This window comes from Apodemus sylvaticus, chromosome 3 (genome assembly GCF_947179515.1).
Source record: "Apodemus sylvaticus chromosome 3, mApoSyl1.1, whole genome shotgun sequence".
In the NCBI taxonomy this organism is placed as follows: Eukaryota; Metazoa; Chordata; class Mammalia; order Rodentia; family Muridae; genus Apodemus; species Apodemus sylvaticus.
Window position 1 is genome coordinate 84,322,645 of NC_067474.1, and position 144,179 is coordinate 84,466,823.

The 144,179-nt window shown below is 40.8% G+C and overlaps 1 protein-coding gene and 1 pseudogene across 11 annotated transcripts; one reads left to right on the forward strand and one right to left on the reverse strand.

The window, feature by feature from the left end:
• Window positions 1-29,840: 29,840 nt before the first annotated feature.
• Window positions 29,841-116,098, reverse strand: Tle1 (TLE family member 1, transcriptional corepressor). Of its 11 annotated transcripts, none has more exons than XM_052176656.1 (21): window positions 116,010-116,098; window positions 115,302-115,402; window positions 113,896-113,959; window positions 113,750-113,794; window positions 86,681-86,743; window positions 85,189-85,263; window positions 70,508-70,709; window positions 69,767-69,783; window positions 57,916-58,026; window positions 54,677-54,730; window positions 54,012-54,164; window positions 52,515-52,659; window positions 51,852-51,953; window positions 51,383-51,579; window positions 50,062-50,138; window positions 38,261-38,510; window positions 36,802-37,049; window positions 34,266-34,413; window positions 32,181-32,331; window positions 30,529-30,605; window positions 29,841-30,428 (listed from the first exon to the last, which is right to left on the reverse strand). In XM_052176656.1, the coding sequence occupies exons 1-21, from the start codon at window positions 116,031-116,033 to the stop codon at window positions 30,321-30,323; spliced, it is 2,412 nt and encodes an 803-aa protein (XP_052032616.1). In that variant the 5' UTR covers window positions 116,034-116,098; the 3' UTR covers window positions 29,841-30,320. The 11 variants fall into 11 exon arrangements, with proteins under 11 accessions (XP_052032616.1, XP_052032615.1, XP_052032614.1 ...); XM_052176655.1 differs by having other exon boundaries at window positions 70,508-70,712; XM_052176654.1 differs by having other exon boundaries at window positions 70,508-70,712; window positions 85,159-85,263.
• On the forward strand, window positions 88,261-88,616 carry LOC127680883 (NADH dehydrogenase [ubiquinone] iron-sulfur protein 6, mitochondrial-like; annotated as a pseudogene).
• Window positions 116,099-144,179: the final 28,081 nt, after the last annotated feature.

Consider the following 144,179-nt stretch of genomic DNA (forward strand, 5'->3'; position numbering starts at 1 on the left):
TTTCTTTCTCAGCCTGCTTGTCATTTGTATATAGGAGGCCTAGTCATTTTCTTTTACTTATATATCCATCCATACTGCTGGAAGTGTTTATCAGCTGTAAAAGTTCCCTGGCATAATTTTTTAGGTCACTTATGTATCATATTATCTGCTAATAGCAATACATTAAATTCTTCCTTTCTAATTTGTATCCCCTTGATTTTCTTTAGTTCTTAGCTTTAATTGCCCTAGCTCTACTATGTTGAACAGATATGGAGAGGACATCCTTATCTTGTTTCTGATTTTAGTGAAATTGCTCTGAGTTTCTCTCCATTTAATTTGATGTTGGCTATAGGCATGCTTTAAGTTATCTTTATTTAGGAATATCCTTTGTATCCCTGATCTCTCTAAGACTTTTATCATGGTGTGGTGTTGGATTTGTGAAAAGAGTTTTCGCCATCTAATGATATGATCATACAGTTGTTTTCTCTCAATTTGTTTATATGGTAGAATATCTTGACAGATTTGTCAATGTTAAACCATCCCTGCATCTCTGGGATGAAGTCTACTTGAATATGGTAGATGATGTTTATGGTTTGTTCTTGGATTTGGTTTGTGAATGTTTTATTATTTTTGCATTAATGTTCATTAGTGAAATGGGTCTGTATTTCTCTTTGTTGACCCTTGTGTAGTTTGTAGGTCAGAGTTACTGTGGCCTCATAAAATGAATAATGTTTCTATTTTATGCAATAATTTGAGGAGCTTTGGAATTATCTCTTCTTTGAAAGACTGGTAGAATTCTATACTAAAATCATCTTGTCCTTGGCTTCTTTTGGTTGGGAAAGTTTCAATGACTGTTTCTACTTCCTTCTGGGATATAGTTATGTTTAAATTGTTTGTCCATTCTTGATTTAACTTTGGTAAGTAATATAGATCAAGAAAATGTCTACTTCTTGTAGATTTTCCAATTTTGTCTAGTACTGGTTTTGAAGTATGATCTAATGGTACTTTAGATTTCCTTGGTATCTGTTGGTATGTTTCAGATTTTGTTAATTCTGAAATTCTTTAAGTTAGTTTGGATAAGGGTTTGTGTATCTTGTTCATTTTCGAATGACCAACTTTGTATTTCACTGATTCTTTGTTCTTTTCTATTTTTTATTGCAGTCCTCATTTTGATTTTTTTTCTGCCATCTACTCCTTTCAGATGTATTTGCTTCTTTTTGTTCTAGAGTTTTCATGTGTGATATTAAGTAACTAGTAAGAGATCCCTCTAATTTCATTATGAGGGCACTAAGTGCTATGAACATTTCTCTTAGCACAGCTTCCATTGTGTCCCATAAGTTTGGGTGTGTTGTGCCTTAATTTTCATTGATTCCCAAGAAGTTTTTAACTTATTTATTTTTGCCTTGATGAAGTTGTCATTAAGTAGAGAGCTGTTCAGTTTCCATGTATTTGTAGGCTTTTTGTTGTTCCTGTTGTTGAATTCCAGTTTTAATTCATGGTGGTCTCATAGGATACAAGGGGTTATTTTGAATTTATTGTATCTGTTCACACTTGATTTATGACCAAGTATGTGGTCATTTTGGGAGATTGTTCCATGACTTGCTGAGAATAAGGTTTACTTTTTTGTGTTTGGGTAAACCATTCTCTATATAACTATTTTATTGATAATGCCTGTTAGCTCCATTATGTCTCTTTTTACTTTTTGTCTGCCCATTTGTTAGTGGTGTATTAAAGTCTCCCACTATTAATGTGAGAGGTTCAATGTTTGATTTAAGATTTAGTAATGTCTTTTACAAATGTGGGTGCCCTTGTGTTTGGGGCAAAATGTTAAGAATTGAAATATCATCTTGGTAGATTTTTACTTTCATGATAATGAGATAACCTTCTCCATCGCTTTTGATTAATTTTTGTTTGAAGACTATTTTCTTATATATTAGATTAGCTACACTAGCTTTCTTCTCTGGTTCATTTGCTTAAAATATCTTTTTCAACATTTTATTCTGAAGTAATGTTTATTTTTGATTACATGTTTCTTTCATGCAGTAGGAGGATGGATCCTGTTTTCCCATTCATTCTGTTAGTCTGAGTCTTTTTTATTGGAAAATTGAGTACATTGATATTGAGAGATATTAGGCACAAGATTATTAATTTTGTATTTGTTGGTAGTGTGTGTGTATGTGTGTGTGTTTACATTCTTTGGGATTTGCTGTCATGTAATTACTTAGTGCCTATATTTTCATGGATGTATTTAACCTCTGTGGTTTGGAGTTTTCCTTCTAGTACCTTCTGTAGGGCTATGTTTATGGATAGAAATGGTTTAAGTTGGACTTTGTCCTGAAATGTCTTGTTTTCTCTATTTATGCTTGTTGAGAATTTTGCTGGGTATAGTAGTCTGTCTGGGTTGGCATCTGCAGTCTCTTAGAATCTACAAAACATCTATCTAGACCCTCTGGCTTTTGGAGACTCCATTTAGAAGTAGGGTGTTAACTCTAAAGTTTATATATATATATATATATATATATATATATATATATATATATATATATATATATATATATATATATATATATCTTAGCCTTTTCCCCTTGCAGATTTTTTTTTGTTTTTTTGTTTTTGTTTTTGTTTGTTTGTTTGTTTGGAGACAGGGTTTCTCTGTATAGCCCTGGCTGTCCTGGAACTGACCCTGTAGACCAGGCTGGCCTTGAACTCAGAATCTGCCTGCCTCTGCCTCCCAAGTGCTGGGATTAAAGGCGTTTAACACCACTTCCCGGCACCTCGCAGATTTTAATGTTATTTTTCTTTTCTGTTTAGTGCTTTATTTCTTATGTGGCACAGTCCACATAATAATTTCCCAGAATTCCCTCAGTTTGTGTTCCCCACCCCCATCTATTCCATTTATTCCCATCTATTTCCATTTTCAGGTCTTAAATGGTTTGCTTCACCTGGTTAACTCCTGCTGCCCCTTGGCTTTCTTACTATTCTCAAGAGATTTATTGATTTCCTCCAAGTTTTTGTTTGTCCTGTCCTCAATTTCTTTAAGAGATCCCTCCCCCCTTTTTACAGACCGGTATCATTTTTGTTAAGTTGATTTGAAAGTCATGTTCTTGTGATTCAGCTGTATTGGAATAGTCAGGTCTTGTTGTGGTAGGATAGCTGTGCTCCAGTGCTACAATATCACCCTGGCTGTTGTTGTGTTCCTACACTGGCACTTAGGCATCTGGGTTTGGGATTATCATAGTCTGGATACTGATTTCTGAGTTTGTCTTTGTCAGGTTTTGTTCCCTAGTTTTTTGTTTGTTTGTTTTCCCCCCTCTTTGGTCTTCTCTTCTATATAGCCTGGATTTCTGGCAGCAAGCATGACTTCTGATCCAGTAGAGTATCTCTGTTGAAATTGAGGGCTAGTTTTCTGGCAGTTATCTTGGTCTTTGGGCATGGAGTCATGGACCACCTGTGTTTCTGAAGGCCCATGTGGTCTCTGCTCCAGCAGGTAGTCTATGCCAGAGTTCACCTGTCTGTTTTTCTGGCTTGCTTGGTCTGGACCTGTTCTTTAAGTTGTTGTGGCCTCTACCAGGAAAGCTGTTCTACTGACTAGTCTGGCCTGTATTTGGGTAACAGGTGTCAGCTGAAGTTAGGGGTAAGAGCATGGTAGTGGGAAGAAGGGGGGCACTGGAATAGGTCTTTGGGAATGGAGTTTTAGATCTAGGAAGAGGGGGAGTTTGCAGGCAGATGGTCACTCACCTCTTCTTCTGACTGATGTGGCATGCACCTGATTGTGATGGGCTGTCCTTAATGTACTGAACCACTCTATGGTTCCAGATTTGTGCAAGCAATATCACATTGCCAGGTTTTGTACAGAGCCATATTGGGGCAGTCTTGCACTTGGTCAGAGTTTGACTTTGGTCAAGGTTAACTTCTCCCAGTTAGCCAGGATCCTGCTCCACCTAGGGTGGAGCGCTCGAAGTAAAGGTTAAGTTCATTGTTCCTCCAGGTATAAGAATCCCTGAATTAAACAGGTGACCCACCCAGCTGCCGGAGCAGTCAAGACGAAGACCTCCAAGAGAAGCTAGACAACTTCCACCGGAACTCAGCCTAGAGTCTGGGGGGAAGGGTTTGCCCAAACTGTTAAAAGTTCCGGCGCCATTAAAGTTTACGGCTTTGATCAGTGAACATTGACTTGGCCGCGCTTTCTTTTCGCCCCTCTTCCCTATAACCCCAAGATTCTCTCAACAGGTAACCCGATTTACATGTGGCTGCGGGCAGCTACAAGGTTTCCCTTGCACTTCTGACTTCCAACATAACCTTTCTTACCACCATTATGGGAAAGCAATCCAATTTCTCCTTGGTAATCTAGATCAATCACTTCCAACACTGTCATTCCTTTATCTATTGGCTTAATGGCCTCAGAAGCCCAAAGTGGACAGGGCAAGTGTGAGCTTTGATTTCAATGGAATGCTTGTTGTGGCTCCAGGTACAAGTACTCCCAGCAATGGAACCAAAACTTCTAGGACAACAAAATGTAAGGTTTTGGAACAGGGAACCAAATTTTTCCTGGAGGATGACTAGGAAAAACAGTAAACTATTTGCTTTTCAGACCCTTGATTTTTGGACTCATGGAATCTGGCTATAGGGAAAACTGTACCAAATAACAGAAACTGATTCAATCTAGCCCCAGCCCTACAAATTGCTTCCAGTTATTTAGCACTGTAACTGTATATTTGAAAGGACATTCTGTCTACTAGGCCAGATGTTTCAGCATGATGGGGAACATGGTAAGAACAGTGAATTCCGTGATCATGGGCCCATTGTTGCACATCTTTGACTGTGATGTGAGTTTCTAGGTCAGAAGTAGTACTGTGTGGAGGTATACTATGACAGTAATTACGATTTTAGATAAGTCTACTGATGGTAGTTTTGGCAGAAACATTATATACAGGAAAGGTACATATATACCAGAATAAGCATCTACTCCAGCAAAGACAAAGTGTTAACCTTTTCATGAAGGAAATGGTCCAATGTAGTCAACCTACAACCAGGTCACTGGCTGGTTACCTGGGTATTGGTGCCATATCTGGGACTGGGTGTTGATTTCTGCTGTTGGCAGATCTGGCACTCAGCAGCAACTACTGCCAGGTTAGCCTTGGTATTTAGTAGAATATATTGTTGATCCAACGAGTTACCCCATCTGCCACCTTGCCACTTTGTTCATGGAATCATTGGGCAAAGATAGGGATGACTAGGAAAAGAGGCTATCCACAGAATGGGTTTTCTTCTTTCTTTCTTTCTTTCTTTCTTTCTTTCTTTCTTTCTTTCTTTCTTTCTTTCTTTCTTTCTTTCTTTCTTTCTTTCTTTCTTTATCTTACATATGTGAGTACACTGTAGCTGTCTTCAGACACACCAGAAGAGGGCCCCAGATCACATTACAGATGGTTGTGAGCCATCATGTGGTTACTGGGAATTGAACTCAGGACCTCTGGAAGAGCAGTCAGTGCTCTTAACCGCTGAGCCATCTCTCTAGCCCGAATGGGTCTTCTTATGAACTTGTTTCCTGAACTCTTCCTCAGCTGAAGTCACCTTTTGATGAGCATTTACATGGGACACAGGAATCTTAACATGGTTCACCTATCTAAAAAGATCTAGCCACCCACCACTTCTTTCTCAGATGTCTTTCTCACCATTTATACAATCATGCTCTTTCCAAGTCCCCAGCCATCCAGCCAAGTCATTGGCTACAGCTATGAATCAATCAACAATCCAACATCTGGCCTTTTCTCCTTCCAAACAAAATGGCCATCATGCGTACTCCCTGAAGTTCTGACCAGTGTGAAAACTTCCTTTTGCAAGTGTCTTTCAGGGTTGTCCCAGAAAGGGTAATTCTTCAGCTGTCCATTTCTGGGTGGCACCTCTGCATAAAGAACGATAAGTAAACTAGGCCTAGTCTTCCCTTCCTCTGTCAAATAATCATAGGACACACACCATGAAGCTATAGGTGCATGCATGGCAGCAGATGGCATTGTAATGGTAGTAGAAACCATAGGCATTTGGGTAACTGCATGTAACTTGATTGTGCCTTCATAATCATTTCAGGTCCAATCATATATATACCACTTCCATGGATAATGGGATTGCTTTTGTACACATGCTTTGTGACTTGGTGAGTCACATAACATCTAGCTTCTGATAGGATGATCAGGTTGCATGGTAACTTTATGGTCAATTGTCAAATGTTCAGTTTTGACTAAGCCCAATAATAGGCCAAGAGCTTTAACTCAAAAGGAGTACAGTTATCTGCAGATGATGACAGTGCCTTGCTTGAAAATCCCAAAGGTCTCTTCTGTGATTCACCTATAGGGTCCTGCCAAAGGCTCCAAACAACATCCATCTCTGCCACTGCCACTCCAAGTTCCATTGGTCTGCTGGGTCATATGGTTCAAATGGTAGAGTAGCATGTACAATAGCTTGGGCTTGCTGAAGCGCCTTCTCCTCTCCAAGACCCACTCAAAGCTAGGAGTTTAACGAATAAATTGATATATGGGCTGCAGAAACACATCCAGATAAGGAATCTTGCTATCTTTTGAATCTAAATAGACTCACTAAATAAATGTTTCTTTCTTGGTAGCGGGAGGGGTCAATTTTAGTAACTTGTTCTTTACCTTAGAAGGGATTTCTCTTCATGCACATTACTGCACTCCTAAGAATTTCATTTTGATGGCCCTTGAATTTCGGTTGAATTTATTTCTGATCTTCTGATTCAAATGTGTTATTACCAAGTTGGTGTTATTACCTCCTGCTGATTTGATTAATTCAGCATAACGAAATCAATACAGTGAAGCAATGTGGTATACAGTGGAAGAGATCCCTTTAAACTAAGTTATGACATCACGCTGAAGAGTTAATATATCCTTGAGGCAAAACTTTTGGCATACTGCTATCCTTGCTTGCTTATAAACAGGTAACAAGAAACTGGAATTTGCTAGATCAAAAGCTGCATGCTCTGTTTCAGATGTTAATTTGCCGAAATAAGGACACCATATCTGGTACAGCAGTTGTAATTTGTCACTTTCATTCTCCACATTCAGTCTTCTGCACTGGCCAGATAGGAAAATTAAAAGGAGATGTGGGAACCACCTCTCTTGCATCTTCCAAGTCCTTAATGGTGGCAATAATTACCTTAGAGGTATGATACTGGTTTTGAGTCACCATTTTCCTGGCAGAGGCAGCTCTAAAGGCTTCCATTCAGCCTTTCCAACTATAACAACCCTCATTCTACAGATCACAGAACCATTGTGAAAATTCTGGGACTGGGAAAATAACTACTGGATGAGTTTAGAGACCCGGAGGACCTTGTTTGAGTTGGACTTTGGACAAAACTCCATGAATCTTCTGCCTTTTATAGGCCCCTACTTTAACTGGAAGGCCACAGTGTTTCTTGGGGTCTCGTGGAATTAGCACAATTCAAAACCAGTATCTAATAGTTCCTGGAACGTTTGATTATTTTCTTTCTTAGTGTAGTTACCTTTGTAATAGGCCATAGGTGCCACTGGGGAAGGCCTGAGGAAAGATTACATCCTCCAGACAGGAACTGAAAAAATGGCAGGAATGTAGAGGCAGGAGCTGACAAGGGCAATATCTTGTGGGGGGGGATCTGGGGGGAGGAGTGCTGCCCCCATATCAATCTGTAGTTAAGAGAAAACTCTTCATGTTTGCTTATAGCCCAATCTTAGGGAGTCATTTTCTCTACTGGAGTTCCCTCCTCTCAGATGACTAACATTAGTCATCTTGACATAAAATCAGCCAGCACAGGGTGCATATACATACCTCAAAGATCCTGATTAGAAGTTGATCTTCCTAGCCTGGTATGGTGGCACAAACATTTAATCCTGGCACTCAGAAGGCAGAGGAAGGTGAATATCTGAGCCAAAGTTCAGCATGGCATATAGAATGAGTTTCAGAGAGATCCAGGATTACAAACATAAACGCTGTCTTGAAAGCAAAAAATAACCACCAGCATACCACCTCCCCCCAAAAAAGAAGTAGGCACTCCCGCTTTAATTGATTTAAATAGGTGGAGAGAAGAAGGTTTATGGGACATATGGGGAGGGGGGATCTGGGAAAGGGGAAATCATTTGGAATGCAAACAAAGAATATAGAAAATAAAAATATTAAAAGAAAGAAAGAAAGAAAGAAAGAAAGAAAGAAAGAAAGAAAGAAAGAAAGAAAGAAAGAAAGAAAAAGACTCTCACATGTGTAGCCAGCGTGGCTTTCAGTTAATTCCAGATGTAGTCAAGGTGACACTAAAGAATAGGCACCTCAGAAAGTTAAACACACACACACACACACACACACACACACACACACACACACACAAAGTTTCCTTTATTCAAGCTAAATATCTAACTAGATAGTAAGGCCTGACAGAGACCTTAGAAACTGTGACCTGGTGACGACGGTCTCATCTCTCATGCTCAGGACACACAGCTATCTCACAATGGTACTAACCAACCTGCTCACACACTCTTTTTCTTCTTTTTAAATTCTTCATGTCCACTTTTCTTATATGGAAAAAAAAGAGGGAAACTGCAAAAAAGTCTCACTAGGTCACATTCTCCCATGAGTCAGTGTGTCTTCACTCTGACAGCCTTGTTTCTCAAACAACTAGAGTTGTTTTTAAAAAGGTGTTCATTGCCACATTACATTCAACAGAGAATACAGTGGCACGAAAATGGCTGTCTCATATATGTGAGGAGAGGGAGCTGCTTCAAGCAAAACTATTAAGAATGGTCTCACTTCCCACTCCAGAAGTGGGGTTATGTGTCAAGGCTTTCACTACTGCAGAACACTGCACTTGGAACCAGTAGAACAGTTGAAGAGCAAGCTCTGAAAACCACAAAAGGAATCTGCTCCCATGTGGGAAAACTCTGGGCAGTTAGCCACTTACCCACTCACCCAAAGAATAAGAGCTTTGTCTTTCTCATTAATGGTCTTTTACACAGAGTAGCACATGGATCATTTCACATACTCACCCCCTCCCTCAAAAAACCTTAGAGTATACAGGCTCTGTCATTGTCCTTGCTCAAAGTGCTTACAGTTCATATTATAGAAAAAGATGAATTGTTCTTTCCTCCAATTCATCCATATAAAAGATTCTTTGTGAAAGGTGTTACTCTTAAAGTGCTTGGTAAAAGTAAAACCTAATTGGGATTCTCGTTTCGGTCAGAGGCAGCTGATTTCACCTATATGCTTCACTGAAAGAAAGTCAGTCATCAAAACCAAATGTGGCTGCATGGAGACGTGGTGAGTTGCTTATGTAATCCTAGCAATCAGAAACCTGGTGCAGGAGGACTGTTGTGTTCAAAGTCAGCCTGGCTCAGAAATGAAAAGCGAAAAGTATGGAGACACAATGTGGGGTGAGGAGGGAGAGGTAAAAACACTTAGAATATGTTTACGCTCTATGATTGACTATTCCAAGTCTTGAGATCACTCCAAGGAAACAGCTCAAAGGAGGAGGAGGAAGAAGAAAGAAGGAATGAGGAGGAGGAGGAAAAGGAGGAGGAAAGAAGGAAGGAAAGAAAGAGGTTCTTCATGAAGATGTCTGGTACAGCATTATTATTGACTGTAAAAAGCATATCACTTTAGTAATTTAGCAAAGCAGATGGTCTTTCATCTGCTTGAGTCAAGAATCAGTATGTCAGCTATGAAGACACAGAAAGCATAAGAACTTGCAATCACCAATGAGCAGAATATAGAATGCTTACATACATATGTACACAAAGACAAACTCAAGGGAAACAGAACAACAACAACAACAAAAAACAAATATTAGGACGACAATGTTTGGTTCCTACTTAATGCTTGTAGTCAGCCTCTTCCTTTAGTGACATTACAAAGACTCTGGTTTGTGCACAGGCTGCCAAATACCTTGTACCTGGCTTTGGATGTTGTATTCACCTAACCTAATCACATTAGTTTCATAGCATACAGTAAAGCTGAATCATTTTGCTGGACAAACTTTTAACTAGACATAGAACAAGGGAAAGAGAAGATAGCATGCCCTACTCACAGCATGAGATGTGATCATTTACAGCAAAAGTGACTATACTTCAAGTAATAAATCCGTATTACTCAGGGTTCTCTAGAGGAACAAAACTTACACAATGCGTATCTGTTTATACACACACATACAACCACATGCACATACGCACACGCACGGGACTTATTAGAATTGCTTACACTCTTGTAGTCTAGGTAATTCAACAAAAACTGCCTATGAATGGAAGGTCCAAGAATCTAGTAGCTGATCAGTCCAAAAGGCTGGATGTGTCAGCTGGTCTTCAGTATATGCTGGAATCCTGAAGAAGCAGGTTTTAATGCCAGTAAAGGAATAGACTTACTAGCAACATTGACAGCAAGCAGGCAAATAGAAAGAACTTCCTTCTTCCAAGTAGAAACTGTGGTCCAGACTTCAGGTGGATCTTTAGATCTTAAAAGATCTGGAATAAAGGTTTATTTTCCCACCTCAAAGATCCAGTGGAAAAATTGGTTTTCCCACTTCAAATGATTCAATTATGAAGAACAAAAATCCCTCATAGGTATGTACAGCCATTTGGATCTTAGTTAATTCCAGAAGTTGTCAAGTTGACAACCAAGAATAGTCATCACATTATTTAAGGGAAATGGAGTCACAAGTGTAGTGGTTACATGGCATGAAAGCTTCTGTTACTCTTTACCCTGACTCTCTAAGTCAACTATAGATTACTACCATTTGGTTTGGTTCCATAGTTGAACTGGACCCAATTAGAAACGTCTTAAGAAATACAAATTTATTTCTACAAAGATTCTAACTTCTTAAATCCTGCCAATAACCCTATAAGGGTACCTCAGTTTTTCAGTTAAAGAACATCACCTGAGAAGAGTTAAGAGGGTCGCCAGGCTACAGATCAGTGATGAATGTACACTTAGGCAGGACTTCATTCATTCCAATGCATTCTTCCAATACATGGTGCCCACTGGGCTTCTCCTTGATGACATTCTCATTACAACTGCAGTGTTACTTAAACACAGAGCTGTTCAGGGCAGGCTACAGATCTCTGCTCTTAAGATGGGTTATTTACTATTTAAAGTTTCTGTAGATAACTTGGATATGCAATATCTCATAAGAGGTCCCATGTTAAAGGCTTTGTCCCCAGATAAGAGTTTTGTAAAAGTAGTTGAGGCTGTGTCCTTGAAGGTGATAGTGAGCCTGTGGTGGCTTGAATGAAGATGGCCCCACAGACTCATAGAGAGTGGCACTATTAGGGGTGACCTTGTTGGAGGAAGTGTATCACTGGGTGAGCTTTGAGGTTTCAGAAGCTCAAACCAGGCCCACTGTCATTCTCTTCATGCTGCCTGAGAATCCAGATGTATAACTCTAAGCTATTTCTCCAGCACTATGTCTGCCTTTGTATAACCATGTTTTCTATATTGATGAAAATGCACCCCTGATTAAATGATTTCTTTTATAAGTGTTGCCATGGTCATGGCATTTTTCACAGCAACAAAAACCCTAAGAGAGACTGAGTGGCTATTCAAACTTTTACTTTTTAAATTGAGTCTATCAGGTATTTTGTTAAAGTAATGAAAAGGACATTCATACATTCAATTACTCCACTGAGGTAATCAAAGGATCATTAACACACCTAATTTTAACAAATTACTGATTCTTAATAATACTTAGAATACAAGTCTATATAAAATAAATAAGAGATGGTCCTCTGTGCACCTATCCTGCCAGGGGAGTATTGCTCTGCAGGGAATTGACTCCTGGCTTTGGAGGTCAGGTTGCCACCATCTTCTCTCCAGTGGTCAAGTAGGCAGATACAGTCAGGATGCAGTGACCAAGAACAGCAAAACAGCTGGGTCCATCCAGGTTCCACCTGCATCCAAGGGCTGGGTGGCTCCACGGTCCTCTGTGCACTGATCCAGCCAGGGGAGAACTGCTCTGCAGGGAGTGATGACTTCAGATTTTGGAGGTCAGGCCTCAGCCATTTTCTGACTACTGAATGGGCAGGTTCAGCCAGAAGCTCAAAGAACACAGAAGTGGCAGAGCAGCTGGGACAGAGTCAGTCTGGGCTCCACCTACACCCAGGAGCTGGGCAGCACCACAGCACTCTGTGCCAGGGGAGAGCCAGTCACCCAGGGGTGCTGAGACAGGCTTTCAGGCCCACAGGAGGGAAAACCACCCGCCAGAGACAGCGGACCAATTAACATCAGAGATAACCAGATGGCAAAAGGCAAACATAGGAACATTACCAACAGAAATCAAGGCAACATGCCACCATCTGAACCAGAACAGCAAGTCCTAGATACCCCAACACACTGGAAAAGCAAGATTTGGGTTTAAAATCACAGCTCCTGATGCTGATAGAGGGATTCAAGAAGGACATAAATAACTCCCTTAAAGAAATACAGGAGAATACAAGTAAACAAGGAGAAGCCCTTGAAGAACTACAGGAAAGCACAACAAAGCAGATGAAGGAATTGAAGAAAACCATCTGGGATCTAAAAATGGAGGTAGAAGCAATAAAGCAATTACAAAGGGAAACAACTCTGGACATAGAAAACCTAGGAAAGAAGTCAGGAGTCATGGATTCAAGCATTAACAACAGAATACAAGAGATAGAAGAGAAAATCTCAGGTGCAGAAGATACCATAGAAAGCATTGACACAACAGTCAAAGAAAATGAAGAATGCAAAAAGCACCTAACCCAGAACATCTAGGAAATCCAGGACAAACTGAGAAGAACAAACCTAAGGATTATAGGTATAGAAGAGAGTGAAGATTTCCAACTTAAAGGACCAATTAATGTCTCCAACAAAATTATGGGAGAAAACTTCCCTAACCTAAAGAAAGAGATGCCCATGAACATACAAGAAGCCTATAGGACTCCAAATAGTTTGGACCAGAAAAGAAATTCCTCCCGGCACATAATACTTAAAACACTGAATGTACTAAACAAGGAATGAATATTAAAAGAATTAGGGGGGAAATGTCAAGCAACATATAAAGGCAGACTTATCAGAATTACACCAGACTTCTCACCAGAGACTATGAAAGCCAGAAGATCATGGGCAGATTTCGTACAGACTTTAAGGGAACACAAATGCCAACCCAAGCTACTATACCCAGCAAAGCTCTCAATTACCATAGATGGAGAAACCAAGATATTACACACACACACACAAATTACACACTATCTTTCCACAAATCCAGCCCTCCAAAGGACTATCTTTCCACAAATCCAGCCCTCCAAAGGACAATGAATGGAAAACACCAACAAAAGGAGGGAAACTACACACTAGAAAAGGCAAGAAATTGTCTTTTAACAAAACAAAAAGAAGAGAGACACACAAACTCCACCTCTAATAACAAAAGTAACAGGAAGCAACAATCACTTCTCCTTAATATCTCTTAATATCAATGGACTCAATTCTCTAATCAAAAGACATAGACAAAAACAGACTAGATACATAAGCAAGACTCATTTTGCTGCATACAGGAAACACATCTCAGTGTCAAAGACAAACACTACCTCAGAGTAAAAGGCTGGTAAACAATTTTCCAAGGAAATGGTCCTAAGAAACAAGCTGATACAGCCATTCTAATATCATATAAAAATTGACTTTCAACCTAAAGTAATCAAAAAAGATAAGGAAGGATACTCAACTCATCAAAGGAAAAGTCTACTAAGATGAACTATCAATTCTGAACATCTATGCTCCAAATACAAGGACACCTACATTCATAAAAGAAACTTTACTAAAGCTCAAAGCAAAAATTGCACCCCACACAATAATAGTGGGAGACATCAACATCCCACTCTCATCAATGGACAGAACAGGGAAACACAAACTAAACAGAGACACAATGAAACTAACAGAACTTATGAACCAAATGGATTTGACATATATCTATAGAACATTTTATCCTAAAACAAAAGAAATTACCTTCTTCTCAGCAGTTCACAGTATCTTCTTCAAAATTGGCCATATATTTGGTCACAAAACAGACCTCAGCAGATACAAGAAGACTGAAAAAATTCCATGCACCCTATGGGATCACCATAGACTAAGGCATAACAAAACAAAAAAAAAAAAAAAAAACCAACACAAAGCCCACATACACATAGAAACTAAATAACCTTCTACTTAATGATAACTTGTTCAAGGAAGAAAGAAAGAAAGAAATTAAAGACTTTTTAGAATTTATGAAAACGAGGGGAAAACAATAACCAAACTTATGGGATACAATGAAAGCACTGCTGAGAGGAAAACTCATAGCTCTGAGTGCCTCCCAAAAGAAACTGGAAAGAGCACACACTAACAGCTTAACAGCAAAGCTGAAGGTTCTAGAACAAAAAGAAGCAAATATACCCAAGAGGAGTAGATGGCAGGGAATAATCAAACTCAGGGCTGAAATCAAACAAGAAGAAACAAAAAGAACTATATAAAGAATCAACCAAACTAGAAGCTGGTTCTTTAAAAAAAATAACAAGATAGATAAACTCTTAGCCAAACTAACCAGAGGGCAGAGAGATAGTACCCAAACCAGCAAAATCAGAAATGAAAAGGGAGGCATAACAACAGATAATGAGGAAATCCAAAAAATCATGAGATCCTACTACAAAAGCCTATAGTCAACAAAAGTGGAAAATCTAGATGAAATGGAAAATTTTTTAGACAGATACCAGGTACCAAAGTTAAATCAGGATCAGATAAATGATCTAATCAATCTCATAACACCTAAAAAAATAGAAGCAGTCATTAATAATCTCCCAATCAAAAAAAGCCCAGGACCAGATGGGTTCAATGCAGAGTTCTATCAGATCTTCAAAGAAGACCTAATACCAATACTCTTCAAACTATTCCACAAAATTGAAACAGAAGGGACACTACCAAATTCATTCTATAAAACCACAACTATGCTGATACCAAAATCACAAAAAGACCCAACAAAGAAAGAGAACATTAGACCAATTTCCCTTATGAATATTGATGCAAAAATATTCAATAAAATTCTTGCCAATGGAATCTAAGAGCAAAGCAAAATGATCACCATGATCAAGTAGGTTTCTTCCCGGGGATGCTGGGATGGTTCAATATATAGAAATCCATCAATGTAATCCACTATATAAACAAACTAAAAGAAAACCACATGATCATTTCATTAGATGCTGAGAAAGCATTTGACACAATTCAACATCTCTTTATAATGAAAGATTTTGAAAGATCAGGAATTCAAGGCCCATACCTAAACATAGTAAAAGCAATATACAGCAAACCAGTAGCCAATATCAAACTAAATGGAGAGAAACTTGAAGCAATCCCACTGAAATCAGGGACTAGACAAGGTTGTCCACTCTCTCCCTACTTGTTCAATATAGTAATTGAAGTCCTAGTCAGAGCAATTAGACAACAAAAGGAGGTCAAAGGGATTCAACCTGAAAGGAAGAAGTCAAAGCATCTCTATTTGCAGATGATATGATAGTACACTTAAGTGATCCCCAAAATTCCACTAGAGAATTTCTAAATCTGATAAACAACTTCAGCAAAGTGGCTGGATATAAAATTAAACAAAGCCTTCCTATACTCAAAGGATAAAGAGCCTGAGAAAGAAATTAGGGAAATGACAATAGCCTTCACAATAGCTACAAATAATATAAAATACTTTGGTGTGACTCTAACCAAGCATGTGAAAGTTCTGTATGACAAGAACTTCAAGTCTCTGAAGAAAGAAATTGAAGAACTCAGAAGATGGAAAGATCTCCCATGTTCAAGGATTGCCAGGGCTAATATAGTAAAATGGCCATCTTGCCTAAAGTAATCTACAGATTCAATGCAATCCATATCAAAATTCCAACTCAATTCTTCATAGAGTTAGAGCAATTCCAAATGTATCTATAATAACAAAAACTCCAGGATAGCGAAAACTATTCTCAATAATAAAAGAACTTCTGGGAGAATCACCATATCTGACCTCAAGCTCTACTACAGAGCAATAGTGATAAAGACTGCATGGTATTGGTACAGGGATAGGCAGGTATATCAACAGAATTGAATTGAAGACCCAGAAATAAACCTTCACACCTATGGTCACTTGATCTTTGACAAAGGAGCTAAAACCATCCAGTGGAAAAAAGATGACATTTTCCACAAATGGTGCTGGGTCAACTGGCAGTTAACATGTAGAAGGATGTGAATTGATCCATTCTTATCTCCCTGTACAAAGCTCATGTTCAAGTAGATAAAGGACCTCCAGATAAAACCAAGCAGACTGAGTCAAATAGAATAGAAAGTAGAGAAAAGCTTCAAACACATGGGCACAGGGGAAAAGTTCCTGAACAGAACACCAATGGCTTATGCTTAAAGTCAAGAAATGACAAATGGTACCTCAAAATTGCAAAGCTTCTGTAAGGCAAAGACACTGTCAATATGACAAAATGGCAACCAGCAAATTGGGAGAAGATCTTTACCAATCCTACATCTGAAAGAGGGCTAATATCCAATATATATAAAGAACTCAAGAAGTTAGACTCCAGAGAACCAAATAACCCTGTTAAAAAAAATGGGGTAGAACTAAACAAAAAATTTTCAACTGAGGAATAAAGGATGGTTGAGAAACACTCTTTTAAAGAATCTTTAACATACTTAATCATCAGAAAATGCAAATCAAAACAACCCTGAGATTCCATGTAACACCAGTCAGAATGGCCAAGATCAATAACTCAGGGGACAGCAAATTCTGAAGAGGATGTAGAGAAAGAGGAACACTTCTCCATTGCTGGTGGGATTGCAAGCTGGTAAAAGTACTCTGGAAAGCAGTTTGGTGGCTCCTCAGAAAACTGGACTTAGCACTACCTGAGGACCCAGATATAACACTCCTGGGCATATACCCAGAAGATGCTCCAACATGTAATAAGGACACATGTTACACTATGTTCATAGCAGCCTTATTTATAATAGCTAGAAGCTGGGAAAAACCCAGATGTCCCTCAACAGAGGAATGGATACAGAAAGTGTGGTACATTTACACAATGGAGTAGTACTCAGCCATTAAAAACAATGAATTCATGAAATTCTTAGGCAAATGGATGGAGCTAGAAACTACCATCTTGAGTGAGGTAACCCAATCACAAAAGAACACACAGGGTATACAATCACTGGTAAGTGGATATTAGCCCAGAAGCTCTAAATACCCAAGATAAAACTCACACATCACATGAAGCTCAAGATGAAGGAAGACCAAAGTGTGAATATTTTGATCCTTATTGAAAAGTGGATCAAAACACCTATGGCTCACAGTCAACCAATAGAACGAGAATAGTGTCCCCAGTGGAGCACCTAGAGAGAGGACCCGAGGACCTGAACAGGTTTGCAGCTCTGCAGGAGGAACAATAATATGTACCAACCAGTACCCCCAGAGCTCCCAGGGATTAAACCACCAACCAAAGAGTATGCCTGGAGGGTCCCACAGCTCCCGCTACATATGTACCAAGCAGAAGATGACCATTTCAGACATCAATGAGAGGAGAGGCTATTGGTCTTGTGAAGGTTTGATTTGCAGAATAGTGGAATGCAAGTCAGGAAATTTGGGGGGGGGGGGCGGGGAGAGGGAGGATGGGATAGGGGGTTTTTGGTGGGGTAACATGGAAAGGGGTTAACATTTGAAATGTAAATAAAGCAAATATATAATAAAAAATGAAGAAGAAAAAAGAAATAAAAAGAGAGGGTGGGTGGGAGAGAAAGATAGGGACAGAGACATTGTGTCAGACGGACTGATTATAGAAGTAGCTCTGTAGGAACTAAGCCAAACAATGAGTTGATTTCTTAAGAGTTCTTTGAAAGGCACAGGGTCCTGGCAGGCCCTGTGCCTGCTACCACTGACCATCACTGGCCAGCCGGGCTGCAAGCAGCAGAGTTACAGCTCTTTTCACCACACTGTAGCCACATCAGAACTCTGCCTCCTGCCAGTCAGTTACGACAGGTGCTCTACCATCTTGGCTTTCGGATGCCAAAGAGAACTGACAGCCCGAGGTATGCAGATTTAGCCTGAGGCCAACATCGTGGGGGTCTAAGTTCGACAGGCATTGGCCTGCACCCAGGCCCTGGGCTGTTTGGGGGAACACTGGTGTGCCAACCGAGCCAGGAGGTTGTTTGCACAGCAGTCTGTCCCGGCACTTAGAGGAAGCATGTGCCGCCATTTTGGCTATGGGACACCATAGAGTTCTAGCAGGCAAAGCCAGCTAACAGTCATAGCCCAAGGCCAACGTCGTGGGGGGTCTAAGCCCAACAGGCGTCCGTACTGCACCCAGGCCCTGGGCTGTCTGGTGGGCCATTTGTGTGCCAACCTGGCCAGGAGGTTGTCAGCCCGGCAGACTGTCCCGGGACTTGTAGGGGGCATGGGCAGCGCCATCTTGGCTACCTGACAGAACCAGTTAGCAGTCATAGCCCGAGGCGAACATTGCTCGGGCCTAAGCCTGTCAGGCTTTTGCCTGGACTCAGGGCCTGAGCAGCTAGACTAGCCTTGTGTGCACCAACCAGGTTGGCGAATCAGCTGCCCGACAGAATGATCAGAACTAGGAAAAGGTTGCCTTAGCATACACCATCAGCACTCCCTGAAGGAGCAAACAGGCATCACCTGGTTCACAGAGACAATCTGGGGCAAGGCACACTAGGGGTCCAAGGGGACCCAAGAGGAGGGCAGCACATCAGCAATCTGTGACAGGGGAAACCCAGCCATCCAGTGTTGTGAAAATAGCCTTACAGCCTCACAGGAGGCTCAAACACCAGCCAGAGACAAGACCAATTAACACCAGAGATAACAAGAGGGCAAAAGGCAAATGTAGAAATGCCAGTAACAGAAATCTAAGCCATATGGTAGCGTCTGAACCAAACTCTCTAACAACAGCAAGTCCTGGATACCCCAACACACCAGAAAACCAAGATTTGGATTTAAAATCACTGGCCATGATAGAAGATCCAGAAATGAGCCCACATACCTATGGCCACTTGATCCTCAACAAAGGTGCTGAAAACATCCAGTGGAAAAAAGATAGCCTTTTCAACAAATGGTGCTGGTTCAACTGGAGGTCAGCACGCAGAAGAATGCAAATTGATCCATCCTTATCTCCTTGTACTAAGCTCAACTCCAAATGGATCAAGGACCTCCACATAAAGCCAGACACTCTGAATCTAATAGAAAAGAAACTGGGGAAGACCCTTGAGGACATCGGTACATGGGGAAAGTTCCTGAACAGAACACCAATACCTTATGCTCCAAGATTAAGAATAGACAAATGGGACCTCATAAAATTACAAAGTTTCTGTAAGGCAAAGAACTCCATCAAAAGGACAAATCAGCAACCAACAAATTGGGAAAAGATCTTCACCAACCCTACATCAGATAGAGGGCTAATATCCAATATATACAAAGAACTCAAGAAGACCCAGAAAGCCAAATAACCCTATTAAAAAATGGGGTAGAGAGCTAAACAAAGAATTTTCACCTGAAGAACTTTGGATGGCTAAGAAGTATCTTAAAAAATGCTCAGCTTCATTAGTCATCAGGGAAATGCAAATCAAAACAACCCTGAGATTTCACCTTACACCAGTCAGAATGGCTAAGATTAAAAACTCAGGAGACAGCAGGTATTGACGAGGATGTGGAAAAAGAGAAACACTCCTCCACTGCTGGTGGGGTTGCAAATTGGTACAACCACTCTGGAAATCAGTCTGGCAGTTCCTCAGAAAACTGGGAATATCACTTCCAGAGGATCCTGCTATACCACTCCTGGGCATATACCCAGAGGATTCCCCAGCAGGTAATAAGGATACGTGCTCCACTATGTTCATAGTAGTTCTACTTATAATAGCCAGAACCTCGAAAGAACCCAGGTATCCCTCAACAGAAGAATGGATGCAACAAAATGTGGTATATATACACAATGGAGTACTATTTAGCCATTAGAAACAATAAATTCATGAAATTCTTAGACAAATGGGTAGAGCTGGAGAACATCATACTAAGTGAGGTAACCCAGTCTCAAAAGATTAATCATGGTATACACACATTAATAAGTGGATATTAGCTTAGAAAGTTGGAATACCCAAAACATAATCCACACATCAAATGATGTACAAGAAGAACAGAAGAGTGGCCTGGTTCTGGAAAGGTTCAGTGTAGCAGTATAGGGCAAAACCAGAACAAGGAAGTAGGAAGGGGTAGATGCGAGAACAGGGGGAGGTAAGAGGGCTTATGGGACTTTCGGGGAGTGGGAGGCCAGAAAATGGGAAACCATTTGAAATGTAAATAATAAATATATTGAATAAAAAAAAAGAAAAAAGTTCTTTGAAAGAATGTCACATAGTAAGAATAATTAATATCAACTGTACACTTCTAAGTGCAAACATGGAGGAATATACAAGTTGTTTCCCAGGATGGCACTGAGTGCTGTTAAGTACCCAAATCAAACCTCAGTAAGTGCCTGATTAGGTAGTATGTTAATTTAGAATAGAGAGCTTCACAAGACCACCAGTCACCCTCTTCTGCTAACAGTTCAGAGGAAAGACTCCTTGGAAAGTTCTTGGACCCTCTCCTAAGGTAACCAGATCGACTGCAAGAAGGACCTGGAACAGTACAGCAGCTGACCTCGGTTTAGAAGACCTTAAGAAAAAAATGGTTCCAGAGCCCATGCCAACAACTCTACATAGAGCCAAAGGGACCCTAAATGGGAAGTTGTACTGCTTATGCTTCTGCCCCTGAAACAAAGGCTGCAAATCCATTGAGATGCAAAACAAGGTAAAGTCCAGACTTAAAGGCACAGACTAGGAAAATGGCAGTGTGGTAAAGAAGTCTGCAAGGGGGATCCTCAGCATCCTTTGCCCTGGAAGTAGGGTGGGGCCCCGGCATTGTGTGAGAAGGTGATGCTGGATGATGACCAGATTAGGGTAAACATACAGGTGGGTTTTGCCCAACCCGAAAGAAGCTGACTGAGAAAACCATGACTGTTTGAGTCTACTGTTCATTTGGATTTATATATCTTTAAATTTTAAATTTTACTAAATGTATAGAAAAACACACACATATACATATAATAGCATACTCATTAAAATTAATTTTTTGTTTTTTGTCTTAATAGCCACAATTTTGTCTTTTAAATGTTCGATTGATTATTATTTGTGCCCTTCTTGTTTCCAAATGTAACATATAAGTGTTGTCTTAGCTTTTATTCTTCTAGCTTACTTCCCCTTACTGAGACTTTATCCCTACTTGGCCCATACTCTGCATAAGAATATTTCAGTTCCCCCAACTCTGCTATTCCAGTCTACAAAGTTTACAGCAGACACAGGTAACATGTGTAGTGTGTAGCTTCTTTCCTTGTAGTAAATTAGGAAAGCCATCAAGGCATCATAGTTGTGAGTGTGGTCAGCTTTACCCAATTGAAGGCAGCCCAAGAAATATAGTGTTGCTCAAAAGACACAATGAGGCTTTAATGGGTCCACACCCTTTCTAAGTCCTGATATTAAAGGTACACAGCACTGAATAGGTCTGGAAACAGTACCTCACTTTCACACTAGATAGATGTGTCCTACAAATCAAATTCAGCAAAGGCCAGGCCATGTAGGTACACACCTTTAGTCCCAGAACTGAGGAGGTAGAGGCAGCTAGATCTCTGTGAGTTAGAGGCCAGCCTGGTCTACATTGAATTCCAGGATAGCCAAAGTTAAACAAAGAAACCCTGTCTCAAAAAAACAAAATACCCAACAACAACAATAGTCAAAAAAATTCAACAAAGAAAGTTTAGGGTTAAATCATACCATAGGTCAACTAAGCTTACTTGGCACATCTACAAAATACTGCAGCTGACAGGTAAGTAATGCAGTTTTATCAGTGCCATACAACCCTTTTTTGAGTACATTGTAAAACACAAAGCAAGCCAAGCAAAAGGAAAGGATGCAAGGGAGGAAAGGAAAAGCAAATGTTTTTTGTATCTGTCAGACTACAGTTTAATCAAACAAGAAAACAACAATGATAACCTCAGAACACATACCTGAAGAAACCTTGGAGATTTTAACAAATGGAAACAAAGGAAAATGAAAACAAAACTTCCCAGAACATCTGGGATATAGCCAGGCAATCCTTAGAGGAAGGTTATGGCTGAAAGTGATCACACTAATAAATAACCTAATAATGCATCTCAAAGCTCTACAATGTAAAGAGCCAAAATAAAATTACGTACGTGGCAAAAAATAGTGCAGACCAGGGATAAAAGTGATGAAACACACACCAAAAGAACACAGAGAGCCAAAACTATCAGAAGATCAAAATTCTATAAACTAGGGATAAGAAAAAATAAACAAAAAAAACCAAACCTCAACATCCCGAATTAAAGGCACAAAAACAGAATGCTATAGTAAATGCATAGAATATCTTCAGTAAATCTATATAAGACTATTTCCCAAACATAAAAAGATATGCTCATCTAGGTACAAAACAGGCCTACAGAATACCAAATAGACAACTCCAGAGAAGTTGTATTTTATGGTTCAAATATTAATACAGACTAAAGAGCACTGAAAGTTCTATGAGAAAGATAAAGGCACTTATACTAATAGAAAACATTAAAGCCAGAAGAGCTATAAAGATGTATTCTAAGTCCTGAATGAGATTATTAGACCTAACAAAACTATCCATTAAATATAGGGGGACAGAGGCCTTTGTGCTTACAGATATGCATTATGGAAACCCAAAATACCAAGCACACAAGGCTGTTCCTTCAGAGACGGAATGCAAACCTTGTTTTCCACTGATAAGGCTGTACTGGAGGTGCCCTCTAGCCTGGTGACCTTTGTTTCAATATGTGTAGCTCACAGACATTTCTACCAATCTATAAAACCTATCTTTATGGAGAGTGTCACATGCACTTTATAAAGTGTTTTGATGTAATCACACATAATTTGTATCAAAGAGATTCAAGTATGCTTTGTTATACATGTGATTTTGAGCTAATTATCACAAGAATAATTTCTCAGTAGCCTATTAAACTTTCTTCAAAATCAACTACTTATTATGATACAAAAAAGGCTAAAATATACAGCAAACTCCAAATTATACCCTATTTCCTATCTTGACACAATGGAATAAAGCTAGGTATCAATGACAGAAACCACAGACAGTTCACAAGTTTGCAGACAATAAATAAAATCTCACTGCTAACTGAATGAAGAAAGAAATCAAGAATTTTAACAATTCCTAAAACTACTGAATGAAAACACATCCCAAAATCTATGGGATTTTGACAATGAAGATATCAGCCAGTCCTAAGAAAAAGTTCCATAACACTAACAGCTGAAAGAAAGAAAAGAAAGAAAGAAAGAAAGAAAGAGAGAGAGAGAGAGAGAGAGAGAGAGAGAGAGAGAGAGAGAGAGAGAGAGAAGGAAGGAAGGAAGGAAGGAAGGAAGGAAGGAAGGAAGGAAGGAAGGAAGGAAGGAAGGAAGGAAGGAAGGACAAAATTGAGGGGGGGAGGAAAGTAGGAAGAAAGGAAGCAAGCAAGCAAGGCATCTCAAATTAATAATACACACAAAGTCTTTGATGAAAAAGAAACAATAAACAACACCCAGAAAGAAGCAGATGGAAGAGACAATCAAAATCAGCTCTGAAAATTAGTGAAATAGAAAACAACAAAAGAATCAATTAAATGAAGTTGGTTCTTTGAAAAGGTTAACAAACCTTTAGCCTTCCCAATCAATGCAAAGAAGGATCCAAATTAATGAAGTCATTATAATAGATAGTAAGTATATAAAAAGCAAATTCAGAGAATTATGAAAATATATTAATATCTATATTCCATCAAACTGGAAAATCTGAAAGACATAAATGAATTTCTAGATACCATCACCTATAAAAGCTAAAGCTAAATCAATACAAAATAAATGATTTAAATAGAACTATAACATTCAATGAGAATGATGCAGTAATTAAAATCTTCTAACTTAAAACAGCAGAGCACCAGATAGATGGATTCAGCACAGATTTCTAACACCTTCAAAAGAATTCATATAAATACTCCTCAAATTATTCCACAAAATAGAAAATTAAGTGACATTTCATAATTTTCACAATTCTAGTATCACCCTCATACCAAAATCAGAGAAAGACCTCCCTCTACACAAAAGAGAATCATAGTCCAATCTCTTTGATAAATATGAATGAATGCTGAAACTCAATAAATCCCTTGGTATGTTAATTTTTTCAGTGCCTACTTTTAATGTTCATTCTTAAACCCTTTAATTTTCCTTGTAGACCTCCACCTCCACCCACCAGAGGTAGAGGAAAAGAAAGGATGGGGTGGGGAGGGGAAGTACACCTGTTTAAAAATGGTTCTTTGGAGCAAATTCCATCTGTGTTGTCAGATCAGCAGTTCAGTTCACAGTTCAGCAATGACAGCTAGATGTACTTGCAAATACTTCACGTATATACCAACAGTCCAGTTAGTTCAATAGACTCAGGATAGCAAACTTGAATCAGCAGTGGTAGCATGACCTAGCAGAGACAGTCAGGCCTCGGCCTAACCAGCACGAGTCAGCAGGAGGAATGAAGGGCAGGAGAAGTTCTTGGCTATGTCTCTCTCAGTGAAGATGCAAAGATGAGTTGTACAGCAGACAAGACAAGCCTAGCAAAGTCTAGCCAAGCCAAGCCAAGCTAGGCCTCTATCAGTCTGTTGAGTCCTACTTATACTCCCTCCAAATATCACATGTCTTCCACGGGTCTTGCCTCACCATGTCTTGCCTGAGCATGTTCGTGAGTCTGATATAGCAAAACTTCACTTGAGTCTGTATCAGCTGACATCACTCTGCCAATCAGCCTAAGTCGGAGGAAGTGGCAATAAGTCACAACACACCACTGAAAGATTTTTTGGTGAGACTCTATCAAGTCACAACAGAGCTCTGCTATGCAGTGTAAGGCAGACCAATATAGGCATGCCATTTAGCGAAGAATCCTTCATATGGCCCATATACTTGCTTTAGCAAAACATCCTTTCATCCTTTCATCTGTGTCTGCTGCAGAAAAACACTCCTTCAAGTGTTTGGCCCAAGAAAACACCATCCAACACAAGTGACTTTCCAAAGAACACTTAAGTTTCCACTTCAACTTGCAAACTGAATTCAAGAACACATCATAAAGATTACCCATATAATGAAGTCAGCTTTATCCCGGGGATACAGAGATTATTCAATATACCCACATAAATAAATGTAATCTACCACATAGACTGAATAATGAAAATCTACTGATTATTTCTTCAGGAAGAGAAAAAGCCTTTGAAAAAATCCAACATATTTTCATGAGAAAAGTTCTAAAGAATCTAGGAATACAGGGGATATAGCTCAACTTTAAAAAGGCAATATACAGCAAGCCCATGGCCAATATCATCCCAAATGGAGAAAAAAGAAAAAGCATTTCCATGCCCACTCTCCTCCATCCTATTCAGGTTAATAAAACAAGTGAAGGAGATAAAGGCACTGTAAATATGAAAAGAATAGACAAAGTAGCCTTATTTGTAGATGATGCAGTTCTATATAGAGAAGACCCCAAAGACTCCACCAGAAATTTCCTATAGCTGATAGACATACTTGACAAAGTAAGAGGATACAAAATTAAAACACAAAACCAAGTAGCCTTCCTAAGTACAAATGACCAACACACTGCAAAAGAAATCAGGCGAACTATTCCATTCACAAAAGCTTCAGAAACAAACAAACCTTGGAATAAATCTAAGGAAGTAAAAGACTTACACAATAAAAACTTTAAGACACTGAAAAACAAAATATGAGGAAATAAAAATTGAGGAAAATATGAAAAAATTCGAAAAACAGAAAGTCAGCCGCTCCCAGATGTTTATTAGTTGGTAAAATATTGTGAAAATGGCCATCTTACCAAAAGCAATCTACCATCAAAACTCCAACATAATTCTTCACAGAAATCAAAATCTTAAATTCTATATGGAAATTCAAAATATCCAGGAACACTAAAACAGTTTTAAACAACAAAAAGCTAGTAGAGGTATCAACACCTCAGATTTTAAGGTGTAACAAAGCTATCAACATGGCACTGGCATAAAAGTAGACACAATGATCAATGTAATAGAACTAAAGTCCAGTATATAAGTTCACAATCCTCACAGCTACCAAACTTTTGACAAAGTTTGACAACCACATACTGGAAAAAATGACATCCTCAACAAACGCTGCTGGTCAAACTGGACAGTGACATGTAAAGGAACCCAGCTCCTTATATCTTCCCCCATATAAAAGCCAATGCCGATGGATCAAGGACTGCAACATGAGACCTGATACCTTAAATCTGAGAAAGGAAAAAGTAGGGATGATGCTTGTACTTAAAAGCACAGGAAAGGTCTTTCTGAGTAGGATTCTGGTAGTTCATTGACACTAACAAGTACAACCTCATGATCTAAAAGGAGTGTACAACAAAGCACACCCATCTTCTGGCGGAAGACACAGTCTAGAGAAAAAGGGGAAAAAAACCTTGACCAGCTATACATCGGACAGAGGTTAGTATCTAGAATATACAAAGAACTCAAAACAGTAAGCATAAAGAAAACCAGAGACATATATGGCACAGACATCAACAGAATGTTCTGAAAAGATGAACTACAAATGGCTGAAACACATTTTGGTTTTTTAATGTTCAACATTCGTAGCCATCAGAGAAATGCAAATTCACATTACTTTGAGATTTCACCTTACAGTAGAGACAGATGGCTAAAAGGAAAAAGAGCAAGCAACAAAAAATGTTGATTTAGATATGGAGAAAGAAGAATGCTAATTACTGCTGGTGGGATTACACTAAGGTATAACCACTAGGAAAATCAATGTGGATAATTCTTAAATACTAGAAATAGATCTCCACAGAATACAGTTACTCCTCTCTTGGACACAGACCCAAAGGATTCTACATCTTACTATAGAGATACCTGCTTATCAATCTTCATAGCTGCTCTTCTTACAACAGTCAGGAAGTGGAAACAACCTAAATGTCCATCAGCTGATGAATGGATACTGAAAAGGAAGTATGTCTACACACTGTAATTTTATTCAGTTGTTACAAAAGAAAAATAGGCAAACTTTTGAAATGTGTAGGTAAATTAATAAAAGCTAGAAACAATCATTTTGAGTAAGGTAGCTCCAGACTCAGAAAGACAAATACTTAATGTAGTCTTTTATTTGTAGATGTTAACTTTGAATCTTGAGATGTGTATATATTTGGAATACCCATAGATGTTAGGAAACTGGTGTGTATGTGTGTGTGTGGGGGGGGGGGAGGGATTCAAGGGAGACAACATAGAACATGGTTGTATAAAGGGTTGAAGTGGATAATGAAGCATGAAGTTTGGGTTGGTAATGGGAAGAGAGGGCAGAGGAAGGAAGATAGAAAGATTAATAACACTAAAGACATTTGATACAGTCATATAGAAACCTACAAACCTAAAAGTCCTATGTGTATGTAGACACACACACACACACAGTTAATGTGGAATTATACTATAATGGAAAAGTCAATGGCCCCATTCATGCTCCATTTATGAGACATGTGTCACTATATCCTGCTGAGTATCAACTTATGATTCACAAGACCTTGAGCAATAGGCACAGCAATTCTTATCATTCACATTCTACAAGGGAGAAAAGATGACCTCAACAGTTTCCCAAATTCCAACTTCCCATTCTCAGCTCCTAAAGCCATTTCCCTTTAGGCTGGACACACCATGTTTGTTCCAACTCCTGTGGTGGTGAATGGAAGGGATGTAATAGATTCTATTCGATGGCTTATATCCCTGGACTTCCATCCATCACTACTTGTAGCTGGAGATAAATAGCAATACTGCTGACCTGTGCCTGAGTCTAAGCTAGGAGAGAAACAAATCTGCAATCTTTCATAACTATATAGCTGATTGTCTTGGTGGAATTAGAGGAGAAACCTACTCCACAATATAGAGAAAGGAGACAGAAATCAGCTTTGGCCATTAGGATTTGCTTAATGAAAAATATTTAATAAACTTTGAAAAAAATTGAGGTAAAAAAATAATGCTTTTAGAGATATAAAAAGGTTTTGATGACAAAAAGCATAAAGAACAACTACCAATTCACTGAATCATAAGAAAAAAAGGACACAGGAATTCCTTAGCTAGTGCTACTGAAGTGATGCAGGCAGCCTGCCTCAGTGCTTTCTCACAGCTCGAAGACCTACATAGGCTAGTGTGTGTCATGGAGGCCAGCACTCTCACTGATAGAAGACTAAGCACTTTCCAGTGCAGCTGGCACCTGTCCTTGGGAAGAACAAAGTCCAAACATCCTAGAAGAGCTAAGGGTTCCACATTTGGGCCATGAGAGGAGGGTAATGAAGTGTCTACTAGTGGCTAGTTGTAAAAACACACTAGCTCCTGATAGCATCATAGAGTTACTGCCCAGGTCAGAAGAGTTTCCCCTCCCAGTAGCACAACTCCACCCCACTGCCATGCTTGAAAAATGACTTCCCTTGTCACTTTCCCCTGTCACCCTAAAATACAAAGAATCCGTGATTATGCTTGTATAAAAATGCCAAATCCCTAGGCATGTGGTTAAACTCCTGTCCTGTGTGCAGTGGGAAGGTTGGCGATCCAAGTCTGACTCAATAAAGACTCTCGTTTCTCTACATCAGGTAAGCTGTTCTCAGAGTTCTGGGATCCCACGGTAACCCGGACACAACATTACTTAATAACCATGTTTTTTCCTAATACGTAGTAGTAAACAGCAAATATAAAAAGCATAAGTTATGTAGCCTTTTCAAAAGAAAACATGCTTGGTAGCTTATTAAGAACCCAGGGCTGCAGATATCACCTAATCAAATTAGTATGTGTCTATACAAATAAGGACAAAAGATTAATGCCAGACTGCAATGTCCAGGGCTTCAGGGACAGTCTTAATGAGGTGAATGGGCAAAGCTTGCTGGATTTAGTCAATCAGTATAATAAATCAAGTAAGTACTAATGAGACCTAACCAGCTGACTTTCCACTTCAGTTTTCCAGGGACATGAACTCCAGAGCTTTCTGAACAGCACACATCATAAAACAAAACATAGATCATCAATATATTCCTTGAAATACAGGAGAAAGAATGTAGATAACACTGGGTCTTCCTATAATACTGATTCGGTTTGTCAGTAGGATGCCAGGAAAAGGCAGAACTTAAATGTGTGACCTTGAAGACAAAGGTCATACACATAATCTTAGATTTAACCACATACATCAGATGGGGTTTCTTTGGGGTAAGCATGAAGGGGAAGAGGGTAGGACAGATGAACATGTGTGAAAACAGGATCATTGTTTGATACATTTTCTAGGTTAATAAAAAGTCAGGAAGGGTGGCACATACTTGCAGTCCAGGCTGAGATAAGAGGATTGCTATCAGCTCAAGGTGAGCATAAAATATAGTGTAAGAGCCTGTACTAAAAACAAAATAAAAAGCATAATAATAGTTTTAAGTTTTAATCATAAGAGTCTCAAAGAATTAGTATTAAAGTAATTCCAATTTCTTCTATTAAAGCTGTCATTAACTGACAGTTCCAGTTCTGATCCTGAGTCTCTGTTGATCCCCAAGGACTTAATGGGATCTATCCCAATACAGCAGATGTTCACAGTCAAATATATTTCTGCAAAAACAACTGTGCTAAGAACTTACCTATGTGTTTATGGACCTTATTCAAAAAAAAACCCCATATCTAGGATTCAAACATATTAAATAAAAAGAGTCAAGGAGGAAGACCACTTACTGGTACTAAAGTTTTTACTGTAATAAAACAAATGTATTTACAATTTATACAAATGTTGAAACAACAAAAAAATACAAAAAGAAAAAAATCACAAGATGCAAAACCAAGAAACAAGTTCATTGCAGACACCACTGCTCTACAAAGGACTCAAGGTGAACTGAATTGTAAGGAACAGAAAGGTAAGCTCGCAGCTGGCCAAGGCAGGACTGACGACAGGCAGCAGTTTGCTCCTCTATCCCACACCTACGGCCTGTGTGATTGTGGTGTCCAAAGTTAGACAGGTGAATGTCTACTGATAGACTTGTTGCCTTCTCTTTGTAGACTCAAAGCAGTTCTGTGTCAAGATTTGGAAACAGGTTTCTTCAGGGTTGTTTTTTTTTTTTTTTATGTTGTTTCTGGTTTTTTTAAATTATAACTTCTATTTCTACAAATTCCAAACATTTGGCCCAATTCAACTGGAAATATGAAGCCATGGTATTCTCAGTAGATGACCTCATAAACGGTAGCCTTTTTGTCCCCTGAGCCAGTGACTATGTATTTATCATCCACAGAGATGTCACAGCTAAGCACTGATGAAGATTCTTTGGACTGTAAGAAAAAACAGCAGGCAGAGAATATTTAATGTGTTCCATTTTGAAGGCAACCTCACCCAGCTATTTCAAAGGTCACAAGGTAGGCATGTCCGTACCTGGAAGATGCTGGCTCCATATGGTGTCCGCCAGGCATTTAGGAGGTTGTCTTTTCCAGTACTCACAAACCACTTGCCTAGAATTAGCAAAGGCACATGTGATTTCAGCAATATTAAAATTCCCCTTGTTGGAATTAGTTAAATAGCACTGCTTGTAGGGTGTGGTGTGTGAACATGTGTGTTTTGTGTTTATGAGTGCAAATGTACAGGCTAGATAGCATGTGTGAACATGAGAGCAACTTTGTGAAACTGGTTCTTTCCTTCCCTCTGGTTGAGAAACTATCTTTATTACTGTTTGCATGGCTGCCCTATAGGCTGCCAGAGCCATTCTCCTGTTAGCCACTCTCAACACACTGTAGGAGTGCTGGGTTTACAGATGTGAGCTACCTCATCTAGTTTTTAACATGGGTTTCAAAGACTGAACTCACGTCACTGTGCTTTTACCCAGGAAATGATCTAGCTATCCCCAAAAGAGAGCATTTTTTTATATACTAAGTTCCATGTCCAAAGGGTTGGTTTATGGTCCAAGCAAATTTTATATCTAGGCTCCTTGGTGTGATCCTGTTCACAATCAAAGAAGCTGTCAGAGGGCTGGAGATTATTGAGTGGATAAATATGTGCAAGCTTGTCTACACATTCAGATCCTAGCATGTGGCCTTGTGTACTTGGAATCCAAGCCTCAGGGACAAGTGTGGGAAGGTCAAAGAACAGGCAGGTTCTCCTGGCATTTGCTGGACATCTAGTGCGGCCAAAAGACAAGTTCCAAGTTTAGTGAGAAATCTTGCCTCAAAAATAAGAAGCTGAGTGGCAGGAAGATAAAAGACGGAGATAGTGGGCTTTGACACCCACTTGAGCAGTGTGTGTGTATGTGTGTGTGTGTGTGTGTGTGAGAGAGAGAGAGAGAGAGAGAGAGAGAGAGGGAGGGAGAGGAAGAGAGAGAGAGGGAGAGAGAGAGAGAGAGAGAGAGAGGGAGAGGGAGAAGGAGGGAGAGGGAGAGGGAGAGGGAGAGGGAGAGGGAGAGGGAGAGGGAGAGAGAGAGAGAGAGAGAGAGAGAGAGAGAGAGAGAGAGAGAGAGAGAGAGAGAGAGAGAACATGACTCAGCCTCACAGTCATTTTCATTCTTATGGAAACAATGAGAGCAAAAGAATTCAGTATTGAACTAATTAGAAATGCTCATTTATCAGATGCATACAGAACGCACAACTAGTTGTCAGTCACCCATCTATCCTCACAGCAATTGAATAAATATGTGACCACACAAAGCACAGGACAGTCTCCATATGGACTTTCCCTCTCTGTTCTCATTCAAGGAGAAAGAATCTGAGTGCAGCTAACATCCTTCTGACCCTGGGTCCTTGTTATACAGTCAGCACTTAGTGATTTCACTGTGGTCCTATTCTAAACATCATTACCCTCCACACTTCAAAGCACCAGCAATTACACCCCACCCCTACCATATATTTCAGTGCCTGCTGACTTTTCTCAAATTAACAAAGCAGGCTGAGACACACATTATGCTGCTCTGAGGGGCAATAGAATTATTGCATCCAGCTGCATGGAGCAACACATTTTTCCCCCAGATACCATATCTAAGCATATTTTAAAAAGTGCTTCCCCATTTAGGCCATTGAAACCCTTGTAGCTGAACTCACCACAATAAGCAAATTTTAGGGACAGCACACAGCTCTCGTGGAGGTGTAGCTGATACTTGTCAGGCTTGTTCACATGCAGAACTTCCACGTTGCTGCTTTCCATGCCCACAGCAAGCCACTCTCCAGTTGGGCAGTATCCCAAGGAGAAGATCTGTTATAGGTAAGACAGGACCACTGATGACTTCACTCAACAAGTTAATGAAGTGTGAAGGCAACAATCCGGGCAAGCACGGGGTCAAAAACTGGGTTTAATCTGCCAAATCCAGATTGGGAAGGGGCCTGGGATGCAGCCCAGCCCAGAATCCTCTATTGAACAAATGGGAGACTAAGTCCAATCCACGCCGTGAAGTAAGAGATTATCTTTAATAATAGCACTGGATGTCAGCATTAAGAGACACGAACTGAAATACAATGTCTAGGATATATGATCCAGCATTTGGAATGAGAATGATATAACAAAACTGGTCAGATACCAACAGCTTAGGCTAGGGAATGTAACTGCCTACGTTTGACATAGGCTTGCATATGTGTGACATTTATAGACATTTGAAATATTCTTAAGTTTAAAACTGGTGACCCAAAATAATATCCTGCATATTCCACAGAAACGGTAGAATAGGAAAGACTGTAAAACTAAAATCAATCGTTACCTAAATTAAGCTACCATACTGTTACTTTCTGACAACAATGGACTGTGATCTGGAATAGTTAACTAAATAAACTGTTTTCCTTCTAAGCTGCCTTCTGTCAGATTTTATCAGAGTAACAGAATGAAATTACAACAATATATGTAGTTGTTCTCAATTTTTAATCATTTTTTTTTATTTTTATTACCTGTAAATGTAAAAACGTGGAGAGCGAGCAAGTGGTGGGGGAGGGAGGCCCAGAGGGGTAGGTGAAGGAAGAGCTGAGTAATACACAAAAGAGCAGCTTTACCAGGAGGAAGACACCAGAAAGGGCAAGCACTGCTTTTGCCAAATACGCCTGCATTCTCAAAAAGTTGCTGTTTTAATATTATTTTAAAATTCTACTCAGTGATAGTAGTGTACACCTTTAATCCTAGTCATCTGGTGGCTGAAGAAGTAGGGCTGCCTTGCCTTAGAGTCAAGCTTCAAAATCCTTCTATAGATTTAGTTGGTCATGATATTTTTTTGTACGGAAAAGCTTTTTCATACAATATATTTTAATTATGTCCTCTCCTCCATTCTCAAAGATCCTCCCCACCTTCTTACCCAACCACCTTTATATTCTCTCTTCCTTCCTTCCTCCTCCCTCCCTCGTTCCCTCCCTCTCAAACACAAACAAGCAAAACATCAGTAAGTCAAAAAACCCCAAAGCAAGCCAAAGAACATAAAAAGCCCCCTATCTCCCAATGCCCCATGGAGTTTGTGTTGGTCAATTCCTCTCATGTATGGGGCCTGCCCAGAAGGTAGCAGATGTACCTAATGAACCTCCATTGGAAAGGTTTTCCATTGCCAGTAGGTATCAATTGCAAACAGCTTCTTGATTACAAGTGAAACCCAGTATCTGCTTGCCCCCACTGGATTGGGACTTCACCATGGTTGTTTTTTAAGGTTAAGAAATGAGACAGGTACCCACATGTTCTTAAGACTCCTTGAGACAAATTAACATTGATTTCTCTCTCATTCTGCATTTTATGGTGATAATACACACAATAGACTGCATCCTGCTGAAGAAAGCCTATAAATTCTCTACTGTATAAAGTCTTTTTCACCAAAACCATGTGTACATTTTTTTTTTCCTGAGACAGGGTTTCTCTGTGTAGCCCTGGCTGTCCTGGAACAAACTCTGTAGACCAGGCTGGCTTCGAACTCAGAAATTCGCCTGCCTCTGCCTCCCAAGTGCTGGGACTAAAGGCGTGCATCCACCACTGCTCAGCAATAAACAAACATGGTTTGACTCACAGGATTTTTGTAACCATCCCGTTTTAGCGGGGGCATGGTGTGCACGCACGTGTTGTATGTCTGTGGTTTTAAACACATCTGCCTTTCACATGCTGAGGTGGGAGGGAGAATGATCCACAGAGCCCTTTGACTCCATAGCAGGCCAGAGCCAAGCACTCACCTGTGAAGTGAAGTCATGCTGCTGCAGCTGCCTCCCTTCTCTCAGGTCCCAGGACCTCACAGTGTTGTCTAAACCGCCTGTCCAGAGCTTGGTGCCATCATTAGAAATGTCAATACAGCTGGCTCCGTCTGTGTGGCCCTGGAATTGCCTGATAAAACAAACCAGACTGAATAATGATTTCCTGCCAGAGGTCAAGGTAAACACTGTTGTGTTGTTAGTTTTGGACTCACTGTGTGTCATCTCAGTGTCTGTTGGTGTGCAGTATCAAAGTAACCTTCCCCTGAGGAGCACAGGAAACAGCCCCTGCAGGTTCTGTTTCTTTTTTCAAGATCCAAGGCCTAAAGAAATGGACTGGCTTGCAGGATGCTGCCAGAAGCCAGGTATCCTATGGACTCTGATAAACAGACCCAGTGAAACTCTTCCTGGTCTGGAAAAGAGTTTAAGCACTACGAGACAATAAAGATAAACACACAAAACCCAATTTCCTTAAGCAAAGATAAAGACCAGTCCTTAATGGCCAACGCTTGAACCCACAGAAAGGAAAAAGCTTATTCCAAGAATGTATTCATTTAGAAGATAATCTACCAGTAGGGCCCTTCCTGCTAGCACAGTATGAACTCTGTGTACTCAGCTCTTCTGAGTCATAAAGGGCCTTGCATGAGAAAATGTGGACTCCCAGAGACCAAGGGTCAAGCAGGCCTCTTGACCTCAGAGGTGTTAGGTATAGACAAAGCAAAGTACTAAGGAGGAGAGGCACTTGCTAAACCCCTCCTCCAGTACAAGGAAGGCTTTCTTTACAGGGGACCTTCACATCTTGTTCAAAGGGAATCCAAAACCAACCAGGTGGCAAGGATTTCTGACCCCTGGAAGGGCACAAGGCAACAAGTCAGACTGGCAGTGGAGAGAACATGAGCACAGTGGGCTCTGGGGTTGGCAGATGGGGAGGTGTATGCACTGACTCTCACAAACTTGATTGCATGCTGAGCATGCTTTGACCAGGGCAGATCAGAGAGGTCAGGACCCCCTTCAGAACCAGGAAAGATCCAGACTAGAACTGCTTAGGAATTTCAAAACCAAGAAGGTCCTTTATTTCTCTAGGCCCTGCGTATCTTATTACCACAGAGCATCAAGCTTAGAATTTAAAAGTGCAAGGGAAAGAAAAAAAAATTACCACTGCTGCCCTAAATTGGTAGGCAAGATATGAGCCAGAAATCTTTCTCTCCCAAGCACCATCCCTACTTCAGTTCCTGTCCCTATTAGGCCTCTTTACCCTCATGTCCAATATTCCCTGCTGCTGCCCAGCAAGTGACCTCAACAGTGCTATCTGGCCTCTCCATGATCACCTGCAATGAAGGAGTCTTTGTGGTACCTTTCTTCCTTATGTCTCTTTAAACAATTGTCATAACCTCTTTCTTTCATCCTGACTTATCACCTCTTCAACTGAGAAAAGTATTAGTTCTTCATTCTGAATATGGACTGTTCCTATCAGTCCTGTGGACGGTCAGCACTGGAGGAGGGGCTCCTCTAGCCTCCCGCTTCCATGCACATCCTAGTGTGACTGACAAGATGTTGACTGCTGATAGAAGGTACAGGACTCTGACACAGAGTAGCCACTGGCCACACATGGCCAGTCCACGATAAAGCACGTGTAAAGCACCCACATACTACACACACGACTCGAGGGAGCCAGTACACAGCAGAATGCCACGTTTGAGTAAAGGAACAGAGCCAAGTAACTTCTGTGCCTGGGTTCCCGTCTATAGAGTAGAGGATAGAGGTACAGGCAGCCTTCTCTGAAAGTCCCCATTTGTACTTCCCAAAAGCTGGCTACATCTGACTTAAGTGCTTACTCTTAAAAACAGTTTCTGGGGTGGGGGGGCTGGAGTAATAGCTCAGCGGTTAAGAGCATTGACTGCTCTTCTAGAAGTCCTGAGTTCAATTCCCAGCAACCACATGGTGGCTCATAACCATCTGTAATGGGATTTGTTTGCCTCTTCTGGTGTGTCCAAAGACAGCTTTATGAAATAAATAGTTTAAAAAAAATAGTTTCTGGAATGACTCTCATATGTGCATTAAATGGAACCAGACTAGCTGCTGAGGGAAGAGAGAGGATATAGAAGAAAATCAGAGGCCCACGTGCTTCCAAGTAGAATGGCCCTCTTAGCTGTGGAGAAATACAGATATTATAAAGCTATTTTGAGGTTTCAATACAACAAAAGTTTATTTTTAATATTCTTTTTTTTGTCTTGTGTCAGTAGATTTCCATTTGCACAAACAAGACTCCGGCCAAGCTCAAACCATTTAGACTAGAGATTCTTATATGTCACTTACTCAACATTATGTTGTCCCTTGACAAAGCCACATCTGCCACCTTAATGTGGACAAAAGAATGGAAACATGAATGATACAAGGACTTGGTGACACTCTGACGTATGACAAGTGCACTTGTCACCCACAGGTGACCAGTTAGCCTCTGTATCAACACTCAACAAACAGCCTCTTCATTAAGGCTTCCCTAGGGTGTCCCTGTACTCACCTCACCAGGGTCTGGTTGTGCAGGTCCCACACTGCGATGTTGCCATCGCTGCAGCATGAGAAGCAGACCTTGGAGTCGGGGCTGATGGCCAGAGCATAGCAGGCAGGGGCTGAGGACGTCAACTCTGCCTTGATGCGGGGAGTCGGAGCTGCCAGGTCCCAGATGGATAAAGTACTGGCCTCCCCTCCCACTATGAGAGTACAGCCATCAGGGAGCAATTTACAGGAACGGATGTAGTTATCTCTATTCTGTGAAATAGCAGAATGTAATCATTGTGGAGCACTGCCAGCTGATAATACTGTATATTCCTAAAAGCTGTTCTGTTTTTTAACTTCAAGAGAGAGATTTCATGAACACTCTGTTCTACAGGAAAGACCAGGGTTCAACTGCCATTGTCTTCTTCCAAAGAATAAATAAACTCACAGGGTTGCTCAGCTCTATTCCTGACTTGCAGCTACACAGACAAACTTGAAAGCATCTAGGTGGAAGGCAGGTGTGAGTGCACGTTCCTGTGGAGAACACAGGCCTGCACCATCATTTCCTGTTTGTTGGACAGTGTAGACCTACCAAATCTGCTTTAGTTTTCGTTTCTCCTGACACTGTCCAATGAGAACTAAGTACTATGGACTGGCTTTCTCAACATTACCATAGCTCTTGTCCTATGGAACTTTCTTAATCAAAAGGTCAAAAGGTGACTCTCCATCTAAACTAACACAGATAGAGGGACAAAGGGTACTTTCAATATAAGCATGCACTACAACAATAAAACCAAAACACACATACATACATTCTCTCTCTCTCTCTCTCTCTCTCTCTCTCTCTCTCTCTCTCTAAGTCTTTATCTGCCCTTCTTTGAGAATAACATCATCTAGATGTATAGACAGGACAGCCCAGTTCAGTCTGATGAAGGTGACCAGCTGCATTTGGCCATCAGCAGGACAACATTACAGGTCTGGCAACCATAAGGCAAATAGGTGCTTCTAGGTTCTTGAAAGAGTAGCTTAGTGTTTTGAGAGACAATTCTTTCTGTTCCAGTCTTACTAAAGTTATGGCAGAAAGGAAAATCTAACTTCCCACCTCCTCAACAAGACCAAATCAGTTTGGATGGATTTTCATTCCACATTAGCAAATGTTCATGTTTGATATTTAGCTGAAGTTTACAAGGAAATTTAACAATGAGTAGTAGATAGCTGGGATCAGAGTCCACATTAACTTCGTTTTCTCTACTACATAGGACACCATCTTAGAAACCATGTCTTCAAACAGAGCTCCAAATCACTGCAAAACATCTCCAAAAATAAGTCTATCAATGCTGGGATTTAAGCAGTGTAACAGCAGTTACTGACTCCTGCTCAGTTGGCGCACGGGGCAGAAGCTTGACCAGCTAACATAGAAAACAGAGGGGCTTCTACTCTCTGCTCACGAAAAGGCAGCTCAGGTGAACCTCATGCTTGCTCACCAGACAGTCCAGCTGAGAGACGGGGCTCTTGTTGCCAGGGTGGCTGATGTCCCAGACCTTAACGCAGCCCTTGCCACCTGTGTACACGTGCCTGGTGGGGTTGCTGATGGTCACTGCACACACCACCTCCCCGTGGTTGAGGGTGTTGATCTGCCGAGCATGTCGGGGAATCCCAGGTCCAATGAGGGCATCAGGGGGAAAAGGGACAGGCTGCATTTGGCCATCGGCAGTAACGTGGAAGGAGTATGCTCTAAATAAAAGAAAACCATTTATCACAAAGGGAGCTAGAGCCTGGAGATGGGGAAAGGTGGGGGCTGCCTTGCCATGGTTTCTCCTTCTGATTTGAAGTCTTTACATTTAATGTCTGTATATAAGCTACTATTTTACAGTGCCCTAAAATACACAAAACTCTATTTTAAATGTTTTAAAATTATTTCTTACAAATTCTGAAAAGTATTCTTTCAAATCTCACTATAAAAATGTGCTTATAAACTAATATAGCTTTCTACATACCTCACACATGATTTCTTATAATTTAAAATACTTAAGGTGATGTCTTTAAGAACTCTAATCATGGGGGTAGAGAGATGGTTCAGAGCTCTGTTTGCTCTTCCAGAGGTCCTGAGTTTAATTCCTGGGTAACCACATGGTGTCTCACAACCATCTATAATGTTACCTGATGCTTTCTTCTGAACACAGTTATATATGCAGATACTCATATACACTCATATACATAAAATGAACAAATCTTAAAAATAATGTATCTTAGAAATAAAATACAAACATACAAACAAAAACAGCTTCTGGAAAAGATGATCAGTAAGTGGTTCAAGGCACCGACTGCTCTTGCAGAGGACATGGGCTCTATTCCTAGCATACACATGGTGACTCAAAAACATTGGTAAATTTACTTCCAGGTGATCTGACACCTTATTTCCTCCATGAACAGGGAGACGGGGCTCTTGTTGCCAGGGTGGCTGATGTCCAGACACAAATGGTACATTAACATATATGTATAAAAAGTACACAGAAACATAATTTAAAATTTTTTAAAAACTGCTTTTAAAACATTATTTTACAATTTTGTCTCAAACTACTCTTACATAACCAAGAAAAATAAAAGAGATCCTATTATCTATTACCCAACAATTTCTCATATTTACCCCAGAATGACAATTTTATCTGAAGGAGGCAAAGCAACCAGCTAAAAGAGCATCTTCCCAGTTCCTCATTAGCCAGGGCCCCATATGTTGTACAATGCAAAGCGAGTGGAACTTGCAGAGAGCACTTTCAATTTCATTCTTTACTTGAAAGGGGCTTAGGAAAGGGGGACACGTGTACTTTCTGTACATTTTTCTGTGAACATGAAACTTAGCTAAAAATTAAAGTTTCTAACATTTTCAAAAGTAAAGCAAAGGAACTGGGGACTGCTCAGGGTTGAGCCCTACCTAGAGCGTGCAGGGCCAAGGTTTGATGAAAACAATAAAGAAAAGAGGAGTGGTGCCTTTCCTTCCCAATGCCGAAGTAACCCAGCTGACTGGACTCAGGAAGTCCTTCAGACTGCAAGCTGACTCTGAAGATGAGAAGTAACTTCAGAGGGTGGTAGAAAATCCTGCTGGGCTGACACCGGCCCTGGGTTGCTGGCTTTCATAAGGAGCAAGTGAAATTTCCATGTTTTCTGTCTGCTGTTCTCTTCCCGGTTCAGCACAAACAAGCCTAATCCTCGTCATGTACTTTTATTTCCGGCAACAAAATTCAAGACTTTTTCTTCCGTCCAATATATTAAATTACTACTTGACTCCCTAGAGCTAGCACACAATGCGCATCATAAAACACAGAGCAGAGCCACGTTACAGTGGAAGATGTGCAGTGCTTCTCCTCTCAGCCGAGACTGGAGAGCCCCGTCAGTCTCCCGGACATCATACCATCTAGGAGTTTTAGTCAGCAAGCATAAACGAAACCAGAAGAACTTTTCTGCCCCTGCTACCTCCTTGGGTAAGAATGAATCCTTTCTGGAACCTGTCCTTGATGTTTTGACATATATAAACACCATGAATACTAACAGAGCTCTTGAACTTTTATTCTGCTAATAACTCAAACTGTACAAAATAACTTGGTACAAAACTGAAAACTGATACTCAATATCAACTCTCTATGAGGCTATACTTAAAATGCACATTCATCAGCCTGGAAATAAAGATAGGTTACTATTTCCCTCCATAGAAGCAACATATCAAATAAATAAAGACTTTAAATGTTCCTTCCTTCATCCAAAGAAAAGATCTTACATGTCCATTATCCCTGGAAAACTGGCTTTAATGGCCACTGGAAAGAGGCTATTTGTCACTAGCTGTTAGCAATGCTGTTTTATCATGACTCCCATAGTGATGGAGACAGAATAGAGGTTACTTTGGTGGTAACCTCCATTTTAGTCAGGTTTGGTTCTGGTTCTTTTCCCTTGCATTATGGAGGATTAAATTCAGGGTCTTACACATGCTAAGCAAGGTCTCTACTACAGACCTCTATCTCTATTCCCCCCCTTTTGGGGAACAGAGTACCACTAAGTCTTACAGGATGGCCTGGAACTGTTTATCTTCCTGTTGAACCTCCCCAATTAGCTAGTGAGCAGGCATGTTTCATCAAGCTTTGCAATGAGCTAGTATAACTCAGTTTGAATAAATGAGCTACAGAATGGGAGCCACAAAGAATTTTCTGGGAGATATATATTTATGTCAATCACTGCCTCAGCTCTTAATTCTTCAATCCTCTAAATCATGCACTGCCTTTTTTTTTCATTTCAGAAAGACTCTGTATTCTTAGCAATACAGAAATACAGCCGGGCGGTGGTGGCGCATGCCTTTTAATTCCAGCACTTGGGAGGCAGAGGCAGGTAAATTTCTGAGTTCGAGGCCAGCCTGGTCTACAGAGTGAGTTCCAGGACAGCCAGGGCTATACAGAGAAACCCTTTCTCAAACAAAACAAAACAAAACAAAACAAAACAAAACAAAACAAAACAAAACAACCCCATATATATATATATATATGCATAATACAGTTATCTGAATAGGGACTGACACTACTTATTATGGGTTATCAGTAGTTTCAATCAAATAGTACTTTGTTGCCCTTGGAGACAAAACTACCAAAACTTAGAGGTTTGAGTCTATTATTCCTGCCCTTCAAGAATTCTATACTAAAAATAACTGGTAGGACAAAATCTACTAGAAAAGTTATATAATAGTTCTGTTCCATTTCTGTTGCTCTGATTAAAACAACAAACCTCTGACAACAAGCAACTCGGAGAAAGAAGGGTTTCCCTGGCTTGCCATCCCATGTTAGAGCCCACCACTATGGTGAAGTCAAGCAAGAAACCTGAAGTATCAAATCCAGTCAAGAGCAGAGAGACAAACACACGGATCCAACATCACTTCCTCATGCTCACCTAGCTTTCTCCTCTTCACACTTTGGAGGATCTCCTGCCTAGGGAATGGTGCTCCTTCAAAGGGCCTTGGTCTTCAAAAAGCACGATGGGGCCAAAACAAGTAAGCAAATTTGCAGCAGGTGCCCTTCCAGCAACCCCAGATTTTCAGTGGGGAAACAGTAGAATTCCACTGGTTACGGAGTTCAATGTTTCAGATTAACAAAAATATCTGTACCAAGTACAGATAGGAGAGCTGTCTACTAATCTTTGGGAGACCTATCTCCCAGGTGTGTCCTTCTTCCAACAACACAGGAGCTTGTAAGCATCATATTGAGGCAATTTAAAATGGATTTACAGTGCAGTGAGAGCTCTGAACACCCATCTGTCCCGTGGGAAGGCCATATGGATGCTAATAAATCAGTCCTGGGGGCCTAAGAGGAAGCTAGAGAGCTTCAACAAATGAACAAACCAGAACAATACTCAGGCTCTGCGCTCTCCTCCAGGGATTCATAGAGAGAAAAACAAGAGGGGAACAGAGATAGGAATTAGTTCTTTACCCACAAAAATAACAGGAACTTTCAATACCACATATCATGTCAATGTCAACGGTAGAGACCCCAGAAGATACTACCTTCTCTATAGGCTGAGAAATTAGGAATAACAGCACTAATCAGCATGAAGAATTTGCAAACAGGTTAGCTCAACTGACTTTCCCTATCCTCAGGGGATACATTACTGGGTCCCAGGTGGATGCCTAAAACAAAAGGCCACATTATAGCTAGCTTTCCAATGTACAATCTATGGTTAAGTTTAATTTACAAATCATGAAGAATAGGACAATAATAATGAAACAGAACAAGTATCCTACATTGTAATCAAATCAATACCCTTACACTTTGAGGTATTATTATTAAAGACACCATAATGCATAAACTACAATATATGAGGTTGATTGGGGAAGCACTGCTCAGGGGACACAGGCAGGGGAACCCTGAATTTGAGGTTAGGCTAAACAATACTGTGAGACTGTGCCATCTTGTGTACATATTTAATGTATTCAGACAGAGCAAAATCAATAGACAAGAAAGGAACTGACTTCTCATGTGACACAAAGCAAATCTACTACTCAGAATCCCAGAATATCATTGTCACATACCACAATATACATATATACATACACACATACATACACACACACACATTTATATCCTCCCTCTCTAAACATATAAGTAAAATCTATTTATGGTGTTAATACTTTTAGATTGCACTTGACCTGAAACTGTCAATAAGTGAGGACTATTTAATTATAGATAAGGTCAGACAAAAGAATGGCCTGATTATGTTTGTACAAGTTCATAAAGAGGCAAAACACATAGTATCGGTTTTTCTTGAGGCTGAGGTGTTGAGCAGACCTTCTAAGAGAAGGATGTGTATTGCGCCTCAATGTAACTGCTATTGGAAGAGGTGGGTACTGCCAATAAAAAGCAGCTGAGCAGTATACACATCATACATGCACTACTCTTACTCTGTACCTGTATAACATCTTTTAAACGACCCATTTATTTATTCAACAGAAAGTAGAGAAAAGATCTCCTAACCAACTCATCCACTATATTACTGTCTAAGACCAGGTTGAAGAACCTGGACTTTTATGTTAAATGGACTTGACAGGGGGCACTAGCTTGCTAACTACACCAAACGTGTATCTTATTGACTACCTATTCTCCAGCCTATAGTGTATCTGTTTCCTGGTCCAAAGGGCACAAAAAAACAAAATAAAACAAAAAACAACAGCACCTCAAAATCAAAAAATAATACAATAGAAGCACATTCTGGTGCTAAGGATTGGTTGTTAGGATTTAGACAGTACTGGGAACTACAGTGAGTCTCCAGGAAACAGCAGTGCCTGTTAATCCACCATAAATATAACAGCCAATGAGGCTCTGCTGAATATCCTTCCAGTGGGGAAGTGCAAGTATCTTTTCCTGGGATGAAGGAAAAGAGAAAAACACAAGTGGGAACAATCAGGTAAGCAAGAGATATCTAATGAGGAAAGTAGGTCACACGAACAAGCACAGTGACAAGACCATAGGTAAAGATGTGAACAAATGTCCACAGGAAAGAGGACACTAGCAACGATCTCTTGAGTCAGAAACTGAAAGATCTGGGACCACTCTACTACACTAAGCCCATACCCATGAAGAAGTTTACCCATACAATCTTCTGACTAAACTCCCACTGATTTATTCACTTTTAATTCTGAAATGAGGAAGTGAGACTGGAGAGGTAAAAGGAAAGCCCACTGGACTTACCACTTTAAAAGGAAGTGAAATCAGCACCTACTGAGAGCAAAGGGCTTTTTCTTTATCTGGCACATGGTAGCCATAAAGTGCTAAAGAGAAAGGGTCCTCTCCTGAGTTCTTCCCAGGAACAGTAAGCTGAATGGCAAGAATGCATTCTGAGTAAGCAGACTGTCTCCTGTTAACAAAGCTATGCTGTGTTCTGAAACCAAAGGAAAACCAGTGTTTAAAGACTTGCCGGTGACCTGGAAACATATCAAACCGCACTGGCAGAATCCGGTACACAGCAATGAAGCAGAGACTCTGGAAAGGAAGGGTAAGTCCCTGTTGCCCAAGGACATGGTACTGCTGATGTGAAAGTCCTTACTCTATTAACCGGTACAAAAAAGACTGCTCAAAACCCTTGACTAGCTCTCTAGCCTCTTTACAGCTTCTGAGGTCCTTCAAGATTTTAAAGACAACTAGTCTTGCTTCATACGACACTAAAGCTCTTTGCCACTTAGGAGCACAATCAGTGCCCAAGGTGTACATCTTCAAGGTGTCCGACATTACTTGGAACTTTCCCTTTGCCTAGACGAGCATCCCCTCTCTCCCAGGTACCTATCACCTGGGCCCCATCCACACTCCCTGCAGGTAGCTCTTCCTCTGAATCTTTGATACAGCATTATTCACATAGAACATTTCTGTCTTTACTGTTCCACAGTTCTTTAAAGTCAATGAAATGTCTCTATCAGCCCATAGAAGAACTGGTACTTAACCACTGAGTCTGAACAAGTCATCTACCGTTGCCTGATCACCAGTAGAAAAGAACATATAAGATGTTGATAAAAAGGGATATTACTCAAGAGAGTCAACATGAGATGTCTAAGTACTAAAGTGCTAAACATTTCCAACAGAGCAAGGTTGCCTCACATTGCAAACGTGCCCTTAGGTTTCTGGAGGAAACATGGCTATGTTAGACAATTTTAAAATACTAGCAAAAGAAAACCACCTGCTATAGACAAATGTGAAGAATACACAGGCTCTATTTCTAGCTCATAAACTCAAAGTCATTTCTGGAAAGGGGGTCCACAGAGAGACAATTGTAATTGCAATCAAAGACAAGCCCTGCTTCAAGGTAATGGAAGAAACCAGATGACCCAGCAGTTGAAAACAAGTTAAACTAATACCCACATAGCAAAAGCAAAACACAGAATAGACACTATATTTAGCAGGCAACAGCCTTCAAAAGCCAAATATCACTACGGTGGTTAATTTTAATGTGTCAATCTGCTCAGGCTAGGGAATGCCCAGATGGTTGAAAACATTCTAGCTGTGTCTGGGAGGTGTTTCTAAAGAGATTAGCATCTCATTGGAAGACAGAATAAAATGACCCACCCTCACCAATGTAGGCAGGCAACACTGGGCATTGTCCAAAACAATGGCAATAAACAGTACAATACAAAACAAAACAAACAAAAAAATAAATAACAAAACAAAAACCCCAGCCAAAACTGCAAAAAGGTTGAGAAAGGTTTATTGTTTATTTCACTCTCTGCTTAGCCTGGTCTGTCATTGCAACACCAGTTCCCCCGACTCTCAGGCCAGTCAGACTTGTACTGAAACTCCAGCTGAAATTGCTATACCTTTTCCATCTGTCCTATTCCCTTGCCTTCAGACTCAGAAGTGCACAGATTCCCCAGGATTCCAGCTTACTGATGGTAGACCATGGGATTTCTCAGTTTTCATAATCATGTGGGTGAATTCTTCCTTTAAAATTCCCTTCCTCTCTATTATATATTCGTTCTGTTTCTCTGAAGAACCCTAAGTCTGAAGACAACTAAGTTTTCAAATCTACTAAACTAGCTATCTATGGTACGCATGTTAATCATCAGAGAAGGCAGAGGGAGATGAGATGGAGGATGCTAGCACTGAACCGCTCTTGTCCAGAAGTTACCTACCATAAAAGTTCCTTTCTAAGAGGTAATTTCTCTCTAATGGCATGATTTTCTTTTCTGTTTAGGCTCTATACCCCCAAAAGAACATTAAAAGCCTAATTTGAGTTCTAAACAAGTAGGTAGAAGACTTCAGAATTATGTGCCTGATGTTCAAGCAAAGGGAGAAATAACTTGAACTACCTTACAATCTGAAGCCAAACTATAATTAGTTTGACTTACAACTACTACTCAAAAGCGGTATCTCTGGTCAACGGACAAGGAAATTTTGGGAACTTTAGATCTACTAGGAGGAAGAAGATAGAAACAGGACCTACTCACATGACTATAACTCAAGGTCAATGTGTGGGTCGCAGACCTAACAGAGGGCTACCAGAATGCGAATGTCTGTGGAAATGTATCTTTGGAGGCTCCATGAGCATGGTATATGAGGGAGCAAGCGGGTGTGTGAAAAGTCTTCGACAGGCTATGGTTTGGACAAGCATCCTACCACTGCCTAATCCCAAAGCATTTCCAAATTCACATCATCCTTGGGAGGTGTTCCTGGGAGGTAAGGAAGCAAGCTGAACGGACGCCTGAGGAACAAGCAGGTAAACACATGCCGCCATGATGTTTCCTTCTGTTCCCGCTCCAGGTTCCTGCCCTGATTGATTTTCCTTAGTGATAAGTGGTTTACTTCGAAATGTAAGTTCAATGAACACTTTCCTCTTTCCTCCCCAAGCTACTTTTGGTCATGGTGTTTACCACAGCGATGGAAAGAAAACTAAGGCACAACCTAAATGATGTTTCACTGGCATGTTAGTTTGAGAGACTTTCTGTCCCGCCTCCCATAAAACCAAGTCCTTAAACTTTACCTTTCAGCTTATCACCAAAGTCTAGGAACCCTAGATCAAAATAACCCTTTTCTTCCATTCATTTCCCAAGACATCACAGCCACAACTCCCTGCCTTGTGTCTAATTTCTCTTGTCATCATTCCAGTCTGTACAAGTGTTCCTGTATGAATTCTCGGCCTCGATTCTTCTTTGCAAGCTTAATATCTTGTGAAAAATCTCAATAACACTTAAAAACTTAATACAATTTATATGTATTCTGTCAACCTGTCTCATCAGTTTAGTCTCTATGACAGTGGTTCTCGACATGTGGCTTGCAACCCATTTGGGGGTTCAATGACCCTTTCACAGGGGTCTAAGTTCATCAGAAAACACAGGTATTTACATTATAATTTGTCTCATCATAGCAGCAAAGTTAGTTATGAAGTAGGAACAAAAATAAATTCATGGTTGGGGGTCACCACAGCATGAGGCTTAGTATTAAGGAGTCACAGCATTAGGAAAATGAAGAACCACTGCCGCAAGACCACAGAGAGACTCTGAAAGAATAGAGGACACATGTCTCTTCCACACCACAAATTCCCTGGGCACTGAGCTCCCACTCAGGTCCGTTCTAGCCAGGCAGTAGGTCCCAAAGCAAGAGGCACAGCAAGGAAGTGACAGTGCCTGGAAACTAAATGTGCAGATGTGGCGGCCTCAAACTGTAGCCTGTAAGGAAAGACTAAAGCAATTGGTAAAATGCTGTAATTTGCAAGCCTACTGAGCCTACAAATATCAAGAGGATGTCCATTTGGCTGCACAGTGTGGCCTCTGGAGGTAGGAAGGAAGAGATAAATTACCACTCAAGGGCCTGAAGAGTTTCACATTTGCAAGTTGTCTGTCCTTGGACATATCTGTTCAGAGGTATGCTGGTGCATGGACAGTTACCATAACCAACTTGATACAGATATAACCATTTATACCACAGATGTGAATGTTCCTCTAGCCCAGCTGAACCTAGAGGCTCTCCTCTGGAGGCACTCCTCCATGTGCACATGAGGCCTTTACTTCTTTCCCTCTATATGATCCAGCTGTCCCTATTGATGGATCCTGGTTGACCTAGTGCTTCCCACGTGAGCTTTAGCATTGCATATGTTCCTTTCTAAGGAGATTTTCCCATCCCAATTTTAGTTAATGTGTGTGTTTACCTGTCATCTACTGCTCTGCCTATACATAACTTAACACAAGCGGAATTGTAGTTGGTAGTTGTTCTTTTAGTGGCCACACTATCAGGTCCTCAAAGTAGGAAACACAGGGAGAAGCCTCTTCCTGGAGAAGAGTCCTTTGTTCTCAATCACAGGATACATTTTGAAGCCATAGATACCTAACCCACCTCCACCAGGCCTACCCAAATATTCCTTCAGCTGCTCTTTCTCAGACGTATTTGCATAACCATTATTCTTTGTTCGCCCTATTGAGGATGCGTTGATTTGTCTCTATTTCTCTTAAGTGCCTCCAATCAGTTCTATCAGAGGGTGGTCTATAAACACTTGCCCTCTGTCACAAATATGTCTGTCACAAATGAGCAGAGTGCAGTCACTAACAGCTTTACCCAGATGACAGTCACATCAAAACTATTGACTCTTATAACCAATAGTACTTAGAATTTGTGTTTTTTTTTTCTCCAAATAAATCATCCTGTTTCAGAAATATCACTCTGACTAAATGTATCACTATAAATCTCTCAAAAGTACTGAGGAAATAAATGGTATATATCACTCAGGCAAACTAATGGGTTAATATTAGCAATAAGACTACAGAACCAGAACCTAGCAATGGAGAACTTCACTGATTCCGTACCATCAATTAATCCTGTATTCCTCACATACTGCAGCTCACCTCATCACTGCATACATACAGATCCAGATACCAATAGACACCTTAAGTCTTAACAATTTGCTACTATAGCCTTTGTTTCTATGCACATTATAATGTTAAATTATAGTTGTAGGGCTTTTTGTTGTTGATGATGCTGAAACTGCAATGTGGTATATAGTCTAAGTATCCAGAGTTGCAATCTCCCTGATCCTGCCACCTGAGTGCCAGGGCCTACAGTAATCACTAAGTGCAACTAAGTAACTACTGAGTGCAACAGGGCTTACAGAATCACTAAGACAAGTGATAGCACAGCTTCAAACACAAAGAAATACAAGGTACTCACAAGCTAAGGAAAGACTTAGCAGTGCCTGGTAGAATATCACTATGTGATATTGCTTCAAATTATGCCTGTGTGGGCATGCTTAGGTACACAGAACATCTATAACCACATGCACACAAACACATGCATATACAAACTTTAAGAAATATGGTCTACATTAGGCATGTCCTGAACACCAGCCATCTATTTCAATATTTTAACTCTTATCTCTTCCTACTAGACAGCTACTTGTCCTACATATTCCCTCAAAATACACAGATAAAAGGTCAATACAAGCCCCGAGGGTAAGGGGTAAGATAAAGACTAAATGCAGGCCTGAGGCATACCCTTTAGAACCACTCATTTGGAAAGTCAACCCTTCCTAATGCCCCCATCCATACACCCCCCCCCCCCACACACACACACACAGAGATTAACTTGATTTTTATATTTTAATTCTGCTCTGTATAAAACTTGAGAAAATCAGTAATTCTTTGAAATAATGCTTCTAGTACCTTACACTAAAGGGAGTGCTTCTATTTGTTTCTTTGGTAAGTCAGAATAAAACAATGGAGTGCGTCCACACTCTGGATCCTTTAGCTTATGTCCCTTGCTCTCCATAAAGACGCCGTACTTCTTAGTAAGTGTTATCTGGCAAAGCAGAGTATGCAGCAGAGCTGGGACCTGGGTGACCCACAGGACAGACAAACCAAATAACTTATTGCTCCAAAAAAAGGAAAATGTTATACTGTTCTAGGTAAAGAGATAGCAGTTTAAGCCTCTATGATTTCAAGAGTTTCTGACAATTTACTTGTGTACAACATGGGCAAAAATGTGGCAGCTGTCTCCCCACCACACATCAAGGCAGCAGCTTCCTGCAAAAGAGCTTCTCCCGCTCTTTCCTCCTACCTGCCTCTAGCTTCCCGTCAAAAATAACTAAATGCATGAGCTCAGGAGCTCACATACATGGAGACAATGGAGGCATGACACCTACAAGTTACCTATTTATAGAAAAGTGTTAGCACTCCTCCCAAGTCTCCTTGGAAACATCCAAACCTATCTTCCCTTGGGGATTCCACACTGCTGACACTACCACCTCTGAAACAGACCAAAACCAAGGAAGGAGCAAAGATACTTACGGTTTCCCGCCAGGTATCCCTGCCAGGTTGGGGGGGATAGAAGGAACTCTCATGTGAGGAGGAGGATCAAAACCAACCTGGAAATAAAAGTACAGCATGGCAGACTCAGTTTCTGCAAGGTGTATGCTCTGTGGACATTTAGTTCATAGAAGAAACCCATATACCCACTGGAAGCAATATTAAATGGGCACAGAAATAACGGCTGGTATTTTTCCAAAGCAAAGGTACAATGTGTAACCACATCTAAAATGCTACAAAACACACTTCCTTTTTGTGGGGATGTGGGGATGAGGTACGATCAATGTGTACACTCTAGGTACCAGCTTTCCAGGATAAACATTTTCTATAGACATTAGCTGTCCTGCCTCACCAAGCAAGTACAGGGAGGATACTAACCAGTCTAGCACTAACACCAAGAACTGTTTCATTCCTTTCTTCCTTGGGGACAGGTTAGCACTTTGGAATGCTGCAGTGTAACAGGCTATTATCCTCAAATAACAAGAGCACTGCCCCCTACCATGGTAATCAAAACTGCTGCATCAAAGTCAGTATTTATAGACTCTATGCTATCCCTGTTTGTGTACTGTTAAAAAAAAAATGTCCATGATATATTTCAAGTGGCTCACAGGAAAGATTTGCAGTTGGGTTGTGTTTTACTCCTTTTCCTTGTGTAACTTGACCTTTCAAACACAATTCTGTATCTTTTAGGTATATCTAGGCCATCTGAGTGGCAAAAGATTGGGCAACATAGAAAGACTGGTCCAATGGTTTTAAAATCTGTCCAAGGCGTACAAAATTCTCTTCTTTTATGTAAGCCAGCGTATTCACTTTAAAGAACATACAGGCATGGAAACAAAAGGCTATGGCTTCTCGAATGTTTTTATTTTTTTCTTAAGATGTAAAAAAAGGAAAACAGCTCAAAAATACACGACTATAATCACTTCACTATTTTCAGATTAAAAAAATGTACGTTCGCTGAGAGAAAGCTGTATCTATTCAGGAAGCATCCATCTGAGGACCTCTAAACACTGCTGTTTTCATCTACAGATACAATGAAACAAAAGGCAGCTGCTCTAGCTTAATCGCCAGTGTACTGACCAAAGCTGACAGAGGAAGATAGGTAGTGGCTTGAACAGTGAGACTCACTTTGCTGTCTGTTTTCAAGCATGTCACTGGGTGTATCCCATTCACCCACGATGCAACTCTATGCCTTTTAACCAAGTCTGTGAACCCAGAAGCTCACTGTCTGAGTGCTACACACCTTGGGCCCTATACCTTTCTGGTTGCCTAGTCCCTGGGGCACACCAAGCACATGACCTACCATTGGGGAGCGCCCATAGGCCACCACAGCAGCAGCAGCTGCAGCAGCTGCAGCGCTCATCTGTGGAGACATGCTGTGTAGACCTGCATAGGCAGCGCCAGGGCTGGTCAGCTCTCCGTTCATGCCCGCATGGGGCACCATGCCAAAGGGGGCAGGGTATGGGCCAGGCACCGCCAGGGGCGTCCTCAGGCCGGCTGCTGCAAGGAAACACGCCATGTATGATGAGATTGGCCATCATGCCAAACCTGACCAAGGATTTTAGTCATTAGTTATGAGGATGGGCAGGGTTTCAGGGGACAGCAATCACAATCCCCAATCTAGACACAAGGTCCATCCTCAAGGACAGAAAGCATAACCCCCATATTTCCTCATTGGCAGAGCAGCCGCACCAGGAAGCCAGGAGGATTAATCGACATCTTTGCACCCAATTCACAAGGGGCAAGCCAAGGCACAGATTCTCCCTGTTTACCTGACTTAATCTCAAAAGAAGATTTTCTGGATAAAATCCATGATTTCTCCTTGAGTCCGAACTTTCCACTCCCTGGTACCAATTCCAAATGAAAACCAAATCCTGGATTTATGCAAACCAGAGCAAGGCTTTAGGAAGGGCATTCTGGTGTCTAATTCCCCTGGACTCAGGCTGCTACTCTTTAGCTTGTCCAGTGAAGAAGATCAAATTCAATGTTATGAGTGACCTCAGCTAAACCCTCCCAAGTTCCTAACTCCTGAAGATGTAGCAAAAAATAAAACAAACAAAACCTAGCCATCTATAGGCAGCAAAACGTATACTTTAGCTATAAAATCAGCCACTTTGGTTGGTTGGTGAGCTTAATATGAGCAACATCCGTCAGACATACAATGACAGATTTGTATTATGTTTGGAATAATTATCAGCAACTTTACTGTAATCACTAGGTTTTGAACTATTCTGAAATAAAAGAGAAGTTGAATGTAAACAGTTGGAGCCTAACTAGTGCAGCTGCTGAAATCCAGGACAAATGTGTTTGTTACCATGCCTTTTCAGACAGGAGAACAGCTCGAAGTGCTTTGCTGCATTTGGGGAGAGAGTCAGGAGATTAGCACATCCAGCTGGGGTGGAAGAAACAAAGCAGAGTAGGGAAGGGGTGCTGACCTGCTTGGTTGACAAGGGGCTCCATGGTTGGAGGCTTGCCGAGGCCTGGACGGAGGCCTGGAGTAGCGCTGGTGCCCGGGGTTGGCATGTCGCTCCGAGGTGTTGGTGTGCTGGATTTCAGAACAGGCGTGTTGGCTTTTTCATGCTGGTATCATTAAACAAATTAAATGAGTATTATTTTTAATCCAAACCATATTACACAATTTATCACAACAGCAGCTGGGGCACTGGGCACCTTCCAGTTACTCCCTAGCCAGTTTTCATAAATCCACACAATGTCGACAGCATTAACTTGTGAGTGAGAGATGTTGACCTTTCCTCTTCCTGCCAGATTAAAACTCGAGCCAGAGACACACAGAGCATGATCCTACACAAATTTTATTTTAAAAAGAATGTTCCATGAAGCTTGTGAACTTTGGGTCTTTACCATATTAGAAAGATGACCACACAGAGATTCTTCCCAAGTCACTTTGAAGGCCATACCTGGCCTTCAAACCTCAAAAGTTGAACCCTTTTCCCAACCTCACCGTTTAGGGATTCAGACTGATGGTGACAAGCAATGGAACTATCAATTATTTTAGAAAGCAAACCAGCATTTAGAAGATAAAGTTCCACAAATACCCGTGCCACACTGCTTATATACAGTCAGTCCCCGAAGATATTCCTGTGGCTGCCTAGGTAATGAAGACCCACCAGTACAAATAGGAGACTTATCACCTGCTGGCAACCTTTATAACTTGAGCCAGTAACATGATAAAAGTGGTATCTTCTTTTATCTCTCACCTCCTGTGTCCCTAGAACACTGTTAAAGAAGGACCAGGGTGTAGAAAACAGAGGGAGCCAAACCCCCCAGGTCTGGCTTAGGATCTAAAAGGATGTTCTCAACTAGTTACTCAGGCTTTGCTTTACTCAACTTGCACAAAAGGATAACCTTGAGGCCACCAATGTAAAGATTAGTTTTGTGGTATTCTCACAATGTGAGACATATTTGACTTCCACCTCAAGAGCTTCCTTCCTAGCAGATCCTCCCAAATATAGGCACTACGGGCAAACACTACCATCTGACATTATACAAGATTTGTTCTGTGGCTAAAGGACCCCTGGAATGGGCTATGGTGTATCCTCTGAAGATCTCAGTCCTCCTGTGTACATGCCAATTCTGATGTAATATGCACAATGGCTCAGTTTACCCCCATAAACAGTGGCTTAGCAAAATCACGATTCCTTATGACAGTTATCCACTGTCACCTGTTAAGTGTCACAGTGTCACAGAACTGAGTCATGGGAAAATCGATGCACCTGGAAACTTACACACCCACTCTAATGGTGGTCCGAGACACAAATGAAATAAAGGTAAACAGTAAGATGGACAGCAAGGGTTTCAACACTAGCACACAAAGGCTTTAGGTAACAAAATCTCCAGTCCGCACACTTCAGGATCCCATGTCCCACAGAGCATGGCAGTCCCACCCAGAGAAAAGAGCAGCTCCGACCTACCAGGCTCACTTCTTTGGATTTCAGGGAAGAGGAACTTCCAGAGGAGGCTGTGGATGCTGGGCTACCTGAAGCATCTTTCTTCAGCAGACGGTTTTTGTCGATTCCGTTTTCCCGGGGTGAGTGTGTGGGGCTTGCATGTGGAGAAGAAGGGTCCTCAACACACAATAACAAGTTGACACGTTTTAGCTCAGAAAGAACATACTTTTTCATACTCTCAACTAAAGGATACTCCTGAAAATCTTTTAGATCTGAGGAGCGTTATGCTTACCAAATGAAAATAGTATTTACAAAACACCCAGGACCATATCATAAGAAAAACAGTCATCTCTCTCCCAATACCCAGGTGCATCCTCTAACCAGACATCTACCACCGAGATAAAAAATGACTTAGGAAACAGATTTTTCTATCTGGTGGGCTGGGGATCAAACAGTGTTGGTGCCAATGGTAGACAAACACTCTTGAACTGAGCTACATTCCCAAACCTCATGTTTTAAAAGGGAAATTGAAGTTTCAGTTAGGTTATGACGACCCATTTATAAGCATCCATTAAATTCTTGATACACGGAGGTATAAGATGCAGATAACTGTGACTCAACTCCATTCACTTACAACTGGACTTTTCTCAACACTATTCAACAGAATCCTTCATGAAAAACACTGTTACCTCATTAGACACATCCACAACTAAGTTGTCATCACTCTTGTCCCCATCACTGTCCTAGAAAAAAATTAATTTTGTTTAGTAAAGGGCTAAGAATAAGTTTTGAACTGTTCAATTTCTTTCAACAGTTCTTGGTAGCAGACAAACGAAACATGCTTGCTCCCTTCCAGTCCACAGGCATTTACCACCACCTTCCCCCCGCCCCTTCCTGTAACCTGGGTACACTGAACAAGTCAGCTGCCTAGTCTCAATTTGCTTGTAAAACATACATGCTAAGGGCTTGATGTCTTCCATGAAGACATCTTTCTTAGAATAAGAATTTGTAAACCTTTCTATTAAAATTCAGTCCACATACCATTGCTTTTATACTTGAAGATACACAGCTAGTCAGTATGGGGCTCACAGACAAGTTATAAATTAACTTATGCCACCTCCCATGAGGTTACTCATTATGGCAGAAAACACAAGATCTATCACATGTAAAGAATAAAGTTTTGGCAGCTGGTGACATAGCTCAGTTCACAGTGTCACTATGGATAAGCCCTGGATTTGATCCCCAGAACTGTACAATATCAGATGTAGTGCTACACAGTACTCAAGTCATGAAAGTTCAAGTCAAGGTCATACTTAGTTACAAAGTGAGTTGAAGCTTGCCTATCTACTATATAAGATGCTCTGTCTCAAAAAAGTGGGGGACCAGGTGGCTTAAGAGATTTAATTCAATGCAATTCAATGGCTAAAGTACCTGCTGTGTAGGAGGACTAGAGCTCAGATCCCCAGCATTCACAGGAATGTCACATAGGCTCAGAGGGTACCTGTAACTCCAGTACTCAGGAGACAGAGTCAGGGGAATCTCTGGGCATTCTAGGTACATGGACTATGGGAAATTGGCAAGACTCTTGCCTCTATAAAACAAAAAATTGGAGGACTATCAAAGATACAATGTCAACTTCATGCATCCACATGTATGCATTCAGGCACCATACATATGGGAGTAAAAAAAGATAAGGCTCTTTAGCCCAAGGTATTGAGAGATTGAAAGAAAACAGATCGAGGAGGCTGGAGGGCACAGCCATCTAGCATAGGGGTCTTTACTGTCTTTTTACTGAACTATAAAGCTGGCTAATCACAGGAAATTCCAGGGTTAGATTGCATTCAGAAAAGCTGCTCAGTTAAAGATGAGTTCACTCCCACATCAAAGTTTGAAAATTCTATTTTCTTAGTGTGGTATAAAAAAGTGTCCTATATAGGCTTAGAAGCCCCTAGTTAGCGGCTATGTTTGTTACATTTCACTTTACTGGACAAAGTATGTTGCTGGGGGTAGGCTTAGCTTTTAGAGCCAAGCGGCATTCCTAGTCCAATATGAAAGTACTACGGAGTTTACCAGTAACATAAACTGAAAGCCAATGCTGAAGTCAGAAGCATCCAAATTAAACATTTACTGAAATATTTTCACTGAAAAAAGTAATAAAGAAAATGTATCTTTTCCTTGTGTCAAAGAAAAGCACGAATGCTCCCAGCTGTCAAGAGCAGAAATGGTAAGAAGCCATAAACTAGAGGGGCTTCTCTTGTAGGAAAAGAATCATTAAAATGTTCACAGTACCAAAGATGAAATGGATTAACTATAGCAAAGAATTTACCACCACTGCACTCCTTTTCAATTTAGGAAAAAAAAAAACTTTCCTTCCAATGAAAAATATGACGTATACCTATACAATATTATAATGACCCAAGTAGGATAAATTAATGCTCCTATCTTTTTATCATTTGTTTGGGATCTTAAACTCTTGCCTTAAACTTCTTCATAAACATGCAACAGGATGTGGTAAACAGAGTTCATCTTACTCTGCTGTAGAAAACTATCTTCATCCTGTCTAAAGGTTTTGTGTTGTTTTCTAGATCCTCATTTCCAGGACCCTCTAACTCCTCCCATGGCATTCCGATGTAAATTATTCTTATTTTTGACAAGTGAAATGGAGCTTTGTATTGGGTCCTTCTGCAAATATAAACCAGCCAGCATAATACAGTAAACTTCTGCAAAAGAGTTCTGGTCTTAGGTTTTGCCTCTTACATGTTCCAATATAATCTCGTTATATCACCCCAATCTCATTTTTGAAGGAGACAAGACATTAGTACCAGAACAACATCAAGCCAAGCAAGATATCTATACTAGGTTCCTTGTTGCTGAATTAAATATATAAGCCTCGTAGAGAAACTAATAACACAGAACCAGGTATCAGCAAATGATCCTCCTTCTGAACATCACAGACCTTCCTGGCTGCTTACACTGAGTGTTCCAAATGAAAGCAAACACATGCGGCTCTGAGCAACAGACAGTGGCAGGAGGATATTTAAAGGGCTTGGGCTAAACTGGACAGCCAATGACCTTGGTTTTTGAGATGTTTATTAAATCATGATATGAACTGTGAACTGATCTAGGACCGCTAGAGAAATGCCAATTCTAAAAATAGGTACAGCGCTGCAATATAGAATGGCTTTGGAATAAGGTGCTTCCTGGGTGCTACTAACCCGTGACCTCGGCTGAAACACAGGCGCTGAGCAAGTTTTGTTAGCTATGAAATGAAGATGATACCCAAGTTGGCAAGTTTTAGTAAGAACTAAATGAAATAATCTGTGTCAGAGCACAGGGCTCCTGGCACTAATCCCAGCACACAAACTTTTATTATTAGCTGAAGGCTTAGGCAAGCCAGCAAGAAACAGAAGCCTTGTGTCTAAATTTCCCCACAGCTCCAAAGTAGATCCTTCCTTCAAGGGTAACAGGCATGTGGCTCAAGCCCATCTGATGTCAATTTTGTTTGTGTGTTTGTTTTGTTGTGTCTATGTATTTTACCATTCTGGGGATCAAATCCAAGGCCTGGCATATGTTAAAAGTACTCTACCACAGAGCTATCTCTGCAAATTTTGATTTAAGACAAGTTCTCTCTTTATAGCCTTGTCGTTGTAATCCTCCTGCTTTAGCGTCCAGGTACTGGTCTATTGCCTCATACAACTAACCTGATACTCTCAAGTTCCCTTTGTGAGTAACTTGGAAAAATCTAAGCCCAAATGAAGTGTAGTGTAATATACAGCCCCAATGGGAATCAACGTCCTCCCGTGTAGGAACTTACCTGCTTGACAATATGAAGAGAGAATTACTTCACTCTTAGCATTACCTCTGGGTCCCTGCTTGTAGGGAAAGCAGTAAGTAACCGATTATTATGGGAAGTCCTTTACTCACTTACATAGTTATCCTTATCATCCACCTTCCTTTTTTTGATGTCACTGGAAAACTCTGGACCATTTCTGCGCTTATCTGTGCCTCTTAGGCTGTCTGGGACCAAGAGGGAATTACTCTGCAAGACAAAAAAGTACTAATAAAGGTTTCTTCCTAGGCCTCTTTGTATGCAAGGAAACCCAACCTGGAAGAATTATTTTAAAGAATGGACACACCAATCAATAATCTTGCATCCCTGTTAAGTCCCAAGTCTTAAGAGCCTGTAGCAAACATTTAGACAGTTTCTAAAGACTTTATACTTACCTAACAGTTTAAACCTGGGTAGATCCCTGAGGTCCTATTTACTCAAACTGTGCTTCTGTTTAGTGTTGAAAAAAAAATAGGCACTTCCTGATTGTACGTAGAAGTGTTCTTACTCATTTTCACTGCAACTTTTGGTGAGGAATATACACAGCCTTTGAGTAATTCCTAACCACTTTATTAGGCACATACTATGACCAGAAAAGGTGCCAAAGATGCAGGTGGGAGTAATAGTAGTTCCTAAACTGCAGACCACATTTTCCACACAACAATAAAGGATTTTTAAGTTCTTTTAATTTACTGTTGAAAAATGTAATTTGGCATTGTGAGTCAATACCACTGAAATTTAATATCCAAAGAAGAAATCTTAGCGAGTTGTAAACCTTCAACAGCAAAAGCAGGTCTTATACAGAAGCAACAACTTGGACTAGCTATGCCACAAACCATACAGGACACTCTCATGCTGAGTAAGAACTGTTGTCCCAAAGAAAACAGGCATTTTAGATATTTTGGGGTCAAAAAACATGACCTGCCCAGCCCTACAATTCAGATCTCCCCTCAGGCTAAAGCGACTGTTACCAAGAGCTCTCCTAAGAGCCGGATTAGCATATGCAAGGGGCCAGTTTGTTTAGTGTTGAGTTATTGCCTTCAACAATACTGAATGAGTGGTGCAAAAACTGCCTTTCACAAGGCCCAGATAACCCCAATTTCTGCCAAGAGGCTTGAGAACTAAGGATTGGATCTGGTGAGGCAGAGGGTCAGTGATTATGCTACCTTCCCTGGCCCAAAGAGGACAATACACAGTATGAAACAGAAATGTTTTATGTAACATTTTTTAAGGCTGTGAATTCCATTCCTTACCAGTCAGACACAATCAGCCAGGTGGTTGGCTCTCTTAACTTATGGGGATAAGCCTTGCAGCCCACTTTGACAGTTTGACTACACACAGAAATAAAAAAGGACAAACAAACAAACAAAAAACCTGAGGACTAGAGGCAGTTTGAAACCTCTGGTCCCACTTTAGAGTTGATCCAAAAAAGCTGAGCTTTTTTTATTCATGGTTGTTCAAACAAAACAAACGGCCAGGAGGATTAGATAAAAGGTGGAATGACCCACCTGATTCAGTCTGCAGCTGCTCAGAGGCCCACAGTGCCTGGGGCTGAAAGGTGATCGGACCAAGGTCCAGGAACTGAGGGTTTAAAACTGCCTCCTTAAAACACTCAGATTCCAACCAGGGCCCACGCCAGCAAAGGATGGGAATTAATGAACCCCCCTGCAAAACACTTACTAGTGTAAAGACATTCTAGCCCTGAGGTTATATCCAGGCCCTGAACAGAGCAAATGAATCTCTGAGTAGGGCTGCATCTCACTCAACCTTCTGTCTGCACTAGTGCCTTAGGAAAAGGACTCAATGGGAGAGGAAGCACCTGGCCTCTCAGAGACTTGAAATGCCAGAGGGAGAGGGAGGGAGAATATCCAGAGGGTCCCCACCTTCTCACAGGAGAAGTGGGAGGGTGGGGGAAGGATTGTGGGAGGGGGTGACAGGGAGGGAGGGAGGCAGTGAGTGGGATGTAATGTGAATAAGTAAAAATAAATAAAATAAGTCACAGAAGCAGTTCTGAAGCAACTTTAAAGTCTGCAAAATCAGCAGTAATCGCCCACACTACTCAGTCTAAACCCCAAAGTGTTCTACTACACTTCTACAAGAACATCAGTTTCTGCTGGACACTAACACTTCAGTGGCAGACTGGTGAGGTTACCATGTTTTGAGACTTCTGCTTCTCTTAGTTCAGAACTTACTACTATAATTTCCATTTATGCATTTTATATGAGGCCTATAACCTGAAAAGATTTTGAAAAGCTCTGTAAATTGCCATAAATTTGGTCTGGACTAGTAATTAACATCCCTGGGTACCAGAAAATTGGCCCCATTTAACTAGCAGACTACAGTTTAAAAAAAAGAAAGAAAGAAAGAAAAAAAAGCATCTCAATGCTTTTGAAGTTATCAGTTTAATTAAAAAAAACAGCAAACAAGGTAGGCCAGGGAGGCCTGGAGGTCATTTTGAGTCAGGAAGCCCGCCTCATGCCACTGCTAAATGTACACTACTAAGCTTTAAGTCCACTCTCCCAGAAAGACAGAATGTATCCTATACCCATTACCAGTTTTTCTGAGTGCAATGCTCTAGCCTACTGCACTACTCAGAAAGCAACAGCAATGTTCCTGACCTGACTTCCAACTACTGCCCAAGATGTGTGTGTGTGTGTGTGTGTGTGTGTGTGTGTGTGTCTGATGCATCTCCTTTCCTCTCCTGAACCTCTAAGTAATTTCTAGGTACTGCTTAATTTCTTGTGATAGTAAAAATACTGTTCTAATGACCCACCTGCTGCTCCATCCTATGGATGGATAGGACAGTATCTTGATTGTCATTACGAGTCACTGATAGATACATGTATTAAGAACTAAAAGGTAAAACTGAAATACTGACTGAATAGCCCCTTTGTTCCTTCAAAATTTATGATTCTATGTCACAGGGTATCTACAAGTCTACGGTATCTTAAAAGCACTTAAAAGATTGCAAAACAATGAAATTGAAATGGCTTCAAATTCCTAAAACACTTGCAGTTAATGACTAAATACTTGCCTAGCATGTAAAAGGTCTTCAGTAAAATCTATACTAACACATACCAGAAATAGCAATAATGTATCAAACACAAAAGACAGCAAATTCCTATATGGGCAGAGGCAAAGGTAACCTGTAAAAGATATTCCTTTTCATTTTGTATATTACCTGGAACACTAAATAATGTCCAGAGAGTAGATATGACTGGCCTAAGACTACAATCATTGAATGAACGTATACGTGCTTCCTCTCCTAAGAAAGCAAATTCTAAATTTGGCTTCAGAAAATATTTGTATCCAAATAGATCACATAAATAAAACCAACAATGGCTTTTGTGACTGGTACTAAACACTCTATGTGACATACCAGTGCCTGATATATGCTCTCTGGTACTTCTTCCTTACCAGTCAGACACACAACCTCTTGATCTATCTGGTTTACAGACTTCCCATACCAAGTGTAAACACACAATTAGGCAAACCAAATAATCTACTTCAAAGTGAGCAGACTTTATTGGGAAATATCATGAGATTCCCTGTCTCTTAAATCAAGGGGGGGGGGGGGGCGGTGAGGGGCTAAGAGAATGCTCAGTGGTCAAGAGCATTTACTGTTCTTGCAAAGGACCTGGGTTCAGTTCTCAGTACCCACATCAGGAGGTTCACAACTTTCTGTAATTCTGTTCTATGGAATCCAACACCCTGGGCCTCCTTGGGCACCTGCACACATATTGTTCTCATAAACTCAGGCACACACACAGGCACACAGAATAAACAAACAAAACTGCAGAACAACAAATAACAACAGAGAAAAGGGGCTGAGGGAACGAAATGCTTACTGTGTGATCAGGTAAACAGTGCAATTTAGATCACTAGCATCCATGTAAAGCAGGTGTATCTTGTCACTTCAGCACTGACAGGCAGGCCACAGGGACAAGTGAATCCAAGGGCTCAGTGGCCTACCAGTCTCACTGAAATGACCAGAACAAGGTTCAGTGAGAACCTTTGTCTGAAAGACTAAGGTGACCTCAAGCCTCTACACATTTTCGCACCAGCAAGCATACCTGCACACATACACTATCAAGAAAGATAAGACTTTTTGTCTTTCCATTCATAAACTCTAATCCTAATGAGCCAAGACATGCACTGGCAAAGCCCTCAGCAAAGCCACAAGAAATACATCTACCCCTGGGTGCTGTTCTATACAGACCAGAGTTTTATAACCTTATAGACCTGTGTGCCATGGCAAAGGGCTCTTTCTTCCCAGAGCTTGCAAAGATTCTAATATACTACACAGAACTCATCAAATAGATGCCTACTGAGTCAAGAGCTAACAGTATCAGATTTCTACCAACATCAGAACCAGAACCAGAATCAGAACAAGTGTTCATCTTGGCCAGAACACCAGGCTGTCAGTTCACCTTGCTGCTGATAAATATAAACAATCTACAAGGTCTCTCAAGCTGTCAACACTGGGCAGAATTCTTTTACAAACATCTCAAGGACTTGGATTTTTCAGGTTGCATTTTTAAGTTTTTGTTTTAAAAATATGTTAAATAAACAAAATCATCTTACTTATATTTGCTCAGTTTCTCCTGTGTGTATACAGAAACTACACAGGAAATCACTGGACAAGGTGAAGAGCCCAGCACAAAGGGGCTTCTTCCCTTAGGACAACCTGGAATTATTTGAGAAAAACTAAATCTTGGAGTATCTACATCAACAGCAAGCAAGTAACTATTAAAGATATGAGCTTCCTAGAGTCACGTCTACCCACACTACCCAGAGGGCAGCTATGGACTTCTTCAAGGGAAAAGCTCCCAGTAAAACAACCTGGAATGCTAGCAGAGTGGTACAAGCCTGGAAGAGCAACAATCAGGAAGTTCAGGCAGGTGGTCCAAGGGCAGCTTAGGCTACATGAACACCTATTTCAGAAGAAAAAAAAAATCCCCAAAGAAAACCACCTGTGCACACTCCCTTGCGGTAAGAGCAATGACACTGTTGTAAGAGGGAACATCCTTCACCAAGCACACCAGGGCATTGTCTGCTGCAGTAAATGGCTAAGACTGGGCAAGACAGCAAAGCATTCAAACTAGTGATAAAGGAAGCCAATGATTTCTTAAAATATCCAACATTAAATCTCCAAATGTATACTTTTCTGTAAGAATTTACAGTATAAGCCCTGGCTTAAACCTCAAGCAAGCACGATATTAGTTTATCTTGATCTGTCACTGCACTCTGAGAACCCACTAAATAAGTAAGGCAGCCAAGACCCAGGTACTTTGATAAGGATAAAAGCAGTCTTTATGATCTTGTTCCAAGAACTTTATTCTTCTTTAGCAATTTATCAGTAGTGATTGCACATACTGACTCAGAGAATCCTGTATTTAACAAAATGTCCTATGAATGCTACATTTCTCAAATACTCAGAAACCTCCATGCACTTGAGAAATTTCTCTGACAACAAATTTAAACTTTGAAACCAATAGCAAACAAGAGAGCCAGTCAGTGACACAGCAAACCTCAGACAGGCTTTCCTCACATCAAGAGAAAGCACCAGGCCAATGGAGTCTCCAGCTGCTGAGCTGATTCCCTTGGGTACAGTCTCTTCCCGGCAAAAAAAGTGGCCGTGTCAGAGGCACAGATTGGAGACTATAGTCACCTCATTTATCCTCAGTTACACTAAGACAGTGGGAACCTAATTTGATAGCACATTCCACACTGGCAATTAACTTCTTGGGGAACATTAAAACAATTAGGTAAGGATGTACCCCATCACATCTGTCTTTTGTCTCCATGTACACATGATGACAATTAAGCCATCACCCTAGACTACACTTTTGCAGCAGTACAAATCGGTCATTCACATTTCTACTACCCACTTCAAAAAAAAAAAAATTTCACCTTTACTCATAACCGTACAGATCACCACTTGTCAACAAGAAAGTGGAAAATGTATCCACAGGGCACACACATAACCTCTCCCAAACTCTGCAGCAAGCGTGAAGAGGGCTCATCTGTCTCACAGTTACAGGCAGAATGTGGGTAAGTTGAACCAAGACCATAGAGATCTATGCTTGCAGGAGAGGAGACTGAGCCTGCGATATTATATTTGAATGTCACACATTAAACCACATGGCTCTGTCACCTCCCAGCCCCCTAAATTGCCCTTCACACTCCTTTTCTAGAAAAAGCAAAACAAAGTCTCTCTGGAACAGAACAAATACTTAAACACAACTTAAGTGGCTTTAACACAGTTATGTCTCCAACCTATAATACAGAGACAGCAAAGTCAGGGTGCCAAGCCTTCTTACTGGGGTGCTCTGGTGCCTCTCTATTCTCCACAGCCCGGATATGGCTGAGAATCTCTAATCTGAAAATCAAAATTCCAAAGCTCCTAAAACCTGAACTTTTTAAACAATAGTGTTAGACTTCAGCGCATTTTAATTTACAATCAATAAGTCTACAAATATTCCCAAATCTAAAACTCAGGTCTGAAACATTCTTTAGTCCCAAGCACTTCAGATAAGATACTCAAACTGCATTTTCTAATGTAAGAAATGGCCTCACATTGACAATGCATTAGGTCAGAACCTGAGTCATTTGGATTTCTGACAGTATTTATGTCTACAGCTCACTGCAAACATGCAGATTCTATATTGGCTGCTGATATGAATTTCTAGTGGGAAAATAGCAATCATCGTCAGGTCAAAAGAAAAAAGGAAAAGAACCACATGCCTGCTCACAACTTTGAATTATAAGATACAAACTGAAGTCTAAACCTGGCTATGGGGGATGGACTGGACAGATGGCTCAGCAGTTAAGAGCACTGGTTCATCTCCCAGGACTTGGGTTCATTTCCTAGCACCTACACAGCAGCTTACAATCATCTGCAATACAGGATCCATTCCCATCTAATCTCTAAGAACACTAGGCATACATGTGATACAGACATACATACTGGCAAAACACCCATACACATAAAAATAAAATTGAAAAATAAATAAAACTTGATAGGGGCAAACACATCATTGCCTGTGTTTGCAATGATCACAATGAGACCTAAATGTCTTTCCAGGTGGCACAGGCCTTAGCACTCACCTGAGGAAAGAAATCCCACCCCCACCATCACAGGTACACACCAACCCTAAGCCCAGACACCTAGGATCACTAGGCTTGTCTCCTTCAGGAGTTAATTCACAGCAGGAATGTCAGTTTTTTTTCAAGCAATGATAAATACCACCAACACAGGACTGTGTAGAGAGGCAACTGTCTAAGCCTAGTTCACGTTACCTACAGTGCCTGAAAGTTAACATTTCACAGGAGTCACCTCAACTTTTGCCTGAATTTCCAAGCTATCTTTTCTCAAAATTTAATCTGTAAATAGGCAAAAGACTCTTTGCTATCCTTATTTCCCTTCAGCAAAGCTGAATGTGCTGTACTGAGCAGGCCTGCTCAGTGGGATCCATGGGATCCATGGAGGATACACTGCACCCAGGCAGATGAACCCTCATATCCATAAATGCACTGTTCAACCTGGATCTTACATTTCAAAGAGATTTTGTTTTCTGAGTATGTGTGTGTACCCACAGGGGTAGGGATATACACTACCACAGCATGCATGTACATGCTAGAAGACAGTTTGCAGATGTCAATTCATTCCTCCTACCACGTGAGCCAAGGACAGAGCTCAGGTCATGCAGCACCATTCCCAGCGGAGCTATCATGCCTGCTCGTCTAAGTGCATTTTACTTACTAATTGTAGTTACACTTACTGGGATTACAGGCATGCATTTACCACATCTAGCCTGTTCTGTCATTCCTTTTTAAAGAAATGTAATGATTTGCTGGTCCTCCAATGCCAAGAACTTCAAGTAGATGTGTATAAGTGACTCTCCTTTTAGACGAAATTTAATGCAAGTCACCTTTAAACCAAACAATATCTGTACTTTATTTTATTATTAATATCTCAGCAATTAAGAACACTTGTTGCTTTTGCAGAGGATCCAGGTTAAGTTCCTAGGGTCCGCACAGTGCCTAACAACTGTCTGTTCCAACTGACCTATGCTGCCTTCTAGCCTTGGCAAGCAAGAGGAGCACACATGGTACACACACACATAGGCAAACACTCATTCACTGAATACAACCTTTCCTTACTACTATTTATTGGTTCAACAGCCATACTTACAAATAAAGGCTTATAAGTTAAAAGCAAAACATCAACAAACAGGCATGGTAGGCTCTTGCTTGCAATACCAATACTTAGCAACTGGAGACAGGAAAATTGCTAAGAGTCTGAGGTCAGTCTGGACTAGAGTGTAAGTCCTTGTCTCTAGTAAAAGGAAGAAGCTAGAAAGATGGCTCAGTAGATAGATGGATAAAGATGAGAACTGGCTCCCACAAATAGTTCTCTGATCTCTGCATGCATACCATGGCTCACCTGTACAGAGACATCTGCACACAAAATAATTAAGAAAAAACAACCAACAAACAAGCAGGCAAGGAATGGATTTTGAGAATTATAGGTCAAAACAAAACAAACAAGGAAAGCCCAGCACAAAAAGTCCGTTATATTATTCGGGCTCATCCACTGGGAATATTCTGTTCTTAGTACCATTATTTTTTCAGCCTTTACATTAAAACATACTGCCTATGTGAAGGGTCATTTGTTTTCTAACCTAAAACATAAAAAAAAACAAACGGCGTTATAAGATTATTGGGAGATAAAGATGAAGCACCTACCATACAGCTGCCCCCCCCCCCGCCCCCCTCCCCGGGTCTGCACATTTTGCATTTGATTTAAGCAGTATGTTTAATATAAAAAAACAACAAAATATAGTAGTAGTGAGTCAGTGTAGTCAAGGCTCAAGTTGTCTGAGTTTGAGCCAAGAACTCCCATCCCAAAAAAACAATCCAAAAACTTTCACAAAATCTCTTAAGACAAATTTTCTTCAAGAATGACATGAAAACAACTGTTTCACAGACTGAATATACAGGCTGGTGAAATTTCTTTTAAGCCAGCATTAGAGATATTTGAAAATAGGAGAAAGCAATTCACTCATTAAAAGCCTGTTTTAAAGAAAACATTGCTTTTTCATTAATATTAAAATGATTAACAACTGAATAGCTCTGTTTCTAAATGGTTTTTAAAGTTTTATTCTAATCTTGTAAATGTTGAAGTATATCGCCAAAAGAAACAAGTCCTTAGGGGTCTTCAGTAATTTTATTTTAAAAAGAGAAACATTGAGTCAGATTGGTTTGAAACCATCATCTTCTCTCTAGTGAAGGAAGATAGCACCAATCAAGTAAAACCAGAATCACAATTCCAAGTGCTTTATCATACAGTACTACAATATTTCAGGCACTAAGCATACAGACTTCATCACCCACTGGCTCTCATTATTCAATTTTATGCCAATTTGAGAAGCTAACTTTTAATTTTATATAATTGCATCAAAACCTACCTTAGGTAAAGAGAACAATTCAATTCCTCTACAAGCTATATTAATGTTTGGCTAAAGTTAGTGTGCTTTTCCAATTTTCACCACCAGAAGATGTAATTATTAGGCAGAAAAACAGTGTACACACACACACACACACACACACTCTTCTAAGGTCAAGAAAATTCTCACATGTTAAAAGACACAGGGCATCACCACTTCTATTCTTGGCATCCTTCATGTTTCTATGAAGTTCAATGAATCTAATGTAAACTCAAATAATCCATAGCTTCCTAATATTTAAGAACTGTTTTATTCTCTTTTGAGGATGCAACTACAGGGAGGAGGTACTTGGGAGGAGGGTGAGCTGAAGGAAACAAAGAAAAGTGAAAGACACGGGTAAGGAGCAAGTGACTATAAGCAAAGAAACTCATGTTAATCTGAGAAGCCATAATGAAACCGTTCAGTTTATATGCTAACTAAAAGACTAAAAATGAGTATCCAACTGACCCCCTCCTTCTGCACCCTCATTTCCTCTGATTATTAAGTACTTGTATACAACTTTAGCCAAAACTATGAGTAAGTGACTACTGGAAAGATTACATACGGGCAAGGCCTCTAGCAGCTGCAGGATACAAACCTGTTTGTACCCAAGTTATTTCTCAGTCCTCAGCCAGTAGAAACACTTCAGCTGTGATACTGAAGCTGTCTTTTGGCATTTCTGTCACTTGTCCTGTCCTTGACTGACAAAAATGCCTTTGCTGTGTATGTTATCTACGCACAGCTGTAGCAACCTTACATGCAGGGAACACGCAGTGAAGACATTCACTTAATGCTAAAGAGTGGTAAGAGAAGCAAGAAATAGTAAATTAGAAAATCTCCCTCTCAGATAAAATACAGATGAAAACATGCAACATGGTTCCTTACGACATCATCTGTTGATTTTACAGGTCCAAAGCTAGGGTTTCAAAATGTTGAACTGTACTGAATGAACATGGAAGAAAAGGGGACAGTCCATAAAGAAACCAAAACAGCAAAACATCAGGGTCTCTTCATAAAGGAAAACCAATTGACTCAAACCTATACTCTGCCTGTGAGCTATTTTATTTTCTAGTTAAAGCTTTTGTCCGATTTCTTCCCTTCCTTCTAAAACTACTTTAAAACCCCTATACTGTAATCATTGAAAACCTAACTACTTTTCCCCTTTATTTACTTATTCCCCTAGAAAAATCCCAATACAAAAGCACAGCAATACTTATCTCAAAGAGAACTTTTAAAGCTATACATACTTTATACAGAAAGGTGGTAGGCGATCCTGAACATGTCAAAATGCAATCTTCTTCCTAAACTTTAAGATGTTGTCACATACCTGTGACCCAGCACCCAAAACAATGCAGTGAGATCCATCTGACAGGTGTGTATGTGTGTGTGTGTGTGTGTGTGTGTGTGTAGGTAAAGACACTTGCCACCATGTTTGACAACCTGAGTTCAATTCCTGGGACCTATATTGTAGAAATAACAGAATTCCTTTACACACACACACACACACACACACACACACAGAGAGAGAGAGAGAGAGAGAGAGAGAGAGAGAGAGAGAGAGAGAGAAGGAATAATGAACAGGAACAGCACTGGGAGCTAGCTCTAAGATACAGAACTTTCCTTCCAGGCAAGAGGCCCTGGGTTCAGTTATCAGAAAGGAAGAAAAAAAGACAGGGAAGGAATGATTTAAAATTCATTGTCCTGTTTCTTTCCTTTTTTTTTTTTTTTTAATCATGATTTAAAGATGGTCAAAATACTGTGTTCAGAAATGAGGATAAATAGGAAGAATCTGTGGGCCACCCTCATTAAGTAGAGCAGGTTCTCATTCTGCATCTTGAAAATCATGATCCCCAACATTAACTGACACATGCAGTACAAACATTCAGCACATAAAAGGGCATGTGTGACTCAGGATTGTGAAAACATGATGTCTATAAACACACAGCCCTGACTATGAAGCTCCAGGTTTTTAAGAATTTACACCTAGATACAGTTGTTGGTGTAAAGGAAATTCAAGATCAAGCTTACAGTACAGTAAGATATGCAAAGAAACAGATATGGAAAGCTAGCAACTAAGATGCATCCACCAGGAAAACAAACCATTTAGATTGAAATAACATAGTTGTTAAGGCAAAAAATGAATATTCTTTTAAACTATATGCAACCTAGACTGCACATATAACACATTTTTAAGTAGGTCTGGGCTGTACACCGTGCAATAAGGAATTGCAGCAAATAGCTTTACTTTCAAAGCAGGCACTTCTCCTCAATGGCCTGATTGATAGAAGAGAGGGCAAGTACGCACAAAAATAAAATGATTTTTGAAAAAGAAAAAATGCGAAACCCAGGCCTCTACACGCAGGGCGTCTGTGTGTCTGCTTGGTGCTTGTGTTCAAGGAAGGCAGCTTGGAAAAGCAAGTGGGTCTGTGTTCATGTACAACAGGCGCTGGGGTACTTACCGTGCCCGGCTCTCTGTCTGCTCCCGAGGTTACCAAGAAATGCACAGACACGCCCGTTCAGACACAGAGGCAAGAACAGAAATAAAAAAGGGGGGAATAATTAGAACACAGGCCCCAGGCAGTTTCAAAAAATGGCTTTATTTATATAAGTCATTGCACATTCCTAATACAGTGATTTCCTGAAGATTACAGTATTTTTGTAAACATAAGATTTACAGTTTAACCATACACAAAGCCTATTTTTAATTTCTTGACAGAATAAATTACTTTTCTTCAAAAATTAGTCAAGTGCAATTTGCCCAATATTTAATGCATACTAGGATTAAAGCCTACAAAACTAGTAACAGATGCAATTGTCAAGCCTTTCATTTGAACACATTCACTTTCAAATTTAACTTCTTATTTCGCCCCATTTAACAAACATCACTTTCTTTGAAAATTACCCAATTAAGCAGTTAACAGTTCTCCATAATATGGTACAGGCCACTGGCATTAAAAAGGCAGTTACTAAGATGTCAAGATGCCTGCAGGCTAGCAAGAGCAGAAAACCCCCACAGCTGCCCAAGGCAAACCTCGCAGAGTGGCAGGGTGAACTGAGTGTCAGTGGGAAGCTCTGCAACAGCTCCTGTTATCTCACTGTTTGCTCTCTGTGTGGGGCTGGGGCTGTCCACAGCGAGGCACAGCTCTGCACACTGTCTGAGTATGAGAGCAAAGCCTAATCCGGCTTGCCCGGCCTCTCACCTCTGTGGCGCTCTGCATCATGGTGCTTCTTGTCATCTTTTATTGCCAAGTGAGACTGCCCACTCAGAGCACTAGACAGCGCGAGAAGGCTGGCACTGCCCCCAAGGGGCGGGATGCCAGGAGGCTGGAGTCCTGAAGGGTGAGGCGTGAGAGGTACTGGGGGTCCATGGCCATGGGAGAGATGCTGAGCTTGCAACTGCTGCTGCTGTTGGCAGTGGGGGGGGGGGGGGGGAGGAGGAGGAGGAGGAGGAGAAAAACAGGAGGAGGAGGAGGAAGAGAAGGAGGAGGAGGAAAAACAGGAAGAGGAGGAGGAGGAAGAGGAGGAGGAGGTGGTGGCAGTAGTGGTGACAGAGAAACCATCCAGGGGAAAAGTAGAAATAACAGAAGATGTAAGAAAGAATCACAAGTTGGGCACAGAGAAGAAGTAGAGACAGAGGTAGGAAAGAGGAAATGAAGTTAGTGCTTTCAACCCATCAAACGCTTTTGCCCCTCAGTAATCACCCTGGCCAATCCCCAAATCTAACCTAGAGTTTTCACCTGCCACTTTTTGCTGCAAGCTACCTGAACAAACTTCATGATTGGGCACGTCTGGCTACTTAAAAGATTCATATGTGTATCTCATCTAGATCTAAGTGCCTCTGAGGAGAAACTTCCGTGTGTCCCTGACTCTCAGCTGTAAACCTGTCCTGAGCTGACTGAAGTTAAGCAAGGCACATGGTAAGTAGCCCACAAGAAAGTAACTACACTATTTAAGGGGTAAATACATTTCACCCAACATTAACTATCACAAAACTCAGAAAGTAGAAGCGCTAGCATCTGGATGACACCTTGTGTCCCTAACTCACCGAGCCCTCTGAGAACTGTAAGGAAGTTATGACTTCCTCATCTCTCAGAAGCAACTCATCTCCATGGCCTTCGCTGAGGTTCTCTATGGTAGGAAGTGCCAGTGAGCCCTGCGGGCGCCCCATACAAGCCTATGCAGGAGAAGGGCTTGGAAGCAGGCTGACCACTGGAAGGAACCTTGGAGTCAACTTTTTAGTTGCTCTTTTCACCCAAACTTTATTCCTGGAACCCAGCCCAACACCCCTCGTCTGTTACAGAACAGAGACAGAGAAGTGGAAACCTTGAGAGAAGCACTGTCTGACTGAGGAGATTTAGAGGGCCCCGTTCCCTGATACCTGCTCTTCAGTCTATCACTCTGCCACATAATCCATTACAAACGTAATAAACCTGTCCTTGAGAAACCACACTACTGCTCTCATGTATTACACTTAAAATAAGCAAATACATAAGAAATAGGCCTGAATCATCTATCTAGATGTATTTCAGCTGCCCAATATAGAATTCGTTTTTGATGAGATACTAAAAGCAGTTAAATATTTCTAAGGTGTAATGTTTGAAAAATTCTTAGGATTCTAATTCATGCTCATTTCTCAGGCGTGAACTGCTTGTTTGTTTACTGCCCACTCCAGACTGGAACACACAGAACACTTCACAGCTGAGTTCAGTAGCTTCCACCCACATCAGAAATTCATTTTTAATTCCAATTCAGATGTGCTTCCTACCACAAGAGTAAACAAAAAAGCAACACCTTAAGCAATAAAAATTGGTGATTTTTACAGTAAATTTTTCACTCCCAGAACCTTTAAAAAGCTTTAGTAGTCCACCTTCATCTCAAACTTCTACTCCTAAGAGAGTTAGTTTTAATTAGAGGGGTAAATGGAAAACAGGGGTGAGGCCCAAACAGCATTAATAATGTTGTTGCAAAGTATTTATAAATTACTCATTCTCCACTTGAGATCACAGTCACAGTTTCTTTACATGTAAAATCACCTTCCTGTCATCCAAAAGACACTAATTCTTGCTCTGTCACCTTTTAAGAGCTCAGCAACAGTGAGACAGAAAACTGAAGCCGCTGGCAGCAGCATCTCGGCCGGTCTGCTAGGCATGCTCATTAGCACTTAATTAGGAACGAGACACCTGCCACAAGAAATGTGCCTGGAGGAGATGAGGCGCTGGTCTGCCCTACTAGCAATTACTATCATTACATCTCAAGCACGAGCCACGTCCAGCCTCGGGAAGCAGTGAAGCGAACACAAGCCCGCCGCGGGTCATTAGGCACAGCTCTGATTAGAGAAAAAGAGACCGCACAGAGCAGAACAGACAAGCACAGCATGACACCCCTCTGAGCCCTCCACAAACCTGCATGATGGAACCACTGGCTGAGCACCTCAAGACAGGATTCTAGTTGGCAGCTAATCTGTGCGAGGAAGTATTTATCGGGGTACCCACACGGACAAGACTTACACACACCCCGCCCCCCCCCAAACTCCAAGATAATTTCCAGAAGAGAAGAAACAAACAAACAAACAAACAAACAAACTAGAAGGCTAATCAAAATACACTACCAAAAAGAGGACTGAGCTTACATAACCCTAAACTTTGTCACGGCTGTGAAGGAGCTGTATGGTTTAAACCAAAGACTTGGGGTAATGACTATCAATGGTTATTCAACAGACTAATTGGCCCAGAGAACTTCCACTCCTACCCTGTCCTGTTCTCTAGGCTCTGCAAAAGCAGATGTCTGTCACTTAGAGGTAACTGGGCTCAACCATCTTTGGCTCAGGAAACTTAAAAGGTCTTTATTTCTTTTAACGAAAATATTTTTATAAATTATATAATTTTAAAAGCAAAATAGCAAAACTGTCATAAAAAGTACTAAAACTGAGGAACAAAGAGATGGGTTGCAGCCATCCAGATGTTCTAGGCTACTGGAAACTTGAGTGTGTACCTCACATTGTGCCTCCTGAGCCAAGGTAACAAATACACTCATATTTATTTTCCCAGTTGAAGCCACAACTCACCTAAGGTAGGATGCATAGGCTCAAATATGACAAAAGGCACAGAGCCTCAAGCACTAAAATCCTCTCTGCTTCCTAAAAAAAAAAAAAGGTCAAATTCACGTTCATAGCACAGGGAGGAAGAAGGCAACTTCCTCCAAAGACAACTTTGTTTTTCTCCCAGGGAAGCCAGGACGAAGGATGTTGCGATCACCCAATTCCAATGTACTTAGTCCGTGGTTCTCATGGCGCCTAAGGGTGGAGACAGCACAAGCTTGTTCTTAGGCTTCGTGAGTATAGCTGCTCTCAACCACACTTCTCAGTGCTTGCTCCTATATCCCTGCTCTCTTTCAAGGAGACTTGTAAAGGAGAACCAAGTGCCCAGACACAGCACTGGCCTTTCTTCTAAAAGCAGATAATATTAGAAAACCAGAAATCTTAAAATAAATAAAACATCTATTTTAAAGAGAAGGCTCACATCAGAATTGGTTAACTTTAAGGGGCAGCCCACACCTCACTCCATCTGTTACTAAAGAAATACTTTCTAACAATGTTTCCTGAGACATTCTGGTACATATCACCCTCTCCCAGAGCAAAAGGCAGCAACACCTTTTAAAAATGTGTCTTAAGTCAAATACAATGCTGGCATTGCTAGACAACCAAAAACAACAGTTCTGTCATCTAGAAAACTTTTATGCATCTGCTCTCCACAGACCCAAATGTCATCTCTCACTTGTTTTCAACAGGACAGCAAGGATGGGTTAATTCACACTACTATACAGGTATTAGAATTGTTTTTTTTAAAAAAAAATTTAGGACTTCTCAGTTAATGCTTACAGGTTTACAGTACATAGAGACACAAGAAAAACAGTGCGCACTGCTGTCATTTTTAAGGTAAAATTCTAAAGCCTGAGGTAGAGCTCAATGACAGAGGGAAGCCTGCCTAGCTCATACCTATTTGTTCAGTCTCCAGCAGTGCACACACAATACAAGATGTTTTGAAGAGCATCGTTTTCCTAATAAACCTCATTCTATCTCCTTCTTCAGGCTATCTCCTGAAACCAGTGAGTCTGAAACACAGCAACTTGACAGGGACACCTGGACAAACAGGAGTTGTATCTGAGGGAATAGGTGACCCAAAGTGCCACCAGTGCTGGAAAAAACTTGTTACAGCTGGATTCCACCCACTAACTCCAAAGTGATCCTGCAAACTGTTGTTTAAAACATTATCCTTTTCAATATTCGAGTTTTAACTGTCATCACCATCCAAGTCCCTTGAAACACCTAAAAAAATAAAAATCTGAGAGCTGTCAACATAGCTAGGAGGGTAAAGGCATTTGTAAGCAAGCCAGGTGACCTAAGTTCAATCTGAACCACCAAAGTAATAGGGCAAGGAAGGACCAACACAACAGACTGAAGCCAACGTGGGCAGACTTGTCTCAAAATACATCAACCAAAACTCAAACAAGAGGCTGGCAATGTGGCTTAAATGAATCCCTGACACTGCAGAAAATCTGATGGAGTAAGACAGACTTGTTATCACAACACTTGAGAAAATAGAATGGTCAGATCCCATAAGTGTGCATTGAGTTCTGTGCCTACCTCGGTTAGAAAACAATGACAGAACTAAATAAATATACTTTAAAAAGAAAACCTGCTTTCTAAGCTGATCTTGCTAACAACTTGAAAATTCAAACAATAAAGAAGGGAAGAAATAAAAGGCCAACTGTAAAAGGGGCTACCCTGAAATTTTCCATGGAGTGTTCTGATAACTAAAGAGGCCACGTAAAAGTGTGGATTTGCTCGGACTGAAAGAAGTGAGATCAGGCTGAGGTAAAAGCACACACCAAACCCTGAGTTAATGATCCTGAAAGCCCATGAGGAATGAAGTATCCTCATTCACATCATGAGACAGCCGTGCTATTCAAATCCATACTATAATGAACTTGCCGGCATTGCTGACATTTGGAACAATCATGTAATGGTGTAGTGACTAACATTTTTCTTCTCAATCACAAGTGCAACAGGGTCCATCACTACAGAGCTGCCCAGAAAGGATGCAAACTATAAAAAGAAGATGCACGGGGGGCTAAGAATTCTACCGAAATCCCAGTTAATTTATTTTCAAACCAGGAAAACCCGTGTCACCAAAATCACACTTAACCTAATGACTGAAAGCCCCTCAACTGGCATCCCCACACCTGAATCACAGAAAGCAGCACTGACAACAATATGTATGTAAACCCTATTAAGGAAGACAAGACGTGACAAGTAGGTTTCGGTTCTTATCTTGGGGGTTTGGAGAACAGAAAAAAGACAAAGGCTCCCAGAATGATCAAGTGGGAAGTTTGTCTTGCAGTGGACCTCAAGGCCACTGCAAGAGCTGTCTGAAATCCTATTACATGAGTGGCCTCTTTCTCGAAGATGGGCAAAAGTGACAAACAGAAAGCAGGTGCTTACTAGGACCAAGAATTCTCCAGCCACTTGAAAGAAATGAAGATAAAGAGGAAATGCACTACAAGGCCCAGAAAATGACACATGGAAGATCGTAGAAATAAGAGAAAATATCTGCAAACTAAAATCTGAACTCAGCAACAGGAAATGACAAATTGACAGACAAAAGGAATTCTCCAAAGATGGGTCACATCAAGGAAATACAAAATGTATCACACATCACTGGTTATCAGTTGTCATTCAGAAACACTGAGATAACTTTCAGAATGATAGTATCAAAAGGAAACCAGACAAGTTTTAGCAAAAAAAAAATATAGCAAAAAATGACTCTACAGATAGTGTTTCTAGGAAGCTAAACTACTAATATTGCTATAGAAAACACCAGACAACTTCTTAAAAAAATATTGGGGACCCAGAAAAGGGGAAATCATTTGCAATGTAAATAAAAAAATAAAAAATAAAAACATAAAAAAATATATAAAAATTTTCAAAATAGAACTACTAAGTGATGCAGCAATCCTACTGTAGATATATACCTGAAGGGAATAAAATTGTCTCAAAGAGACATCTGCACTCACGTGTGCACTGCAGTATCATTCCAACAGCCCATGCATGTGCTTTGCTGTTACCACTGTTAATCCAGGGCCTTGGGTAGCTGGGGCACATGCGGGGTGGGGGGGTAGGAGGGGTTCCAACTCATTATGTAGCTAAGATAACTCTGACTTCTAGAATTTAAGATATTTTCCACTATACACAATTTATGGAGGTATTGGGGATCAAATTCAGAGCTTCATGCATTCTACACAAGCACTCTTAACAACTAATCTACATCCCAGGCCTGACCTGGGCCTAGAATCTAAGAGAACAGAGTAGAATGATAAGTTACCAGGAGTTGGGCAAAACAGGAGATGATGGCAAATGATTCCAAGTTTCAATATATAGGATAACTTCTAGAGATCTAAGGGAAAGCATGGTGGCCATGGGTAATAACACCATGTTGTGTATTTGAAATTTGCTAAGAGATCTTAAATGTACTCCGCACACGCACGAGCACATACACACACACACCTACACAGAGATTAGACTATGAGTTGACTGATTGCAATAATATAATCAAAATGTTAAGTTATACTTTTTAATTAAGTTATACTTCTTAAATAGAATTTCTATTTGTCCATAGTGTTCCAATAAAGCTGAAAAAAGCGAAAAAAGAATGTTACAGAAATCCAGAAAACAGCCACGCCTCTGAGTGCTCGCCATCTTCACTCTGAGTGTTGCTGCAGCAACTGTGCTGCCTATCCCACCTTCACTGCCCGACTCACGTCTGATCTCTAGTACTTAAAGGGTCTGAATCAGAACACATTTTTAAAAGCCATGTTAGGTAGATCCATTTCAAAAACCTGAAAGGATTTGTAAATTAAAACATAAGGAGCTACTGCTTTACACCCAGAGTGGCTAGACTCTACAAAGTAGACAAGGCATATAAGTGTTTGGGAGAGAAACTAGAATCTACATACACCATTGGAGATGTAAAATGGTGTAGGCAACTTTGGAAAATAGAAAGGATGTTGGGAATTAAAGTTAAAGCTACCAAATGACCTACAAATCCCACTCCTAGGTTTTCTCCCAACAGGAGGAAAAAAAAAATCTGCATTAAAAACTTACAAATGGGACCAGAGATAGTCTCCTGCAGTCAAGCCTGAAGAACTGAGTCCTATCCTGGGGACACATATGGTAAAAGGACAGAAATCAACTCCTAGGAATTATTCGCAGCAGGATTATCCAAAATAGCCACCAAGTAGACACAACCTGATCATCTACTGAGCTTACAAAGGGACAAATGAAGGGGATAAATGCATGCCACGTTATTATTCTTTAATAAAATTGACTGACAATACCAACTATAATTCACTGGTAGAGCATTTCGCTAATGTACAATTAGCCCTGGAGCAGATCCCCAGTACTTCATAAGGGCCACAGTAGAGCATGTCTACGATCCTCGTACTCATTCTCAGCTACTAAGATTGTTAACCAGCCCAGACGCTGTCTCAAAACAAAATATCTGAATGGCACAGCTTTTGTATTTAATCACAACACTCTAGAAGCATAATAAGCAGGAAAATCCCTGCGAGTTTGTAGCTAGCCTGGTCTACATAGCAATTCCCAGGCCACCTAGGGATACTTAGCTAGAAGGCAGAAAAACCTTGAAAACATTGTGCTAAGTAAAATCAGCCAAATACAAAGGGCTATATATTATATGAATTTATTTATACATAGTATCCTGAACAAGCCAATGTTAGAAAAGAGGACATGAGAAGCAAATGACAGCAGACACTGGGTTTCTTTCAGTGGTGACAAAAACATTTAGAATGAGACAGTGATGGTAAATACACTAACTAGGACTGTAGGACTTAAAGCGTCAATTTAACATGAACTATAGCTCAATTTCAAAAAAGCCTCATACACCCACACGTTTAACCTATAAAATGTGATACCATATATATTTTGGCTTTTCTCTGTGTAGCCCTGGCTGTCCTGGAACTCACTCTGTAGACCAGGCTAGCATTGAACTCAAGAAATCCGCCTGCCTCTGCCTCCCAAGTGCTGGGATTAAATAAAGGCGTGCGGTGGCGCCACCACTCAGCGATACCCTATATTCTATGAAGCGGTTTCTCCCTCTTAAAAACATGTATGGGGAAGTATGAAATGCTCACATCAGTAATCAACTAAAATTCACACCTTAGCTCTTGATAGGGAATTTAAATAAATGGTACCAGCAACTTTTCTTGTTACTATAGTGCACATTAACTGTGGGTAAAGTAAGACATTTATGGAAACACTTGATCCTGACATCAAGGCTAAGCCCTATATCTATGTGAGATACTAGCTAGTATTCTATTAAAACTCTGACAACAAAAATCAAACCGCCTTAACCAGGAGAAACAGGATATACAGAAAAAAATGATTTTCTAGCTGGATGTAGTAGTATGTACATGTATAAAACTTGTATGAGGAAAGCTCAAACAGTTGGATTTGAGTTTCCTGCCAGCCTGGGCTATACAGTGAGACCGTTTTATGAAAGAAATGGGGACAGAGCATGGTTGACTTAACTAGACTACTGGAATTTAAGTTTTAAGTCTTTCGAACAAGAAGATCCATGGTTATTGTACCTTTGTGGTATTCTCCAAGTACCAGGCTACCCACTCTTCTAGAAAGTCATGTAAGGTTGGATTACAGATTGGCTTTCCTGGCATTAGGTGCATTAGTCCTAAGAATAAGAAGCTCATCCTCTTTAAACTTCAAACACTACAATCTCATCAAGAACCAATATCTATAGCTAAAGGAAAATAATCCAACAGTTTGCTAATCCTTGAAGCAATCATCTCACGGAACAGTGCAGTGCATTTTACATCTATAATTGATTATTTTGGGTGTACAGTCCCTCCCTGTGCAAACATACAGGCATCCCAGAAACACACATTCTACAGCTACCAAACCCACAATAGTCTAAGCTTATTTTGTTTCATACAAAGTTGGTTTAAAGTATGAAGAGGTATGAGTTTGTCTATGAAGCAGGGATATAGAAATCTAACCAATAACTAAAGACATCCTAGTCTTCACAGAAGATATATGCATGAAAAATAAGTCATACTGTATCCAAATAGATTACAAAGAAAAATAAGATTCCCCAGATTAGCTCCAAATTACTTGAGTTTCTGAGTTCAGATACTGGTATAAAAAACTGTTCAAATTTTCTGATATAATCAACAATGAGGCCACTACCAAAAGAGCTAGCCTAGCATTTTGTAGAAAGGAAAGATAATCTCTACTCTACCTCTTAATATCACAAAGGCAGGTTACTAGAATGCTCTTCTATTGAGTATGAAAACCAACACTGCTTTGTCCTAACTCTACCTGCATCTGGCCTCTCATCTGAACTTCAGAGCACGTACACCGAAACTGATGGAGGGAGGGCTAGCTCAGCAGTAAAATGCACGTGTAACACAGTCAAGATCCTAGGTTTGCAGAAACAAACTGAGGGGAGGAGAATGGAACTGCTTTTGCTCTGCTGAATCATAAGACAATGTACTCAGGAAACACAAGAAATTCATGAAAAGGCCAATGAGGTGACAAGGCAACCTTCAGAAACTAAGTACACAAGGCCACACCTAAGAGCTTAGGCAACTACATCCACAAAGTGAGGCAGACAAACCTGCCCTGCTGCTGCTACAGCTCCTGGAAGCTCAATCACATGCTAGGCGAAGGCTTCCATGTCTTTGGAGGATCTTAGGCCCTCAAAAGGTATGAAGTTGTGTATATCTGCCGATACACTTACATTCGTGTATATACAGGGACACTAAAAATGTATCCATCTACTGTGTACAAACACCAGAAAATTACAGAACAGGTGGTCAAAATAAAACACACAACCATGTAATTATTTTCTTTAAAGTAAAAGAAAAAGGACACTCATCTTTTATTATAACATTATTTCACTCAAAACTCAATTATTTTCTTTTAGCAAGCAGGAAAGTTTAGGGAACAGAAACCACCTACCCTTTGTAAAATGGGGTTACTTGATGTATACTGGTGCTGTCAAGTAATCAGGCTAGACATTTCAAATGTATGCATTGCACTTCACAGAAGATATATGTAAGTGTGGGTGAGGAACATGATTCGATAAAGCTGTGTAGCTTTATAGCATATGGGCATTCACATTAAATTTTTTGTGATATAACTTGATTGAAAAAAAACATTTTATTTGAAAGCCTAATCAATAGGAGCTGAGCAGGTTGAAAGAAGCTTTAGGTCCAGTTTCATGTAGAACATGGACTCACCCTGAAGTTCTTTAATTCCCTGTTTCAGGTAGCCATGAGCCACCCCACTAATAAGACATTCACCATAGTAAACAGATGATTTTAGATTTGGTTTTTAGTAAAAATGCAAGTTTAAATAAACAGAAAAAAGTTTTCATATTGCTCTAGGCATCAATATGACTCTACATTTAGAAACAAGGCCTCAAATGAATGAGGTTCCTTTTTCCTCAATGCATTGTTTCTAACAGTGGTTTTGTGTGAAATCAACTGATCCAACTGGAGCAATCTCTGCACTAAAATGACCTCCATTTGCTGGGAGGGGGGGGGTGGGCAGAGAAAGGAAAAGCAGCTGATGTAGGGTGAGAACTATTCCTTCTTAGTGACTATAAGGATATTTGAATAAATTGGGAAATAATTCTAGTTTAGAAAGCAGGAGCAGTAGGTTCTCCTAAGGTCCTGATCTCACCAACTACAGGTAGCTCGCTGGGCATGAACTCTTTCCTCTACAGTAAGCCTTAAATCCACTTAGACAGCTCCTGGTTACTGCCAATCCCTAGACACCAGTACTGCACCCTTGGTGTTATCTTCCGACAGTGGTCATCACTGTGCTTTGTTAGCTGTACAGGTATATGACAGGAAACTGCATCCATGAACTATCAACAATATGACTGCCTAAAAAGACCTGCACAATGACAACACCAGCTGGCATCTCAGTGTAGATGGGGAAATCTCACCAGGCCTCACTCACTCTTGGATGGAGAGATACAAATGGTTAATGGCTACTAAAAGTGACAACTTTGCTTTTCCAGGAATAAGCGCCCATTAGGTTATCTAATCCCAAGTGGTCCTCCCTAAATACATAAGAGAAACATGAAAGGGACTCCATAGGGTGTGTACTCTATGTTTTTATGTGTATGTTTGCACCATGTATGTGTGAAAAGATAGATAGGGCAATTCATTAAAGAGGTAATGAATTTTAAGGAGTGGGGATGGAAAAAGAATAGGAAGGAATGCTATAAATATAAAACTACTATATGGGGGAAAGCAGGGAGTCTGCAATAAAAGTCTTGTTGGCCAGGGAAGTGGTCCAGTTGGTAAAAGGCTAACCTGTAAGCCTAGTGACCCGAGAAACACATGTAAACAGCAGAAGAATAAACACATACACACACACACACACACACACACACACAAATAAAAGCAGTGCTGTAGTTAACATTCTACCAGTCAACAAGTTTGCTATCAAAGCTGCTTTTAGCAGATCAAATAAGGCCAGGTGTGTTGGCCAATCCTAGAACTCAGAAAGCAGAGGCATGTGGAGGCATCTCTGTGAGGTTCAACATGGTCTACATAGCTAGTTGCAAATCAGCCAGAGCTATGTTAAAAAAGAAGAAACAAAAATATTTGAGTACTTTAGTTGAAAAGGAACCAAGTGAAAAAAAAAATCTTCCTTAAGTATTAGTATTCTATATATTTTTTTGTTTGTTTTTGTTTGTTTGTTTGTTTGTTTTTTGGATTTGTTTTTTTCGAGACAGGGTTTCTCTGTATATTCCTGGCTGTCCTGGAACTCACTCTGCAGACCAGGCTGGCCTCGAACTCAGAAATTCGCCTGCCTCTGCCTCCCAGAGTGCTGGGATTACAGATGTGCGCCACCACTGCCCTGCAAGTATTAGTATTCTAGATAAAGGCTGAAGACAAGTAGAAGACAACTAAGAGTATTTCTCCTAGACTGGAGAACATTAACAGGCTGGTAAGAAATTGGCATCACTCACTCAACAAGAACAGAAAAAAGTAGAACATTCCCACTCCTCCAGTGGAAGAGCACTCAGAGGCCAAGAACAGAAGCTTGGCTCACCAAGAGTTTGGTGTCCTTGCAAGCCCAGGCTACTTTGCTAAAATATCTTTATCTATCCCAAGCTCACAGAAGAGCCTGGATAGTACCTGGAAGGGAAGTGTCTCATCCCATTTGCATTTTAAAGGGTATTCCTTCACGATCTTTCACACTTAAAATAGATGTCTAACCCTTTTCTTTTCCTAGTCTGAAAGTCAATGAAGATGAAGAGCTTGGCCTCTCCCATTGTTCTTCACCCTAACCCATCCAGAACAATGCTGACAGCTGCTATCAAACAGGCTGCATTTTCTCTGCACAGCTGCTGAATGAGCAGTCTCCCAGTGCTTCCTCCCCTCTGGCCAGACAGGCTGGCATGCTGCATGTGCAATGAAGGGGTGCAATGGTCCACTGAATTGTCAGTCTGATTTTATGCTACTTCGATTTTCTAGGATATATGTAATTCTTTTCAAGCAAAAATCAAGCATATGCCATAGCATGAAACTAAAGTCAGGGACTATTTCTGATCATTGCAAGCTTTCAAAGCGCCTGTCATAAATGAATATACAGACCCCACCATTTAAGTGATTATAAATTGTGTATGCTAAAATGCTGAACACGCCATTATACATTAACTCTTGGCCCAATTCTCCAACTTGGGTTATTACTATCAAGTTAATTTTACTTTATAATCTCAACACATTTTCCTAAACTAAAGCTATTAATAAAATTTGCAATTCACTCACCCTTCTGAAATAACCTATTTTTAATTTTCTGATTCTATTCTAAATGAATATTAACTATAAATATCTGCCTGGCTAATACATTTTCCTCCTTTTGCAATGCAGGTACAGGGATGTTATCTAGGTCTGAGCAGTGTCTCTGAGACCAGTATTTATTACCTAGGTCTGGACAGTGTCTCTGAGAATTCACAGACCAGTATTTATTCTATTATTGAAAAATTACATGTAGTTGGCCATGTGGCTCACTTTAGTATACTTTTTTAGTATGTGTGAGGCCGCAAGTTCAATCCTCAGGACTGCCAAACAAAGACTAGAAAAATTACATGTAAAAATGTAGAGCCTATCAGAAAACAAACATGTCCCACAAAGTTGAACAGGGCCCTTGAGATCTGCTTTGCATATGTTTTCTTTTAATCAAAACAGGCTTTTCCATTCTCATTCATTTGGTTAAAAAAATTCCTTGCCCCAGCTCCAAGTATAATCGAGATTAGTCTCTTCTCATCAAACATGGTATGTGCAAAAATGCCAGTGAATATTTGATTTGATTTCTGAAATAAAGCAATTCATTACACAAGAAAAGGGTAGAGGAGGCAGCAGACAAATGCAGGCATAATTGTGTTCTTTGTTGAATGTGATTAGAGAGCCCACTAAGTAACAGTCAAAAATGTGATACAGGAGGGGAAGAAAGACAGGGCCCAGACCTGGGGGAAGGAGGGAGAACTGTTTATGCAGAGCTAAGCTGTCAAGTGCAATAAAGCGGCTTGAATAAAATCTAAGCTGAAAATCCACTGAAGCTCCCCGGTTCACGGAGGAAAAAGCTATTAAAAGGAAATGAAGGTCACCCTCCCAGTTTATTTCACCTAATTGACTGCCAATAGCTTACCACAGGCACCCCAACTGCAGATCTGCAATTGAGAAACTGATGAAAGGAGGGTTTTCAAGCTGGGACTCATTCTTTAATCCTCCCTGGCTCTCCTGTTTTTCCCATCTCCAGTGGGGATGTAATTTTAAACCTTGATAGATTAACTGGTTCCATTGTCTGTCACAGCACTGGACTATGGCACTCTTAATCCCTACAGCAGCATGTCTAATTATCATTACAAAGTGTCTGGGGGAACTACAGAGACCAGCAGGGCATCTTCTCACAAGCAATTAACATAAATTGATAAATGAGTGATTTTGAATTCATTTGAGGAACTTGCATATGAATAAAATAAAGGACCCCACCTCCATTTCAGCTACTTCTTTCCTTTAATCTAAAAGAAGCAGACAGAGCACATGAGAACCACCTTAGGGCCTACAGTGGGTGGAGCTGAACTGCAGCAAAGGAAGACAGAATGCCTGGCTCACTATATCCCTTAATGTAGAACAAACAATTTGTGATTGACAAGACAAACCAACTTCACCAGCAAGAAGAGATGGCTAAACTCCAGAGACATGAACCCTGAAAGAGCACAGAGCACTAGGGCAGACAATTAACACTCCTTCCCTAGTGAGGGAGTTTTTCATTGGCATGCCACTTTAAAATTCATGAAAGGGTAACAAGAAAGAGAAGAATCAAAAAACCACACAGGTTCCAGTGCCTAGAAAGCAAAAGGCAAGAACTACTTGGGAATAATTCAGAATCTTATATTGACCCCACTGTGGTAGAACCCATTAGACAGAAAAAAGCAAGGAAAGTATTTAGAAAGTGATCTAAAGCTTCTACCCCACTAGCAGCAAGGGTGGTTTCAAGGATCACTGAATAAACTTCTCTACTCCATTTAGGAGAGTTATTTTCCTTCCTCTTCTAGAGTTCTCCTCTCATCCTTCTTGTGCTACTACATCCTCTTCCCTACCCATCTCCACACAACCCAAACGAACCCCCTTTCACCCTCCCTCATTAATCAAATCAATCATCTCTTAAGTTACGCAAACTTAGTTGTGTGCTATGCCATCAAACCATAAAGAAATAAAAGCTGGTGATACACACTGTAGGAGGTAGACCTGGTAGGCCACGTACCCCGATGATGGCATTCAACTCTGCCATGGTCACCTGTTTGGCACGTTCCACAGCCTGAGCCACCTGTTGTTGATGCTTTGAAAACAAGGAGAAAAAAGTGTTAGCAACAGCTAAGAATTTCCCTGTTCATTCTGACAACAAAGACCAAAAGACAGGTCATCATGCAGGAGTCATTTTACAGAACACAAAGGAAGGACAATGTGATGGTGCTTCTCTTTATTTCTAGAGGGTTCTAAACTCCTAGTGGGATGGTAAATATTAGAATGGACACCAAAATGGGGACCTGTCTTTAGATACTACAAAACCCAGGACATGAAGGACTGTATGGTGGTATGTTTGGGCACATGACATCTATTAAACACCTCTCTTGGAACTTAAAATGGAACCAGTCAGTCTGTGTTTTTTCTGATTAAAAAAAAAAAAAATCTGGATGCATCAGCAGCATTTTTCAAAAAACCAGAAATGTTCCCGATATTTATCTTAGCCTTTTAGTGTTATACTCCAGGAAGAAAATTCTGTTTTCAATTTAAAGAATGAAAACTCACCTTGTCCACTCCCCAACTCTACTCATAATTAAAATATAGCTACAGTTAATTTGAGGAGACTAGTAGAAGCTGGGGTCAGTGAAAGCTGGCAACCAATGAGGAGGGAGCTCATGGCACTCTACAGCCAACTCCACATTCTACCCTCCCACAGCTGGGCCTCCCGGGGCCACCATAGTTTATCTTTACATATTGAAAACATTATTCCTTTGTACAGAAGAGAAGATAACAGTTTCAAAGCAAAACTGAAATACAATGCTGAGATAATCTCCATTACTCCCATGAAGAACTCCCTCTGAACATATTAACGTAAACTCAAACCACATGGCTTATCTATGTCTACTACTGCATGAATCAACAAGATAAGAATACTCATTTTATCCTTATGATGACTACCACCTGCGTTCTCCATGGAATGAATCTTGACTATATATGAAGTCCCTGCTTTCATGTAGATCAACCCCAATGCAGTGACTTTCAAGTCAACTCAAGAAAACAGAAACGGGTACCAGAATCAAACACATGCCTAGTCAGCAGTGGTGGCAATGAGAAAGAGGCAGACAGTTCTTTGTGAATTTGAGGCCAGCTTATTCTATACAAGGAGTTCCAGGCCATAGTGACACACACACACACACACACACACACACACACGGGGGGGGGGGAAGGGAGGGAGAGAGGGAAAGGGAGAATGAGTAAGAGCGCTTTCTTTATGTTTCATGGTCACTTTTCAGTTTTCAAAAAAATAATAATAATTTGGGGTTGAGATACTGTCACTCTTCTAGCAGCCTGCCCTTGGATGCCTTAGACAGAATGACAAGGTTGACACATTGGAGATGTAACAGATGTTCTTCACACTTGTTCCCTGTGATAAAATTAACATCTTAAAACTGGCTAATTTGCAAACAGAGAAGCAACATAATTGCACTTTAACAGCTGAACATTTTACTTACTTCCTGAGACAGAAATGGGATGACTTGTGCACAAATGGTATTCAATCTCTTGGCGATTTCAGTCTACAAAGACAAAGCCATACACATGTTTAGAACACCTCCCAGTCTGTTCAGAAGGTGAAACTTGAGTCTTCAAATCTCACTCCTGGAGACAGAAAACTGTTCCTTAAGCCACATTACCAATAATTACCTGGAAATAAACTGTAGATGCCAGAGCTCCCTACAGAATAGGCGTAAGTGAAAATTTTATCAGTCCCTTAAAAGATAAGGGTGGGGCTGAAGAAGCCGCTGTTCTCCCAGAGGACCCAGCTTCCACTCCTGGCAGCCACATAATGGTTCACAAGGAGTTGCAACTCCAGCTCCCATGCCTTCTTTTGGCCTCTGTGGGTACCAGGTACGCACATGGTGCACAGGCACACATACTGGCGAAATATCACACATAATTTAAGTAAAAATAAGGAGTAATTGAGTCAGAAAATCTACATGGTTTTGATTATACTGGCATTCAATCTGGAGTTTGAAAGCTCCTAATCCCTTCTCATTGCAAACTCTGAATGGATTACTATGAGACATTTTTACAGTCACAGCAAGTTCACTCAAAGTGGTATCAAAAACCATATCAAGGTAATCTGGCTTTCAATGATGTAAAGGACAAAAGCAGAAGAAACGGGGTACTGACACAGCCTTGCTTGTTTCTGTTCACCATACATACACTGTTGGTTCAAATGTAAGCTAGTAAAACCACTATAGAAGTGTGGAGATTCCACAAAAACTTGAAAACAGAACTATGGCATGAGCCAGCTATGTCACTCTCTTGGATAAGTCAATGCACCACATATAATTTCACTATTCACAATTGCCAGGAAGTAGATCCAGCCTAGGTGTCCATAAAGGGAGGAACAGATAAAAGAAAATGTTGTCCGTATAGACAACAGAATTTCATGCAATCATAATGATAAATAAAATTACAACATCTGCAGGAAAGTGTGTGTGGTGTGTGTGTGTGTGTGTGTGTGTGTGGTGTGTGTGTGTGTGAAGAATACAAAGAGAATCATGAGCCAAAAGGAAAAGACTTTGTAGGGGGTGGAGAGGTTAGTGGAACCTGTGACAGTAAAGCAGAATTAGGGGGCTATTTGAAGGGGAAAGAGGAGAAAGGGAAGACTGATAGTAGTTAAGGGGATGAATTTACAAAGTGTAATGACACATATGCACGAAAACGTCATAAAATCTACTACTTTATATGTTAACATATCTTCCACTCATCAAGGGCCTTTGATAAAATCAGACATTCCTTCATAATAAAAGGTCCTAGAGTAACAAGATATACAAGGGACATATTGAAACATGACAAAGACAAATTTATTACAACAAGCCCTCAGCCAACATTCTAAACTGAGAGAAACCCAAAGCCTACTAAAATCACAAACCAGACAAGAAGTCAATTCTCTCCACACCAGTTCAATACAGTGTGCAAAGTCTTAGCTAGAGCAATAAGACAACTAAAAGAGATAAAGGAGGTGGGGAGAAGTCCTTATTTGTAGACAATAGCATTTTATACATAAAAGAGTCTAACCAGCAAGATGGCAGTGGCCCTGACCTTCTGCTGACTGTTGGCTCTCCCCGGATCTGTGCGGGAGTTTCAGGGTGCGAGTGTAACTGAGCGGGGAGGAGATCACGCACACCGGCCAGGTATATGATGAAAAGACTACAGGAGGATTCATTTTGTACATGGTCAAAAAGAGGTGAATGAGAACTTTGCCATTGATTTCATAGCACCACAGCTTATGAATGAGGTGGACCAGGTATCAAAGCCTGCGACAGAGGGGGTGGTGCCCTGAGCCACCCCAAGGTATACATAAACTTGGGCAAAGAAACAAAATCAGGGACAGGGACGTGTGGCTACTTCAGCCTGTAGTTGAAGCAGCACTATCACTAGTGTGGGCTGTGTCCTGGTCCTCTGACTCCTGTGGAGCAACTCCACGCTTGGTGCTCTGTGAGAGGTCACTGCTCAGTGAACGGTGGTGTCCCTCATTATGAATAAAGGATGCTCCCACCATGAAAAAAAATTGTGAAGTCACCTAGAGGAAACTTCTATAGCTTATAAATATTTTCAGCAAAGAAGTGGGGATACAAAATTGCTAAATACAAATCAGTAATCTTATATACAAATAACATACTAGGAAAGAAATCAGAGAAACAGTACCTTTCATGATACCTCAAAATATAACTTGTAATATCTCTAACCAAATTAAGTAAAATACTTGTATGACAAAAACTATTAAGATACTTAAGGAAATTGAAGACAGTTAAGGTTCATCATAGGATTACCATCACTATTCTATAGATTCAATAGAATTCTCAGCAAAATTTTTCACAAATATTCAACAATAATCTTAAATCATATGGACACATACATACATACATACACACACACACAGGGAGAGGAGCACTAAAAGAATGCAGTTTAACAAAACTGCCAGAGTTATCATCTCACATTTAAAATTATACTGCAGACTGATAGAAATAATAAGGAAAAAACCAAGTTGATCAATGAAATAGAACTTAACACTTCGACCAAAGAGGCCAAAAGTACATACTGGAGATAAAAGAGTATCTTCTTTCTTAACAAACAGCGATGTTCAACTTGGACAACTAGCTGTGTACAAAAGAATGAAAGTATCATCCTATAAAAAACTCCAAGTGGATCAAAGTTCTGAACATAAGACCAGACCCTAGATCTGATAAAAGAGAAAGTAGGAAATAGATTTGGAATTATTGGCACAGGAAAAGGCTCTCTGAACAAGATCCTGACAGTGCAGGCATTAAAAACAATAATTAATAAATGAGATCTTATAAATCTGAAATGTTTCTGTACAGTAAAAGATCAACTGAACAAAGAGACAAATAGACTAAAGAATAAAATTCTTATGACATACAATGGCAGAGGTATTTAGTATTTACAATATATAAAGAACTCAACAAAGAGAATGTCAAGAAACAACACAGCTTTAAAATGGGGTCTCGAACTAGGCAGAGTTTTCAAAAGACGAAACACAAATGGCTGAGAAACACTTATAAAAGTAGTTAGCCATCAGGGGAACACAAATAAAACTACTTTGAGATTTCATCATACCCCAGTCTGAACGGCCAAGACTTAAAAAAAGCCAAAATGATAGCAAATAGTCGTGAAGGTTTGTAGAAAGGAGAACACTTATTCTTTGGAGTGCGAACTTGTAGATCCACTATGGAAATCAGTAAGGAGGTTCCTCGGGATCCACCTATACCACACCGGAAGGAACCATATCTTACTACAGGCGTAGCTGTTCACGTTCACTGCTGCTATATTAAGAGTAGCCAAAAACGGGAAAGAGCCTCAATGCCTATCAAGTGACGAATGGATAATAAAAATGTGGTACTTTTACACAATGGAATATTATTCAGCTCTTAAAAAAGGAGTGAAATTTGCAGGTAATTGGATGTTTCCTGTATGTTTTCTCTTGTATATGAATATTAACTTTTAAGTTTTATATTGTGAATTTCATTCAGAATACCCACAGAAATTAGCTAGAAAGGGATCAGGGAGAAATAGAGGAGGAGATCTTCGAAGGAAGAGAAACTAGAATAGTGCCATAAAGGAATACTGGGGAGCCCAGAATAGGACTAAATGGGGAGAAAGGGCAGGGTAGAAGATAGAATGCTGGGGTACTAATGAACATTAAAGACCTTTTTAAAAAGCCACATGGAGACCTGCTAGAGTAGAAGCTTCCTAAAATATAGGCATATATAAATGGAATCTAATGGGGTTATCATATGATGGGGGAATATTGCCTAAGTAGACATCATATGCTACCAATACCACTCCCAGTACCAAAAATGGATTACATCTTAAGTTGGTTAAAGGTGTCCCCCAAAATTACACACTACAGCAAAGGCTACTGATTACACTCCATAACCTGACAGTAATACCCTATTGCTGAAGAAACAACTTACTTAGGTCATCAAATATGGAGAAGGGAAACTGGTGCTCACATAAAAGCAGTCCTACTGCCCAATACAGTGTCCAAAGGTACTACATACACTACTGGAGGTAAAAAGGAATTATCAATCTCATCCAGCTACAAACCTAGCACCCTAGATTAGAGACCTGCCTATTAAACAGACCCATGGGTACAAGAGTGATACAAATTTAACAGGAACAACTATGTTGGATACTTTTGGGTCAACTCTGGAAGATGGAAGTTCCAAAGCTCCAAAGTTGATATAACTTGATACTTTTATGTCAACACATTTTGGAAGAGGAAACCTCAACTGGGAAAATTGCTCCAACCAGACTACCTATGGAAAAACCTGTGATGCATTTTCTTGATTAATGATTGGTGTAGAAAGGCTCAGTTCACTGTGTGCAGCCTTAACTTTGGGGGCTTTTGTTCCTGACTGCAAGAAGCAGGCTGAACAAGCCATAAGGAACAAGTCAGGAACACCATTTCTCTTTGCTTCAGTTCCTGCCTCCAGGTTTCTCCCAGTTTGAATTTCTACCAATTTCCCTCAGTACTGGAATATGATATACAGCTGTGAGCTGAAAATAAACCCTTTGTTCGCTAGGTTGCTTTTGGTCATGGTGTTTTATGAAGGGCAATAGAAACCCTAACTAAGACCATGAGCAACTACTCTTGTATTGTATTGTATTGTATTGTATTGTATTGTATTGTATTGTATTGCCTGTTCCATGAGATGGAACCCAAGCCTGACACTGTTAATGAGCCAAGTACTTCATTATTCCACTAAATGAACAGAGCAATAACACAACTCTTAATGACATACTGCTATACCCATGGATCAGAGCATGAGAAGCTCCATGCAAGCCGGGCAGTGGTGGCACACACCTGTGATCCCAGCACTCTGGGAGGCAGAGGCAGGCGAATTTCTGAGTTCGAGGCCAGCCTGGTCTACAGCGTGAGTTCCAGGACAGCCAGGGCTACACAGAGAAACCCTGTCTCTAAAAAACCAAATCCAAAAAAAACCAAAAAAAAAAAAAAAAAAAAAAAACCAAAAAAAAAAAAAAACAACCCAGAAACAAAAAGAAAGAGAGAGAGAGAGAGAGAGAAGCTTCATGCAGTAAATGAGAAATAGACAGGGACCCACAGCTGGACTATTTGCAAAAAGTGAGAGAACTTGGAGCAATCAGCCTTACTCATCCACAAAGCACACACACACATTTTCCCTTTCCTGCCTCTTTGGTAGTTATGCAATGCATTGCATGCACACACGAGCACATGCACATAGGGGTTGAGAACTGCCTTGTGTAGTACTCATTACCCACCTTCCACACAGCATCATTCTGTTCATTCTCTTTCAAATGAACTTAAAGTTTCCAACTATAGAAGTGATATACATGGGACGAAAGAGATGTTTCAGTGGTTAAAAGCACTAGTTGCTCTTACAGAAGTCTGGGGTTCAGTTTCTAGCATCTACATGGTGGCTCACAACTACTTGTAACTCCTGTTCCATGGGTCCCTATGGTCTCTGTGAACACTAGACATGAATGTGTTATAAATTCTAGAATGTCAGCAAAACAATCAAACATTAAAATAATTTTAAGTAATATAAGCATAACTGGAGATAAAACTCGCAAGTAAGGTACTTACTTGTCTGAAACACACGCACAAGTACCTGAGTATGATCTCCAAGCATGAAAGGTAAGGAGTATCACAACTCACTTGGAATATGTAACACATGCACACAGGTATTCAGAGCATGTTACAGAAGCATGGCAAAGGCTAAAATAACACAAAACAGTAACTGATAACTTCAGTGGCCTGGGCCACTATCTTCCCAGTTACTCACTTCACCTACAGAAACCCAGAGTAAGAGAACACATTTTAATACTAACAAGTCCTACTTGTCAGGTCTCTAAAGCAACCTTAAACCACCTGATCAGAAAACCAGGAGAACTCAGTCCATGTCTTCACTTCTCCTACAAGTTGCTAAGCGGAACAACTTTGTCCACGTATATGGTATCAACAAGAGCACCTTCTCCCCCTGGCAGTGAGGGCACTGCATGCACCTAATAATGCCTTGTGAGTTCTTCGGACAGCATCTCCCACTTTCCACATCCACACTTTCTAAAATGTGACCTTTGATTCCCTTCACAATGTAGATGGCAGTAGTTGGAGGTAGAGAGTAAATAAATAATTGAAAACAACAATAATGATGGTTCTTATTGTCCTCTGCCTAATTACCAAGGGCACTGTGAAGAAACTCTTATTGTTGCATGGATTAACAAACAGCGATGTTTTGCATCCATGTTTCTATTCTAGGTTTCAATGTTGGCAAGAAGGTTATATCAGGCCCTATCCTAGTTAGTATCAAGAGTTTCCCAAACTAAATGATGAAGAGATAGTTTGGTGATTAAGAATCATTTGCTGCTCTTGTAGAAGACATAGGTTTGGTCCCCAGAACACAAGATGGCTCATAACCTATAACTCCCATTCCAGAAGGTCCATACAGTCTTCTGGCACCAGGAATATGTGTGCTATGCATACTTACATTCATATAAATCCCTTGTCAAATAAAAATAAACAGATCTTAAAAAACCACATTTTAAAACCTTTAATAGCCCAGCGCCCTCCACCTTTCTTGAAAACTAGACCATCTACTAAAACACTATCTGTTAAGTGTATTTTACACCTGCAAAGGGTTTTACTCTCAAAGCTAATAATATTTTTGGTACTATTAGGTTACAACTGATACTTTAAGGCACAAACAACACTTTAAGTATCTGGAGACCATTGCCAACTCACACAGCTCTCCACACAGAACTGTGTGTGTTTTATAGTACATAAAAAGTGAGGAAATCTCTATGCTCTACCCTGAAGCTGGTGGAGGGAGTCTGTAGCCTTCATGTTTATCAGAAGCAAGCAGTATTGACTAGGTGGCAGCCAGCATTGCCCCAGCAATCATCCCATCTCTACTATTACAAGTGCATGAGACTCTGCATGGCTGCTGGGGTTATGTTGCAGTAACTCTTAGCTGCAGAGCTATTAGTCTGGCTATCTACTCAGAAATGCCAAGTCAAAGTTCCCAGCATAAGCCTTACTTTTTGGAATACTTGTACCCACCACGGTTGCAAGAGGCACGGGTATAATTTACCTGTCTAGCACAATCATCTGTGTTCCTTGTACATGTTTGCTCCCCTTCCTGGTTTAACCTTATGTCTCATAACCCAAAACTTTAGATTCACACCTCAGCAAACCTGTAGCAGATATCCTGAAGTTAAGACTCAACTGCCAGATCATAAGTATGCTATCTGAATAACAGGAATATGACTGCTCTGTTTTAGAGCTCCATTAAAGTAAAGTGAACTAATGTGTAAGCTAAAGGTATTCTATTCCAAAGTGATATACAAACCCAAGATGGCTTCCAATCCCTCACATCCCTAGAATCAACTCAGAAGGTGACTGTGGTAGTTTGAATAGGTATAGCCTCTATAGATTCACATGTTTGAATGCTTGGCCATAAAGGGTGGCACTATTAGAAGGTGTAGCCTTATTGGAAGAGGTGTGACCTTGTTAGAGGAAGTGTGTCACTGTGGAGGTAGGGCTCGCAGGTCTGAAATGCTCTAGCCACACTCAGTGTGTCTCTTCCTGGCTGCCTTCGCATCAAGATGTAGAACTTTTAGCTACTCTTTCAGCAACATGTCTACTTGGACGCTGCCATGCATCATGGAATGATGGTAAGGGACTAAACCTCTGAAATTGAGCCAGCCAGGAATTAAATGCTCTGTTATAAGAGTTGCCATGGTCATGGTGTCTCTTCACAGCACTAAAAGGCTAAGATAGTGCCTTTGCTTATAACACAATAAACATATTCTGTGCTCCTCACGATCCTCACACTGTCAGTTGATAAACTAAACATATATGCTGAACAATCAAATATTATATAACTCTGTCATACACTTTCCCACTCTAACAGGATGGAGACATGAGGACAGGACTTCACTAAACATTCTTACAAGTCTTTACCCTCCTAGATCTTTACTCAACATCCCAAAGTCAAACTTGACTTTAGTTCAGAACTGATTCTCTCTGTAACCCTAAATTTAATGTCCAGTATACACTAGATAAGCTATTAGAACAAAGCAGTACAGAACCGCTCTACCAAAAGGAGTCTGTGAGCCGGATAGTAGCCCCAGATGTCAGCTGAGCATGGGGCCCTATGCTTGTAATCCAGTATTTGGGATCCTTCTTTTTCTTTTTGTCCAGACAGGGATCTGTTAAGACCAGGCTAGCCTCAAACTCATAAAAATCCAACTACCTCCGCCTCTCAATGCATGAACAATTCAGTATGCAGGAATTTGGGACAGAGTTTTATAGGCAAATGAATGGAACTAGAAAATATCATCTTGAGTGAAGTAACACAGACCCTAAAGGACATGCATGGTATGTACTCACTAATAAGCAGATATTAGACAAAAAAAGTACAGAATACACAAGATAAAATCCACAGAGCTCAAGAAGGTTAGTAAGCCAAAGGGCACAAGTGAGGATGCTTCACTCCCACTTGGGAAGGAGAAGAAAGCCATCATCACGGGGCAGAGGGAGGGAGGTATGTGGGTGGGAGAGGGAACAGGGAGGGGAAAAGGAGAACATGATTACGTATTAAGTAAGGTGGGAGAAAGAGGAGTGAAGCCCTGAGGAGCAGCAGAAAGAATGGAAACAGGCAACCTCAGGGAATAGGAGGCAGGGAGACCCTTTAGAATGTACCAGAGGCCTGGGAGGTGAGAGATGCTCAGGATTCAAAGGGAGGGGCCTTAGATGAAATGCCCAACAGTGAGGAGATGGAACTTGTAGAATATATCCAGTAGAAGACAGGGCATCAAGCAGAGGGATGGGGTTGCCATCCCAGTCAACGACTCTGACCTAGAATTTTTCCTGTCTAAAAGAACTGCAGGGACAAAAATGGAGAAGAGACTGAGAGAGAGGAGGTTTGGTGACAGGCCCAAATTGTGATCTCCTTCAAAGGGAAGCTCCAAGGTCTGACAGTATTACTGATGCTATCGTGTGCTACTGAGCTACACCCCTGGGTTCCCAGGGCAGTTGGTCTTGGAAAAGAGATAAAAGGTGCTTCAAAAGCAGAAAATTATCCAAACCTGGAATTGCTCTCTTACATCTAAGGAAATAGTTCAAATTGCAAAGCATTTGCAGTGAAAATTTGAAAGAAAAATTCACTGCAGAGCTGGTTTCAAAGCAATGGGTTGTGGGGTAAGGATATGGATTGGTTCAACACATTACAACCATCCCACATTTTGAAAAACCTAATATTTACCTCCTGATAAATAAACTTTCTAATATTAAAGTAATGGCCAAATACATGCCAACTCTCATACATAGAAAGTAATATGTATGAATGATGATTCTAAAATGGCCACTACATTCACTAGCTGGAGTAAAGGAGGACCAGAAACCTTGTAGTAGTGTGTACATCCACGCGCATGTGTGTAGTTAGGCACTGCAAGCTAATATCCCAAACAAAAAGTGATTATATTGTACGGTAAGAATATTCGTGACTCCCTCAACCTCACTTTCTGAACACTGCTCTTAACTGATTATTTCGATTTGTTATTTATTTGTTAGGAAAAATAAAGCTGAGCCAGGCAGTGGTGGCGCATGCCTGTAATCCCAGCACTTGGGAGGCAGAAGCAGGCGGATTTCTGAGTTTGAGGCCAGCCTGGACTACAGAGTGAGTTCCAGGACAGCAAGGGCTACACAGAGAAACCTTGTCTCAAAAAAACAAAAAAAAAGAAAAATAAAGAAAAATAAAGCTGTCAACCCCACAACCCAGAGAGCATGTATGTTAGCAATCCCTGATATTATTTATATACCTGCCTCTCTGTCCATCCTCAAAGCACTATGAATATAGATATTAACACTTAAAAAATGATTTACAAACACAGGAAAGGAAGATTAGAAGCCGCATACCCAAAGGTGATAAGCTCAAGTCTTATTTGGAAAGCAATGCAATTGGGTAAACAGACAATCAAAATAAGCCTTTTCACCCTCAGCTAATGGCATCATAAGAAGTAGGTCCTGTGACCTGTAAAGACATGGTACTCTCACTGCTCTGACCAAAAGGCTCTGCATGCCAGAACATGAATTTTATAAGCAACTCCAACTATGAACTATGAACTACAACTACAACTTACACTCTTATAAAGCAAGCTACAATCACTATCTTCACCACAAAGAACGTTACACTAGTATCAGTCTCTTCCCCTCCTGGGCAGCACAATCCATAAATGCTTCTCTAGTCCCTGGAGATAATACTGACAAGTTAGTTCAGTCTCTATGTCTACAAACTGCCCCCACAATGCTATTTACACTGCACGCCAAATCTCACCAGTGGTGCCGGCCTGTTTTCAGGAAAGAGCAACCTTTGGCGTATTTCCCACTTTGTGGCTTCACATTGTAACCCCTGGTATTAACATGTTCAGGAATCAGTAAGGTTATCAAAAATCCTAACACACTGGAGTAGGCTGCTGCTTAAAATACACTTAATGTCAGTAAAGTAACTGACATATTGGACAAGTCTAAATTAAAAGGATGTAGAACTGATTTTCTTATTATATTCCAGGAATGAACTACAGCCTAGCACATACTGCACCCCCAGGCAATAGCACTGCCAGTTGGGTTATCTTCACACAGAGGTAACCAGTGGTGTCTAATTGGGATCTCCAGAGCAACTCCCTTAACTCCAGGGCTCCAGTTCCTAGGTGCTCCTAGAGTTGTGGGTTCACTCAAGAGTCACTGTTATATCTACTACCTCCATCCAATACCACTCAGCTGCACAGCACCAGTTGCTTAGCTCCAGCCTGGCCCTGTGACAGCTCTCTAAATTTCAAACCAATTCCTCCTGGAAATGGACTCGAAGGTTAAAATAACTAGCCTAAGGTCAGAACAACCTGGTAGCACATTCAGAAGTCTCTCCAAAACCTTGTTATAGCATACGAGCAGCCTTCTTTACAGTTCCATGAAACAAGACCAAGACAAGAGCACAAACCCAGGGCCCACAATCGCGTTTGTTTTCTGTGTAATCTCAGGTACTGTTTATTCAGTACTGCCCCCGACTCCCGTGGCAATATAAATGTACCTTCTTAAAACCTTTAATAAAACAAAACCAAGAACACCAAAGGAGAGAAAGCTTTGGTGGGACAGCCCACAGTTACTGCAGATAATACAGTTATGTTCCCTCTCCCTGTCACTTGGCAGCCTCTACACTTGACAAACGTGAGCCTTTCCAAGTGGGCTCAGCAATCTCTTTCAGTGCTCATCCTTACCCTCAGCCTCTCTGAAAACAAGGAGGGGTTCAGAGAAGGGAAGAAAGAAAAAGAAGTGCCCAAGGCTGCCTGGATGGAGACAGCAACGCTAATTGCTCCCATTCTCTGGCTCTGGAGGCAGGATGCAGAAAGCTCTGCCATCTCTTCCCTTCAGGAGCTCTCAGCAGAGCAGCTCAAGGACCCTTAATTGTTTATATTCTTAATGCAGAGCCTCTTGAATGCATTCATTTTTAATAGCAGGCTTGAGTGTGGGGCTCATCAAAGAATGACAAAGCAACTCTATTCACTGGGTCTCCTTCCTGCAATGATGGGCTTTTGATTTATTTGCAAATGACAAGCTTGTCAGGCCCCACTTGAGGGTGAGGGCTGCCCTCATTTTCCCCCCAAAGAATTCAGTTGCACTTTCTAAGATGAGGTCTGAGCGTGTGATGTATTTGTGTAAGTTGCACTCCCCCAACCTCCCACCCCCATTCAGCTCCTTCTAATTAATGATTTAAATGTTTTGACCCAACTGTTGCCAAGCAGAACATTTGGGCTTTAATTTGTCACATTGGTAAAGCTGCATCTTTGACAAAAGCATCACAGCTGTTCAGGCTTGTAACTGGCTCGTTTCTATTACTCAGAAACCCTTGTTACAGAGTTCATAGAGGGCCTGTTCACATGAAATCATATTGACTTGTTACAGAATGGAAATGCAGACAGTTTCTGGTGCCCTTAAAGCAAAATACCTACAGCAAGATTAACAGGAAGAAAAGCCAATAATGACGACACCATCGACATCAACGACAACATCACCATCATCATCCCCAGAAGATTAGAATCGAAACTGCAAAACCAAAACACGACCTGCCAACTAAGATTCCACACAAGGACACGAAGTCAAACACTGGCTGAAAGGCAGAAGTATCTCTCTGACAAGGTGGAGTACACTGCAATGATTCAAACAACATTCCCTTTACTTCAGCAATCACTGAGGCCCAGATCACTTATATTTGGTTGGTGCTCATTAACCTCCAGACAGCTGTGACCTCTGTGTTTTACTGTCCATTGTAACACAGCAAAGGCTCTTTACCATATGGTTTTCATCTTGGCCATCAATGGGAAAACAGTTTTGTACATGTGCTTCCTTAACACACTGAAATCTTGGATGGTGGATGCAACCGTGGGCCAGTGGTTTCCTAACTTTATAAACATGCCATATATAACTAAATTACCTGTTCACACAAGGTAGCAGTTGCTCTTCCCAAGAGGCATCTCAGGAAAAGCTACTACTCCAACTCCAAGACCCAGACCAAGGACAGCCATGGCCTAGCAGAGTGTTTATGCCTGTGACATGTATATGTGTTACTCAATTTTAGTTGGAGAAACCCAGCCCCTGAACTATCTTTCCTTTTCCCAGGCTGAGCTATCAGACAGGAACAGTCATATCAGAAAACAGGCCAGGCAAGCTCCAGAGTATCCAGAAGACAGACGTGCAGGGAGCAAGCAGGGGAGTTCCTCCCATGCTAGTATCAGGGTCTGACGACTAGTAGCAGCTGCACCCAGCCCGTACAAGGGCTGCAAGGTAGGAACCACTCTGAAGAGACACCTGGCCAAGAAAAACATTTCCCAAAGCATTTTAAAACAAATTTTAAAAACTAAAAATTTCCAAAGCATAACCCCCAGAAAACTTCACTATTTAGAAGAAAGGCTGCACAGTGACTTGGGTATATACAGATCTACTGGCTACTGATGCAACTTCTCTTAAGGGAAGGAATCAAGAATTATACTTTAGTTTTTGGGTTTTTTTTTTGTTTTGTTTTGTTTTTGTTTTTCCGAGAGAGGGCTTTTCTATATAGCCCTGGCTGTCCTGGAACTCACTCTGTAGACCAGGCTGGCCTCGAACTCAGAAATCTGCCTGCCTCTGCCTCCCAGAGTGCTGGGTTTACAGGTGTGCGCCACCACCGCCCAGCTGAGAATTATACTTTAACTACAAATTAAATCAGTGCTTTATGTGAGCAGGAGTCACAACACTGAAATATAAACTATACAGTAATCCAATCTTAAAAAAAAATTAGTCTTCCCAGGTAACAACACCCCACCTGCCTTCTGAAAAAAAATTAGATGTTGCATAGAAGAGATGGGATATTTGGCTAAACGATTAACCAAAATATACATAAGAATAATTATGCCTAAGAAAACAGACAGTCCCCAAATGCATGGTCATGCCCATTTGTAATTATGAAACACGGTTTTACATTGTCATCCTAGGGGAAGTGCAATAGAAATAACAGCAACCCAGATGACAGAAATGAGAGAAATGTACATCAAGGCCAGACCCAAGTCACAAGTTACTTTAAAAGCAGACAAATCAATGCATGTGGGTGTTTTCAGAAAACATCCCAGATATTCTCTCACTAACCGTGTGGGTTCCAGGCCATGCCAGCTCTCATTTCCCAGAGCATCAGAAAGCAAATTTAACCCAGTATTCTGTTACACTGGTCTGCACTTGTGTGGTTCCCACAGGGCCAGGCTGACTCAATAACGCTGCACTCCTCCTGCAGGACTGAATAGACTTCCTGTCATTTGGACTGTGAAACACAGTAATCCACGGGGAATAAAGGTCAATATTGCACTTTGGTCATTACTGAATCATTTGAGATGATCTGTGGTTAGGATGAGAGGAAAATCGAAGGCTGTGAGAATGTGGCAAATGGCTCAACCTCAGACCAGTTTTCATCTCCATCTACCTAACAGGCATGTGGGTAAAAGGTCCGCCCGCCACTGTGCCTCTGGGCATTTCGCTGGTTACAAATCCAGGGCACAAACCAGAACCAGTTAAACGCTGTAGTAATAAGGGGAATAACTTCTAGACCTCCAGCCAGTGCTTACTTGGGTTTTAGATCATCAGCTCCAGTTTGGAACAGTTCTCCAGTCTGCAAGTGACACCACAAAGTAGAAAACTTAGCAAATACAAACATGCACCTTCAGCACAGTATACGCCAAAGTCTCAATTGTGCACATAGACATAGGCATACTCACGCCTCCACCCCCACTAAGAGGCAACCCCAGAATTTCTACTACATTTACAAGCACACAGGAGCAGAGCAGTCCTGAAACTCATGTGGCTGCTAAATCAATCTTTTCTTAAAATGTCTGATTAAAGCCACTTTATCTTTAAGGCATTTAAATCCTTAAATATAAAATATCTTAGGAACCTAAGGCCAATTATCCTTTAAGCCACAGAATAAATGTTCATGCCCCTTGATTTTATATCAATATTTTCCTTCACTGGTTTAGCTGGCTATTTTTTAAAGATAATGTATCATAAATACATTTATATATATGTATGTATGTTTAGGCCCCCACAGTATATCAATGTCAAACAACATCGTGTCAAGCTAAGATTCAATTGAGGTAAGTGCTACTGCCAAATTTTCTTGTTCCCAGACGGGCTTTAAGATTATTTTATTGCTTAAAATTTAATTTGTTCCAACTCATGTCTCCATGACAACGTTGGCTAACCCTGCAAATCATTTGAGTAATTGGATATCTTATCTTTCTATTGCTCTCAAATCGAATGATTCTGCTAGAATTGTAACAGCCAATCAAATTTACAGTCCTCCTGAGTAATAGACTTGGAAAAGGAGCCACATTCATCTCCCCTGTGCAGCCATATTAACTAGTAGGGGACAAACAGCAGAATCTGGTCTTCCAACTATACTCCAGATTATAAACAGTGTCAATACTAATATTCTCGCAATGCAAAGTCTACTCAAAAAGCTCTTCACTGACTCTGCCTGAGTCTAAGAAGCAATAATGGCACTCACTCCATAAAAACCAATGAGCAATGTCAATCTCAGCAGTGAGGAAAACTAACAAGGACAAGAGTAATCCCAGAAGCTGATGAGAAAAACTTATTTTAAATCACTTTTTATATATTGAACCCGTGCTACATATGGCCAAAGCAATAGCTAAAGGTCTTGTTTAAAAAACACTGCCGGGGAACTCTGGGCTTTTAAGGGAACTGAGTCAAGTTCTTTGTAAATCAATCAAGAAATAGAAATGAATACAAATATAACAACTAGCAGGAAAACTCTAGGTTCCCTTAGAGATAGCAATAGTCAAAATATCCTTCATTTACTTCAACAGTACCTCAACACCCAAGGTTGTCTGTCAATAAGAAATAGGTTTCTTACTAGGTTCAAAAGTCAGCAGTTCCCCTCTTGAATTTAGCAGTATGATTTTGGCCTTTGGTCAGCTAAAAAGTATGGGCGGTCGATAAACTTCAGAAGGCCAATTCCAGTCTTCTCTACAGTTGTGTAGACACTGGCGCCAAGGAAGCTCATGGCCCAAAAACATGAGAGAGTAATAAGCCTGTTTACAAACGGGAAGGCTCTGAAACCCCAGCCAGCTGGCAAGTCAAAGCACCTGTTAACAACCAGTGCTTCCTCTACAGACAGCTGGGCTACTCACTCCTCAGCCCCTGAGAACAGGCCTACTGGGCTATGCCCTTCTTCATCCTAAGTACTTATCAAACCTAAAATCCTCAACTTTCAGCATGTCAGCTAGAAGCAGTGGTCCATGTCTGTAGCTACTAGGTAAACTGAGGCAGGGGGCTCATGGACCTTGGGAATTCATGACTAACTTGGGTAATTAGCAGAGCAAGACCCCATCTCAAAATAATGACAATAAATATCTGCAGCCACTCTCAAAGGTAATACTTTTCTCTGCCCTTGGATCTTTGCTGTTCTTGTTTTTGGTTCTCCCAATATTAACATTTAGGCAACAGTTGTCAAGTCAACCAACATCTCAAGACCTGTGATAGATAAAGAAAAGTAATTATACCAGTCTTCTACACAGCACTTTACAGATTACATATCAAAAACAAAACCACATGCAGACAGTACCAGCTACACAAACACACACATGCACACATAATACACACACATTCCTGTTTCAACGTTTAAAACTTTCTCTAGCCATACCACTTACCCTAGTAACTATGCAAACAAACCTTTTTATCTTCAGGAGACAATTTCTTCTCAATTTCATAGTTAGTTTTGTTACATTAAAACACACTTACACACCTCTTCTACCATTTGTCCTGTTGAATCTCACTTCTATAAAATGAACCAAGTCTTATTTATTGTTCATCCATCTTTATAAATGGAAAGCAAAACAAAAACTCAACCCACTTTTAAATACTTGAGAGCTATACTGCTGGCTGGTGTATGTTTGTCATTTTTAATGATTTTATAATTTTTAAAGAGTGGAGGCAGCCAACAAGAGATGCATTTTGGTTTTTAATGCTTATGATCAAAGGAGGAAGTCAATAAAATAAGACTTTACAATTACAATGAGAAAAATGAAGTGAATTCAGACAGAGAAAAGAATGCCAGGATTGAAAGACAGACACAAGATGGAAATAGAAGGCCAAGAGTGTGTACGGAGTATATAAGAGCCGCTACCAGACTTGATAACAGCCCTCCCCCTGCGAATGACTATCTGTGGGGAGCTGCTTTGGTCACCACCAATTTTACTTGTCCGGTATTCTTACATACGGAATATTGGAAGTAATGCAATTAATATCCACCACAAAGAAGAGGGAACTGATAGAAAGTTCTTGCAGAGTAATTTCCAAGAAGCTACATGGCTAAAGGACTCAGCAGTTACCCTAACGCCAATAAAGCCTACACACAGTAATGAAACAAGAACCTTTGGCAACCAAAATATTAAGATCTGAACTGGGCATGGTAGCTTACTACAGTAACATAGGCTTGGGGAGGACGAAGTGATCTTGAGTTAGTTCAGCTATAATGGTACAGCTCATCTCAGAAAAATCATGATTGATAGGGAGGGAGGGAGGGAGGGAGGGAGGGAGGGAGGGAGGGAGGGAGGGAGGGAGGGAGGAAAAAATAGGTGTAAAAGATGCCACATGCCTATAATCCCAATCCTTTTAAGGTGGAAACCGGTATTCAAGAGTTCAACTCCAGCCTTCATAGTGAATTGGGGGCTATTAGGGCTCCATGTACCAAACAACAGAAACAACCACAACCACAACAATCTCTGAGTGGAGCAAGCACTTTAACTGTAGGCTGTATGTGGGCAGGATGTCTTTCCTCCATCCCTTTCCATTCTGGACACCCTTTCCTACCCCTAAGTTAACCGTTTTGTTTTCACTCATGAATCTATAGAAGCTTTTCACATGGCATAAAGGCAGCTTGCATTCTGTTCTCCAAATCAATTTCCTCCCCAGACATCACGTAGATGTTCCTGCACAGAGAAAGAACAGCCCTTCCCTTCTAATTCAAAAATCCATACTGCCATTGCCCTTGCAAACTGCGAAACAAGCAGTATCGGCAAGTCACTTGCGTGCTGTAATATATTTACGGTTTACCTCCCTGATGCAGTTTCTTCTCTATCCGAGCCTGTCAATACGCCACTGGACACCACAATTCTATGTAGCTCCGACTCACTATTTGCTCACGGCATAAGAGGGTGCAGGGAATAAACAAAAGCTTGGCTCTTAGAGCCAACCTGCTGTCTGGGAACCTAGCCTCAGGGAGACCACTGTGCTCCCCCATCCAGGGAGCCTCCTTAGCACTTCATACTCCTTTCACCCTCTAGAACTGAAATCTTCAAGTAGGGCACTTTTCACATACACACAAATTTCAAAATTAGCTTCATTTTGCAAAAGAATGACAGAACATACCTTTACTGACTATTAGTAATAAAACAATGTTTCCCCAGCAAACACTGTAGGCTTAAAGGTTCCTTAAAGATCCATTAAGGGGGCCAAAAGCAAGGTGGCTGGAGGTCTGGTATGGCACACAGTCTGGCATTTCCTTTGCATGGGGCCTTGGAGATGGGGAGTGAGGAAGGTGGCCACGTGCATGTGGACTGAGGGGACCGGGTGGATAGTGAGTGTTTCCATCAGTCATTTTTCATCCTTTTTTCTTAGGTAATGTCTTGCACTGAACCTATAACTTACTGACTGGGCTAAAGAAAAAAGCTCAGTCCCCAGTTCTCCACCTTGCACACTGCTAATTGCCTCCAACTCGCTCCCCCCCACCCCCTCCACACACACACACAGGTTAACACTACAGGGGCACAGCACAGAACAGTGGTTACTGCTGGAGATCCAAAGCCAGGTTACATAGAAAGTACTTCACTGGGCCATCTTCCCAAATGAGCCTTCCTATTTAAGTACCAATCTATGTTCTGGGGAAGAAAAGCGCCTTAACACTATATAAGTCAGTAATTTGAACATGCTGAAGCACAAGGATAAGTTTACTTGAAAAAAAGGACCCATTAAGATAGAGCTCCTAACATACACACGAAGACCCCTTCTTCACATCAAATCCCACTAACGCCAGCTGAAAGAGTAAGGCCCTGTCATCTACCAAGCCCACAACTTAACTCTCCAGATCCACTCTTTCTTCAAACGGATAATGCAAGCTCTTAGGAGATGAAGCAAGTGGATCAGGAGTTAGCAAAATAGTTAGCTTTAAGGCCAGCCTTGGCTAGGTTAAGACCATTCCACCCCTAACCCCCTTATACACACCAAAACCAACAACAAGCAAGTAGCACAAAATGTTCTAACTTATAGACTTCAGGCACCATACAAGTGAGTGTTAATGAGTTTTCACTGTGTTTCTCGCTCGTTTCTCTGCATGGTTGTGAACCTGTCCTTTAACTGCTAAGCCATCTCTCCAAGCACTCTCTCCCTTTCTAAATATTTAATTTTAGATAATAAAATGTTTAAGAATGTAAAAACTTAGAAGTTAAAAATATAAAGCAGTGGCTATAATCAAAGATTGGTGACCTTAATCACCAATTCTACTACCAGCTTGCCTGTCTATTAGTGACAAGCAACGGTCCACTCAGTTCGCTCTAAATTCCAGGCTTCAACAACAGCAAAGTATTTTGTCCTTTTTAAAATCCAAATCTAAATATATTAGCATGATGAGCCTCCACATGAACAAAGCCCAGTGGAAAACCAGGAATGATAACCAGCACCTATAAATAACTGCAGCAATCAAGGCGGAGGCAGGCACGTGGTGAGTTTGCCTCCAGCCTAGGATACATGAGACCCTGACTAAAGACCACAGCATAGGGGCTCGGGGTGGAGAGATACTCAGCAGTGTAAGTTCTTGAACGAACCTGAGTCCGTTGAACCTGAGTTCAACAATACACACCTAAATACAAATAAAAGTAAAACAATTTTTTTAAAAAAAGGCTTCATGTACTAGTTCAGACAGCTATGCGCTCCTTAAGCCTGGAAGTCTTGGGGATTTTTGAGCTATGATTACTTGTGAGAAGAAATTGACCCAGGCATAAAAAACATGTCTTTACTTAAGAAGCAGAGTCAGGAGGCTCTGAGTTTAAAGCCAGCCTGGTCTGCACTGCAAGCTGTAGGCTAAACTGAGCTACATAGTAAGACCTTGTCTCAAACGAGCTTTAAAAAAACAAGCATGAGCAATGCTAAGTGCTCAACTGAACAGATTTCATTTTAAATTTTAGCATGAGGATGATTGTTGCTATTCCTGATTCAGGATTTTAAACTGGGTTCCATGAACGTACTCATAGATCTGAATTGTTTCATAGGGCTACTTTAAAAATGGGCACAACTGCTTGGCTTTCTTCTGTTGTTTTTGGTAAAGGACTTCTCACCAAAGAATGGGGATCCAAAATGGTTGCAACCATCACGGGATATAGGAGTATACTAACCACATCAAGTTTGGGATGTATAACTTAACCCCTGAGAACGTAAGATTAATGAGCGACCTACCAGCACACTGTAGATTGGAATAATAAACATAGCTGGAATAATAAACAAGGCGTAAGACAAAAACCTAGATTTGAAACGTGTGGGGTGCCAACCTGCTGTGGGATAACTCTCAGAAAGCCCTGGGGTAAAAATGAACCTGATGGAAGCTGAGGGAGCCAAGTGAATGAAGCTTGAGGAAAAGTCCAAAACGATTAACATAAAGAGACCCATTTGTCTGGATTAAGAGAGCTGCAGGACAGAAAATAAAGGCAGTACAGAAAGGAACAATAATGGGGAAAATACTCAAAGGCAGACATAGAAGGCAGACTGACAGGCAGAATGGCAATTAAAACTTAAAGGAGATCACCGTCCCTAAGCCCCAAGTCCTGAAGCATTCATTCACTATGTGAAAGTGCCTACATTTCCAAGGGTACTAACAGGCCGGAAGAGCAGTTCTCTGACAGTCCTAGGGTGTGTTTAATCAGCCACACTGGGAAAGCCAAAAGGATAGACTGATACATTAGCACAGAGAGTTTCATCCCTACATGTAAAATGTCCAGTCCACTCAAAATGCATACATGAACTCAGCAGTATATGCATGGACTGCAAGGAGGTTAAAAAAAAAAAATGAATCCAGTGATTTGTGCTCAAACTTCCTAGTGAGCAGGATGCACAAGGCATCACAGTGGAAATACCCGGATTGGATCAGTATGCTGCTACAGCAAATCCAGTCAAACATTGCATGCACTCCAGAGGGTTAACAGAACAACATGACTGTGTCCCACATTAGCACAAGCTCATCTTACCTCCTGTAAAGGATAATCGAAATATAGCATCATCTGTTAAGTTATATTGTTCCCGGGTGAGACTGCTTCCACAGTTTTTAAGTTTCATTGATAAAAAATTCAGAATTTTTCCTCTTTATTTTTTTCCCTGTACCAAAAAATGATCAGTACCCCATCTTTGTCAAGAAAAAAGACAAAGTACCATCGACCCTAACCTTAAGAAAAAACATTATGAAAATTTGAATGGTAAAGAAGTCAATGCTATATTCTTCTAATGATTCTGTGGTTGCTTCAAAGTAGGCCAAATAAAACAATTCCTATTTTAAATGTTAAAACTTGAAATAACTGTGCAAAAAAACAGGTTCCTAGATAAACTGTAGTTATCATTTTAAAAAGACATCATAAATGTCTAAGCTGAGAAATTATGAAACTATAACTATAGTTTTATATGGTATTACATACGGAGTACAAGGAAAAGTTCCGTAAACAATATATGAATATCCTATCAAACCATGCCCCAGAAAAAAATAGAAAATCTTTCTCCTACTTATGTGTCCACCTACCCTTAGCCTCCTAACACATATATCCTAGCACTCGTTAAAAGTTCAGATGGGTATGTAAAATACTTGCCTATGAATGTGTAGGCCTTGGGTTCTATCCCAAGCACTACAAAGTTTCAAGGCATGGATGTGGGGTGGAGTGTACAGTTTTTCACATTAAGTATTGTATTATACACTTGTAGAGAATTCTTCAACAAAATTATAAGGGCTACTCTAAAGGTATAAACATTCAGTTTTGTCACAGTTCAAGGACAGCTGGAGTACCCTTTCAAACTATCAGTAAGCAATGGAGATGGACGGGTTGACTGAGGCAAAGTCTCCTGGACTGCTTCCTGTTGCTTCTTTATTTAATCTACTTCTAGAAGCCACAGTAGGAAAACAACAAAGACTCAACTGTACAGAAATGTATAATGGTCGGTAAACCAGTAACTAAATCTACCTTTCAATACCACTCGAGGTGATTTGTTTACTGAAGAAAGGTTTTTCTGTTTGTGGTTCTTAAACTCTATTTAGTAGACCATCTTAAGTGCTCCAGTACAAAGCTCCCCTCAGTCTTTACACAGAGTGCCGAATCTGTAAACATGTGCTAGTGTGGCTCGTGCACTGGGTAACAGGCTTGAATTCCTTCTCATCTTTACTTTATAAAGGCACAAGCTGAGGGCCTGGGAACTTGTTCATGAGATGCCCAGTCCCAAGTATCAGAAGCAGATGACAGACCTCAGGGTCGGCCTGAGGCAGTACAGTCAGGTGGGAGAGGTGCTGAGAGCTTCCCAGGTCCAATTCTTTGTCTGAGGCCAGCTTGGATATACAGAGGTCCCGTCTAAAAAGCAGCAGTAGCTCTTGCAGAAGACGCTTCCCAGTTCCCAGCACCCACACAGGATGGACCACAAACACATGCAACGCCAGCTCCAGGGGATCCAACTCCTTTTTCTGACATCCTCATGAACCTGTTGCAACATACTTGCTGTACTGTAGAAACCCCCAACATAGATATAACTGAATAGAAATCTTTCTTTTTTAAAAGCTAGCAATTATGATAACTAGTTTTCTGATGCCTCCTTAATTTTCTAGCCAGATTCTGCACATCCCTTCCCCGAATACAAGCCATAGACAAAAACTAGACAAGGGCTGGGGGAAAAACTGTTATGCAATAAGAAATCAAGCCTGTTTGCTTTTGTTTAAAAAAAAAAAAAATCCGCAAGCTAATCTTGTCCTCCAGACTCCAGGCATTAAACACACCAGCTTTATCTCTTTGAACTTATGATTGTAAAGGACAAGCCAGGCTCATGAAAACCAAGTTAAGAGACACTCCAATCTTGATGACAGCTACTCTCTTTGTACTGCAAAGTGATTTAAACCTAGTAAAGCTTAAATCTAAGTGCTGCCCTCTGACTAGTCATCCTGGGCCTGTTGTTGGGGGGAGGGGAGTCTCTCAGGGTTGGAGGGTTTTAACAGCTCAATAGTAGAACAGATATCTGACATGTGTAGTGGTCTTGGGTTCCATCCTTGAAAAGATCTTGGAGCCAATTAAGATGCAAATGCTTATGGCATGCATACACACCCAGGCACACCCAATGTACACATATACAGGCAGGCAAAATAAATAAAATGTGATATCTTAAAATTCTCAAAACAAGAAACTGCAAACAACCAACACACACAGCTAAAATAGTAGAACCTGGGGGCATTGGGCAGCAGAGGATCAGGAGGAATCAAAGTCATTCCTCAGCAACAGAATGGAAAAAGAACAAAGGTAAATTTTATAGGAAAACTAGAAATGCCTCACCTAAGGAATGAATCTCTACCAGTTATTCACAAGCATGCAGGCATCAAATAAAAACCTGTTTTCTAGGAAAAGTTAAAAGCGAGTATCTAAGTTGTGAATGATACCTTCACTCCAAAATTCATTCAATATAAGATACTGTGTTTGTGCTGAAATACCATGTGACTTCACCTAAAGTCAAACCTGAAAAAAATCACCATCTTTCCTTCCACTGTCAAGCTGAAGTCCCAGAGCGCATCCTGCCTGCTCTAACAGACAGCAGTTATAAACTGTGACTGCTTGGCTGCCAGTCTTCAACGAGATTCCTGCAATGTTTATTTTGCTCTTGAATACAATTTAGGATGACAACAGTACTCCTCAATAGGATACAGTTTTCTACCTTCCAGTGGCTGGATCCCCACAAACACCAAATAACTGAAAACCAGCACTGGTCACTTTCCTAACTTGCAAACAGTCATCTGGCCACCTGCTTTTCATTATAAATTTTAACGTTGATCAACACAGAGCAAGTGACCTGGAAAGACACACAGCAGGAGATATAGGTCAGGACAAAGATCCAAAAGTGATTGTACAACTGGCTTCATACTCCCAGGGCAGCCTGAAGAAGGCAGGAAGCAGCTCTGAAAACTCTTGAATCAAGCAATCAGGGCTAAAGTTTCCCTGATGCTGAGCACTGATCTCCAGGTGCTGTCAAGGCAGAAGGAGGTACCTACCACCCAGTGCCTTCTCAATGTGTCAGATAGGAGGCAGACTACCACAGAAAATGATACAGTCAAAGATGAGACCACCACTTAGAGCCGCATCCGTCTGTTCTTTGAGGGGTGGTCTCAACCCTGGCTGACAGCAGATTCAAAATTGCACCCCCACCCCCATCCCCCCACCTCTCCACCCCCCAACCCCCCCACCCCCGCTTTACTGCCAAGCTGGTAGAGGTATCTGCCACCACATTAGGCTTATATCTCTATCATCATACAGAAAAGATATAGAGGTGATACAATACATCTTGTTTCCCAGACTATTAAGGGACACAAGGACACAACAAAAAATTATAGTTCATACACTGGGGATCAGCTCTTGAACCCAGACTCACACCAGCTTGTTATTTTCAATGTAATTTTCAACACGTCTGTGTTCTCGGAATTGCCTTGCTTTCTCACGAATTGGTCCCACCTCTCTGCTGATCGGAAATAAAATTTACCACCCACACGGGAAAGAGAAAGGCATCAGCAACCTATTAAAATCACTAAGGGAAAAAAACTGTCTCAATAAGCTGCCTTTTGTGTAAGCAGCCACAGAATGGAGGAGAAATGGTCCTGGGAAGATTATATCAGCAAGTGTTGACACAACATAAACATGGACATTGGGCACCACACCAAGTAAGGAAACCACAATTATACTGCTCTTGATTTGGATGTACTTCCACTTTAAAACTCCCAGACAGAGAAGTCAGTGGTGAGATCTTGACAAAGCTGTTGAAAGCTAGGAAGGAAAAGCAGGAGCTGTACTAGAGACAAATCTTAGCAGCATTCAAGTGCTCTCCCTGCAAAATTCCCCCATTGCTACCCTTTCTTCAGTAACAAAGATGTTGTCAGAAATGACAATTTTTTGTGTCCCCTGATGATGCCTTGCTAGCATTTGGTTATAAGCCATAAAGCAGGAATAATTTCAGCCTGTCAGGAGTCTTGCTAATGCCCAGTTTCCCCCTAGAGAGAATTCCTGTCAAATCTAATGAGAGCTGCAAAGGCCCTCTCTACAATATAATGAGCACTTAGACCATGCTGGTGATCAGGCGGCAAAAAGCATCAATTTGAGCCTGGCTACACCCTGGGGGCCAGGCGTCACTAGTTTTAATAAGAATTATGATCACCAACAGCACCAAATGCCTTCTCAAAACTTACTATTAACATGTGACATTCAGAAGGATGTTTTTCAAATGTAAGATCACTTTAAACTAAATTACAGCACTACTTTGCAAACCATACTAGTAAATGAAGGGTCTGTCAGCATTTACAATAAAATGTAAATTTCAGGGGGCTTAATACTCTTACTATGAAGAATATGGTGTATCTTAGCTTCCTACTTCAAATGACTGGCCAAATTACACACAGGGTATTATTAACATATAGGGTCATACAAAAAGACAGTATATACCCCACATATGCACAACACAGAACAGTACAGAACCCAAGAGAAAACTTTGTTCACCCCAGGGTCCAAACTACCCTCCTGGCTCCTTCCTCCTTTTCTCTACATTGTAAATAAAAATCCACCAGAACCCAGAGCTACACACCTTTCTGCTACCCAATAAGGCCAATGTTTATCACAGGACCCAGAGGTGCTTGCTGTTCGATTGCACAGGAGTCACTAAATCCTTCTAGTTTATGTGCTTAAGAAAAAAACTAAGGGCTCAGATTTCATACCAAAAAAGAGTGTCCTACAGAATAACTTAAATAATGCAAATTAAACACCTACACCAACTTTATTTACACACTTAATTTAAATACCCATAGACCAAAGATATTCTAGCTATCATTGACTTAAAACCTCAACTTAGCACTAGCCATAGAAACACCCAAAAAACAACCCCACATAAAGAATTTGCAAGTCAGTAAAACAAACACTTCATGAAAGGTTCATTGCATTACTAAGGAAAGGCTCTGAACTTTGTGCTCTGAGAACATGTATCTGAGAACAGATCTAATATACGAGATTATGAAATCTACGATGAATTAAAAATCAAAGAGTACAGAGTTACAAAAGCAGAATCCAACTCTGAAACAAACTTACTTAATGAAAATCTTTGAATATAAGGAAGATCTGAAGGCTGAACTAATCAATTTCTCCACCATGCCCTGGCCGGTCAGCCATGCTCTTTAATTTAATGAAACAAGGGTCTGAGATGAAACAGCACATATACATCAAGTAAGAAATGTATTGTTGCACTTTGAAACGTGTCCAACTGTGCAACTTCATCTGATGATAATTTTTTAAGAGTCAATCGATTTCTAAAAGACTTATTGTACCAGCATTTTGATAAAGTGAATGTCAGCATATCTCCAGAACACTTGCCCCCTGCCATTAATGCTTTCTTTGGCAGACAATGAGTACTCAATTGAGGGTCCTTTGGGCTGAGCAATCATTTAGCTTTTCTTCTCTTATGAGGTCCTTAGTGTCTTGTTCCAGCTCAATACTCTTTTTATACACCATTATAGTAGCCATAAGTGTGAATTTTATGGGAACTTGCAAAAGCAAGTCACTGCTAAAGCTTTCCAGTCACTAATCTTCCCTGCTTTTAAAACCACTAAGGCTGAGGCACCTTCCAACACGCTCATTGGCCGTAAAAGGACAGGTTTTTTTTTTTTCACCTCCAAATCTGCATCAACTGAGAAGTTTTTCAAAAACATGTTTGCTAATAAGCCACTAATGCTGAGTGTCACTTTATGGAGCCCCAAAGCATAAGAGCACTCTAAAGTCATGCACTTTATCACATCCAATTAAAGAAACGCCCAAGTACCCCTCACGCCCCGCATTTTATACACAAACATATGAAAATATTAACTGATCTAAACGCCAGGAAGCACAAGATATCTGAGATCTTTAAAGGAGGAATCCATCCATGTGGAAAGGTAAGCTGAGTTCCTGTCTACCCTAAGCATTTCCGAAGCATCTCACCTACCTAGCCTTATAACCATGAACAAACAAACAATCCTTATTGCAGAGTGCTAACACCAACTCAAAGAGGGGCAGAAAAATAGCCCACTAACACCCACCCCTTAACATGCAGTGACCGAGGACAAAGCCAGTACAGTAAAATCCTATAAACTGATTTCACAGCTTAAGATTTAGCTAAAGCTTACCTGTTTATGCATTTCAATGTTTAATCCATATGACATTTCATAATACTGTAAAGAAAAGAACCAAGCATGTCGTTACCTCCTGTTTGCAGCAAGGACACACACAGTATCACATAAAGAGGAAAGGTGCCCCTGGCTCTGATACCTACCATCACGTAGTGCCTCTGCATTTCTGTCTTTTCACTTGCCAATTTCTCACACTCCAATTTCAGACTACAAAAACAAAACAGGAAGCTTAAGGTAAACATTATGTCACTTGTTTTAACATCTGTCTCACATATTTGCACTTCAAGCAAAAACAGAGTGGAAAAGTTGTAGGCTGGGACAACGTCCTAAAAGCTGTCTTTGTATTCAATGCTGGGAAAGAAGGTGGGCAATGGAGACTACCCCCAACTACTGTTCTTGTTGTTCGTGGGGACGCTCGGCTGGTAGAAAGGCCAAGAACTGAAAATCCTATCAAAGCAGATTCCTCAGCTGTCCTCCCTCTCTTACCGCACCTTTGCACAGCCTGCTTTCTCCAGCACAGGCAGTCTTCAGGTTTGAAAACTTAACTGGTAAAGTCACTCCGTACAGTGACTAGCGCCTTTCAGAACCTTCTGAGCCCCTGCCAAGGTATGACAAGCAGCTACAGCAATGAAACCAAGTGGGTTGAAGTTCTTCTGCCCCTGTCCAGTAAACTGTGTGTGCAAGTATGCCTCACGTTCTGGAGAGCTGATATAAAAGGAGATAAGAGGTCAAAAAATCAGAAAGCCCCTGACAAATTTAAGAAAACTCACACCCAAGCCACCAAGCTTTTCCTCCCGTTCTTTTCTTCGGCATGACAAAAGTAAAAATCTCCTTCAAAGTTATTGCTTAGCTCCAATGAGTCAAAACTCATAGTAAAAAACTAAGTAGCTTTTCTGGAATATTCACTATAGATGGTGGCTTTAGCTAGAATTTCCACTAACCAATCCATAGAAGGTATCTTTACGTAACGAACTCAGAACAGAGGTGAATGTGACTCTTGTCTCCTGGTCTACCCAAACACCCCAGAGTGTGGGCCACACACATTATCTACACCTTACCACCTAATCACCCTTGATGGGCACTGATAAACGCATCTAGCCTTCCCTAATGGACTTTGTCTCAGACAATCCAATTTTCTCGTATGGCAAACAGCGATTGCAACATGGCTTTGCTTTCCTGAACACACACTCCAGGACTGAGCCATTGATTGAACCCATGTTTCAGTTCAGCCTGTTGCAAAATAAATAAACGAAGCGCAAATATTGACGTTTCTCATGCAACTCCAAAACACACGAAAAGGGACTCCCTGGAAGAGCCACAAATGCGCAAAGGGGGAAACAATGGGAGGAGGAGGAGACAACAGAAGGGACGGCCCAGGAAGAGCTACGAAAGGGGGGTGACATGAATGACAGGGCTCAACTGTGACTCCACACGCCACCGCCTGGACACAAGCCCTAAGTACAGCAGCCCTAGCAGCCTGGCTGTGTGTGAGAAGGGGGCAACCCCCCCGCCCCCAGGTGACCACTACCCGGAGCCGGTCGACACGCACCTGTGATACTGCGCCTGCAGGAACTGGAATTCCTCTTTAATCCGGTCCAGAGACTCCGGGATAGTGAACTTAAAGGGCTGGCCTGCAGCTTGGTGCGGCGTCTGCAGGTGACCAGCAAGGGGGACCAAGGGAGGAGATATGAGGATGAGGGCAGAAAGCAGAAAAGTAAAAGGGAGAAGCGGATGGGACATAAACAAAAACAAAAAAATAAATAAATAAAGTTAGAAGTGGTGGAAAACAGAGGCCCAAACTCGAGCCCTCGGTTCACTTTAGAAAGGGAGAAAGCGTATCTTCCTTGGGCCCTAATTTCTCAAAAGGCTCAGAAATAAGTCTGCCTCCAGTGCGGACAGTGCGTGCCCAGTGCTCTGGGGTGACCCGGCCCGGAGGGGGCTGAGAAGGCCCAAATCAGAGCTTCGATGTCCAGGCCGCCCCTCCCCAACCGGTGCGAGAAAGACCCGGGACCTGGAGATGAAATGCCAACTCCCTCTCCGGCCCCCAGTCCCGGAGTGACCGGGCCGCACTGACTACTGTAAACAGGCGAGGCGAGGGCAAAGCAGGGCTCACTTCGGCCTCGGGATAAGCAGGCTGTGACTGCGCGACGCCCGTCCGCCCGTCTAGACATCCAGTGGGAGGGGGGCCGGGCAAGGGGAAATTGGGCTTCGTGGGCTCCCCGCGCGGGGCAAGGTCCCACCCGCGCCGGCGACTCACTGGGTGCCGGCTCTGCGGGAACATCGCTCTGGCGGCAGCCGCGGCTCTGTTCCGGGATAGCTCTATCCTCCGCGCCACTTCCAACTTGAATTCCGCCGAGGAACGCGAAGCGGCGCAGCAGCAGGCCGGCGCGCGGGGCACTCGGGATGCAAGGCCAGGGCGCGACGGGTGCGGCCCCCGCCCTCAGGGCCACATCGCCGGCGGCTCGGCCCCGCGCTCGCGAGTCTGCGCAGCGGGGGCGCCCGAACCTAGGGTGGCCCTCCACCCGGTGCCCCCCGCGCGCTCCCTTCCGCCGGCTCACGAATGCAGGAGAGCTGTGTGTCTCCTCCCTGCGTCGGCGGCCGCGCAGGTGGCGCCTTGGCTAAAACCCACGTAGACAGCCAGCCGCGAGCGAGCGCCGCGTCTCGGGTCGGGAGGTCACCCGCCCCCACGACGGTGTGCTCCCGGGTCACCGGTGGCTTGTCCACCGGCGTTGCAGAGTCTCCGGCGGGGCGTGCGGGGTCCTGGCAGAGTCACGCCAGTTTGCGCCCTCCCTCCAGTCCGTGGCTAGTGCTCCCGGTGCAGCTCTTTGGCCGCCCGCCGCGCCTCTACCCCGGGCATCAGGCCGCCGTGCGCTCTCCGCGGCTCCAGCGCTCCCTGCGCCTGCCTTCCCCTCCTCGGCTCTTAGCAAAGGGCTGACCAGCTCCTGCCACCGCAAAGTTCTCTCACGACCCGGAGGCAAACGTCCACGCGACGGAGAGCGCGCTGCCGCTCGGTCTCCCTCCGCGGCGGGCCACGTCGAAGACGAGTCCCGGCTCCTGCCCCGGGACGCGGGGTCCCCGCCGCTGCTCCTGCCGCCGCCCGCGCCTCTTGCGCCGCTTACATTAACACGCGGTTTCACACTCGCTAGCAAACCAGCACCCCGCCCGAGCCGTGCGGCGGGGGCTGCAAGCACCCAGGCGGCCACAGACGTGGGCGGAGCCACAGCCGCTCAGCCAACCGCGTGTGCCGCACCAACGTGGGGTACTGACGTAGGCCGGCCGCAGCCTGTGTTGGCCTTCGCTCCGCCCACCTGGAGGGGCCTCTGTGCCTTGTCTCCCCGCCCACCCGCCTGTGCCCCTCCTTCGCCAGCGCGTCCTGTGCGCTCTGAGTGCCGCGGTGCCCGAGGAGCTGCGGGGCGCCCAGGCCAGCCAATGGGGAGCGGCTAGACGGCGAGATTGGCAAGCGGCTTCGGAAGGTCGGTGGGAAGGAGAGCGGCGGACCGAGCTGTCAATCAAAGTAACGTGGGGCGAGTTAGGGAGCGCGCGGGTGCGCGCGAGCCCGAGCGACCTGCGCGCGGCAGGCAAGAAAAAAGCAGGGGGTTGAAGTTTGCAGAAGCCTGCGGCTCGCTCCGCTTTTCCTTGCAGGAAATCTCAGTGAAAGTACCAGAGATTAACCGCGGGGTTTCTTGTTGGGGGAGGGATGCGTCTTGGAACAGAATGCAGTTTTTCGGTATTGGTTCCCTTTGTGCTACTCTGAAGATATGATTCCATTCACAACTTTATTGGAGGCTTATTTCTCCGCGAGCTGCCGTTCCACGGACGCACGTGAAGTTAACTGTGCCTTTGATGGGAAGTGCGTGAGTATCGCAGCAGCTAGCATGCGCGCACATCGTGGGAAGACTGGACCGCTGCACCGGCTTCGAAGGATTTTGCACCACTTCTTGAAAGGTCGACCTGTCTCCATTTAGCAGGAAAGATCCCTGAAGTTCCGGCAGTATTTGACACACGAGTCTCACGCACGGAGGAGATGCGCCCCGCGAGAAATCGGAGTTCTGGTTTTGGAATGCTTCCACTGTTTGGATAGGAGGGAAATGGCCGAGCGTTTTTGGAGATTGCTTGGAAAGCACAAGTCAGTTTCAAATGTCTGGAAATGAAAGGCAATGGGATAAATCAGCGTTGAGACCTGAAACCTGCCCCTCCCCCTCCCAAGTTGCTTTGGTTGTACTGGCAGAGTCCTGTGAACCACTGAGAATTGGTAAATGAAGCAGCTTGAGGGTCTTGTTTAATGAGGATTGACTTAAGAGGAATTTCGAAGTTTTAAATAAAGGAGACATACTACTGGAGCTAATGCTGAGTCTCCGGTTTTGTTTGTTTCTGTTTATCCTATTTCTCTAGCGGAAAATCTCTAGTATCGTGACACGTGTGCCTTCTTTAAAAAGCAGTTTGTGGAGATATTTTTAATTTGAACCCGAGTGAATGATGCTGTTTTAGCTTCTTGGTGGTAACTTTTCTGGTAAGAAAGGCACTGCTTGGGCAAGCATTTATCTTTTGTTGAAACTTAGTTAACAAGTTTGGGGCGTCAATATAACCATCCCTATTATTTTACTTTATAAAGACTTACTGAAAGGAGCTTACCGAAATAGATATGAATTTGCAATTAACAGATCTTTTTCTTTGAAATACTGAAAAAAATGGACTAAATTACGGTGTTTGAAATGATCTCTTTAAACATGTGTACTACTGATATGTCTGTAAGTGTATCACTTATAAATGAAAAACAGAAGAAAAGCACCAGCCAATCTGTAGACCTCAGTGAATGATTAAACTGATTCAGTGTAATTTGAGGTGGTTCTTTCATAGAATTGGGAAGAGGTTTATGTTACTAGTTTTCATAGAATATGAAATGAAAAAGAAGAAAACCAAGTCTCTCTTTGCTTGGTTAGATTTGGTGGTGTGTGGGTTGGCCAAAGGAACACTTCAACACTTTTTGAACTCCTGTAATCCTGATGTTCTTGAGAAATCATCCTCTCTCTAGTGATTTGATCATTTTCCGCAGTCAGTGGCCATTCCATTTGATCAGCTCCCAGACTGGGTTGGAAACACTTGGGATGCCAGGAGTCTATATGCTTGTGCCTAGGGTGAAGTTTTCTCCCCAGGGTCCCATCCAAAAGTTTTGCCTATCAGGTGTACCTTCACTTCCTGGAACACACTGATAATTAAGTTTAAAAACACTAGGTTTAGAGTCAGAAGCAAATTGTTGCTACTTGCTGACTCCCCCAAATCAGTTCCAACTTGCCATTTTTACTCTCCACTAACTGTTCACAGAAATCACTGGAGTTCCCAATTTGTTGTGAGTAAAAACTAAAATTTCTCGATTAATTAATCCTTTTTTAGGAACAGCCTTTTAAAACCAGCCCTTTGGACTTTTTTTAATGCAGTATTTTAAAATTGGAAGTCCTCTGATTGCACATATAAAGATGTCTAGATTTTGAATGCATCTTGCTATTCAGGTTATCTTCCTTAGATTAGATTAGAAGAGGGCTGTGTCCTTTTTCATTTTCAAGATCATATTTGTTATGATTGGCATGCTGTAATAATTATACTGCAAAACTCATCAAACTGTTACAGAGGATGGTATTTAGGACAATCAAGTTGCTTTAACTGTATGCTTGAAAGGAGTATTGTATGTGCAGTTACCTCCTGCTTGTTTAAAAGAACATAGTCTTGTTCATAGATCTATAATTTTGATATTTCACATTTTTGTATATATTTTTGTGTTTTTGACACAACAGTCTCGTTCTGTACCGCAGCTTACTTAGAACTCATTGTGTAGACTACATTGGCCTCAAACTGGAATATGTAGCTGTCCTCTACCCACTGCCTGCCAAGTGCTGAGATCTCTGTGGTACCACCACATCTGCCTTTAGTCCTTTGTTTTGAAATCTGTCAATAATGTTAAATATACCACCTCCATAGGTGTCTTGAAAAAAGTAATACCCATTTCATCCTCTGTGGAGAAGCTTATTAATGTGTTCATTTTATCGTAATACGCATATGGACGTATTTTCATTCATTACTTGCTAATTACAGTTTTTCAACACAATATAAATAATCATTTGAAATAAATGATCACAGCTATTTTGTCTTCTTTTGTTTTGAGACCAGATTCCATGTAGTCCAGCCTGGTCTCAAACAGGTTCTCCTGCTTCTAGGATTATGAGAGAGCCACCACCACCCAGGGTTTGTGCAGGCAAGGAAAGGATTCCACCAGCTTAGCTTCATCCCCAGCCTTTGTCTTGCAATGTATTCATTTGAGACAGGGTCTTGCTTATAAACTTAGCTAGCCTGGAGCTGACTATGTTAAACCCAGCTAGCCTTGAATTTATAACAGTACTCCTGCCTCTGCCTCTAAACTAATGGAATTATAAGCAGGAGTCGACATGCTCAGGCTGGGTTGATTTCGGTTTGGTTTGTTTTGAAATGTTTTCTTAAACCTAGGAGTAGAGTACACAAGAAATTTTTCTCAGTGGCACTTGTAACATTTCATTCAAACCCCATTCCCAAAGAGAGGAGGTTGAGAGGAGTAGGCAGAGAAGGAAAAAAAAAAAAAAAAAGTAGCAGATCCATGCAGCAGTAAAACCACAAATAAAAACACATCCAAAGAATCTCTTGTGGTTTCACACAATATGGTAAAATTAGAGATTGCAGGAAACCAACCAAATTAAACTGGGAGCATTTGAAGAGAAACCAGCAGAAGTTATGAAAATTACACATTGACTGACCAGTATGCTTTTTATCAACAATTTCTTTGTTAAGATGAAGATCAAAGGGACCTGCATATGTTTTCATTTTGTTCTAACTAGAAAATTACATCCAGATGTTTAATAGTCATTTGGTTGGTTTTCAGCATTGATTAGATACGTTGGCTCTGTTTGCTTACAAGTGTGGCCGGATCATTAGCTAATGCAAAGAAATGTTTGCTGTGAGTTGCTAATTAGGGCTTTTGGAAACTCTCCATGCTCAAGAACAATTTGTACAGTGGCCAGAAGAACTTGAGGGACTTGGGGAAGTTGTTTTTCCTCATTGGGCAGGGTGGGCAAAGGCAGACAGCCCCACTCCCTAATCTCCCTGCCTAGGGGGATTGTGGCGGATCCCCTAGGACAGGAGAACAAATAAATTAGGAAGAGACCACACAGGCACTCCTAAATACACAGACGAATGTGCTGCTTCTGTAGCCACCACCAAGTTGTAAGGAGGAGGGAAATGGCAACGACATCTGAAAATGCTAAACATTAACATGTGGAAGATGCTTGGCGCTAATGTTATCAAATACACAGCATTTCTAAGTATGCTTTAGAGACAGATGGGAAAGCCCTTTATGATAAATGAGTGTACTTGAATTCATTACTGTAGTACTTATAATTAAAAAGGTCTCTTTTGCAATTTCAATACTTTCACAGGATAGGAAACCAAACTTGGGAAAACAGGCTAGTGAAAGGAGAGAAAGGGAATTCTGGAAACCGGGAGGAGGGTGGGAGGAAATGCAGTGATTACTTTTGCAGTCCAGCCTTTGTTTACCTCAGTAAAGTCCCCAAACTTAGAAGAGATTAGCTATTCACATAGTGCTCATGTAAACTGTTTGAGAACTCCTCAAAGTGCTACACTATGAAGCTGGAAGCCAGTCAATCAGGCCATTAGAGTCTTGTGTCTGTGACCCTAGAACATCACAGTCAACCGGAGACAAATGTGTTTATTTAAGCCTGTATTCCAACAGAAGTATCAACCCCAAAGGACATGTGTTTATAAGCAGTCATTATAGGGCTAAGATACAAATACCATTGTACTACATGTTCTTTCACATATTGCTTCTTTCTAATCCTGTTTACTTCTAATGCACTGGGATGGCCCATTCTTTCTAGTTCATGTAGTCCGATTAGTTTCAGCAAGGGGGACACACAGCTCAGTTAGTAAGACACTTGGCTAGTTTGCAAGAGGCCCTGTGTTAAATGCCTAGTACTACATCAACCTGGCATGGGGACATATACCTATAAACCTAGGACTTGGGAGACAAGAGGATCAGACAGTTCAAGGTCCTCTAGCCCAGGCTAGCCTAAGTCTCATGTCTGGGAGGAAAAAAGGTGAAGGCTTTTCACAAAAACAAACAAACAAACAAACAAACAAAACATTCAAGATTGGATTCTTTGAAGGAGCTCTGGAAGAGGTTCCTGTTAGAGCTTTTCCCTGTATAACTAGCAAAGTACTTTGGAAAAAGGAGAGCTAGTATTTGGGAATCTGATTAAATGTGCCTGAAATTCCAGTCAAAGTAAAAGATCTCAGTAAACTCAACTTTACTGTTATTTTAATCCATGGTAAAGTTGATCAAAGTTCAGTATTGCCTCGTAGCTGAAGGACTTTTGGTAGTAAAGAGACAGAAATGGTTTGAGGAAGCATTTTGATGCTGCTTCCTAAAAATTTGCATGGGGAATGTGATGTGACCCTTTAAAAGACTATAAACCAAGGAATTGCCAGGAAATCAACAGATTGTAACAGACACGGTCCAGATATTGGAAGTGTTTGTTCTGACAATATTATTTGAATAAAGTTTCTTTCTGAAATTAACCAGGTCTGTAATCCCAGCACTCTGGGAGGCAGACGCAGGCAGATTTCTAAGTTCGAGGCCAGCCTGGTCTACAGAGTGAGCTCCAGGACAGCCAGGGCTATACAGAGAAACCCTGTCTGGGGGAGCAGGGGGGGGGGAGAGAATACAAAGGCAATGTCTCTAGCTACAAATAAATAATGTGTCCAGAGAGAAAAGAAAACAAATTTGACCACAGGCTTACCTGTTTATGGGGTGAGTCTATAGCGATTCTTGTCATTAGACATTTATCCTTTCTATGTCTACATTCATGATGAAAAGCTTATAAAGAAGCTTTTTAGATGATCTAGCAAGTAAAGGCACTTGGAGCCAAGCCTACCACCTGATTGCAATCCTAGGCATTCTCCTGAGGAGAGAGCACACCTCCTGCAGTATCTTTTCTGACCTCTAAAAGAGCACAGGCCACACACACACACACACACACACACACAAACAATTTCAATACATTTTTTAAAAATTATTTTTATAAGTCTAAGATACCAAGTTCATCATCACTCAGGCCTATTTTTTCTTTCTTTTAAAAAAGAATTTTTTTTTATTTTTGTTTTATGTGTGTAGGTGTTTCCCCCTGCAAGTATTTGTGTGAAGCAAGCATATCCAATGTCCCAAGGGGCCAGAAAGGGTTTCAGATCCTTTGGAGTTACAGGTGGTTGTGAGCCACCCTGTAGATGGTGGGAATTGAGCCCGGATCCTTAGGAAAGCCTGCAGGGACTCTCAACAGCTAAGCAGAGTTTCCATCCCCCTATCTCTAATTTTCTTATGGGGAGGGCCATTTGCTTCAGTTTAAAAATTGATGCAATGTCTCTAGAAAAAGAGTATAAGTTTTATATTTGTTCTGATCATGGAAAAACTACCATGAGTAATAAATTATTGCCCAGTGGTTTTGCTCTGTATCCTCAGATGTTTTAAGTTTGTTACTACATTTAGATTTTTTTGCTTTTTCTGAAATCTCTACTAGTTATTAACTAGTATAAAATGGATATTTTTAGTATCATTGCCTTCATAATTCTCTAAAGTATCTTTTGTGACCTTTAACATATATAATCACTTAGAAAAATTGATAAGATGAAGAACAAAACTATTTCTGTTAAAGACCCAATTGCATTTTACCTTTGAGGGACAAAGACACAGACAGATGCTCAGTAGACAGACAGACAGACAGACAATGAAAACAAGCTCTAGGAAGAGTCATGTTCCTCTCCAAGATTAAGACTCTTCCTATACATCCTTCCATGGGATATTCAAATCTCCTACTTGTAGAGTTCTGTGATGAGAAAGGTCTCTCTATAGTCTAGAATATCTAGTCCCCTGAAATAGTCACCTATACCAGCCAACTCTCAAGGGCAAAGAGGAATTCATCAGAACTTAAAAAAAAGCCTATACTGTTGGAGGGGTCTGTGTGTGTGTGTGTGTGTGTGTGTGTGTGTGGGCATGCATGGGACTGTTTCTGCTTCTAATAAATTATGGCTGACTGATGATACTTTGCTTTCCCTCTATTTTACTCTTTAAGACAGTCTAGAAAAAGCATCCTGATGTCAACTGCTTCCATGAATAGTTGATCTGTTAGCCTTTTATCACTTGAGCCCAGCTATAAAGCCATGAAACTTAAGTATTTTTAGGTAGAATTTTAGATATTCCTTTACAAGTTTTTTAAAGTTCCCCCTCCCTCTCTCCTTACCCCCTCTCTGGTTGTGTGTGTGTGTGTGTGTGTGTGTGTGTGTGTGTGTGTGGCACATGTCTACTGCTGCCCTCAAAAGCCAGAAGAAGTCATTTGTGAAGGAGCTAGAGTCACAGATGGTTGTGAGCCTCCTGACATAGGTTCTAGAAACTAAAAAGGAACCCGGTAGTAGCAGCAAGCTCTCTTAATTGCTGGGCTATCTCTCCAGCCCCTCAGTTTTCTTTTCCTTTTCCTTCCTTCCTTTCTTTTTTCTTTCTTTCATCGTGCATTTTTATTTGTATGTCTGTATGTGTTTCTGTGTGTGTGTCAGTATGTGTTTATTATATAGATGCATGGAGGCCAAAGGTTGATGTATCATGTATCTCTCTCTATTTCTCTCCTTCTTTATTGTTTTAATTAATTAATTAATTTTATGTTATGTACATTGGTGTTCTGCCTTCACATATGTATGTGTGAGGGGGTCAAATCCCCTGAAACTAGCATTATACACAGTTGTGAGCAGCTTTGTGGGTGCTGGGAATTGAACTGGGGTCCTTTGGAAGAACAGCCAGGGCACTCAACTTCTGAGCCATCTCTCCAATCCCCTCCATCTTTATTTTTATTAAATATATCATGAATTTATTTTTAATTTTAGTTTGTTTTTCTAGGCATGTTCTCTCTGTGTAGTTCTGGCTGTCCTAGAATTCATTCTATAAACTAGGTTGGCCTTGAACTCAGAGATCCACCTCCCTCTGTCTCTCCCCAGTGCTGGGAATAAAGACACAAGTTTGTTCCATCACTTAAGGCAGAAGCAGGCAGATGTACAAAATGAGTCTGAGGCCAGTTTAATCTACAAAATGAGTTTATTAAACATTTAATTTGCATTTATTTAGTATATGTGTGTGTGAGCATACAAGCATGCCACATCATATGAGCTATCTGCAGCACAATTTTCTCTGTTTTGAAGTCTCATGCTGATGCCCATTATTGTACTATATACCCACCATTCGATACTAATATGAAATGAAATATTGCACTAAATCTAAAAGTTGGCATTATCCTCATGCAGAATCACAGAGTCCCACTGTCTCTTTTTACTACCTGAGAGGATTGGTTTTAGGCCTCCATGAAGATCTGTGGATGTTCAGGTCCTTTAGATATGTGCACATCCTCGTGTATACTTAAGTAATCTCTAGATTATTTAAATCATCTAATGAGATATGAATGTTGTGAAGTCATTCTGTGTCATCATTTAATAGATAATGACAAGGCAGAGTCTGGAATGTTCTGTACACATGCAGTTTTCCCCTTTACTGTTTTCACTTAGCAATGTTTGAATGAATCTGCTATAGCAGATAGGATTCCAAATAGGAATGAAGAACCCACTGTGTTTATAACATATTAATAAAGTTTTCCAGAATTGTCTTGAAAAGTAACAGGATGTACCTGAGAGGAGCCAGCTAGTATGCCCTGTGCATCTGTTTCTTTCTTTATGGTAGGAATATGACTCTGTTGAAAGAGTTTTACCTGGCATGTAAAGTCATGGGTCTGACTTCTGGCATTGAACAAACCAATCTGTGTGGTACACAGAATTTCAGCACTGAAGGTAGAGACTTGGGATTATTCAAAGTATAGCTGAATTCATTCTTGGCTACATAAGATTCTGCCTCAAAAGAAAATAGTTTTTTCCTTTAGTTTTGCCTTTTCTATCTGCATTATATTTATTAAAGGGAAAACTTTATTAGACATTAACAGATTATGGTTTATGTGTAAATAGATTCATCCTTCATTTTCTGTTTGCTTGTTTGTTTGTGGGTATTTGAGTGTTTTGCCCATGTTTGTCTGTATCCACAGAGGTGTGGTGGGGGGAAATCTCCTAACACAATTTACAGAAAGTTGTGACCCAACACATGGGTCCTACAAATTCTGCCAAGGTCTTCTGGAAGAACAGCAAGTGCCCTTAACCATTCAGCCATTTCTTCAGCCAATCAATCTGTAGTTTATAATAAATCTCAATTGCCTTAAAGGACAATAAATATGAAAATACAGGGAAACCACCACTTTCTATACACAATGACAAATCAGTTCATCCAGTGTTTCTAACTACCATCTGTATACTAATGACTACATAAAAAGAGACCTGAGGATCAAAGCTGTTTTACTATAACAGTACCAACCCCAAGGGACTGCTTTTCCATTCTGACTTCCTCCTTTTTCAGCCTCCACACTTGAGGAGAACTGGCAAGCTACAATTGGCACTTGAAAATGTGTTATAAAACACTGACAAGTATTAGAGAAATGTTGGTTAATGTAAACAGGCTGTCTCAAGGAGTAATGCCTGTCTTAAGCAAAGTGCCTTCCAATTAGCAATTCCAGGAAGACACTATCTTCAAATGTCAGGGAGTGTTTCACTAAGTTATTTACCTCTGCTGGAGAAAAGGGGAGTATCCTCTTATTTATATTTTGAATTCCTGAAAATTTTTAGAAACGAATTTGTTAAAAGTTAAAGATGGGGATAGCGATTCATGTGAGCAGTCTCTGCACTTCCAAGGTGAAGGGGGTAATTCCAAGTGGATCTTTGTAAGTTCAAGACCAGCCTCCTGGACTACAGAATGTGGCCATGTCTCAAAAAAAGAAAGAGAAAAATTTAGGTTAAAAAAAAAAAAGAAACAAAGAAAAGGAAAGAAATTATGACAGGTATATCATGTGGTTCAACCATGAGATTGTTGAACTATTAATAGAAATTATGTGTAACACCATAGTTGCTATTTTACTATGGGATTAAGGCTTACCATTTCAGATTCATAAAAGAATTTAAGAATAGAACAATGGTCCTAGAGAAATCACTCAGAAGTTAAGCATGTGCTAATATTCCAGAAGACCCAGGTTCAGTGCCCAATACTAACATGTCAGGCATCTAACAATCAATTATAATTCCATTTCCAAGAAATTCTGGCTTCTGAAGGCAACTCATGAATCAGGTGCACAGGCATACAGTTGTGGCAGAAGAAATACTTGCTACATAAGTGCCTGTCCAAAGCAAAGAAGGAGACACCTTCCATGAAGAAGCCAATAGTGATGAAGACCCAACTTTGAGACATGATTATCCTGCCTGAAATGGTGCACAACATGGTGGACATGTGTAACAGTAATACTTTACAAGGTCTTACTGTTTAACAGTAAGAGATGGTGGACATGTGTAACAGTAAGACTTTACAAGGTCTTACAAGGTAGAAATCAAACGGGAGGTAACTAACCACTATCTGGTCAAGTTCTCCATCATCTACAAGTCCATGATGAATGAGAATTACTCAATCCTCTTACTTCACTCCCCCTATCCCCAAGTAGTCATAGCTAAGAAAGACTCATGTCTAATCTTTGGTTAATTGATTAATTAACTGAAACCCCCAGAGCAAGCATTTTGTAAATCGTGGCAGCTGCCCAGAAGAGTAAGATGGAGAAGAGAGAAAGCCAGGCCATTTTAGTTAGGCCAGAATGGAGGAGAGTCACATGGCAGAGAAGAACCCACATGACAGGGAAGCTTTGGAGAAGAGTGAAGCCCCAAATGTTAGGGAAAGAAGAGAGAAAAAGAAGGAAAGTGAAATTATAGCTTCTGAATAATTTAGAAAAGCAAGCAGACTTATATAGCTATATGACTGAAGCTCTGTAAGCAATTGCACTAGTTGGAGCAGGAATTCTGGGAAGAAAAGGTACACTTCTTATTAAAGGGATAGCTATTTCTTTAATCTCTTTAGCATGGCTTAGGGTAGACCTGCCTTTCTGAGCAGTGGTCTCTTGACTCTTTGATCTGCCTTTTTAAAAAAATTCTTTCAAAGTGTTATACAGTATGTTTTGATTATATTCACACCCTCCCCAAACTCTTCTTAGATTCATCATTTCCAGTTCTCTACACATCCAATGTAAGAAAAAACTAAAACCAAACAAAAAACACCTTCAAAACCAATTTGTGCTGCTCAAATATTCTTGAATTGGATGTGTGGTCTTCTACTGAAGCATGATCTCGTTACAAGAGACTACATTCTTAGAGAAAACGGTTTCTTTCCTACCAGTTAACAATTGCCAGTAGCTCCAGGGCTAGTGGTGAGACTGTGTGCTCAGCTCTCCTCCCCAGGCTGGAATTAGGTCTGGCTTGTGCTTACCCAGGTCTTATGGATACTGCCACAATAGTGCTAAGTATGCATGTGAAGCTTCCCTACCATGTCCAAAATGTTTCCATATAGTGACTCACCATCTCTGGCTCTTACACTCTTTCATCCCCCTCTTCCATATGAGCCCCAAGCCTTTGAAGGTAGGGGGTATACTGGTATATATGTTCCATTATAAAGCAAAGATTGAGCATTCTGTGGTCTCTTAATGTACTAGTATGGGTCTCTGTGTTAATCATCTACCACAAATAGAAACTTCTTTTTATTTTTTATTGCTATACATTACAGTCCAGTTGTTATCCCCCTCCCAGTCTGCCCTCTGACTGCTTCTCATCCCATAGTTCCTCTGCTGTGAATAGAAACTTCTTGTGATGAGAGTTGAGAGGTGCATTAAACTGAGTATAATGTTGACAAGTCATTAGGAGTTGGATTAATGCTACATCCACTTGGCAGAATAATAGTAGTAGGTTCTTTCAAGAGCCTATGTCCTGACTAGCCAAACGATCTTTGCAACATAATGGCTTCAGATAAGGGTTTTATCTTGTGGATTGGCCTTTAACTCTAATGAAAAAAAATGTTTGGTTGCTCCCCTGATGTTTGTGCCACTATTGCACTATAGCATTTCTTAGAGGCAGCTAAAAGATGGATGCTGTTTTTCTGATCCTTCCTATTAATCTGTCTTTTTCAAAGACTTATTTATTTACTTTATATATTTGAGTAAACTGTAGCTGTCTCCAGGCACACCTCAAGAGGACATCAGAATCCATACGGATGGTTGTGAGCCACCATTTGGATGTTGGAAATTGAACTCAGGGCCTCTGGAAGAGCAGTAAGTGCTCTTAACCACTGAGCCATCTCTCCAGCCCTTATTCTCACTTTTTATTGAGAAACTAAGACCATGATTATTAAGAATTATTGAACAATGTATATTTCTGTCAGGTTGTTTTGTAGTATTTTTTCAGACTTCTTTTATTCATTTATATATTTATTCATTTACTTACTTATTTATTTACTTAATTACTGTTTGAGACATGGTCTCTCTATGTAGTCCTAGCTCTTTGCAGTCCTCCAACTCTGGAACTCACTGTGTAGACTAGGCTGGACTTTACTATGAGAAGTCTGTCACCACTTCCAGAGTGCTGTGATTAAAGATGTACAACATCATTTCTTCTTCAATTATGAATGATAGTTTTTCTGGATATATAATAGTCTGGCTTCTGTGATATTTTGTAACTTATAGAGCATTAGTCCACTCTCTTCTGGTTCTCATGGTCTTCTTTGCCATTATTGTTCTCATAGGCCTCCCTTTATATGTGAGTTGATATTTTTTCTCCTGTGGCTTTCAATATCCTTTATTTGTTGTATACATTTAGAGTTTTGACTATTATATAACATGAATTTCTTTACTAGTCTTGGATTTTGATAAGTATTTCTTTCTTTGGATTAAAGAAGTTTTATTTTATGATTTTGTTGAGAATATTTTCTGTACCTTTAACCTGGGCCTTTATTCCTTCTTCTATATCTATTATTGATAAGTTTAATCTTTTACAGTATCTCAAGAGTTCCTGTATATTCTATTCTTATAATTTTTTGGATTTGATATTTTCTTAGATTGAATGATCCAATTCTCTTACCTTAGTTTCAAGACCCAATATTCTCCCTGACACTTGGTTCAATCTGTAAGTATGGCTTTCCTCTGAATTCCATTTTCTTTATTCAAAGATTCTTTCTCTTTATTAAATTCTGTTTTCATCATTAAATTAATGAATCTTAAAATCCTTGTCTTTTATATTATCTAAATCATCCTTTTATGACATTTTATATCATCCTTTTATTGGAGGACATTGCTATGGGAGTATTAACATGGTGGAGACATTTTGTTTTTGCTCTTCATGTTTGTATATTTGTAATGGAACCTCTAGGCACCCGGAGTTAGATCGTGGTGTTGTTTCTTGTTATGGAAATTTTGTCTCTGATTCCTTCAATGGATGTTTGATGTTCTGTTTTCTAATACCCTTATTGTCCAGTTGTTGCACAAATGTACAAAACTTAAGGTTCAGTCTTTGGACAATTCAGGGTTGATGTTCAAATGGCATTTCAGAAGTAGTCTTGGCTCCACTTGAGCTAAATGAGTTTCTAAACCCAGAAACAGAACTTTTATAGATAGTGGGTTCTTACAATCAATTTTCAGGAGTCTAGGGGGAGTTTCTCAGGACCTTTATTCAGGTAGCAGGTGCTAGTAGAATTGGCAATGAGAGTCTGGGATCCCTGCAGGAAGGGGAAGGGCAGAATTAACATATGGTCCTTAGTTAAACACATGGTCCTTAGGCCAGCCACAAAGGTAGGAAGAGTAGTGTGGGTCAAGTATACCTCCCTACAGAGGAGAAGTTCTCAGGATGGTTGGGGTTGGCAACAAAAGTCTAGTGTCTGCTTATAGAAGGGCCTAAGTATGCAAACAGAGATAGGTGGAGTGGGCAGAATAAGTGGAGTTGGTGGCTTTCTGTATAGGGATAGCAAGTAAGAGAGATCATTGAGACTGGAAATAGTAATATGAGCTGGGCCTTATTACTTGAGAATGTATGAGGAAAGCAGTACAAAAATCTAAGAACTAGATGTATGTTTCCTAGGCAAGTTGCAGGGTAAGATAGAGTTTGAATGGTGTGTGTGTTATGATTAGAATAAAATGGCCCATAGGCTTAAATATTTGAGTATTTGATCCCCAGTTTGTAGAAGAGTTTGCAAAGAATTAGGAGGTACAGGGTTGTTTAATGAGGTGTATCCCTGGGACACAGGCTTTGAGGTTTTAAAAGCCCATGTGATCCCAATTCGCTATCTCTCTGCCTTGTGGCTTTTGTCTCAGTATGTGAGCTCTCAGCAACTGCTACAGCACCATGCCTACCTGTGGACTGCCATGCTGTAGCAGTTTGGTCACATCGATGGTCAGATGTTCAAGAACAGCTTTGGCTACACATGACGTTTGAAGCTAGTCTAATCTACAGGATATTCTATCTCAAAAGAAGAGGAGGGGAGAAGATGGGTATCAGGGAAAAGAGAGAGAAAATAAAGGGGAGGAGTGGTTGGGATGTAGGTTACATGAATTTTATCACTTAATTTTTTTAGCTGCTGGGGATTGAACCTAAGGCCTTATGTATGCTAGGCAAGCATGCTACCACTGAGTTACACTCCTAGCTCACCACCAATAGTCTAAGTGTTTCATGTCTGTATCCTCTTCTTTCCTCGTTATATAGGATTACATTAAATACTATTGAAATGCTGGTTAGGGTAAGCAGGCTTCTTTAGTGCTACACAGGCTTTCTAATCTCTTGTGAGTTTAACTCAGGAGTTAGGGTGATAGAAGCTCCTGGTCATGCAAAATTTCTAATGACTCAGCTGTTTTACATTCTTGTTTCATGAATTGGAAGAGAAGATTTTGTGGGCCACAAAAATGGTCAGGTTTTAGGAAGAACATTATTATAGGCTCATAGTAGGAAGCTAAAAAGCAAGCAAGCAAGCAAGCAGAGTACCTATGTGGGTCCTAGGGATGGAGTGCCATTCAGCTGCTCATTTAGGGATGTTTTATAGAATATATAGCAGAAGGTATCTGTGCCTCTCCTCCGGTGTATATTGGAGTTTCATTCACACCCCCTCACAAAAGGCTTCCAGGCAGCCATGTAAAAGGAGAAGCAAAATCAGACAGGAAATCAGAACCCCTAAACACTTAGGACAAAACCAAGAGCAATTCTAGTTCTGGGTTATAGATAAGAACTTTGATCCTTTTCCCTCAAACTGCCTGACTGGTTTCTATCTCCTGTTTTATTTCTATTGTTCTTATTCTACTGGCAAGGAGTCTGAATCTCAGAGTCCCCTGTGGATGAGCTGTGTTGCTAATCCTAGTATTCCAACAGAGCTCATGGGTCATGGCTAGTACAATAGTTGCTCTTCGGTTGATTTCCTCCATAGATCTACTGATAGGGAAATGTGTGCACACAATGCATGCATAGGCACATGTGTTCACATGGAATTTTGCCCACATGCTTGGCAAAATTTCACTTGATATTTTCTTTTCATTTTTTTTTTTACCATTTTTATATTTTATATAAGGCTCATATTTGTCTGGTAATGGGGATTATACACATATAGATATATTGACTCTAATTTTAACCTTTATCAGTTATGACTTATAAGAATATTAATTTATCTATTTTCAATTAGTAGATTTTTGAAATGGTCTATAAATGGGCTTTTGTGGAGTAGTTTAGAAATCTAATCATCACTGTCTGTGGCTCCCACAGATAAATTGAAGTTCAAATAAAAAATAAAAGCATTTAGAAAATATTCTTTTTAAAATCAAGAGGCCAGGAAAGCAGGCAGTTATAGCATCTCTAAGACTAAAATCATTTGTACCTAATTCAAAATAAAAGGAATATTCCGACTATACATTTGTATATCTAAAACTGTAAAAGTTACAATAATATAGTGTAAACAAACTTAAAGTAATACAAAATTACAAAAGAATAACAATGCAGTATATACACATAGCATGCAGCCTCCTGATCTGGAAATTCCACTCTTTATTAACCATAATTTTCTGCTTTTGCATCTCTTAATTCAAAAGGAAAGCCTAATCTTCTCAACTCCCTGGTCAGAGCCTAGAATAGTAAAGTTTGGTATCTATCACTTAATCTGCATCTTTTCTTTCCTAGTTTTGTTTTTTTTATTGGATGTTTTCTTTATTTACATTTCAAAAGTTATCCTCTTTCCTTGTCCCCACCCCCACCCTACCTCCCGGAAACCCCCTATCCCATTCTTCCTCCCCCTGCTTCTATGAGGGTGTTTCTCTACCCACCCCACTCCTACCTCCCTACCCTCAATTCCCCTACTCTGAAGCATCTATCAAACCTTCATAGGACCAAGGACCTCTCCTTCCATTGATGCATGACAAGGCAATCCTCTGCTACATATGCAGCTGGAGCCATGTGTACTCCTTGGTTGGTGGCTTAGTCCCTGGGAGCTCTGGGGGGGGGGGGGGGGTTTGTTTGGCTGATACTGTTCTTCCTATGAGGTTGCAAATCCCTTCAGCTCCTTCAGTACTTTCTCTAACTCCTGCATTGGGGACCCCACACTCAGTCCAATGGTTGGCTGCAAGAATCTGCCTCTGTATTTGCAAGACACTGGCAGGGCCTCTCAGGAGACAGCCATATCAGGATCCTTTCAATAAGCATTTCTTGGCATCCACAATAGCGTCAGGGTCTATGGGATATTTTCTAGGTGAAAGTGACACTTGAAGAATTAAGTTTCTTGAAAACAGAGCCAGCAGATATCTTTGGACTCTGAAGTTATGACTTTTAATGGAAAAATATTGCCACCATCAGTTGTGTGCTTTCTGATGGCACCCAGTTCATATCTTAAATGGTAGTTCAATCAATGTTAGAAAATATGTGGAGATGATGAATTCAAGAGACTTCAAGATAGAATATTAATAGCAGCAGCAACAACAAAACAGTGAAGCAATTATCCTGAGATTTACAACTTTATGAGTATTTCAGTTAGAGGGAATGTAGACAAAATTGTCTGGGAAAAGATTACCATAAAATATGAAAAACTATATTAAACATTACTTTGAAACTGAGTGTATGGCACACATCCTTAGGTGGCAGAGGTAGGTGGATCTCTCAGAGTTCAAGGCCAGCCTGGTCTACACAGTAGGCCCCAGGACAGACAGCTACATAGTGAGACCCAGTGTAAAATAAAATTGTAAGACTCGTAGCCATAACTACCTAAACATGAGCTTGAAAAGGACAACTTAGACGTACTAACAAGGACAAGGCACACATCCTGGAGCTTACAGTTTTAAAATCTGTTTGTCCAGAAAAACAGGTGATGGGTCTGGTACAACCATTTCCCCTTTCCCTACTCTCCACAATAAAAACTGATCTCTGACTCTGCATGGCATGTTCTACTGTGTCTACCAGTAGCTCTTCCAATTGGTCTCAGGAGTTAACAACTCTTAGCCCAATCAAAGTTAGGTCTCAATAACAACTACAACAACACCAAAGGTATATGAAGGAAAACTCATGAGGTCTCAACTCTACAAAAACAATAACAGACAACTAAGGAATGCTGAGAGCAGGAGAAATAGTGTTCCCAGGGGAAAGCACACCAATTGTTTATCCAATACCCAGGGAATTATGCTTGCTGTGCCCATAATCTACCATTGAGTTCTACATATCCCTCTTGGAATTGTACTCTGTTGGCCATTCTGCTGTAAAATCATAAAACAGGAAATGTTTTAATAAATGTAAAAAAAACATTTTACATGTATTGGATTATTACATTATACCACAATGGTATGTACAATTTCTATATTTACACTTAGAAAACATAAAATAGATAGGTGTTGGTAGCACATACAGACAATCCCAATACTTGAGTAGTTTTTGTCAATTTGCCACAAACCTAGATACACATGGGAATAAGAAATACAAATTAAGGAATTGCCAACATCAGATTGGCCTGATATGGGTATTCTCAGGGACATTGTCTTAATAAGTGACTGATGTGGGAGGGCTAAGCCCTCTGTAGGTAATGCCACTTCCGAGCAGATGGGAATGGGATTAGTATAAGAAAAGTAGCTGAACAAGCCTGGGGAAGTGAGCCAGCACTTTTATGGTCTCTGCTTCAGTTCCCACCTAGACTTCTCTTCACAATGGACTGTAAATTGTACGACGAGATGTACTCTTCCTTCCCCAGAATGTTTTTGATAAGTGTTTATCATATCATCAGGAAAGCGAACTGGACAGGAGGCTAAGATAGACAGATCAAAAGTTCAATGCCATTGTTACTTGTGTAATTGTGTGACTTCCTGAGGATACATGAAAAACATCTTCACTCAGATTAGATCACCAATGATAAACTAAAGAAGTGAAATCAGGGGATGGCAAGATCGTTCGGTGGGTAAAGGCACTAGTCATCAAACCTGATGAGTTTGTTTCCATGGCCCACAAGGTAGCTGATGAAACAACCTAATTTCTGCATGTTATCCTCTTATATGCATAGGCATACATACATGGATAAATGTATTAAAAAATATAAAGTTGAGACTCTCTTACTCTCTTACCCTCTTACTCTCTTACCCTCTCTGCTCCTTTCTTCCCATTCCCCTCCCCACCTCTGCCTTTCTTTCTCTACACCCTCCTAAATTCCTCTTTCCATGAGTGTGGAAATTGAGTTAAGAAATAATTCTAATACCTAAGTTAAATCAGGATCAGATAAACCATCTAAACAGTCCCATAACCCCTAAAGAAATAGAAGCTGTCATTAAAAGTCTCCCAACCAAAAAGAGCCCAGGACCAGATGGGTTTAGTACAGAATTCTATTAAACCTGCAAAGAAGAACTAATACTAATACTCTTCAAACTGTTCCACACAATAGAAACAGAAGGAACTCTATCCAATGTATGCTGTGAAGCCACAGTTACACTGTGTATTCTCCCTTGGAGATGGAATGGTTTCTTTCTAATCAGGAGCCTGTCACAATTTCCTTTCATAGAGGACTTCATAAGAGATTTTTCTCTACTTCTATCATGTTTAATGTTCCAAATAGATTTTAAAAACTGGTTGAGTGCATATTGCTTTTAGCTTCAGAAGACATCATGTATATTTAGGAGAGTTTTAACTATTATAAATTATTTTGATGTCTTAAAAAATGTCAATACTGACATGTGTATATATATATATATATATATATATATATTTTAAACATGTATTTATTTATTACATGCAAATACACTGTTGATGTCTTCACACACCCCAGAAGAGGACATCAGATCTAATTGCAGATGGTTGTGAGCCACCATGTGGTTGCTGGGATTTGAACACAGGACCAGTCAGTGCTCATAACCACTGAGCCATCTCTCCAGACCCCTGAGTTGTATATTTTAAAATAAAATTTATTCCATTATGTAAATGAATCACATTTTCTGTATCCATTCTTCTGTCGTGGGACATCTGGATTGTTTCCAGCTTCTGGCTGTCACATGAACATATGAACATATTGGAACATGTGCACCTGTGCCATGGTGGGGCATCTTTTCGATATATTCTCAAGAGTGGTATACATGGGTCTTCAGATAGATCTATTTCCAATTTTCTGAGGGACCTCCAGATTGATTTCCAGAGTGGTTGTGCCAGTTTGCAATCCCACCAGCAATGGAAGATCCTCTTTCTCCACAACCTCTCCAACATGTGTTGTCATCTGAGGTTTTGATCGTTGCCATTCTGATTGGTGTAAGGTGGAATCTCAGGATTGTTTTGATTATCATTTCCTTGATCACTAAGGACTTCGAACATTTCTTCTCAGCCATTCGAGATCTCAGTTGTGAAATCTCGTTTTAGTTCTATGTCCCATTTTTTTGATTGGGCTGTTTGGCTTTTTTGGTCTTTGCTTCTTTAGTTCTTTATGTGTTTTGGATATTAGCCCTCATAACAAGGACTTTCTGAATTTTGCAGGTAAATGGACAGAACTAGAAAAATATCACCCAGAGCGAGGTAACTCAGACCCAAAAGAACATGCATGGTATGAACTCACTAGTAAGTGGATATTAGCCAAAAATAAAACAAAAAACAAAAAGCCCAAACAAACAAAAAACGTATAGAATACCTAAGATACAGTCCACAGATCTCAAAAAGGTCAACAAGCTGAAGTGCCCAAGTGAGGATGCCTCAGTCTCACTTGGAGAGAGAAGAAAGCAATCACAAGTGGGGAGGGAAGAACCTGGGAGGGAAAGTGGATGGAGGTGGTGAGGGGAGAGGGGAACCTGATCTGGTATTGGGTTAGGGAAAATGACTGAAGCTCTGAGGAACAGCAGAAAGAATGGAAACAGGCAACCTTCGAGATAGGAGGATGGGGGGACCCTCTAGAATGCACCAGAGACCTGGGAGATGAGAGACTCTCAGGACTCAAAGGGAGGGTCCTTAGATGAAATGACTGACAGTAGGGAGAGGGAATTTATAGAGGCCACCTCCAGCAGGAATGCAGGGGATCAAATGAGGGAGAGGGGGGCATTCTACAGTCACAACTCTGACCCATAATTGTTGCTGTATGAAAGAATTACAGAGATGGAAATGGAAAGGAGCCTGAGAAAAAGAAGGTTTAGCAACAGGCTCAAAGTGGGATCCAGCTCTGGGGGAGGTCCCAAGACCTGACACCATTACTGAGGCTATGGAGCACTCACAGAAAAGGGACCTAGCATGACTACACTCTGGAAGATCCTAGAAGTGGCTAAAAGAGTCAGGTGCAGATATTTGGCCCCAACCAATGGACAGCAGCAACTGACTCCTGTTGTTGAATTGGGGAAGGCTGAAAGAAGCTCAAGAGAAGGGTGGCCCAGTAGGAGGAGCAGTAGTCTCAATTAATCAGGACCCCAAGATCTCTTAAACACTGGACCACCAAACAGACAGCATACACCAGCTGGTATGAAGCCACCAACACACATACAGTAGAGGACTGCTGGATCTCCGTTCATTCAGAGATGATGCACCTAACCCTCAAGAGACTGGAGACCCCAGAGAGTTTAGAGGTCAGGTAGGGTGGGGGTTGGGGGCATCCACAGGGAGACAGGGATGTGGGGTGTGGGATGTGAAACAGTCAGAGGGTGGATGGGGGGAATAAAACATGAGTGTAAATAAATAAATAAATTTTAAAAATAAATTTTATTAGTTTAATAGAAAAATGAAATAATTCTATCCAGGTCTGGCTTAGTGAGCATACCAAGCATTCAATGGAGTATGCATGACCAATTACTTACTGGAACATAGACAACTCAAAGAGAACTGCAACAGCCACAGGTCCTTCTGGCACGAGTGCTGTTCCTAGGAGCTCCCTGCAGGACTTTCTGTCAAATCCCAGTTGGCTTAATAGTTTCTCAATTAGGGGTGAGGATTCAGGAGCCCCTTTCCATACCATATTGACTGGCTTGATTTTGTGCTAGTCTCATGCAAGGGGCCACAAGTGCTGAGAGTTCATGAGTCCAGTGGTCTAGTCACGTCTAGAAGACACTTTTTATCTTGACAATCATTCCATCCTTTTGTCCCACGTTGTCCCCAAGCCTTGGGAAAAGGAGATACGATACAGCTATACCATTTGTTGTTTAAAACTCCAAAGACACTTATTCTCTGAATTTTGACCAGTTGTGAATTTTAGTGCTAACCATTGTTCATTGCATACAAAAACTAACCTGATAAGGTATGAAAGCTTTACTAGCCCCAAATCTATAGAGATATGAATCTAGACGGCAGTTTGAAATTTTGTTCACTTAACAAAAATAATACCAGTACATTCAGCTGTGGAACCTATGAGTTCCCCAGTCATGGATTCTTGACTAGATCTGTAGTACCAAAGATGTATTTCCTCCTGTGGACTGGTTGTTAAGTTCAATCAGAAGGCAGTTAGTTAACCTCATAACATTTGTGCCACAATTGCATCTATGGACATATCTTGATAAGTAATTATTCCAGCTCAAAGGATCTGCTGTTGAGTAGACTGTTGATGACCCCATGCCACAGCAGCCTACATAGCACCTGAATGGCTGGTATAAAAGATAGATGGCTGGGGGAAGCTTCCCAGTCAGTACTAACTTGACTTCTCCATGTCCTGTGGCTAGAGTGTGTGGTGTGTCTTTAGCAATAAGGTCTCTCACTATCTCGTTCTGGTGAGCAGCCAGTAGAAGTGGCCATAGCATATATCGATACCTCCGACCAGCCACTCAAGGAGAGCCAGCACACATCTGGTGCTGTATTTTTTATTTGGTAACATATAGTACTACCTTCTGTGTAGGTTAAAATTCCAGCTAAACTTCTTTAAATAAATATACATATATGAGCAGATATGTTCATAGGTACATATAAAGCTTATGAAATAGTATACTTCCATACTGATTTTTCCAACAACCTTTGTGTTGTTCCTCTTCTGAGCTCATTTCCCACAGTACCTTCCCAGCCTGCTCTCTGCTTAACCTCTCTCCTCATTATTCTCTTTTCCTTCTTCATGACAACTGTGTTTTATTATGTCTCATCAGTTAATAACTTTCTTCCTCCTTCCCAACAAAGGCTTCTTTCTACTTTACTGGAGTTTGGATGTACTTCCAAGATAAACTCACAAGACTGATGGGTAAACACTAAAACCCACATATTAGTGAAAACATGTAACATTTTATTTCTGGGTCTATGCTACCTCACTTAGTATGTTTTCTAGTTCTATTCATTGGCCCAGAACTTATTTTTCTTTATCTATATGAGAATGCATTTATATTGGGTATAGATTTCACAGTATATAGATCATCATCTAAAAGGCATCTAGAATTTTCTATACACTCCATATCATGAATAGAGTAGGTACAAACATGGACAAACCATGGATAAACATGGGTGAGCCTGTGTCTCTGTAGCTGAAAACAGTTCTTTGGATGTATGTTCAGGAAATATAAAGCTGTAATATGGTAGGTTATTTCTAGCTTTTTTTTTGATTTGATATTTTATTTACATTTCTAATGCTTTCCCCTTTCCAGGTCTCCCCTTCAGAACCCCTCTAACCTTTCCCTCCCCCCTTCCCCACCTCTATGATGGTGCTCCCACACACCCCCACTCCTGTCCTCCTGCCCTGGAATTCCCCTACAATGGGGCATTGAACACCCTCAGGCCCAAGGGCCTCATCTTCCACTGATGTCCAGCAAGGCCTTCCTCTACCACATATGCGGTCAGCACATGAGTGGCTCCATGTGTATTCTTTGGTTGGTGGTCCTGTCCCTGGGAGCTCTGGAGGGTCTGGCCTGTAAGGAATCACCACACTGGTTTCCATGGTACCTGGAGGAGCTTTCAGTCCTGCCAACTGTGTGTTCCCCTCTGTTCCCCTCATCCTCACCCACATTTGTTGTTTTCCTTTCTTAATTTTACTCATTCTCAATGAGCTAACATAAAACTCAAAGTAGTTTTTAACTTGCACTTCCCTGATGGCTAAGGATGGTGAACACTTTTAAATATACTTCTTATCCATTTTTATTTCTTCTTTTGAGAGCTCTCTATTCTGTTCACAGCTAGCTTTCTAATTGGGTTGCTTTCTTTCTTAGTCTTTACTATCTTTAGTTCTTTGTATATTCAAGGCATCCATCCTCTGTCAAACGTATAGCTACCAACGTTTTTTCTTTCTCATTCTGTATGTTGCCTTTTCAGTTGAATGAGAGATTCCTTCACTGTACATCATGAACTCCTACTACTTCTTTTTAAAGTTTATTTACTTTACATCCCAATTATAGCTTCCCTTCCCTACTCTCCTCCCTTTCCTTTTCTTTCCCTAACACCTTCGCCATTTTTACTCAGAAAAGGGAAGTCTTCCTTGTAGATATCAACTTACCCTGGCATATCAAGTTGCAGTAGAGTTAGGTGCTTCTATTGAGCCTAGGGATTTAAAGGCAGGAAACAGAGTCAGAGACAGCCTGTGTTCCCATTGTTAGGAGCTCCTACTCGAAAACAAGTAGGAGCTTGTTTTCGAGTAGGAGCTTGCACATCTGTTTCATATGTGAAGGGGGTCTGGGTCTGTCCCACGCATGTTTGATTGGTGAGATTGTCTCTCTGAGCCCCTGTGGGACCAGGTCAGTTAATTCTGTAGGTTTTCTTGTGGTGTCTTTATCCTGAAATCTTTCATAAGATTCCCTGGATTCTGCCATATTTTTGGCTGTGGGCCTCTGTATCTGTTTCCATCAGGTGCTGAGTGAAGCCTCTCAGAGAACAGTTATGCAGAGACGGTGCTCTCTCTCAGTGGTTGGGTCTGAAGTTGGGTCAGTCATTTGTTGGCCGTTCCTACAATTTCTGCTCCATTTTTATTCTTGCACATTTGTAGGACAAACTGTGGGGTAAAGGTTTTGTGGCTGGGTTGGTATGCCCATTTCTTCAGTAAAAGTTTTTCATGGTTACTGGAGGTGGTAGGTTCAGATTCTATATCCTGTATTGCTAGTAGTCTTAGCTAGGGCCACCCTCATAGGTTTCTGGGAGTTTCCCTTGTCCTAGGTTTCTAGTTTGTCCCAAAGATGCTCCCCTCAGACAAATCTCAGTTTTTTCACCCTTTGTCCTTCCTGCACTTGATTCCTCCTGTTCCCCTCCACACTCCCTATCCCACTCAGTTACCTAAATACATTCAACCCTGATATCTATTTTATTTCCCTTTGCCAGTGAGATTCAGGCATCCTCCTATAGATCCTCCTTGTTATTTAGGTTATTTGGTCTGTGCCTTGTAGCATGGTTATCCTGTACTTTATGACTAATATCCACTTATATGTGAGTACATACCATGTGTGTCTTTCTGGGTCTGGGTTACCTCACTCAGGATATTTTCTAGTTCTATTCACTTGCCAGCAAATTTCATGATGTCCTTGTTTTTAATAGCTGCACAATACTCCATTGTATAATTGTAGCACATTTTCTGTATCCATTCCTCAGTTGAGGTACATCTAAGATGTTTCTAGTTTCTGGCTATTATAAATAAAGATATATGAACAAAGTTGAACAAATGTCCTGTGGTATAGTAGAACATCTTTTGAGTATGCACTAAGAAGTGCCATAGCTGGGTCTTGAGGTAGCACTAGTCCAAATTTTCTTAGAAACTATCAAATTGATTTCCAAAGTGGTTGTACAGGTTTGCACTCCACCAACAATGGAGTAGTGTTCCGCTTGCTACACATCAGTGCCAGCATGAGCTGTCCATTGATTTTTTTTTCATCTTAGCTATTCTGACCGATGAGAGATGGAATCTCAGATTTGTTTTGGTTTGTACTTCCCTGATGACTAAAGATGTTGAACATTTTTTAAGTACTTCTTGGCCCTTAGAGATTCCTCTGTTGAGAATTCTCTGTTTATCTCTGTACCCTATTTTAAAATTTTGGTTATTTGGTTTATTGGTATATAATTTATTAAGCTTTTAAATGTATTTTGGATATCAGGCCCCTGTCAGATAAAGGGTTGGTGAAGATTGTTTCCTACTCTGTAGGTTGCTATTTTGTCCTACTGGTGGTGTTCTTTACCTTACAGAAACTTTTCTGTTTCATGATGTCACATTTATTAATTATTGATCATAGTGCCTGAGCCATTGGTGTTCTGTTCAGGGAGCTGTCTCCGGTGCTGGTGTGTTCAAGGCTATTCCCTACTTTCTTTTCTATCAGATTTAGTGTATCTGGTTTTATGTTGAGGTCTTTGATCCACTTGGGTTTAAATTTTATACATGGTGATAAGTATGGATCTATTTGGATTCTTTGACGTGCAGACATCCAGTTATTCCAGAACCATTTGTTGAAGACTCATTCTTTTCTTGTATTGTATGGTTTTTGCTTCTTTGTCAAAAATTAAATGCCTGTAGGTATATGGGTTTCCTTCTGGGTCTTTGATTCAATTCGTTTGATCAACCCGTTTTTAGGCAAATACCATATGGGTTTTTATTCTTATAGCTATGTAGTACAGCTTGAGATCAGGGATGGTGATACTTCCAGAAGTTCTCTTATTATACAGGATAGCATTAGCTATCCTGTGGGTTTTTTGTTTGTTTGTTTCATTTTTTGTTTTTGTTTTTCTGGGTTTTGTTGTTGTTATTGTTTTTCCACATGAAGGTAAGTTTTGTTTCAAGATCTATAAAAACTTGTGTTGGAATATTAATGGAAATTGCATTCAATCTGATTGCCTTTGGTAAAATGGTCAGTTTTACATGCTAATTCTATCAATCCTACCAGAGCTTGGGAGATTTTTCCACCTTTTGATGACTTCTTCAATTTCTTTTTTCAAAACTTGAAATTCTTTTCATACAGGTCTTTTACTTGCTTGGTTAGAGTTACAGAAAGATACTTGATATTACTTGTGGCTATTGTAAAGGGTGTTGTTTTTCTTATTTCTTTCTCAGCCCATTTATCATTTGTATAAAGAATGACTATGGATTTCTTTGAGTTAATTTTTTATCTAGCTACTATGCTTAAGGGGTTTATCAGCTGTAGGAGTGCTCTGATAGAATTTTTGGGGTCTATTGTGTATATTATCTTATCATCTGCAAAGAGCAATACTTTGACATCTTTGTTTTCAATTTGAATCCCCATGATCTCCTTTAGTTGTTCATTTGCTCTAGCTAGAACTTCAAATACTACATTAAAGAGATAGGGAAAGAGCAGACAGCCTTATCTTGTTCCTGGCATTAGTGGAATTGCTTTAAGTTTCTCTCCATTTAATTTGATGTTGGCTATTGGCTTGTTGTGTACTACCTTTATTACATTTACGTATGAGCTTTGTACCCTGATCTCACCAAGACTCTCATTGTAAAGAGCTGTTGGATTTTGCCAAAGACATTTCCAACATATTGAAATGATCATGTGGGTTTTTTTTTTCCTTTCAGTTGTTGTGGTGGTGGATTGCATTAACAACTTGTTGCAGTATTGAACTATCTGGGCATCTCTGGGGTGAAGCTTGCTTGCTTGTGGTTCATGATGTCTTTGATATGTTCTTGGATTCAGTTTGCAAGTATTTTATTGAGTATTTTTTGCATCAATGTTCATAAAATTGGTCTGAAATTGTCTTTCTTTCTTGAGCTTTTCTGGGATTTAGGTATCAGGGTGACTGTGGCTTCATATAACGAGTTTGGCAATGTTCCTTCACTTTCTATTTTGTGGAATCATTTGAAGAGTATTGGTGTTATCTTACCTTTGAACATCAGGTAGAATGTTCTGCACTGAAGTCATCTGGCCCTGGGGATTTTTTGTTTGGGAGAGTTTAGTGACTGTGTCTCTTACTTTAGGGATTATAGGTTATTTTAAATTATTTACTTCATGCTGATTTAACTTTGGTAAGTAGTATCTATCAAGAAAATTATCCATTTTGTTTAGATTTTCCAATTTTGTGGAGTACAGGTTTTTGAAGTACGACCTAATGA

Bases quoted from the DNA above. Each gene is read 5' to 3' on its own strand.
- Tle1 (XM_052176654.1), bottom strand. From the start codon at position 116,033: ATGTTCCCGCAGAGCCGGCACCCA. The intron at 54,165-54,676 runs GTAACAGTGTTT...TTGTGTGTTGAG, and splicing joins TTGTGGATGTGTCTAATGAG to GACCCTTCTTCTCCACATGC. The intron at 30,429-30,528 runs GTACGGACATGC...TTTTTCTTACAG, and splicing joins ATGGAGCCAGCATCTTCCAG to TCCAAAGAATCTTCATCAGT.